The sequence below is a fragment of the Zootoca vivipara genome, chromosome 12 (assembly GCF_963506605.1).
Source record: "Zootoca vivipara chromosome 12, rZooViv1.1, whole genome shotgun sequence".
Classification (NCBI taxonomy): Eukaryota; Metazoa; Chordata; class Lepidosauria; order Squamata; family Lacertidae; genus Zootoca; species Zootoca vivipara.
Window position 1 is genome coordinate 22,437,828 of NC_083287.1, and position 144,179 is coordinate 22,582,006.

A 144,179-nucleotide genomic window follows, 5' to 3' on the forward strand; every position below is an offset into this window, starting at 1 on the left:
GGTGACTTAATTCCGAGCAGATATTATTAGGACAGCACTGCAAATTCCACACCAGGCGTTACTCCCAAGTTAGCAAGTCACCCGCACTTAACCTGGGAGAAAGGCCACCATCCTACACCCCCTAACTTGGGAGTAGGCGCTATTGAATTCAGTGAGACTCGGCGCCTAGTTTAGGCACACATAGAAATTGAACCTGCAAATAAACATGCATATGGGGTTGCACTGCAGAATAACACAAAACATGCAGCCCCATCTCGTGCACGTTCCGCCGATTTCCATCCCCCAAGTAAGTGTTCCTCGAATTGAAATTTGCAGCTGCGAGGGGGGGGGGACCTCCCCTTTTGACTGACAGCTCCTCCAGAGCAAAGCCTCATCTGAGAGTGAGGTGGGTGGTAGGGGGGAGATCTTGCATCAAAGCAAGGGATCGCTGCCTGCAAGGAGAAGGTCGTTCATCCGGCTAAGGGTGTAAGCCAGGCCAGATCCACCCATCAGGGCGATCCCTGCCTCTAAGGAAAAAAACTGCTCTGCAGCCTCTCCTTGGGTCTGGGAGGTAGGTGGGTGGGTGTAGTAGCCACGGCGGGTCACAGCCAGGCGCAGCTTCGCTCCGATTGGCGCTCGGCCTCCCGTGGGGCGCGGCGGTTGGCTGGCGAGGCCGCCACTCCCGCTACCCGCCTCCTCCCGTGCTCCGCGGCCGCGAGTGAGAGCGAAGGGGAGCGTCGGGCGGAGGTGGGCGGCGCCTGAGCTGGAGGTCGCGGCGGCGCGGAGGCGGGCAGGCAGCATGGCAGCGGCTCTGGTGCTGAGAGGCTCCGCCAGTTGGTTGCGCAGGCAGAGGAAGGTCTGTGTGGGCAGCGTGGCGATGGGTAAGGAGCGCCGGGCTGCGGGGAGAAGAAGCTCGGGCTATGCTGCTCGTGGATCCTTGCAAGAGGAGCAGGAGAAGAACGACCAGGCCTCCTGCTAAGGAAGCCCCGAGGGTAGATGGGGCTGCTCTTTCCCTCTCCACCCCACAGCCCCTCGCCTTGTCACCCAGTGCAGGGGCTGACAACCCTTTGCCCAAACTTATTGGCGCCCGCCTAGTGCGCCAGCTGCATAGGTAGTAAATCAGGTGCAAAGAAGCGGTGTGTTAGAAATGCAGTCTTCCTTAACGATGACATCTGCGTCTTGCTTCTCCAGAGCTAGCCTGCCTTTTTTCTTTTTTAACCTCCTGGTCTGAAATTTGCATAGGCTTGCAAGGTGCTGATCAGGGGCTTTCGCAGAAGGAAAGTTGCAAGGTTGTATGACTTGCATTTTGCGCCCTTTACAAGTATTGTGCCCGCGCTGTTAAAACCCACACAAGCTGTAAAATTATATTGGGCTAATATCAGAACGTACGGTCGGCTGAAGAGAAGGCCGGTGTAATAAATACTTTAACGTGTTTACTTAAAATAACGTGCGCCGTGTTTAAAACAGGCCACAAAAGTTTATGTGACGCTAGTGACCTAACATATTGAGTTAATGGTATTTATAATCTGTGCTCACATTTGCTTTTCACATAATACTGATTATTTTTCTCGCAGAGAACTCGGCATTTTATTAATTGCTGTGATCTTGGACCGTTTTATACATACATGTAAAACTTGGTACAGGTGTGGTTAGTGTTGTTGTACCATGTACATTATCCTTTTTGTAAAGTTAGCCATAGCCTTGTGGGTTTGCACAAGCGATATTCATGCTGAAGCACAAGCCAATGTCTGAATTCCATGGAGTTTGCTCTGAGATAAGTGTACAGTACAGTATCTAGGATTGCAGGGTAGTTTCTCATCTTTAAAGGAGCAAATTTAATTGAATGCTTTTACTTGTCTGCCCTAGTTAGGTTATTAGTAACGCCAAATAATATGAAAGAAAATGTTTTAAAGCCCTCTGGTTTGTCCTTAATCAGTGACCTCTGTGTGTATTTTTCCATTCTTTTTGATAAGGAGTTCTGTGCTGTCAAAAGGCTTGCATGCTGTCTTACTAGCAAAAGCCTGGCTTTGTATGAACCAGCTTGTTTTATTGGGTGAAACTATTGACATCCAATATTCAGTGGTGCTTGTTTAACTTCCCAAATGACTTAAATTCCTAGTGTCTTTAAATAGAACAACATGTGACCACATAACAGTGAATTTCAATAAATTAAATGGGTTCTCAATAGGACTTGTACAGAAGTTCTGTACCATTAAAATTGTGCCCTATGAGTACAAACGTCCTTAATTCAAAACGCCCCTCTGTCATGAACTCATGCACTGACTTTAGGGAAGACATTTCTCATCCCATTCCCAGATCTGTAATATGATAAAACTAAAGATGGCTTGCTTTACAGGGTGGTTTTACGGATTACCAGGAAAATATACACGGAGCGCTTTGAGCACTTCAAAATTACTATATAAGCAATGAGTTATATATGTACATATATATGTATGCTTGCATGTATATTATATACAGTATTGTTGCCATCATGTGTCAATAAGTCTTTGGTCATGTTAGAATCGTAGAGTTGGAAGGGACTCCGAGGGTAATCTAGTCCAACTCCCTCCTGCAGCGCAGGAATCTTTTGCCCAATGTGGGGCTCAAACCCATGACCCTGAGATTAAGAGTCCTATGCTCTACCAACTGAGCTATATACTGCATTTATGCGCACACCACATACTTTACACAGTTGTTGGATTGTTCAGCAGTGTGAAATTCCTTCGCTTGCTTATCATGCTTATGGCATTAAAGTTGAAGTCCTAAACATGAGCAAGCCCCAAAGAGCACAGTGGTGGTGTTTACTTTTAAGTAAACATGAATAGGATTGGTGCCGCACATCATTCATTTCCTAGTGGCTTTATGACATGAAGGTAATTAGACTTCTTGTCTGTGGAAATCAACTCGTTCCTTATGTTTACTGTCCTTTAGTGTTTGTAAGTCATCCTTGGCTGTTCTGTGACTAAGTCACATGATTACACAATACTACATTTTAAAAAAAATGTGGAGAGCCTTCAATTGCTGTAGCTCAGTGATAGACAGCTTGTAAGGGGTCTTAGGCTGAATCTATAGCACCCCTAGATAGTGCTAGGGAAGCTGTCTGAAATCCTGAAAACCTGCTGCCAGTCACTATAGACAGTGTAGGTTAATGAGACAGGATTTGCATCTGCAGAAGCCATAACAGCTGTTATTCAGCAGGGCTTGTTCTTCTCTTTCCCTCTGTAAGACCTTGATATCAACCTCTCCACAAATCACTCCATGTTTGGCACTACTTGAAATATTGCAGGGGTAGGGAATCCGTTGCCCTCTAGATGTTTGATTACAATTCTCTTTAGTTTTAGTTAGCAAGGGATGATGGAAGATGTAGTCCCTCAACATCTGGAACAGAGCCTGCATCTCTGTTGTGTATGCCCCTTTGTCTGTATGGCTACTGTGACATAGAAGATCATCGCAAACCCCCTATCGAGCAGGTACAGAGCCCGTGGTCCTCCTCCCGATATAGTTGGACCTCAGCTCCCATTAGCTCTTATCTATTGGCCATGCTAGCTGGGGCTGATGGGAGTTGGAGTCCAGTAACATCTGAACAGGTCCCCTATCTGTGTGATACGAGGTGTGAAATAGAAGCCTTGTGTCTTGTTGTTAAACTGTTGTACCCCTATTTATTAAAAATATTTTTAGTAATATTGCTCCTGGGTAACTTTCTACAGGTAGAGAACAAGTTTGTCTCAGCTTGCACATCTTCTGCTGGCTTGATAGTTGTCGGAGGTAACTGGTTAGGACTCTAATCAGGAAGTCTGATACAAGATGTTGGCGTATTAATCATGGCACCAACAATATCGTGTGGAGAGCAGCTACATCTGTCTTCTGTTGGGGCTAAGAAGGAGCTTAACATTCGAAGACTAATAACTCAGATGCTACTGATCTGAGAAGGAACGCTTCCAATGTACTCTTGTCACTTCCTGATTTTTCAATATGAATGCTATTTTTCTTTCCATAAGCTGTTGAGGTTGAGCAGTTTGGTAAATTCCATGTAAGCTTGATATTCATTCATAATGATGCCTGGTATGATTCTACTCCATTTTATTTTGCTTTAAGTCAACGTTTCTTACAATTGGCAGTCAAACTGAGAACAGATGGCATTCAAGCTCTAAGCTAGGATTGTATTCATTTAGAAAAGGAAATTATTGTTTATCCTGTTGCCTAACATTCCCTGTTCATGTATGCCTAGTAGCTAGTGCTTACGTTACGACTGAACGGTGCAATACTGAGAGTTGAGTGCCTCTTAGATTTTTTCCAGTGGGTCTTGAATACACTTTTTCTGAATTTCATCTATAGCCCATACCATACTGTAGTGTTACAGGTTCTAATTCTGTTGATGGCTACTCTTGGCATTCGAGTGTTTGTCATTTGCCTAATTTTCAAGAACGTTCTACTAACACCAGAGGATAGCTTTCAGACTGCTGGGGAAAGGCATTAAATAACTGTGGTGTGAAAGTTACCCATTATGCTTTTTTTAAAAATGCATCTTTAGTCCATGCAGACAAACTGCCATATGATAATAGTTTGCACATCTCAACATCTGGTGGACAGCTGTTTGTGTCTTGAATTACAGCTGATACTAACTGGCTGGATTGGCAGTCAGGAAAAGAAAAGGGATCAGCTATGCGTGGAATCTGTACAATCTTTCCTGCCAGTCCATATTAAGGTTGAACTCATTCTCCTTGCCCTGTAACCCAAGAACAATGGGTAATCAAGTGGAATTGTTTTAGAATTCACATGACAAAATTTAAGCAGAAATGCCCCTGCAACTGAAAGTTAAAGGCAACATACAAAGCACACCTTAAAATAATTTTGCATCGCTTTGTTGCATGAGATTACTCAAAATGGTAACTATTACAAATTAATATTATTTAATTTAAATATTATTATTTATTAAACTAGGGTAAACATTTGTTAAAGAATAAGAAAAAATACTGTGTTTATTAAAGTTTTCTTAAAGATGAAAAAAATGGCAAGAACAAGTTCAAGCAAGTTTAAATTCTAACTGAAATATAACATAAATAGATTTTATCTGTGCGTGGTACAGTGGCCATGATAAAACATAGGAATAGTACAGATGTCTTCAATCACATATCAGTAGCAGATAAAAACTCTTGCCAGGGCAGGCACCAGAGAAGCTGGGAAAAAAGACATAGCACTAATAATATATGACATAATAATTAACAATACAAACTCAGAGATGAACAACAGCATGAAGTTGCTACTGTAGATGGTCACAAATAACGGTAACCTAACTATGAATTTCTTAAATCTGAACCATATAATCTGTTTTTGTTATGGAAATGTATTTCAAGATCATTTACTAATGCTGAAACTCTTGGAACTGTCTTTAGTGTCTTCTAGGGCAATGGCTTCCAAAACTGCTGTTGGATTCGTTGGTTTGGGTAACATGGGAAATCCAATGGCGAAAAACCTTGTAAAACATGGGTACCCTGTTATAGCATATGATGTATTTCCAGAAGCGTGTAAAGAATTTCAAGACTTGGGCTCACAGGTATAGTAGTATCTTATTTTAAGAATCTTACCTCGTAAGTGGTTGGGGCGGGGGCTGTGAAATTCCGTTAATTCCATCTCAAGATAGGAATTGTTATTTTTTTAAAAAAAAATCCACTCTGGGCAGCGTCACAAGTTAAAACACAGCAAGACATCAAACATTAAAAACTTCCCTATACAGGGCTACCTTCAGATGTCTTCTAAAAACTGTATAGTTATTAATGTCCTTGACATCTGCTAGGAGGGCGTTCCACAGGGCAGGTGCCACTACCAAGAAGGCCCTCTACCCGGTTCCCTGTCACCTCACTTCTCATAGTGAGGGAACTGCCAGAAAACCCTCGGTGCTGGATCCCAGTGTCTGGGCTGAGTGATACGTGCTTCCTATGTGTTGGGTGTGATTGTGGCCTGGTTCAGACATCCTGGGCACCCATGGCTAGTTAAAACAAAAGAGACTCAAGCTGTGGTTTGTAAAGTTCAGGTATAATTTCTCAGTTCAATAGTTCACTCTCCTCCTGATGTGCACAAGCAAGAGAGGGATAAAGACTTGAGTAGGGTCAAATGGGCCCTGATCCTGACCGGCTCACCCTACGCCTTTCATTGTTGGACTACAGTTCCCATAACCTTTGCTCATTGAGGGTCACAAGCTCCCCACCTGGATACTGTACTTAAACCCATTCTTTTTCCTTTTTTGTAACTATATGGATAAGCTATAGTTGACCAGAATGTCTTAAGATGAAATGTATGTGCCTGTAGTAATGATGATTTGGTTAACAGTGAATTAATTAGCATCATGGAACAAATAAAGGGTTCTTACTGTCACTTGTACTCTGCCTGGACCCTTGATGCCCTCCGTCTAACCAATCAGCCTTTACATCTTTGTGCTGTCTCTTGTTAAAATTCATAGGAGCAGGAGGATACGGCAAGATTTCACCCTTCCATTGTCGCATCTGATTCTGTGGCTTAGCTACACGGCGCTGTTTCCGTTCTACTGAAGTACTTGTAGTACTTGCTTAAAAGGTTGAAACAATAAAACATGAAAGGATAACTTCTGTTTCAATAGGCAACAGAACACTGATCTTTTTCTTACGCCCTCTTTCTTGAAAGGTGACAGATTCCCCAGCAGATGTAGCAGACAAAGCTGACAGGATTATTACGATGCTTCCATCTAATGCTAATGCAATAGAAGTCTACGTAGGCTCCAATGGAATTCTGAAGTGAGAATTTCCTCTTATCTTCCCTCCTCTCCCCCATTTATAAGCCTAATAATAAAATAAAGCATTTATGCTACATTCTGCCTAGAGTGTTATTTGCATTCGTTTTCTACTTGCCTGCTGAATTAAAACGTTGCTAAGCACATAGTGTCTATCAGCTATCCGTGTGTGCAAACATTTCCCTGCTGCGCCTATGGCAACAAACTGCATTTGGCAATAGATTTTTTTCTCCTAGAGATGCATGTGTTTGTGTGATGGTCTGTCTCCAAACTTGAGCACTAATCCCTGTTAGTATATGAATGCAACATCTCGCTGCTCTTGCAGGACTCTGGAAAGAAATAATAGCTGGAAGTCCATTATCTTAATCCTTCATGTGTGTGTTTTTCCTTGCAAGGGGAGATTGTAAGGAATTTCTAATAACGCAAGTTGATATTTTGATGACTTGAATAAATTTTTTCAAAACCAGGGGTAGCCATCTTAGGCTACTGCAGCAAAAGCATAGAATTGTTGGGTTGGAAGGGACATCCAGTCCAACCGCCTGCAATGCAGGAATCACTGACAGATGGCCACCTGGCCTCTGTTTAAAAACCTCCGATGAAGGAGAGCCAACCATCTTCTGAGGTTGTCTATTCCATTGTCGAACAGCTCTTACCATCAGAAAGTTTTTCCTAATGGTTAGGCACAACCTCCTTTCATGGAATTTGAATCCATTGGTTTGGGTCCTGCCCTCCGGAGCAGCAAAAAAAACAAGCCTGCTCCATCTTCCATGTAATAGTATTTTAGATATTTTTATTTTGATTTTTATTCAATTTGTATATTGCCCTATTCCTGTAGATCTCAGGGCTGTTCACAAAATATTTTAAGATGTCTATCATATCACCTCTCGATTCAGGTAGGTAGCCGTGTTGGTTTGGCACAGTCGAAATAAATTAAAAAATTAAATTGAATTAATTGAATTAATTTTTTAAATTATTTCGAAATTAAGATTAATTGAATTTATGAATTTAGAGAGAATGACGACAGCAATTAGAAATACATCTAAACAGAAATCCAAATTGGAATGGGGGTTTGTGGAAGAATATTTTTTAAAAAAATGATATAAAAACTGAGTTGATGATTTGTTAAAATTAGACTGTCATGAGGAAAACAGAATTTGAAAACTAAGGAAGGTAAAGTAGAGCTACAAACAATAAATGAAAGCAACACAAATTAAAAATGAATTAGAAAAATAAGCGATGTGAAGTGACTGGGAAGTTAATTTTCCTTTTTAATAGAATTGTACATTGGAATCAGTTGTATACCAAGATCTACACAAATGTTGTAATTTTTATGGTGTTGTATTTTATTGAATTTAAATAAAGACTGTTTTTAAAATTTTAATTTTTTTTATAAAAAATGTCCAGTAGCACCTTAGAGACCAACTAAGTTTGTTCTGGGTATAAGGTTTCATGTGCATATCTACACACGAACTTCTTCAGATATCTGAAGACGTGTGCATGCACATGAAAGCTTATACCCAGAACAAACTTAGTTGGTCTCTAAGGTGCTACTGGACAATTTTTTAAATTTTTTTATTTATATCACCTCTCGGTACAAATGTTATCATGGCATAAGCTTTCATGTACAGTCGTACCTTGGATCCCGAACACCTTGGTACTCAGATGTTTTGGCTCCCGAATGCTGCAAACCCAGAAGTGAGTGTTCTGGTTTGCAAACGTTCTTTACAACCTGGACGTCTGGCGGGGCTTCCGCAGCTTCCAATTGACTGCAGCCAATCAGAAGCCATGCCGTGCTTTCGTTTCCAAACGTTTTGGAAGCCAAACGGACTTCCGGAATGGATTCCGTTCGACTTCCATGGTACCACTATACTAGAGTTCATTTCATCGGATGCATGAAACATAATCCTCAGTTGCGGGTGTATATATAAACACACATGGTTATAAAAAGGTTGTAAACCGTGGGCTCGGAAGAGAATGAAATGCAAAGGAAATTAAATGCAGGAAGTGCAGATGGTAACAATTCAGTTTACACTTAACTTTAAACCATAGTTAAAACTGCCTGATTTAACACGAATGAGCAGTGTGCTGTGCTCAACAGTCTGCTTCACTTCTACTGAATTTGCCATGTCAGGCAGGAAACAAACCATAGGCTGGCTTCCTGTTGTGTGTGAAGCAGCTCTGGTTCACATGCAGTGTGACGCCAGCTTCTGGTTTGTTTCGTGCTCGAGGGAGGGAGGGAGGAAGAGAAGTGGGGATGTTTGAGCAGCGTCAGTGTGCTGATCGTTCACATTAAACCATAGTTCATGATAAAGTAAAACTTTGTGTGTACCAGGCCAGAAGATAAGCAAGAGAAGCACATTGGCCCTTCACAACAGCAGTGATAACAGCATTGCCAAGCTTATTGTTTTGATTAACATCTCCAGTGGGAAAGAAAACCATTGTGTGTATTCAGATAGAGTTGACCATCTTGATAAATTGTAATTTAGAAGATTCACACAGGAGCATCTCTTAGAAATTCCTTTCTCCCAAGTATGTTCCAAGAGCAGTGGCAGAATGCCCTGGTAAATTGTGTTATAGTTTCCAATGTGAATTGAAGAAATGGCATGCCAGTATTGAAGATCTCATTGATACAACTTCCTTTTTTAAATCTGCGATGATCTTAATTTGATTGTGCCAGCTTCTGTACTCAAGCTGTGTTGCCTTTAGGCCAGATGGTATCAGTAAAAAAAAAAAAAGCTAATTGTCTTGATTATTTTACATATCTACAAAGTGTCTTATTCGTCTTTTACTTCTTTTTCTTCTTAGGAAAGTGAAGAAAGGTTCTTTGTTAATAGACTCCAGTACTATTGATCCTGCAGTTTCAAAAGATCTAGCTAAAGAAGCTGAAAAAATGGGAGCTGTTTTTATGGATGCCCCTGTTTCTGGTGGTAAGCTCCCCCCCCCCCAAACTTGTGTTTTCCCTGATGTTGGAGGTTAGGGAAGGCTGACCTATATACGTACTACTCATTAGGAAAAATAAAAAAGAACCCTGAGTTTTCATATCCAAGATTCATAAAGATATGTAGGTTCATGCAGAGGGGCTCATGCTAGCCGAGTGAAACGATTGCTGTCTCTGTTGACCCGCTCACTGCATTACAAACTACTTTTAATAGTCCCCTCTGTTTGGAAAGAAATTTGCCATGCGGCATGAGGAGCAGGAATTCACTGAAATTCCAAGTTCTGTGGATCCTCACACCACATATTTTGTGTTTTCTCCCTCTCCAAATTATTAAGCTGGTAATTTTCCACTTAGTATATTGGAAGCTTGTAAAGTAGACGGTCAGCAATATGAAACAAGGAATATCCAGCAAATTCAGCAAAAGATTGATGGATTCAACAACAACAAAAATGATATTTTGGGTATACAGTGGTGCCTCGCTAGACGAATTTAATTCGTTCCATGGGTCTTTTCTTATAACGAAAAATTCGTCTAGCGAATCCCATAGGAATGCATTGAATTTTTTTTGCCCATAGGAACGCATTAATTGAATTTCAATGCATTCCTATGGGAAACCGCGATTCGCTAGATGAATTTTTCATAAAACGAATTCGTCTAGCAAGGCAACCTCCGCTCGAAAAATCCTTTCGTTAAGCGGAAATTTCGTTAAGCAGGGCATTAGTTAAGCGAGGCACCACTGTACTGGATTCCTCAACCTCTTTACAAGACGACATTGTCTAATTCAGATAGAAGCTGGAGGTTTAACAATAGAAGTACATACCTCACTGAGGCTTGTCCAGTGATACCTCCTTTTGGGTTGAAAGTTGTTGTCTATTCATTTTGCCTTGGTGAAACCTTTGATATTTGCAGATGTCAATGTACTTTTGAAATACTACAGTAAACAAGGTACCACTTTAACTGCTGTCTTACACAGAAGTGCATAATAGGTAACGCCACTGACCAGGTTGGAAGTCAAACGGACCTATAAAAAGGATAGTACATGTTACTAAACAGTGCTTTTGAACAACTTACTGGCTTTATGGCTTCACTGTCCAGCCAGCTCTTCTCCTCCACACTTTTTCTTATCCTTAAACTTGAAGAAAAGTTTTGGAACTCTTCTGTTTGTGACATTTTGGTTAGTCCTAGGAATATAGGAAGCTTCTGTATACGTAGAGGCTCGGTATTGGTCCATATAGTATTGCCTACTCTGACTTACAGCAACTCTCCATTGTTTCAGACGGTAAATTCCCATCCTAGTACCAGGAATTGAACCAGGGACCCATAGCTCTACTGCTGCGCTACGGTCGCCCCCGAATAATTGTCTGACTAACTTTTTAATTTATTCTAATGGAGCAACACAACCTCCTCTGCTTTTTGTGTATCTTAGAGAATACCAAGTTTAGCCATAGATCAGGGGTCAGCAAACTTTTTCAGCAAGGGGCCAGTCCACTGTCCCTCAGACCTTGTGGGGGGGCGGACTATTTTTTGGGGGGAAATGAACGAATTCCTATGCCCCACAAATAACCCAGATGCATTTTAAATAAAAGCACACGTTCTACTCATGTAAAAACACCAGGCAGGCCCCACAAATATCCCAGAGGTGCATTTTAAATAAAAGGACACATTCCACTCATGTGAAAACACACTGATTCCCGGACCGTCCGCGGGCCGGATTGAGAAGGCGATTGGGTCCAGATATGGCCCCCGGGCCTTAGTTTGCCTACCCATGCCACAGATGATACCAAAGCCGGAATATTACTTTCGACCGCCTGAAAATTGGACTTTTATTTTGTGGCAGATGGGGTGGGGTTACATGACCTCCAGCTTTTAGATAAAGCTTTGCAAGCTGGAAAATTAAAAAGCTTGTTTATGGCTTGGTGACATTTTGGTTGGCTCTGACAAAGGTGGCACGGGTGGTGCTGTAGGTTAAACCACAGAGCCTAGGGCTTGCCAATCAGAAGGTTGGCGGTTCGAATCCCCGCGACGGGGTAAGCTCCTGTTGCTTGGTCCCTGCTCCTGCCCACCTAGCAGTTCAAAAGCACGTCAAAGTGCAAGTAGATAAATAGGTACCGCTCCAGCAGGAAGGTAAACGGCATTTCCGTGTGCTGCTCTGGTTCGCCAGAAGTGGCTTTCTCATGCTGGCCACATGACCTGGAAGCTGTACGCCGGCTCCCTTGGCCAGTAGAGCGAGATGAGCGGCGCAACCCCAGAGTCGGTCACGACTGGACCTAATGGTCAGGGGTCACTTTTTGTTGTTGTTTAGTCGTTTAGTCGTGTCCGACTCTTCGTGACCCCATGGACCATAGCACGCCAGGCACTCCTGTCTTGCACTGCCTCCCGCAGTTTGGTCAAACTCATGTTCATAGCTTCGAGAACACTGTCCAACCATCTTGTCCTCTGTCGTCCCCTTCTCCTAGTGCCCTCAATCTTTCCCAACATCAGGGTCTTTTCCAAGGATTCTTCTCTTCTCATGAGGTGGCCAAAGTATTGGAGCCTCAGCTTCACGATCTGTCCTTCCAGGGAGCACTCAGGGCTGATTTCCTTAAGGATGGATAGGTTTGATCTTCTTGCAGTCCATGGGACTCTCAAGAGTCTCCTCCAGCACCATAATTCAAAAGCATCAATTCTTCGGCGATCAGCCTTCTTTATGGTCCAGCTCTCACTTCCATACATCACTACTGGGAAAACCATAGCTTTAACTATACGGACCTTTGTCGGCAAGGTGATGTCTCTGCTTTTTAAGATGCTGTCTAGGTTTGTCATTGCTTTTCTCCCAAGAAGCAGGCGTCTTTTAATTTCGTGACTGCTGTCACCATCTGCAGTGATCAAGGAGCCCAAGAAAGTAAAATCTCTCACTGCCTCCATTTCTTCCCCTTCTATTTGCCAGGAGGTGATGGGACCAGTGGCCATGATCTTGGTTTTTTTGATGTTGAGCTTCAGACCATATTTTGCGCTCTCCTCTTTCACCCTCATTAAAAGGTTCTTTAATTCCTCCTCACTTTCTGCCATCAAGGTTGTGTCATCTGCATATCTGAGGTTGTTGATATTTCTTCCGGCAATCTTAATTCCGGCTTGGGATTCATCTAGTCCAGCCTTTCGCATGATGAATTCTGCATATAAGTTAAATAAGCAGGGAGACAATATACAACCTTGTCGTACTCCTTTCCCAATTTTGAACCAATCAGTTGTTCCATATCCAGTTCTAACTGTAGCTTCTTGTCCCACATAGAGATTTCTCAGGAGACAGATGAGGTGATCAGGCACTCCCATTTCTTTAAGAACTTGCCATAGTTTGCTGTGGTCGACACAGTCAAAGGCTTTTGCATAGTCAATGAAGCAGAAGTAGACGTTTTTCTGGAACTCTCTAGCTTTCTCCATAATCCAGCGCATGTTTGCTATTTGGTCGCTGGTTCCTCTGCCCTTTCGAAATCCAGCTTGCACTTCTGGGAGTTCTCGATCCACATACTGCCTAAGCCTGCCTTGTAGAATTTTAAGCATAACCTTGCTAGCGTGTGAAATGAGCGCAATTGTGCGGTAGTTGGAGCATTCTTTGGCACTGCCCTTCTTTGGAATTGGGATGTAGACTGATCTTCTCCAATCCTCTGGCCATTGCTGAGTTTTCCAAACTTGCTGGCATATTGGGTGTAGCACCTTAACAGCATCATCTTTTAAAATTTTAAATAGTTCAGCTGGAATATCATCACTTCCACTGGCCTTGTTATTAGCAGTGCTTTCTAAGGCCCATTTGACTTCACTCTCCAAGATGTCTGGCTCAAGGTCAGCAACCACACTACCTGGGGTGTACGAGACCTCCATATCTTTCTGGTATAATTCCTCTGTGTATTCTTGCCACCTCTTCTTGATGTCTTCTGCTTCTGTTAGGTCCTTACCACTTTTGTCCTTTATTATGGTAATCTTTGTAAGAAATGTTCCTTTCATATCTCCAATTTTCTTGAACAGATCTCTGGTTTTCCCCATTCTATTGTTTTCCTCTATTTCTTTGCATTGCTCATTTAAGAATACCCTCTTGTCTCTCCTTGCTGTTTTTTGGAAATCTGCATTCAGTTTCCTGTATCTTTCCCTATCTCCCTTGCATTTTGCTTGCCTCCTCTCCTCCGCTATTTGTAAGGCCTCATTGGATAGCCATTTTGCTTTCTTGCATTTCCTTTTCCTTGGGATGGTTTTCGTTGCTGCCTCCTGTATAATGTTACGAGCCTCCATCCATAGTTCTTCAGGCACTCTGTCCACCAAATCTAAATCCTTAAACCTGTTCCTCACTTCCACTGTGTATTCATAAGGGATTTGATTCAGATTGTATCTTACTGGCCCAGTGGTTTTTCCTACTTTCTTCAGTTTAAGCTGGAATTTTGCTATAAGAAGCTGATGATCTGAGTTACAGTCAGCTCCAGGTCTTGTTTTTGCTGACTGTATAGAGCTTCTCCATCTTTGGCTGCAGAGAATATAATCAATCTGATTTCGATGCTGCCCATTTGGTGATATCCATGTGTAGAGTCGTCTCTTGTGTTGTTGGAAGAGAGTGTTTGTGATGACCAGCTTGTTCTCTTGACAGAACTCTATTAGCCTTTGCCCTGCTTCATTTTGAACTCCAAGGCCAAACTTGCCAGTTGTTCCTTTTATCTCTTGATTCCCTACTTTAGCATTCCAATCCCCTGTAATGAGAAGAACATCCTTCTTTGGTGTCATTTCTAGAAGTTGTTGTAGGTCTTCATAGAATTGGTCAATTTCACTTTCTTCAGCACCGGTAGTTGGTGCATAAACTTGGATTACTGTGATGTTAAAAGGTCTGCCTTGGATTCGTATCGAGATCATTCTGTCATTTTTGAGATTGCATCCCATTACAGCTTTTGCCACTCTTTTGTTGACTATGAGGGCCACTCCATTTCTTCTACAGGATTCTTGCCCACAGTAGTAGATATGATAGTCACCCGAACTGAATTCGCCCATTCCCTTCCATTTTAGTTCACTGATGCCCAGGATGTCGATATTTATTCTTGTCATCTCATTTTTTACCACATCCAGCTTACCTCCACTCATGGTTCTTACATTCCAGGTTCCTATGCAATATTTTTCTTTGCAGCATCGGACTTTCCTTTCGCTTCCAGGCATATCCGCAACTGAGCGTCCTTTCGGCTTTGGCCCAGCCGCTTCATCAGCTCTGAATCTACTTGTACTTGTCCTCCGCTCTTCCTCAGTAGCATGTTGGACGCCTTCTGACCTGAGGGGCTCGTCTTCCAGCGTCATAACTTTTATATGCCTGTTGTCTTTGTCCATGGAGTTTTCTTGGCAGGGATACTGGAGTGGCTTGCCAGTTCCTTCTCCAGGTGGATCACGTTTAGTCAAAACTCTCCACTATGACCTGTCCATCTTGGGTGGCCCTGCATGGCATAGCTCATAGCTTCTCTGAGTTATTCAAGCCCCTTCGCCACGACAAGGCATTGATCCATGAAGGGGAGGGGTCCCTTTATCTTTACCTAATAAAGGTACAGTGGTACCTCGGGTTAATAACTTAATTCGTTCCGGAGGTCCGTTCTTAACCTGAAACTGTTCTTAACCTGAGACACCACTTTAGCTAATGGGGCCTCCTGCTGCTGCCGTGCCTCTGCAGCACAATTTCTGTTCTCACCCTGAAGCAAAGTACTTAACCCAAGGTACTATTCCTGGGTTAGTGGAGTCTGTAACCTGAAGCGTATGTAACCTGAAGCGTATGTAACCCGAGGTACCACTGTATTTAGCCTAACTGGATTTTTAAAGAATAGTGGAGAAGGTATGGGTATCTGGCTGAACCTGGATTAAGATCAGAGTATGAACAGGAGTAGAATCAATATAAGAAAATATAGGCTAGCAGCAGTGTGGCAAGCTGCCAACCCAAGTAGCTGATTATAGTAATGGTGAAGAGACAAGAAAGGTACAGGAAAAAGGCATTTATTCAGCACAAACCTAGAAAAAAGAGAGGGCAGATAGCCATGTTGTGGCTCAATCTGTAGGAGAAAATCCAGTTTCTTATATTTGCATTTCCCACAATGTAACACTATGCAAATACACATCATTGACTTGCCCTGTTCAAGAGAGATCTATGTTTATATGCTGGTCTCCATTTTTTTGTCTTTATTTTCCATTACCTTCTATCATCTTCCCTTGTACAAGCAGCTGACCTCTGTAGGTGAATGTAATTTGAAGTTCTCCATATTGCCTGGATAGGTTCCCCTCCAATTGCATCTCGGCTGCGTGAAGGGAAACTGGAATATGTTAAGTCATTTATTGACGCTGTAGTGACAAGTGTAAACTGAGAACGAAGAAAGTGACTCCTCTATGGCCTTGTATGCATAAGAGCTCCTTTGTACACATCATGTTACTAGTGTGGCATTTGCAGCAGTTGCTTGTGTCAAACGAATGTGTCCTTTAAGGAATCTTAAGAGTGTGTATGTATATATATATATGCATGCATGAGTGCATCTTTGTGGATTTTTTCTTATTGGAGAAAATAACATATGTTGAATAGAGTCGTTTTTACTAACTTATATAAATGCTTTCTAGAAGATTGAAACAGTAGGCGGCGGAGCTCGTTAAAGACTTCTTATTTTACAAGCTTTAAAGAATTCAGAATATGGCTTGGCTCCCTTTTTTTTTTTAAATCGAAACCCTCATATAGACTTCGTTTCAGAGCCAGCATCAAGTCTGTACAGTGCTTGTCTTTTTTTAAAATACAAACATACACTCTTGCTCTTTCTATTTACTGAATCAGAACCCTACTGTTTCCACTGGTGCTGTGTCTAATTTATGATGTGACCACAAAAACTAAAATTATTTATATGTTGGCACAAAACGGCACCACTGTAGTTAAGAGTCTGTTGGCATTTCCATTATAAATCCTCCCTAGGCCAAGTTTATAACTTGGCATTTTTACTTTGCTTCAGGCTCTAACCATGCTGTTTTCTGTCCAAGCACAATTGGGGTTGTTTTTTAGTATAAAAAAATCATTTAAATAAGCTTGGGCCACTTGTTTATATTTCACAACTAGTACTGCAAGCTAGAGTTTTGAGAATGGTATATGGCCCAAACTGTAGCGAAATAAAATAATAGTGGCTTTTAAAGGGACTTTACAAACTCTTTATTATTGTTTACTAAGTGGCACAAGTATACATGCAACAGTTTTAGGTGCATTTCTTTTTTTTTGGCATAGTGTTCTACATTCCAATCTTTTCATTGAGAGGTCTTAACAGTTAGCAGTGCACATTTAATAGGATAAATATTTTAAAAACCCACAGAAATAGTCTGTGGATGTATGAACCCATGTTTATCAGACTCATGATTCCTCCTTTTTTTAATCCCAAGTTCTTTCCCCCGCCCCCTGTTCGAAATCAGTTTGTATTTTTCCTCTTCTGTGTCTAAATGAAGGCCACTGGTAAACTGGTAGGAAAGGATAGCTCAAGAAAAGGGGACCAGTTAGTAGATTGTGTGAATTTTTCATTACAGTTACCACTTTGGACTGCATGTGAGAGTCCAGTTGGACGAGAAGCAGTTTTCTGGTCTTGTGCAGTTGCCATGTGAGTTGAATTTTTGGTACTCGCAAAGCTCTTTCACTAGAAGGGCTCCCACTGCTCACATTACCCCCCCCCCTTTAGTCTTGTTGCCTTTCATCTTCCCTTGTCCTTAGTTTACAAATCCTTGTTTCCATTGGTGTGCCTGAGAAAAGGATTCTGTATGTTTAAGACAAGGTCAGCTCCAGGTGTGAGGGGACCCTGCACAGAGGCCACCTCTCGACAGGCCACATCCTCCATCAGTGGGCCCTTGTAAGCTGGTGTAGGCGGCAGCAGTGCCAAGCAGTGCTTGTTGGTTGGGTCTAGCTGCCATTTTGGTTGTTTGTGGTGCCCCTGATATTGTGTCATACTGTACTGTGGAGGAAAATTAAGCTGTGACTTGACCCAGCTCCTTGATGCTGCTCAGCATGCCGGGCCAGAAAAATTCTAAAGGGCAGCAGTGGACAGAAAGGGGGCAGAAAATGGTCTTATACTATGTACTATACTATACTACCAGGCTTCTTGTTGTCAATACGATTGTCCTTAATTCTAAGTTTTCCCCCCTGCCAGATAAATTTTGATAACACCTTTTGCCACTCCTTGAAGCAGCTCAACTTATCAATAATAGGAAGAACTTGAAATAAAAACAACATTTTTGGCAATACATTCATCTTTACAACTGATATTCGGCCCATCAAAGATAACTTTAAATTCGTCCATATAGCCAAATCTCTCTTGACTTCATTCCATAATTTATCATAATTATCTTTAAACAAATTCAAAATTTTGGCAGTCATATTTACACCCAGGTACTTCACCTTTTTTTTTTTTTAACAAACATCAACCCAGTGGCTTCCTGTAACTTATTTATCTCTTCTGGTGTCAAATTTCCCCCTAAAACTTTGGTTTTCGCTTTGTTCAATTTGAATCCTGCAACCTGTCCGAACGCCAATGCTGATTGTCAATGACTCCTGGCAAGCCCTACCTGGAGAAACTAGACATGGAACCCACAACCTTTTCAATACAAAGCATGTGCTATGGCCAAGTTCTGAAGCCAGTCCTGACTTGTGATTGACAGGTGCCAGGAAATGATTCATAATCATTCATTGTGGCCTGGGGAAGCAGACATACTATGATGTTACTGGATGGATTTATTGAATTTTGAAAAAAGAAAATTGGCGTGATCTCTGTGTGCATTTGTTTTGAGGGTGGGGGGAACATAGTGATGCTGTTTAGGTAAAGGTAAAGGGACCCCTGACCATTAGGTCCAGTCGTGACCGACTCTGGGGTTGCGCGCTCATCTCGCATTATTGGCCAAGGGAGCCGGCGTATAGCTTCCTGGTCATGTGGCCAGCATGACAAAGCCGCTTCTGGCAAACCAGAGCAGCACATGGAAACGCCGTTTACCTTCCCGCTGTAGCGGTTCCTATTTATCTACTTGCATTTTGACGTGCTTTCAAACTGCTAGGTTGGCAGGAGCTGGGACCAAGCAACGGGAGCTCACCCCGTCCCTGGGATTTGAACCGCCGACCTTCTGATCAGCAAGCCCTAGGCTCAGTGGTTTACAGCTCCTCATATCAGGCAATTGCTCTTCAGCCATTGGCTCAATTGCAGTTGATTCCCTAGCTGCCCAGCTCACTGATAGATGCACATTCTTCTTTCCCCACTCTTCCACAGCTGTTTGGGCTGGAGTTGACAACTACCATTTCCAATGAAAACTCAGTTCTGGAAACAAATGGCATTCTTGACGTTTTATGGTGTTAACAACTTTAAATATCTTTCCCATCCGCTGATAGAAGAGGAAAGGAATATCTCTCCCCCCTCCCCAAATTCCATTCTCACGTTGAATATAATAAACAACCCCCTGAAAATATAAGCGTTGTTGTGAGGAGAGGAACATTCATCAGCTGCAAAATACTTTTCTTTTTTTTGGTAGAAACAGGCTAAAATATATCTCAAAATGAGAATGCAGCATGTTATTGCTTTATGGCTTTGGCCATGGAACAGAGCTAAAATTCCAGGCGAAAACCTACCAAGGTTAGTCAAAATATTGCATGTTTTGTTCTTAAACCTCATGCTACTGTTTACACAGCTGGCATTACGTTATGGTTATGGATTTTGCAGCTCGTCCCCAGCCTGTGGCACTCATGAGTCACCTGGAACCGTTGTCGAATATAACAGAGCCTTAAAGCCCTTGGCCCCCACTAAGGGTAGGTTCCAGCATTCAGCCTCCGATAAGGGCATTCCCTTGCTTCCAGTGAACAAAGTGGGGATCGGAACAGCATTTGCAAAAGAAAGAGAGGGAGGGTGGAAAGTAGGGTGGAAAGTTGCCATATTCTGAAGAGCAAAAAAGAGGATACATTTTCCGACTTTTACTTTTAACTACAGATCGCTATGATGATTCTCATTTTAAATACCCCTACTAGATATGGGATGCAAGCAGCACTGTGGGTTAAACCACAGAGCCTAGGGCTTGCTGATCAGAAGGTCGGCGGTTGAAATCCCTGCGACGGGGTGAGCTCCCGTTGCTTGGTCCCAGCTCCTGCCCACCTAGCAGTTCGAAAGCACGTCAAAGTGCAAGTAGATAAATAGGTACCGCTCTGGCAGGAAGGTAAACGGTGTTTCCGTGCACTGCTCTGGTTCGCCAGAAGCGGCTAAGTCATGCTGGCCACATGACCTGGAAGCTGTACGCCAGCTCCTACAGCCAATAATGCGAGATGAGCGCCGCAACCCCAGAGTCTGTCACGACTGGACCTAATGGTCAGGGGTCCCTTTACCATTACTAGATATGTAGTTGGACGTGGGTCGCACTGTGGTATAAACAACTGAACCTAGGGCTTGCCGATCGGAAGGTCGGCAGTTCAAATCCCCATGACAGGGTGAGCTCCCGTTGCTCGGTGTCTGCTCCCGCCAACTTAGCAGTTCGAAAGCAGGTGAAAGTGCAAGTAGATACATAGGTATCTCCAGCGGGAAGGTAAACGGCGTTTCCGTGCACTGCTCTGGTTCACCAGAAGCGGCTTTGTCATGCTGGCTACATGACCCAGAAAAACTGTCTGCGGACAAACCGGCTCCCTCAGTCATCTGCGACTGGACTTAACTGTCAGGGGTCCTTTACCTTTACCTTCTTACTAGATATGTAGGCTATAGAAGCTGTGATATATTGCTAGTAGCAATGTTATTAATATTTCAATAACAAAATAATAACACCCTTCCCTCCATTTTGTACATTACAGGCAACCTTCTCATTAGGAATTAACTCTTGCATAGCTAGCTGGAACGAGGAACGGTTGCAGGGTGTGTTTAAATACTATTTGGTCTGGAGTACTTATATCCCACAACTGATTTGATTCATTAATATGCCGCTTAACTACGATCATCCTTAAGTGGTGTACAATCAATATAATACAGAAAAGATTATTTTGATTGCTGAAATGCATGATTCATCTGAGAGTGCCATTACAAGATGGAATAGAGGTATCTACACTTTTAAAATCAAAGGTAGGTAACTTTTTGGTGTTGGGAAATAGCAGTCATTTAAACTGAAGCATCTCAGGAAAATAGTGGACAGAATGTAGAGAACGGTAGGCAGAGTTCCATCTGTACAATAGGACTTTCCCGCTGGAGCCTCTTGCATAAAAGCCACTGTGGAGAGTGATGTCATGTCAGGTGCTATCATCTGTGAATGGAGGGGAGGGAATTGGCAAAAACTGGAGACTCCCCCCCCCCCCCGTCCTCACTTCTGTGAGCAGAAGTGCCATTTGTTCACACAATTAGGCCCTTGGATCCTGGCCATTGTGTCACTAGGAACAACAACAACAACAACATGATTAAAAGGTTGTTCAAAGGTAGAATCCTCCCTGAGGATTGCGGCAAACTCAACAACAAACCTGTAGTGCTTTCAATCCATCATAAAGACTGGGAGGCACTTGTATCATTGGGAGTAAATGAATGACCTGAAACTATGCAATTAGCTCTTCAAATGTTTGCGACCTTGTCTCTTCTTGCAGTTACAACTGCGGTCCATAATATTCAACCATGCAGAGCCTTACCCCTAGATTTCACCAGATAGAATATCAACATTTGCTATAAAGAGCAATGTCAGAGGGCATTTTCAGAGAAGTAGTTTTTAAAACCTGGTTCAAACACAGCTTGCCCTAAGAGAATTCTGGGGATTTCAGCTGTGTGGTTGCTTATAGATTCCTATGAAGAGACTTGTGGCACCTTAAAGACTAACAATAATAATATTTTCTATTATTATTTCCCCAGCCACTCTGGGCAGCTCCCAACAGAATATTAAAAACACGATAAAACATCAAACATTAAAAACTTCCCTAGACAGGATTGCCTTCAGATGCCTTCTAAAAGTCAGATAGTTGTTTATTTCCTTGACATCTGATGGGGGGACAAATTTCTTACAGCATAAGCCTTTGTGGAGGACAGATCACTTTATCAGATGCAACAGGACCTAGAAATGATAGATTCTGGGGGCTCTTGCAGAATAAGTTTACATATACACTGTAAGATGACATGATTTCCTAGCATAATCCTGACTGGTGAGATCACATTCAACCCTTTGGACAGCCTAGTTCCCTACCAGTAATTCTTTTTAAAAGTAATAATTATGTAGTGGAATTTTTTTTTCTCTAAATCTACTCTAAGTCTGCAGTTTATTCCACCCACCTCTTACATTTGAGTGAACTCATTTCCACTATCTCATTTGGTATAATAATGCATGCATTATTACCATCCTAAGCTCTCAGCAGAGAACTTGAACTAATGTAGCTCTTTATAATAAAAAAAAAATGGGGGAAGGACTTGCTTCACATTAAGGTTAAGGTCATTTGATTGTCTGCCAAATAGCTGGTTTAGCAAATGGCAGGAAAATTGCAATTAAGTCAACATTCATATTTCCACAGGAAGACCTGCTATATAAATCAAAATTCTTTAAAAAGCAATAAAATCACACTATAAAACCTTACATCAGCTCTCATCTTGCAAGGTTTTCCAGATTATTAGAATAATTATTTTGCTTCACGTATTTTAAAAGGTGACAGTTGGCTAGCACTGTAAATTGCACCACAGATCAGAAGAAAAATGGCCAAAAAAAATCAGCATAAATTCATATTGCACTAACTGTTAACAAGCAACAATAGGGTTTTAAAGCATCAATATCTGAAGCAGAATTTATCCACACATATGGTAGGAACTTCCTGAATGCTGAGGGTTCCTAAGTACACCTGTGACCTCCTTTTTTGGGGGGGGGGGTTTAAAAGTCTATAGTGAGCCAGTCTCAGAAGGTGGCTGCCAAACAGCAGTGCCTATTGATCCTTTGTAATGGCGTGTGACTTCCATAATCCAGTATTCTACATTTCTGCTCAGAAGGAAGTCCCACTGAGTTTACTTGGAATTTGATGTAGGATTGCAGTGTTAGTAATGTTCAAACATGTGGAACTTGCGGCTTCTGTCACACACTGAAAAATGCTTTCTAACTTCTGACTCACTGCATAGTTATTTGCTCTGGAATCCACTGAAATATGTACTATACTTACCGGATGGGTGATGTTACGTGCTGCCTCTCCAAACTTGACCACAGCCTCGTCTGTTGCTGTAATGAGGCACTTGGGCCAATGCTTTGGGACTAGGTAATCTGAAGGACCTTGTCCTGCATGATCCTACTAAGGTCACTAGGAAAGGTTCTCTGAGTCCCACCCTCACCAGAATTTCAATTATTGGGTAAACAGCTGAGGGCTTTCTCTACTGCAATACCCAAATTTTGGAACTCTCTGCTCCAGGAGAGCCACCTGTCTCCTTTTCTGATGACATTTCATTTTCATTTCATTTCAACAATCATGTGAAGGAGCGTCTCCACCCACATCGTTCAGGTCCAGCTCCGAAGGCCTTCTGGCGGTTCCCTCACTGCGAGAAGTGAGGTTACAGGGAACCAGGCAGAGGGCCTTCTCGGTGGTGGCACCCACCCTGTGGAACGCCCTCGCATCAGGTGGCAAGGAGATAAACAACTATGTGACTTTTAGAAGACATCTGAAGGCAGCCCTGTTTAGGGAAGTTTTTAATGTTTGATGTTTTATCGTGTTTTTAACGTTCTGTTGGGAGCCTCCCAAAGTGGCTGGGGAAACCCAGCCAGATGGGTGGGGTATAAATAATAATATATGATGATGATGACCTCGTTTGAACATTTTGGACCATGATCTGTCAGTCCCCTCTGCCCATTCTTTTTTTTATCTGCCCGTTTTATCTGCCCGTTTTATCTTATTTTGCATTGTATTGCAATTTTAACTATGTTGATTGTAGGCTGCGTTGTTGGCCAGTGGAAAGGTAGGATACAAACATTTTAATAAATACTAAGGCAACTAAGAAGTGGTTGACTGATGGCGTCTCACCAGTATCAAAGGGTAGTATCCTGTTCTCTGCCAAGGAGCTCTGAGCATCATACTTGGGTTCCCATCTCTTTGTTTTATCCCTGTAACAACCCGGCGAGGTAGGCTGGTTTAAGAGAGAGGAGGAGAGAGACTCACCCATGGCCACCCAATGAGCTTTATGGCCAAGTGTCTCTTTGAACCCAGATCTCTCCAAAGTCCAATACTGTCTACTTCACTTCACCACATTGGTTGAGTGTTTTTATGGGCAAATGCTACTAGTACTTCAGACTGGAAATGGTAAAGCTATACTCTTCAGCATTGACACTGGCCCAAGAGAGATTATAAACCATTCTGAACAAAATTTATTTAACCTATTAAAAAGTCAACCTTAAACTGCAGTTAATTAGTTTACACTATTACCTCACTTCTGCTGAGGACTAAAATTCCCTCAGAGTAAAAGGAGCTATATCAGGTGAGTGGACTGCTGCCCATATGGAGCTTTAAGATAATGATGAGTTTAAATTTCCTCTTAGAGCTAAGTGAGAATAAAACTGAAGGCAATAAATACTGTTGGCCAAACCCATTAAACCAAAAAAGCTGGGAATTCTCCAGTTCTTGACTTAAATTGTTTGTTTATCAGCTGGCGCCTAGTCTGGAGTCAAGAGCTGGAGATTTCTATCTGTGACAGAACTTTGAAACTCTTGCAGGACACTTTCATTTTAACTTCAGGTAACTTGAGTTTATAGCTTTGGCTTTAAAGATTACTAATGATTTACTCATTTCCTTACCATTTAACCAGAGTGGACTTCTTTCCCAGGAAGGGATCTGTGTTTATTTAGGGTCTTTGTCTGCGGAGGGATTAAAAGGCAGGCCACCAGCATTGTGAACTTGATGGTAATAAAGGGTCACCAAAACACGCCATAAAAACATTCTTACTATGGAATTAATTATACAGTGTAATTTTACAAAGCAGTTCAGTAACCCTTCTTTTAAGGCTTCAACAACATTTTATTCTTCAGAAAGTTGGAACTTGGAGGGGGGGAGAGAGAAAACAGTTTTTATTTAATGTCAAGAAGCCTGATGTGTACATAAACTGATCCAGGCGTTCAACTTACAAAGACTTGAAACAACTGGGGAAATCCTAGTTTCAGTTTCTGCTATATGTGTAAATTTTAAACACTTTACTAGGTTGTGCACAATGAGGATAAAAGTCTTTTTGAAGCTCTGTTAACAGATGCAGCTATAGATACCTAGTGCAGGGGAAATTCTTAAGAACGCTGCATGTTTTCCCCCACCTCCCCCAAAACCTTTCAATCTCTTCAAAGGAATCCATTCATTTTCCGCACCACCAGGTGGCATTGCAACCAAGCATGATTTCAAAATAGTTGGCGGGTGCATTTGGAAGTATTTGGGCAGAAGTGTACCGTATCATACTTTGTTTTGTTTTTTTAAAGAAAACCTTCCATTTTCAAAACTTTGTTTTACAAAGAAAAGTAGTAGCTGCTTAGGATGACTTGGGAAGTCAGATTTTTGAGCTTCAAGAGAGGGTTGTACAATAGGAAGAGAATAGAAGTGAACGGTTGTTGGAGTGGAAAACTGAATGATCTGTCAAAGTGCTTTGCTATGAAATGATGATTCGTCCTTTGTTGATATGAATCAGCTGTGTACTGATTTATCTTTTAGTTCAGCTGTGCGAAAGGAATTCCGAAATTTGCTGGTTTATTTATTTGAAGCTTTTCCAAAAGGAAGTCTTCAAGGCAGCTTATTCACCCATCTTTTAAAAAACCTTTCACCTAATCTAGCAAGCATTTTAGGCATGGGTAGGCAAACTAGGGTAGGCACGGATAGGCCGGATCTGGCCCAATCGCCTTCTAAATCTGACCCAGGAATCAGCGTGTTTTTACAAGAGTAGAATGTGTGCTTTTATTTTAAATGCATCTCTGGGTTATTTGTGGGGGATAGGAATTTGTTTGTCCCCCCCCCCACAAGGTTGGCCCCCCACAAGGTCTGAGGGACAGTGGACCGGCCCCCTGCTGAAAAAGTTTGCTGACCCCTGATTTTAGGCATGCAGTGAGGGGGGGGGGGAGTCTGCAACCAGAGCAGTTGTTTCAGGTGCCCCTGGATCCTATTGCAAGGAATGAGGAAAAAGCAGATCCAGAGAGGAGTCTTCAACTCTGGATGTGGTTAAACTGATGTGTGCAGAAAGCGGTGCCAGTTGGATGGGACTGGATGTGGATTGTGTTGAAAACAGTGTGCATGCTAGACAGCCGCTTTGGTCCCCATTGAAATACACAGCACATGCTTGGAAATAATTTCAGCCTGATGCAGGTGTTCCACTGCCATGGTACCTCGACTTACGAAGGTTTCGACTTACGAAGTCCGCTAACCCGGAAGTATTTTCACCACGCCCGGAAGTATTTTCACTGTGTGTTCATTCTGCGCATGCACAGAAGCGTCGCGTGCGGTCTGCGCATGCGCAAAGCGCAAAATGGAAGCTTAGACTTCCAAAGCTTTAGACTTCCGAAGAGCGCCGTGGAACGGATCGGCATCGTAAGTCGAGGTACCACTGTACGTGATGAGGAGCCTTCATGAGTACTGGAGGCTCATTATTTCACATAGTTTCCCTTGAACCCGTAGCGAGCAATGAAAACAGCAATGAGGGGAGTAGAGCTTGTGCATTTATCACATATTTAGTGCACAAAGGTATCAAGACCTGGCTTTGCTGTGAATGATGGTTGTATGACTGTCACGCATTGTATGTCGCAAGTTGTTGCATGCAGCTATATTTGCATCATAGCTGGAATAGATGTTTTGAGCATTGGAAATCCATTACACCGACTGGTTCAGTTGAGAGGGAATCTTTACAGTCTCTGTAATGGGGTTTCCCCCACTCCAGCCCATCCCATAGAAACCTGGATAGCTGGATGCAGAGAAACGTCCTCTGAAGAAAGTGCCTTTCTCCCACAGAAGAATCCTTTTCCCCCGATAATCCAACTCAAATGTTTACTCTTCTTATATATTTTTTAAATTAAGACTATTACCCTTTCAAAGTATGGTTATTTCCACCACCACCACCCACATGCATTGGACAGAACATTAGTTCTTAGAAATTCTTGGGGAATTTTTATAGAAGAAATTTAAATTATTCCCCCCCCCTCCAAAAAAATCCCATCTTACTAAATCAAACTGGAAAATGGCAACTTAGAGAAAGAATTTGTTTCTCCTCGTAATAGTATTTTACCCTTTCCGTGGATTATCCCTGCCTAATTCATGGAGGTGATAATTTATCAACAGCTTTATGAAGTGCCATTCATCTTACGCCATTACTCTCTCTCTTCAAGTATTTAATGTGTATAATCTGTTGAGAAATGTATATGCTTTCAAAGTGAATGCCTGTGACCTCCCACCTTGTCCTCGGACCGAGTATATATCTTACGGCCTACTTGTTCAAAGAGCAGCTTGAATATTTTATATCTGAAATCCCCAAGTGTTGAGAAAAAGAGATGTCATGTTATAATTTACATATATGGGCTTTTGAACAGACACATTTATTGGTAAACAGCAGCAGTATACGGTAATTGTGACTTTTGACCCTCCGTGTTACACTTTTAAACTTGATACAACGGTCTGTTTTCTAAGCTTTGTTGTTGTGTGCGATGTTGCTACTTATTTAACATAAAAAAGCTGCGCCGGTTGGCCTTTATAGATGGTGCCTGTGCTCTGGAATTGCCTCCTGCTGTCCCTGAAATGTTGCTTGGTTTAATGTGTCAGATTTTCTCACCAGAGCCCTTAATAAGCAAGACTTTAGCTAACACACTAGTCTTTATCAAATCTGATGCAGCGGAGACTGTGCTTGAGTAACTGCCCAATTCATTAACACACATAACAGCTTGGGCCTTTTTTCTTGGAGCATTTAATGATGTTGTGTAGTAATGACATGCACATGCAGATTTTTACATTGCATGTAATCTTTGTGTTTCCCCACTTTTTTTTAAAACAGACATTGCTTTAGGTCTGGAGTAAATGAGTGTTTTTCTGCTAAAGATTCTCAAAGTAAACTGGTCTCATTAAAAATAATGGTCGCTGAGGGGGGGAGGGGAAATCCCACAAGTTACAACGAATAAAGCCACTGAAATCATAACTATACAGTAGTTTCTCCTCTAGTTCGGTTTGGAATGGCACCTATTACTAGTGCATGTTGCCATGGGAACCTCTGCATAGAGGTGAAAAATAAGTAGGCCTCGGTTAAAGGAAAAATTGAATAATAGCTGTCGGCTTAAATGATCTATTGGCATAATGTGTATGTGTTGCAATGGAAGTCTAATAATCTATGCCTTCCGATTTTTTCTGCTCCCTGAGTCTTCCAATATGTTTAAGAGTGCTTTTGTTTATATTTGGTAAATAAATTAAAATTGGGGGACCTTCTTAGAACAACAGTCAGGTTGTGTTTATTTGAAATTAGCAAGTAGCCTATTCTTCGTAGAGTGTGTGTGGAAATTACTTTTCAGGTTAACAGTTGTTGTGAGAGGGCTTTAGTAGTTAGATGGGTAGCTGGTGTTGGATAGCTGGTGGGATTTTTAATCTTGTCGCCCCATTTGTGGCATCTGTGGCTTTTTCCTTTTTCAGCACCAGGTGAAGATAATTTTATTTGTCTAGGCATTCATGCATGGAATGTGCATTAGTTACTAAAATAGGTTTTATCCCCACCATTGAATTTTTACACTGATTTTTTTTTAATGCTGCTGTTTTGCTTTGTGTCCATTTCACCCGTGAGTTTATATTGACATTCTTCCTGTTCTGTTGTATGCCACATTGAAAGGCGGTTCTCTGAAACTGCGGGATTTATATGGGATTGTGCAGGTAGGATTCTACCCTTGTTCTGGAAAGTGTCATTTCAAGATTAATGATTTGATGCTTTAAATACACTGTTGTATGGACATTATTTCCCCTTTTATCTTTAAACCTGTATCCGTGACAATGGGGAAACTTAAATACAGTGGTGCCTCGACTTACGAATTTAATCCGTTCCGAAGGCACCTTCGTAGGTCGAAAAATTCGTAAGTCGAAAAGCGCCATTGGAAACGCAATTTCCCATAGGAATGCATTGGAAAAGGGAAAATTCGTAAGTCGAAGCAACCCCATCTAAAAACTCGTAAGTCGAAAAAACCCTATCTAAAACCGCCATGGTTTCCGTTCAGATGTCGAGAAATTTGTAAGCGTGTGGCCATTTGCCCCATTCGTAAGTCGAAAAATTTGGTTGTTGAGTCGTTCATAAGTCGAGGTACCACTGTACAACTATTAATTGCCAGGATGCTGGCTGACTGGGCTTCCTAATGAGTTTAGCTCTAAAGGAGTTTTAAGTTGTATTTCATAGTATCATAGAATTGTAGAGTCGGAAAGGACCACGAGGGGCATCTAGTCTAATACTGGGAATATTTTCCCTCTTTTTAGTAACTGATGCAATGCGCCACCTATTGAAAGCATCCCTATAAATTGCAGCAGTTGGAGGGAAAGCAACAACATCTAGTATCTCTGGGCAGCTGCCAAACCATCAGCACCCTGGAAGTTCCTGCTGCTGCTGATTGTCCTGGGGACACCCCCCCCTTCTTTAAACAAATTTTCCTGGTCCAGCACTCTGAACAGCACTGTGTGCCTGGTGGCAGCTGCCAGTTTAATTTCTGTATCAGCTAAAATAGGCAGAATGAAAGGATGGCAGGTGGGTGAGAAAATTCCCCTTGCTGGACCAGAGAGAGAGGTGGGGAAAACCATTAGAACCAAGAAGCTCTCTCATGCAGGCTTCCAGCCTGCCTCATTCCATGCCTTGCCTGGGGTGCAAAAAGTGCAGCCACCTGAGAGCTTCATGTTATGCAAAGCAGGAAAAATACAAAAAAGAAAGGAAAAAGGAAACACCCTCCGCACCTTGTAAGTAAGCAGCAGGGCAAGGTAAACAGAAATGTCTTCCTACCCCCAAAGCAGAATAAAGTATAAAAAGCTCCCTGGCCAAGGTGGACACTTTGGTTCGGTGGTTATCAACCCCTGTTCTGGAGTATTGTTCTGGACTTTGAATCCACTCTTAATGAAAATACGAACAAATAGTGTGCTACATTAAAGAGTTGTCATGAAGTTAACAGCCTGTGAGTTATAAAGTAGCTGTTGATGGAGTTTATGGGAAAGGTTTGACTTTGCAAACCACGCATATGACTTCCTTTCTGAAACTGATTTTCTGGTTGGTACACATGTAAAGAGGAATGAAACGTAAGTTTAGGGGGAGGGGGAATAGTTAACAGAAATACTGCCTGAGGGAAATGAGTTTATCTCTTTTGAAAACACTGTTTTCCTTTTAACACTGCAGCTATGGCATGGGTCAAAGACAGAGGACTTAAATCAGAATTTCCCAATTTTGGGTCTCCAGCTGTTGTTGGACTACAACTCCCATCATCCCTAGCTAGCAGGACCAGTGGTCAGGGGTGATGGGAATTGTAATCCAAAAACAGCTGGAGACCCAAGTTTGGGAAACCCTGACTTAAATAGATGACCTTCAGTTATGTTCAGTTTGTGATTCTGCTGCTTCAAGAATGTTTTAATAAATCCATATTTGATTTCTTTCTTCACCTCCCTCATTTTATCAATTTACCAACAGAATCATATAACCAGACTTGCTCACTTCTGTTCGAAACAGCTTTGGGCCAAGTTTAAGAATTCTCGTCTTGAGTAATAAGCTTTTTACCATTCCCGCATCACACAAATTCTGAACTGGCATTTTTAAATTTCTTCCGTCAGACCCAAAATTTCATGGAGTCAGACAGTGATTGACTAATCTGATGATGTTCCTGGAAAACCTGCATTCAGGATCAGTGGATATCAGTAGGTGGTGAGCGTCTACCTATTGAGGCAGGCAAGTGCCACCTACTTCCCCCAGTCTATGCATGTCAAACGTCTGAACCCGATACAGTGGTACCTTGGTTCTCAAGCGCCTTGGTACTCAAACAACTTGGAACACAAGCACTGCAAACCCAGAATGCTTGCGAACATTTTTCAGAAGCCAAATGTGCTCCGTTTTGAGTGTTACACTTCCTATATGAGTGCCACACATCTGTTTTGAGTGTTACGCTGAGGTCTGTCTGTTTTGCTATTTATTTCACGTTTTTGTTTTTGTGGTTCTTTTTTGTGATTGTGTGGAACCCAGTTAAGCTAAAATAAAAAAAATAAAAAAATTCCTTCCAGTAGCACCTTAGAGACCAACTAAGTTTGTCATAGGTATGAGCTTTCGTGTGCATGCACACTTCTTCAGATACACTGAAACAGAAGTCACCAGACCCTTATGTATAGTCAGAGGGTGGGGAGGGGTATTACTCAGAAGGGTGCTGGGAATGGGTGATTGGCTGATAGGAGTGGTAAAGCTGCTGACGACTGTTGAGCTACTGATTGATTGATTATGTGACTGCAGTATGTTGTTTATTGCTTTCATTATCTTGTTAGATAGTAAAATTCATGTTAAATTGCTGTGTTAGGGGTTGGTTTTTTAAAAAAGTCTGGTGTGGATTAATCCATTTTGCATTACTTTCTATGGGAAAGCACGCTTTGGTTTTGGAACAGACTTCCGGAATGGATTAAGTTTGAGAACCAAGGTACCACTGTACTGATGTTCAAATGAATCTGTGTGAATCAGGGGATCAACTGAATAGAGCTAGAGAGAGCAGACAAACTAGTTTCACATTGTATAAGGACAATACGCCATTGACATTGAACAGAAGGCACCAGCATAAATATGCCACACAAGTAGAAAGGGATTCCAGTCTGAAATTATAGTAGACAAAGGGAGGCCTCAGCTTCAAAAACACATTATTGGGGTTTGTCATAGACTTCCTTCTCCCCTTTTATACTGGATCTTGAAATTCTGGCAACCCTGTCTAGGGCACAGCTCAGAGTTCTGTCAACTGTTACCAGTTTTCTGTGGACTGTTTGTGTTTTCCTCTTAAATGCACTAGGTGGCTGCATATCTTTGGCACTGCTTTTTATATTTCAAAACAAGTTATTAAGCTAAGAGGCACCTCCTTGAATCCATGGAGGTGCCTAGCCCCTTGAGTAGCATCCAGTTCGATCCCAGGAGGAATGGGATACTACTTTGAGATAATTTGATGTTAACAAGTCCTGGTGGTCAGTCGGATTGTGTAAATAATTTTATCACAAGATTAAATACACTTAATATGTAGGTGGGATAGAAATGGGCTTCATTTCTACTGGCTTCCAGGGCATTTCTGGGCTCAGTTCCAAGATGGTTGGCCTAAATGGTTCAGGACCGGGTGAGTTGAAGGACTGCCTCTCCCACACACATCTGCTTGCCTCCTGTTTTTAGCATTGGATTCCTTACTTGTCTCTTGTTGCCTTCAGAGGTACATTTGAATATTCCCCGTCTGATGTCGCAGCTAGTGGTGTACCCAGTTTGTGGGAACGCCATCCTCTTTTTTTTCTTTTTGGGTTACATACTCATTTAATAATTGCAGCTAAGGCCATGTCCACAGCAGGTTAATTTTGCATTAATTTACCCTCAATGCCACCCAGAAAATTATGGCCTACTTAAACACCAGTTGAGAAGGTAAACCTGTTTCTAGGGTATATCGCCTCAAACATGGGGACTCACATATCTGAATTTTCTTCCATACCAAAACGTCATAGAATCGTAGAATTGGAAGGGGACCACTAGGGTCATCTAGTCCAATCCCCTGCAATGCAGGAATATTTTGCCCAACGTGGGGCTCGAACCCACAACCTTGCGATTAAGTGTTTCATGCTCTACCAACTGAGCTACTCTCACTTTAGTGACTGAAATTTAGACATACTAGTTTCAATATGTTGTGTTCGCCAGTATATTTTCTTAATATTATTTCCTGGGTTTATCTTTAAAACTTTTAGAAACTCTTTCAGTAGGCAAAGGTAAAGGTTTACAAGACTAGTGGGAAGTAGTCACCTCAGATTTCCATGTTCACAAGTTACTAGTGTAGTAAATATTGCATGCTTTTATAAAGAGGTTGACTATTGCCTCATAGCTTTGGGTGGAACAGCTCATTTTGTTTTCTTAGATTAGGAATGGCGTTATGTTAATGTTTTATCCTTTATTGGGAACTTTTGTTCTGTGACTGATTTCCTTCTTTCTATGGAATGCTTAAAAAGCAAATGAACGAGTAGCTTTGTCTATATATTTTCAAACATAAAAGGGCTGCTGTCATTTCACAGGAGATGACTCGAGATTAGGTGAGCATTTGAAATATTCACATAACGTTTTGCTTCAGTCTTTTAAAAAAGAAAAAAGCTTGTCAGGCCGGTCGGTTGTGATTTCAAGTCCACATTTTTAACAATAGAATGATTTTGGAGATTGTGTTGATATAAAGTCTCTGTTAAGATAAGATGTGCTGGGTTTTTTGTTTTGTTTTTTTAAAGGTGCTGTTAATATCCCCCCCCCTCAACGCTCTTTCTCGTATGTGAACAATTGTCCGCTTGCAGATAGGTTACAGTGCGGTGGACTCTGTTCTGCATTAATGATACAAGTGAACAGTTGAGCAGGAATAAATGAGGTACTTTGGGTAAGTAAAAATGTGAGCCGACTGTCAGTGTGAGATTGGTTCAAGGAGCAGTTAGCCAGCAGTAATGGGGTACACTTGAGTAATTGAATTTGCATAACAAGGCTTGCTGAAAAGATCTGACAGGCGTAGAGATTTGTCTGGCTGGAGATCTCCAGATGGATGTGACCACGCAGCAGCTGGGTGGCACGTTGCTCAGCATGGTCAGCAATGCCCAGGCTGTCAGCTGCCCCGTGCAATTGCAAAGCCCTGGCAGGCCAGCTGGTGGCTTCCAACAGACTAGGTCCCTGTTAGCTGAGTTTTCACGTTGCTTGTCAGCCCACTGGACCTGCAGGGACTGCTGGCAGCAAACATAACAAGTCGCCTCTGAGAATTGTTAAAAGGCTTTAGAAATCTGCTTTGGCTTCTATGTGGATGCTGCTCTGCTTTGGAGGCACTCGGCATCCCAGAAATGCTTGCAACTCTAGAACAAAGGTGATGAAAACCTTTCTGTCTTTGTGTGCTAAGTGTGGGTCATGGTTTATCGCGGACCCTATGTTACGAAATCTGTTTTCCCCACACGCACATCTGAACCAAGGGAATTAAATTTGTTTTTCATTCCAAACACTGCATCCTTTCGTCTTTCTCCTTTTGATGATGATAGTAAAGATTGCAGGCTGACTGGATAGGTATGAAATCAGAGCCTTAAAAAAAAAGGAACACTACACTTATTATGTTTGCCAAGTTGATCTATATATTTATACAGAATGAACTGGTAGAATTCTGGGCTGTACCACTTCAGACTGTGGGCTAAGGGTCAAGCTTTTCTTAAAATGGAAGCCCTTACTTATACAGTGAATATTTATATGGGTCTTCTCTTCCCACTGAGTTGAAGCTTATTCTATCTTATATAAGACTTCAGCATAGTTAAAGAGCAGGGCTCCCCCCCCCAGCCAGAATTCAGCTGAACCTGTCAGAAGTATATAGCCATCTTACCTAGGAGAACACTTTTGTAGAATCTTTTATCTCTCTTATTTCAAGGAAGATTGATAGACCAACTAGTTCATAAAGAAATCACCAACAGAATGCAACTGGTTTTATAACCTGTGTTTGCAATTTGTGCAATAAAAAAAACAAATAATTTTTGTGCACCCTTCCAGTTGCAAGAAAAGGACATCCAAAATGATCAAGCGGTTGAAACAATTCCCTAATGTGGAAAGGCTACAAGACTTGAGGCTTTTTACATTAGAAAAAAGGTGTGTGGGTAGGAGGATACATGATAGAAATGTATGGAATGAAGCATGGTTTGGAGAATGTGGGCAGACACAGGCTCCCCCCCCACCCTTCCTGTCATGAAGCTGAATGTTGGAAAAACAGGCAAAAGAAACAACTCCACACACCACCGAGCTATACTATGGAATTTGCCCCCCACAAAGTAGCAGTGGCCACACATTTGGATGACCGTAAAAGAGGATTAGACAGATTCATGGAGGAGAAGGCTATCAGCTGCTACTAGCCACGATGACTATGTGCTAGCTGTCTCGACTGTTAGAGACAGCATGCCTCTGAATACCTGTTGCTGAGAATCTTAGGTGGGGAGGGTACCGTTGTGCCCAGGTCCTCCTTTGGGGCTTCCTGGTTGACTACTGGAAGAACAGGAGGCCAGACTAGATGAGTTTTTGGTCTGATCCAGGAGGGCTTTTCTTATATTCTTGGTTTGCACATAAATGATATGAATTAGAGAGCATAGTGGGGAGCCTTTTCCCCCCTATTGGGGGCCACATGTTGACAGTGGATGAGCCTTAAGCCCTTTCCCCCTGCCACCTCATTCCCTCCCCCTCCATTTTTTTCTTTCCTTGTCATCCACATAAATTTAAGTCAGTGGCCCTATGTGGGTAGCCTGTGACCAATCCCTGTATTTGATTATCTAACAGCATATTGATAAAATAAATAAAGAACAAACATGTTTATTAGGACCATGTAGCACTTTGGAGATTAGTTAGCACTTTGGAGATTAGTTACATCCAGTGCCGCCCCCCCCCCCACAATGAATGCTATGGGGTACTCTCATTTTCCTACTCATATTGAAATACTGCTCCTCAATGAGGCCAAACTGCGATTCACAAAATATTTAGGGGTCTGCGTACCCCCAGGAAAAAAGCACTGGTTACAGTATTTTGGTGTGTTTATGGAGAGAGTTAGCAACTGGATAAGAAACATTTTCAAAATGTATACTTTTAAAAAACTGTTTACAAAACTGATTACATCTTACTTCATGAGAATTTAATATTTAAAACACTTTAAGGCACGAAATATGCCCTTTGATGTCACTCATTTGCCCATTTTGAAATGAGTCAGTTCAATCTGCTTAACTTGTTTTGACAAGCAGCAGTCCTAACAAATCTCTACCGGTTTTTATACCTTTCTTGTGGCAGTATGTATTCCTAGGAGGAACAATGTATTGCAGTCTTGTGTGTTAGCATTTGAAATATTTACATTAGCTAGTCCTAAAACCTGTTCCCAGAAGGAGTGTTCAATATTCTTGATACACATAATGTTTTCACTTTTAGTTAATACTCTGGCAGTGTATTTATATTGTGAGACAAGCTAAATTATATCATCTCGGTTTTCTCATGCATTGCATTTTTCTCCAAAACTGCTTATTAGATGGTAATGTGGAAGTAGTATAATAGCTTCCATCAAAGCAAAAATTTATACCACTTTCTATAAAATTACAGGTAATAGGACTGCTGCTTGCATAAATTATTATCCCATTCCATTCATCAACTTCCAAATGGAAGTTAAGCACTTTCAACCCATTTATCTTTATGATTAACTTTTAAAATGTTTCCCAAACTACATAAACTTCCATAAATTTTACCTGTAATCCTCTTCCTCTTGGAATTATATATGCACCAGTAGTTTTTAGTTTCTTTTCTATTGCAAAATTGCTTTTAAAAATCCTTAAGATATACTGCATAAGAAAGACAAGGAGATTCCTTCTGTTTTTATTACAACCTTGTGATACCAATGCGCTTTTGGAATATATTATATAGTTTAAGATTCACAACTTGAATAAAATGTTAATATATGTGCTTTCTCTTTCTCTCTCTCTCCCCCCCCCCCAACACACTTTAAAACCATTTCTATTAATTCTCCAGTAACTAGTTTTGGTTTACAGTTCCGGATTATGAAAATCCAAAATTTAGTGTAGCCTTGTTGAAGACCATAGTTTCACAATTCTCAGACCACCAGAATATGTACATAGGTCAGGCTCTGTTACTTTTAATCTTCATTCCAGCCTACATCTTTGTTTTAAGTCTGCTCTTCAATAATATCATTTTAAATATTTGATTGAACTTTTTTTTTCTAAAGGCAACTGTAAACCTTTTTTTTTCTTTTGACTCAGGTTTTTAAAGGCCCATAAAAATTGAAATTGGTGTTCTTTTCTAGCTTTCTGAAAAGATCTTAAGAATTTTTATAGGCAGCATATAAAACAATTAGAGAACTCTCAAAGTAAGTTCATGCCTATGGCATATGGTCTCCCTAACCTAAGCAGATTTTTCAAAATGGTTCTCCAGTTTCTGTGATGACTTTTGGAAACTGTTGTACGTAGGAAAGAAAACTTTGTATGTTATTCATCTACAGTGGCATAATGGAAGTAGTATTATTATTATTTCATTTGATAGTACAACTCAAGGGATTTCTGCCATGCCAGACGTAGGTATGAGTGTGCTCAGGCAATTGCGCTATTTCTTGCAAAGTTGACACAGACCAAAACCGTATCCATATTCAGATCCATTGCAATCTGGGATCAGGCCTCACAATAGGACAGAGTTGGTGTCAGTCACCATGACTTCTGATTCTTCCCAAAAGACTAAGCAGAGAGTAGCATTGGGAGAGTGCTTTTTGGCCCTCTGGTGGTTACATTATGATGCTATTTAATATAAGTGGTACCTCTCTAGACGAATGCCCTGCTAGACGAATTTTTCGCTAGACGAATGGGTTTTGCGATCGGAGGTTGCCTCACAAGACGAATTCGTTTTGTGAAAAATTCGTCTAACGAATCGCAGTTTCCCATAGGAATGCATTGAAATTCAATTAATGCGTTCCTATGGGAAAAAATAAAAATAAAATTCAATGCATTCCTATGGGATTCGCAAGATGAATTTTTCACAAAACGAATTGACTCGCACAACGAATTAAATTCGTCTTGCGAGGCAACACTGTATATGAAGCTACCAGGAGTGGTCATTAGGAGTTTGGGGGCAAGAGCTCTATTTCTCTGTAACATCCAAATCAGGAGAGGCCACGTGGGCCCTCGACCAATGCCTAGACTCAATGGTGTGAAGGACGAGGAGAAATAAGTTGAGCCTGAAACTGGTCAGATGGAGATATTGTGGGTTAGTGGTTCCCATTTCTAAGAAAATGGTCAATTCCCTGTCTTAGGTGGCATTACATTTCCTTCTAAGGAGCAGGTACATAGTCTGGGACCGCTTCTGGATTCAGCTTCGTCGCTGGAAACCTGGGTAACGTCAGTGGCTAGAAGCTTATTTTCCCCGCTGTGCTTGGTATGGCAGCTTTGATGGCTCCTGGACTGGGAGACATTGACCGTAGTAATTCAGGGATTGGTGTCTTTGAGATTTGATTACTGCAATGTTAACCTTCCCTTGTACTTGACCCAGAATTTGTAGTTATGGCAGAAGATCCCAGGGTGGTCAAAATGTACATTGCCTCCCTTACATAACAAAACGCTGCATTTTGTGCCATTCGGGTTGGGGTGTGTGGAAACCAATTTCTGTATGGTTTCCATTTGCTGCCAAATGTTTAATTCACTTATTTATGTACAGCCATCTGGCTCTAAACCACTTTGTGGCATTTAAATGGCTTGGAGGCAGCCAGTCAGATGTTCTCTAAAGCATTTAGCATCTGTTTTTATACGTTTTGTATACTACGATTATACTAAGCTAACCAGTGCTAGCTTACTCTGTGTCTCAGTTATATATATATAAAAGGCCAAGTCACCTCAGCCTCTCTCTCATAAAAGCCTGTGCATGTGAACCAGTGTGTGGTCAGCTCCTTCCCTTCCCTGTTTCCATGCTCCAGTTAGCCCCCACTCCTCCCTGCATTGAAAGCCAAGCTAGAAGTACTGGTATGTACAAGAGATGCTTCCTTGTAGAGCAGTGCCATTGCATAGAGTGGAAGCAAATTTTGGACCTTATTTATTCAAAACCTGTTCCTAAATTATACCTGCAAGAGGTAAGGTATTTCTCCCACCTCCTTTTGCTTCAAAGGTTGTGTGATGGAAGAACATATTTTTGCCCTATAAATTCTGTATATATGACTTGAGAATACATACCTTAATATCGTATTGGACATAGCGTTCCTAGCACTGGTAAAAGGTACTGTCCATGATTCCTAACAAGTTTTCCTTTGGGCTATCAATGCCTGAATCCATGTTCTTACATAACAAGGGGAGTATTTTGGTCTTGTCATATACAGTGGGACCTCGACTTACGAGCTCCTCGACATCCGACGTTTTCGACTTACAAGCGGAAAAAGTGGCCACGTGCTTATGATTTTTTCGACATCCGAACGGAAAACCCGTTCGCGGCTAGATGCAGTTTCCTCGACTTACAAGTTTTTAGATGCGGTTTCCTCAACTTACGAATTTTTCCGTTTCCAATGCATTCCTATGGGAAACTCGACTTACGAAGTTTTCGACCTACGAGTGTGCATTCGGAACGGATTAAATTCATAAGTAAAGGTCCACTGTATTTGCAGCTGTATTACAGTAGTTATTCAGTGAAACCACTCTTGTGTTTGTGGCAAGTCCATATGAATATGAATTGCCAATATTTTATTAGTTGGTTGTGTTAATAAAAGAAATCTAGGAAATACCTGTCCTGCTGCAGCTAATTGAGTATTGCGATTAAAATCTTACAATGATATTAAAGTAAAGGGAAGACTATTTCGTTCTCCATCTTGCCCCATCCTGGTTTTATTGTACCACTTTGTATTCTGTACCCAAATGAGCTATATAGCCTGGAATGTCTTTCTTTTAGGAGTCATAGAGAATAATTTTCATAGCTCTCCTTAAATATCATCTTGGTTCTTATATCCTATGAGGGAATAATTACACTTTGCTGAACAGAAGGTCTGAATTTTAGGATAGACCATAAATTTATGCTGTGTCGGCGGACTGAAGTGTATATCAACGCAACTTCATTTACCTGACATCTAAATATATTTCTAGTTATCATCTACATCCACAGGCTTGTTTGTTTTAAAATTTAATTCTTAGTGTTCCAATTCCTGAACTCGTTAATGATGCAATACCCTGTTTGTCCCCTAGTAAGAATAGAAATGCTTATTGCCCAAGAGACATGCAACTCTGTTTTTTTTTGTTTTTTACTTTAACTTTTGATAGCGATGCAGCACTGCAGAGAAGTACGCACAGACGCCAAGGAAACGCACTTTGTGTTTAACATGTGCTTGAATGAGCCACAGTAGCAGTGCATTTATTCTATGATGACATCTTCCGGAACACCTCAAATGGAAAGGAGCTTTTGAGATCTTTGCTGAGACATTAATGTACCACCACACGTTTGATTCACTCAACTGTGGGTAAAACCAAAATCTTAATATTTACCACATACAGTGGTACCTCTGGTTATGGACACTTCTGGTTATGAATGCTTCAGATTACGAGCTCCGCTAACCCGGAAGTAGCTGCTCCTGGCTGCGAACTTTGCCCCAGGATGCGAACGGAAATTGCGCGCCGCAGTGGAAGGCCGCATTAGCAAAAGCGTGCCTCAGGATAAGAACAGTTTCAGCTTAAGAACGGCCCTCCGGAACGAATTAAGTTCGTAACCAGAGGTACCACAAAAATGATGTATACGTTTTTCTCCTTTCTGAGATCTCTTTCTCCTTTTTAAAAATGAACAACAATTCTAAAACGACTGTTTGATCAGATACTATATATTACACCCAACATACACCTAGCATATGCTATCAGATGGCTTTGCAGGTTTTTAAGAAAACCCTGAAACTAAAGCAATAGATTTCCAAAAATTCCCTTTTGCATGTTTTGGTTTGTTTTTGGAGAGCTACTTCGTTGATTTTTAGATGCGTAAGAGACGCAGGCAAAAATTAAAGCCCAGCAACCATTAGCAGCAATATTCGGACAGGCGGGTAGCTTTCCTTGTCTGAGGTCAGCTGCATTGAGATGAGATTAATCAGCTTGACATTTCGTGCTGGTGGGTCATGAACTGATGATAATAGCATTAAATGGTGATTCACTTGCTGTGGAAAGCACAGCTCATTATTCAGTCGGCATATTAAATCATCACCACAAACAACTGGAACTTTTACATGTCGCTTTGCTCACATGCAAAGTGGATAAGTCTCTTTTCACATCCTATATTTAGCTCTACCCTTAAATGTTCCCTGGTTCTAGTAGAATATAAATATATTTGCTGATAAAGGAATGGCAGGAATGCCCTTAGTTCAAGAACCTGCTTTTATCTCTGTTTTTATGATAACGTTTTACTTTTTTATTTGGATTTGGATTTTCTACATATCACTTAGATTTTTTTCTGTAAAGAAAAATGAAGTGCAAACTTCTCATTTGGCTTGATGCTTGTGTTGAAAACAATGGGGGAATATAATCTGAAAATGCAAAGTGGGGTCGTGATGTTTTTATAAGCTAGATTTTGAAATGTAGCTTGCTGTTTTAAAATATACACAGGAATCTCTTGGCCCTTTAAAAATGCAATCTCATATATGTATGTTATGCAGAAGTGAATCAGTAAGGCCATTGAATTCGATGGGGCTTGCAGGGAAGTGGATACTGGGTTGCAGTTTAAATTCTGCAAGTAAAAGAAGCTTTGTGGCTAAACTACCAAAGTAGCTTAAACCACAAATCAGATACAGAACTTTTTGTGTAAAACACTGCAGTGTCTTTTTAGTCTCGGGTGGAATCTTGCAATTCTAACTTAGTCAATGTGCTATTTTATGTTCACTTGTATTTCTGAGTTCCACTTGACACTTTGTGATGTAGAAATCGGGAACTGACCTCAGTGGCTGGCAGAAAAATACAAATTTAACTCTTCATGTTGACTGAGGTTAAAACCTAGGCAGCTCCATGCTGTCTGTCTGCAAAGAAAAGCAGGCTAGTAGGAGAGACTCCTATGCCACTAGAGGTCAGTCTTTGGTAATCAACCTTTAATGAACCAGAACTGTCAGGAAAGCTAATAAATTACACTGTGGACTTTTCTAATTATGAATTCCTATTTAATCATTCACTGACAAGTTAACTGAGGCAGTAGTTCTATGTACTTTGCATACACAGTTATGCTCATGTATTATTATATTTCTTGAGATGCAGGTCTTCCATCATAAGAACAGGTCATTACCAAAGACACTCTTATCTAATCATAATTACTTATTATGGGAAATAATTAACTTTGTTACCCTCTTGATGCTACTCACAGCAAAAGAAAATTCATACTACCACCAAACGGCATTTTACATAAAAGGCACATTCTGATTTCTGTGTAATGGAGAATGTTCAAATAAAAAAAATAAAGAGGATCGGATGTGTTTGATTTCAAATACTGAGTTATACTATGCATTAATACTATGACCACAATAGTAGAGAGACTATGACCAAAGTAACTAGACAAAAGATGCTGCATGAGAAAAGGTGTTCAAGGAGTATGTATAAGTAATTTTTAAGCTATTTAAATAAATGTTAAGGGTGAAATCCAACAGACCTTTGCCTTTGCAAATGGGATTTGCCATTTCTTCCCTCCAACCTACATACAGCCTTCACTCACCCTAAAAAATTGCTGTGGAGGATTGAAGGAGTGTGGGGGCAGGACAGAAATGGGAATCTGATTGTGCCTGCTGTTGCAATTTTGGATCTTGCTGTAAGTAAATATTTCAGTAATGTGCAACTACGTGAATTAATTGTTTCACTTCGGATTTCTTTGCAATTAGCCTTTTCAGGCAAAACCTCACAAGGCATTCTCACATGTCGGAGAACATTTTTAAAATACGTGCAGAGTAAGGTAACTGTGTCCTGCTTTACAGAAGATAATTCTCAATTTGAAGGAGATGTCTGTTTGAAGGGCTGTGTGGTTTCAGTGTGGTTTAAACATAGCACCATATAACACCGGTCCTGAAAGACCTACATTGCCCCCCAATACATTTCCAAGCACAATTCAAAGTGTTGGTGCTGACCTTTAAAGCTCTAAATGGTCCAGTATACCTGAAGGAGCATCTCCACTTCCATTGTTCAGTCCGGACATTGAGGTCCAGCTCCAAGGGCCTTCTGGCAGTTCCCTCACTGTGATAAGTGAAGTTATAGGGAACCAGGCAGTGGACCTTCTTGGTAGTGGCACCCTTCCTGTGTAGGGATGCCATATTTCAAAAAGTAAAATTCCAGACACCCGCAGAGTTATTGAGTTTTTTTCAGGAAGACCCCATAATTGTTGAGCTTTTTTGGGTAAACCTTCCCCCAAAGAAGAAGAAGAGTTTGGATTTGATATCCCGCTTTATCACTACCCGAAGGAGTCTCAAAGCGGCTAACATAATCCTTTCCCTTCCTCCCCCACAACAAACACTCTGTGGGTGAGTAGGGCTGAGAGACTTCAAAGAAGTGTGACTAGCCCAAGGTCACCCAGCCATAGCTGCCAAGTCTCCCGTATTCCACGGGAAACCCCCGTTTTTCTAGCCGTTCCCAGCTGGAAAAACGGATTTTTTTGTTTCCCCCCAGTTTACTTACCGGCCGGGGGAGGCTCCTTCTGCGCATGTCTGGGGTCTCTGGACATGCGCAGAAGCGATTTCTGGCACAGCGGCCATTTTGGAACTGGGCGGAGCATGCTCAGAAGCGACTTTCGATGCTACTCTGCCCAGTTCCAAAATGGCCATGGCGTGACTTCCGGCAGCATCGAAAGTCGCTTCTGAGCATGCTCCGCCCAGTTCCAAAATGGCGGCAGCGCTACTTCCGGTAGGCCGATCCCTTATTTTTCCGGCAGGAACTTGTCAGGTATGCACCCAGCAGCTGCATATGGAGGAGCAGAGACACGAACCCGGTTCCCCAGATTACGAGTCTACCGCTCTTAACCACTACCCCACACTGGCTCTGTATGTATCACGTTGCCATACATCCAAGTTTTCTCTGATATTTTGCCAATTCGGCGCCATTTTCCTCCTGACATGTGGCAAGCCAATTCCTGTGGAACGCCCTCCCATCAGATGTCAGGGAGATGAGTAACTTTATAACCTTTAAAAGACATCTGAAAGCAGCCCTGTATTGGGAAGTTTTAATGTTTAATGTTTTATTATGTTTTTGTATATACTGGTAGCTGCCCAGAGTGGTATGGGCAACCCAGGCAGATGGCAGTCAGATGGGCAGGGTGTAAATAATAAAATTATTATTATTATTATTTTATTTATTACCAAGAGCCATAAGATGTGAATGTTGGGGCCTTGAAGTTGCCTGTCAACAGCTAGTACCTGGACAGCAGACTGAGCAGGTACACAGGTCACCTTGTCAAACCTTCCTACTGTGGCATTTCATCTTAAATTATAATAATTGTTTCTAAGTGTACATCTATACCATATATATTAGCATATAAGTGTGTGTCCTCTTTTGACCTCTTCTTTGGTGAAGCATGACCTCCTTTTGTCAATGCAACTGCATTAATTTCTTAAGCATATTCTGAGTTATATTATGACCAGGCGTTCTGTTCCGCATGTTAAAATGTAGGAATTAAGCATTGCATTGAAATGGTTATCATGATGGTAACTGGTCAGTTTATGTGCAATCAAAGGAAAGGAACTGTTCACTGTCATTAAATGGACATCACTTGAGATGATAGCCTAGTTTAATTTTTAAAATCTAATATTCCTCATGGATAATATTTCAGGGCTGAAAAGCAATATATATATATATATATATATATATATATATATATATATATATATATATATATATATATATATGAAAAACACATGAGGTTTTAAAAATCTGCTTGCAGATTTTATTGACTGCCCTTCAGTTTGGGATTGGATGCTGTTTGACTAAACAGAGAGGAACCTTCCATAATTATACTGATAGTAAAAGTTGCACAGTTTAGACAAAAGTCTCTTACCCCATTTACCTAAACATGGGGCCGTTCTGGCCAGTTTAGGTTTTGTGAGATCTCTTAAGTAGCTGGAGTGTTAGGCTCAGAGTAGAAGATTCTGGGGTTTTGCCACAGACCCTTGCAAAGGACCGGTTCTCACAACTTTGTTCACCCTGTGATGGCTTGGTTGAGTGAAACAGGTATACCAGATCAATTGTTATGGATACAACATTGTATCTGTCAATAAACCTATCAAGTTAATGACATTGATTCATAACTGCCAGGTTACCCGGCCAACTGTGAATTGATCGTTCTGCAAATTGAAGGATGCCATTTTGCTCTTTTCCCAAATGTGATTTGTAAAAGTACCCAAATAATAACTAAAAAGCAAAACTGTGTTCGTGTACACAAGCTCCCTTTGCTCTGAAATTCACACCTTTTTTATTATTTTACAACCTCACACACATTTTAAAAATACTGCATGGGTGGAAAACTGCCAAGTGACCAACAATCTAGAGTATATGTGTACAAGTCATCATATTAAGAGTCTTGATTTAGTAGCCAGCCATCATTTCTTCTTGTCCTCCCAATCTTTCTCTCAAGCCCTCTGATATTACACATAGAGAGTATTGGGGTAGGAACCGAAGCAATTTTCTCATTTTGTGACAAGCCTTGGAGATGCTTAGAATGGTGCAAGCTGAGACTGATTGCTCCCATAAGATCCTTGTGTTTATATGTTTTAACTTGCTCTTGGATTGTCTTTTGCATTTACGTGATTTATATTGTGGTGTGTGTTGGCTACAAACAACAACAACAACAACTTGACTGACTGCTTGAGATCTCTGTATATGCCAGAGGAATCGCAGGGTACAAATGAGTGTTATCTTCCCTACCTGACATGTTTAGAGTCCATGCTCCCTTCTGAGTTTACTGCGCTGTGTAGAGAATTTACAGGTCAATTGCATATCTCCCTTTCTGGTAGCAGAAGGGTTACCAAAAAGAAAGCTTATTGTTCCCAGTGCCATTGACCACCTAGCAGCCACATTTCTGATCCTCTGTCCTGTGGCCTGAGATTGCAACTGAACAAATGTGACATGTGTGCACCATTCTGGAACTTGTTGAAGGGCAGGATGTATAATAAACACTTGCTTCCTAAAGTTTTCCTAGGTAGCTGTTAAAAAGCAGTCAATTTCCCTTAAAAAGCAGTTGGGGAGATGTGTTCAGTTTTCCATGTGCCTCTGGAATCATGCCCCAATCCCAATTTTGGTGTATATTTTAAGAGGGACTTTTGACATTGGGGAGTGGACATGATCTAAACACCAAGAGAGGCATCGCATGCTAGGCAGGCAGATTTTTCATTTGCTATGCCATTGTAATTTACACACTTGCCTGCCACTGTAAGACTGGCCTTTCTCGCCCTACCCAGTAACTTTTCAAGTGCTGTAATATTTCTTTGCTATTAAGTGACCACCATAGAGCACCATGCTTTATAAATTGCACCATGCTATCCTTAATCTTGCTGGATTGCTTTTCCCTGGCGCCATAATACCTTGTCGCTTTATGTTCTTTTTTCGTAATCCTTTGGCGCCTACAGACATACATGGTGTGTATTAATGACTTTTAAACATCTTCGTCCCTATTGGCCAAACTTTTTTTTATTACATTTACTAGACTTGTTTTCTGTCTTCAGGATATATCTTAACTTCCTCTGCAGTTTTACTGTTTGTTTTCTCCCACTCATGTCCATGGTCAAGTTCAAGCACTTTAATCCTTATAGCCACTCAGCACCTTCTTTTGAAGCATAAATCCTTTCATTATTGTGCTGTTCGGGTCAGGCAGTTTCCTTGAGTATCCTGTATGAGCTGCCTTGAATGGCAAGTTTTACTTGCTTGCTGTTTTTCTGGGCACACTGAAACAATGTAAGATGACTGCAAGGCAAATCCCCTGATTCTTTGAAGTGTGTCATAATTATCCTGTATTTTTTCCATAGAGTGAAAAAAGTAAATGAAACCTATGCTGAGTCACATCACTATAAAAAATAATAATAATTAGTAGGCTTCTAACTGCAGCAGTAATGTTCCTCAACCCTAAGCAATATACTTCGTGGTTTCTGAAGCCTGCATGTGGAATGTGTACAGCTTTGGAATATTCTAGAACTCTCTTTCTCTGATTCTTAATCCTCATCCCTCTGAACAAGGCATGGCAGAGCATCTTGTAGCTACTACAAAAGCAACAGCTTGGGAAACTTTTTCTTTTCCACACAGCCTTGTCAAAAGTCTGTTGTTTGTGTCCCAGAGTACTTGGAATTGGTAATTGGATTTAGAGCAGTGGACATCCAAATTTCTACTTCAAAGACCCAGCAATGAAACATTGACCTGTGGGCCATATGCAACATACGTTTACATCTGCTCCCAACAACTTGGTGTCTACAAAACTTGGTGTCTTAACACTGAGAAATGGACGGTTCACAGCACACAGTTTGGCCCCTAACAGGCTACAGAGTAGCTGACAACAAAAATGTTCCGCTTCTATAGTAAATGTTTTAGTACAACTTATTTGTAATAGAGATGTATACTGCCTCTATAATGGTCAAGCTCTGAAAGGAAATATTTGTAAGGTGAGCTAATTTCCTGAAAGCATATGTGTGCACAAACTCTACCGTACAATTATTCTTCTGCTTATGTAATAATATTATGCAAATATTAGTTTTTTGTTTTTTGTAGGTCCCTCTGGTGACACACACTCAGTTTGATTTGTGTCCCCACTGGGTAGGGAGATCATTATTCTAGTGACATGAGCACAAAGAGAGGGATCTGATAATGCAATGGAAGATTATGATCTTTGAGATTAAACAAATTAAAGGAGATAAATACGATGAGAGGCTGATCTGTTTTAATTCTGGATTGATCTTTAAAATACGCCTTTTTCAAAGAAAATAAAATATGAATGAAAACAATAAAAGTGTCAGTAAGTTGTACTTTAAAATATATCCAAAGTAAAAAGAAGGCTGATGCAAAAATCTTTTCAGAAATAGAGCCTTTGTTGTGATGGGAAGCCTGATGTTCACAAATCCTTATTAATATACAAGTATATTTTTAAATATGCTTGCAAAGCATAGTTCTTTCTACTTCCTCTCCGTATGGGTAGTTCTAAAGTCAGATCAGCTCATCTTTTACGGTATTCTGTTGCTCTTTCAGCAAAAGTTGGGCCATTGTGATATTTATCTGAATTCAAACAAGGCTAATTAAAAGAGCTGCTGACAGTTGTTGTGATCCGACTTTGACTGCAGCTTGATGGTCATTAAGGGTAAATAATGAACCAGGTCTGCAAATGTAGCAGCTGCCAGCTTGGGATAGAAGAACAGCTATTGCTACCAATTTAAAGATCTATCGACCGCTTTCTTTTCTCCCTACAGATCTTCTGCAGAAATCTAGTGTTTTCTGCTGCTGTGTTTTTGTCAGCTTAGCTATTGTAAAACTACCCTATAATTTCCTCCTTAATATTTAACGTAGTCCATTATTAGCTTTCAGAGTTAACTTTTCCAGTTAAAAGCTTACTTTGTTTCTTTTTAGGAATCAGATTCAGTTGTAATTCCTTGCTATTTGACTGTTTTGAATATTTCAGTGCCATCTTTTAATTTGTGTGTTCAGCTAGCTCTCCTTTTCTTTGCTTATACAGTCAGTAACAAAGTAATTATTTTCTAAATGTTTCCCAATGATTGTCATACACTGAGTTGCAGTAATGAGCGGGTGTTCTTTATGATACATTCCCACAGCATTGAGACAAACCTGCTTTTTGTTTATGTTTTGTTTTGATTGCATCGCTAAGGTAAGAAATAATCTGGAGCCCTGCTTGTCGGTACTGACTGAGAAACACAGACTTGTTCATTAAGACGCACTTCTGAATACATTGTCACTTCATCATGTTTTGCCTTGTCCCATTAGCAGGCAGAAAACCTGCTCTAAAGGAAATAAAAGATAGATCGTAATTGTAGATGAATCTAACTTTCTTACAGAACCCCCCGTTATAAATGTATCTCGGAAATGTGTAAAAGTCCCATTGTAGTTTCAGATATGTGCCTGTACTCAGAACAGCTCCACAACATTTATTTCAGCTGCCATTATTAAAGGCAATACACACTAGGTGAAATGTAGGAGTTTGCTTGTGCATAAGCAGAATCAGAAATCTTGCTGTGAGGAAATGATCCTAACGTGCCCCTAAAAGGAAAGACTTTCCTCGAGAAATAATGATGAAAAATTGTTCATTTCAGTGTCTCTGTGTTTCAGAAGAAGATTAAACTTTATTTTGTTGTCTGCAGAGCCCTCTTGCTTGTTTGTGGAAATACTTCTGTGTGTGTGTGTGCGCGCACGCGCATATGCTGCTATTTTCCCTTCTAGGTGAAACCAGCAATATGTTAACAAGAGGTTATGTTATGCTACTTTATGTTAAACCAGATCACCCCTGAAACATGTGTAGAGCCATTCATCTGTGTCACCAAAACCCAAGAGAACAGCTGACATCGACTCTAAAACCGAAACAGTGATCACTTACAAATCAAACATGGCACGCTCTAAACCGATTGTGCACGGCAATCTTTTCTCTAGAAAGGGCAACTAATTGAACATGATAAAGTGTAAAGTTAATTAACGCTCTTAAATTTGTTGATTACTTTTCACGGGATTATATTGTTCTGTTGAGTAGCAGCTTTCTGTCCCAGCTGTCGCCTTTTTAGCACGAATGTCTCTGGTAAACAATAGAGACACCATGACAAGTCGTAAATGGTCCCTGTGACAGCAGACCCTTGTGAGGCTACATCTGTAGAAAATGATTAAAACAATTGTGTTTTAAAGACAGTTCACATAGCAGCCTGGTCCCCTCGGTCCTCTTCTTTATCTCATTTGATGGTAGACTGGTTAAAACATTTAAGTGCATTTTAGTAAATTAAGTGATTTACTGGTTTCAGTGGAATTAACCGTAAATGCTGTTTTAAGGTGCTGTTCTGCTGAAATGTATGCCTGTGCTAAATTCAAGAAGATTTGTATCTCTTCACACACATTTGGTTCAGTTGTAAATGGAATAAACTTAATGTTTGCATATCATAGTTTGCAAATGGAAATAATTCAGTCTCTAACTTTGGACTTTAGCAGCTAGCATGTTATATCTGAATGTTTATTTGCTTTTAATATTCGTGGTACAATTTGGTTTCCTTAAGCAAATGGTGAAAATATTTCTTGTGTTGCAGCAGGAATTTCAAGGGGGGAAATGTTCCAGGCTTTAAAGTCACATAAGAACAATTGTCGAAAACAACGAGGTGATAGTAGCAAACTACAATGGGTGCTAATTCCTTAAAATGCCTATTTGCAAAAAAAACGTTGGCATAAGAACCCTCCATTTTCATGCACTTCCAGAGGCACTTCAGGAAGAGCTTTAATTTCCTTAATAAAAGTCAAGGATGTAAAATTGGAGAGGGTTAAAACGTTGACCTCCTTTTCCTTGGTGTTCTTGTTCAAATGACAAATTATGTTCAAAACTGTAGTGATTGGTGCAATGTGTTTGTAATGAGATATTTGCAAAGCAAGATTGTAACTATTCTCTAAGAATCTGAGATATAAAGTAGAGCTTTATGCATTAATAATCTCTTCCCAAGGTAGATTCAAGATAAACATAATCAGAGACATCTGCAAATTTCTCCCAAGCCAGATTCAAAGGAAAACTTTGGGGGCTCACCAAGCTTGCTAATAAAAGAGGCGAGATTTCAAACTCTGGAATCCTTTTCTGGGTTGCAATGGAAGGATGGAGGTTGGAGGAGTGGAGGGGGAAAACCTCACTCCTTCCTTCTTTCCCAGCACTGTACTTGCTGCCGCCGCAGCCAGCACCATGTTCTTTGAGTTAAAAGGAAGATGGCAGAGTATTAGGGGGTGCAGAATTCTTCCGAACCTTCAGAATAGCTTTGGAAATCTTTCTAAGCTTTTCCAGATTTTATTATTCTTTATTCCCTTATCATTAGGTTGGATCCAGACAAACTGTGCTGAACTTAAGTCCCACTCATTTCAACAGAAACTAAGTCATAACTAACTTGGCTCCCTGAGTCCCCAGAGGACACAACGTCAATGAACTTAGTCTGGATCCAATTCATACCCCACCCCCAGCCCGGAACTGAGAAAAGGCCAAGCTGAAAATTATTGTTGGTATTCCTTTTACACTTATCAATGATTTTCTGGAGCTATTTAGCAGTCTGTTAACCTGATAGAAAGCTTGACCTGTGATGGATAGTGCTGTATTTTTGTTGGCAAATCTAGGCTTGAATTTGCTGGAGATCAGGCCAGGGGATTAGCAGCATGGACAAATAAAAAAGAGGTGTGTGATGAAACTCATCCAAATTGTGATTTGGAAAGGCTGCCATTGGCTGTGTGGCTATATCAATATGCCAAGGTGTGGCTGTAGAAGCTGGAGCAGCTGCTGGTGGATGGGCTGTGGTGCAGCGAGAGGCCCCCGAATGTGGAGGCAATGCTGGACCTCCTAGTTGGCCTCAAGGCTTGTCTCAGACTTCCTCGAGTGGAAAGTAACCTCCTGTTTATTGAGAATAGCATGGACAAGTTCCTCATCAGTGGTGTCATTGGTGGTAGGCCCAAGAGCCAACTACCTGAGGACTACCTGAGGACCCCGGTGGCGCTGTGGTCTAAACCACTGAGCCTCTTGGGCTCGTTGATCGGAAGGTCGGTGGTTTGAATCCCTGTAACGGTCAAGTGAGCCCCTGTTGCTCTGTCCCAGCTCCTGCCAACCTAGCAGTTCGAAAGCATGCCAGTGCAAGTAGATAAATAGGTACTGCTGTGGTGGGAAAGGCAAACGGCGTTTCCGTGTGCTCTAGGTTCCGTCACGGTGTTTTGTTGCGCCAGGAGCAGTTTAGTCCTGCTGGCCCTATGACCTGGAAAGCTGCCTGTGGACCAATGCCAGCTCCCTCAGCCTGAAAGCGAGGTGAGCCCCATAGTCGCCTTTGACTGGACGTAGCCATCCAGGGGTCCTTTACCTTCACCTGAGGACCCCAGTCAATGCAACATCTGGCCAAGCTGGCTTAACAATGGGCGTTATGTGTATGTGTATTTTAATGAACTGAATAGAGGCATGGAGCCTTGGAGAGTGTGTGTATGAACTTAACAGTGCTTAGCTTACTTTTTGTTGCCATTTTGTTAATGTTGTTAATACTGCTTTATAGATTATAGATGCCATATGGATTTGTTAATCCTACAATATGACTTTTTGCTGCAATTGTGATGTTTAGCTTTTTTTTCAACTGCTGTTTTAATAAATTGTAATTATTTTATTGATGGTTTGTTAATTATTTCATACGATTTATGCTGCATTTGTGGTATTCTTTTTTTTAATGGTTTGTAAGCCACTTTGAGGTTCATTTGAATGAAAAGCGGCATAGCATTACTTCTGTGTCTTCACGTTCTTGCATCCTTAAGTAGCTGCGAATGGAGTGACCTGAAAAGAAGCTGAACTCCATTATGTGTTGCTGTTTTGAACTTTAGGTGTTGGAGCTGCCCGAGCAGGAAACCTTACGTTCATGGTTGGAGGAGTGGAGCAAGAGTTTGATGCTGCAAAGGAGCTGCTTACATGTATGGGTTCAAATGTGGTCTACTGTGGAGAAGTTGGAACTGGACAGGTACAGACTGAATAAAAAACCTAGACATTTCTTGCCATCTTTCCACAGGCAGGCTTAGACTATCTTTTTCCTTGTTTAGGGAAGGTTTAAATGTTTGGTGTTTAATTCTGTTTAATATTCTGTTGGGAGCTGCCCAGGGTGGCTGGGGAAACTCAGCCAGATGGGCAGGCTATAAATAAATATTGGTATTTGTTTGTTTGTTTGTTTGTTTGTTTCAATGTGTCCTTGGTTACTAAGTTGTCATATTGACTTTTGATCCTGTCATGTTTGTGATTATTTTTTTGGGGTGGTGGTGGCGGTGGTAGGGTTTTATGGTTTATTTGACCTCATTCTCTATATCAGGCTTCCTCAACCTCGGCCCTCCAGATGTTTTTGGCCTCCAACTCCCATGATCCCTAGCTAGAAGGACCAGTGGTCAGGGATGATAGGAATTGTAGACTCAAAACATCTGGAGAGCCGAGGTTGAGAAAGCCTGCTCTATATCTTAAAAAAAAATTAAATCAAATTTTATTTATTGTCTCACACAGAAATGATCACATATATACAAGGAAACACAAATACATCCCTACCCATTCACAAATCTTTCCAGCATCAAAAATTACAAGCAATCAACTAAGGAAAGAAAACAAAAATTTTACAAAAAAAAGAGAGAGAAGAAAAAGGAAAAACAGTTTAAAAAATCAAACTTCTAATCGTTTTTATATCGTTTTCCTTAACTAAAACATCCAACTTACTATACCTCTTCAGCAAAAATTAAATTTAAACCAACACCATTTTTATATATGTATATAAATTTTACTATCTTCTTGTGTATCTTAATCCAAGCATATCATCAGCTCTGTTTTTATACCTTCTTTAAACAGATAATTTTCTACATATCTCCACTCCTCTTTGGGTTTTTGTTTTGGATGTACCACCGTCATCCTTGCTAAGTTCATGAATTCTACTAGCTTGATCTGCCACTCCTGGGTTGTTGGTATTTTATCCCCTTTCCAATTTTGGGCTATTAACATTCTCGCAGCTGCACTGGCATACAGGAAAATATTTTTCCTATCATCCGGAATACATTCCAGGATCATGCTTAATAAAAAAAGCCTCTGGCTTTTTCTCAAAAGTTACCTTCAATATATTTTTCATTTTTCGTAAATTTCCGACCAGAACTTAGAAATTTTTACGCAACTCCACCAACAGTGGAAGTAGCTACCTATTTTTTCATTACACTTCCAGCATTTATCCAAATTATTTTTATAGATTTTTGTTACTTTTTCTGGCGTCAGGTGCCATCTGTATACCAATTTCATCATGTTCTCCCTGATTCCCATACACGCTGTGAATTTCATATTTACCCTCCATAATTCATCCCACTGATTTCTATAAATTGGTCTACCACAATCTTGTGCCCATTTTATCATTACATTTTTCACTTCCTCATCTTTCACATCCCATTCTAATAAGAATTTATATATCTTCGCTCTATATCAACATTGAACTGGGAAATGGTATAGAAGACTTTAAGATAACCAGTTAAGGATGAGGATGCCTGGAATGCCTCTTAGATCAATTTGTATATCACAGAATAAGCAAATGTCTATGTTCTGGGATGCATGCATTGGTTTACAGTGGAAGATAAACCAAGACAAATAACTATACAACCTTTAGAAGTCGCCTGGAGGCAACCCCTGTATAGGGGTTTAATGTTTTATTACGTTTTTGTAATTGCTGGAAGCCGCCCAGAGTGGCTGGGGCAACCCAGTCAGATGGATGGGGTACAAATATTCTTATTCTTATTTATTATTCAGTTAACGAAGTGAGAAGTAAACATAAGAAGCCTACAAAGAACATATCGTGATAGGTGGCGCGTAAAACAGAATATGTACCTACCATCTTTTCAGTCCATTCTATGGCGGATTTCTGCTCACACATCCAAACCTATAAGCACTTATTTGTTGCAGTTTGCTAAGACTACTTTTCTGGTTGGTTATTAGACAGTGGCATCAACAAATTGTCGATAAGAACAAATATTTATACAGTTCTTTTAAAAGTGCAAATGCAGGTGTCTGCTAATATCTGAGGCATACCAAATCAAATTACTGTGCATGTGTGCCAAAAATGGTTTTGCAGCTTTTGATATCAGTGCCCTGAAAACGTGTTGCTGTCTGTTCTAGGGACTGGCTATGGATCAAATGCATTCATAATAGAATTTGAGTTCCTGTTGGATAGTTATCTAGATAACAGAAATTCATGGGGTGTTGAATTTCTTTTCAGGCTGCAAAAATCTGCAACAACATGCTATTAGCCATTAGTATGATTGGAACTGCTGAGGCCATGAATCTTGGAATCAGGTATGTTTGAATTTTATGATATCCTTTTATTATCGGTTTGTGTTTATGTGTTTTTCTTACTGACTCTTCTATGGGGGAAGAATGATGTTTCAGAAATGTAGATTAACAGCTGTTTGCAGCATAAGTGTAGTATTTCATTATTGCAATGCTTCCCCCCCTCTCCCCAAAAACCCAACACCAACAACCTAGGTTAGGATTTCAGGAAGAAGGAACATTATTTATAAAGACAATAACATGAAATTATATTTTGATACTATTATATACAGTATAGGAGCTCTTTTTCTTATTTTCAGACGATATATGAAACAGATAAATAATACTGTAATATGTGCAACTACTTGCAAAAGACAAAGCGTTTTTAAATTATTATTCATGAAATTATGTAATCTAGAAGTTTGCAGTTGTGTGAACTCCCCCGTATGCAGCTTTGACATTTAGCTGCCACATTTTGAAACATGCCTTTGTGGTATCATGTCTTGTATCTACTAACTGCTGAGCATGCACTTACTAAGCTGGCAAGGTTTCTGGGAAGCCCCAGGCATGGGAATTCCTGTCTTACTTTCTTTCTACTTGATCCTTGGCTCTGAAAACCACAATAGATATTAAATAATAGCTGCATCCCTGTGATTGTAAACAGCAGCAAACCCAGGTTCGTTCCAAACATAGCATTACTGTTGCTTTTGATTACAGTGGTACCTTGGTTCTCGTTTTTGTTGCTTTTGATTACAGTGGTACCTCGGTTCTCCATTGACGGACATTTCAGAACTCGAACGCTGCAAACCCGGAAGTAAAGGTTTCCGTTTTCTCACTTTTCTCAATTGAATTTGCAGGCTGCCCTTTGCGCCTTGGTTTTCAAACGTTTCGGAACTCAAACAGTTTTACCTTCGAAAAACGAGGTACCACTGTATTTATAAAACTGCCTACGGTACACTGGCTGCTGTACATTAGTCAGAGGACTAATGGTCACTGAGAAGTTGCATCCTCATGACAAGAGCAAAACGAACCTGGACCCATCCTGAGAAGGAGAAACTGTAGGGAAGTTGGTCTAAAGGCTGCTGAGTTGGGAGAGGGAGGGTTGCTTTATGTTACTACAGTCTGTCACAAGCCATTTTGAGGATTGACAGGTGGGTTATAAATTTTCTAAATATTCTTCCGTATTCCAACACAGTAGCAAATAGCCACAATGTTTCCCTGTCTCAAATCTGCACCCGCTTCTCTTTGATGTGAAAAATGGGAAAATTGGTGCTGCTGCTGTTGATTCCTTGACAAGTGTAGATCACAGTCCATTCTGCTAGCTCCTATCTATAGAGAAGTACGGATAAGAATCTCAGTCAGTAAGAATCTTGCCTTGAGATATAGGAGTGTGTTTCTCCTTGCAGAAAATCTATCTCACCACAGCATGATTGATCATGTAAAAAGTCCAGAGACAGAGGTTGTTTACATTCTAGCCATTTTCTCTAGAATTAATGTCATTCATTCACTAGTTGGAGAGTCTGGATGAAGTCATTGCCATACCATTGCAATGTAGTCTTTCCCCCTGCTGTCTTCCCCTATTTTTTAAAACCTGCTTTGACTGGACGGACTGTCCAGTATGGACTGGTTAAGTACCATTGAAGCATTTCTCTGATACTGGGCCTTTAATAATGTCCTGATAGTTGCTGGTCACAGTAATCTTTCCCATAATTAATTGTTTTTTACCTATAACCTGAACAATACCATTGTTTGGGATAGTAAAAAACAAAATTAAGAAAATTATCACAAAGGTCATGCTACAAATAAGAAATGTAACATTTCTAAATAACTAAATAACGTGACATTTGTGGCCTCAGCTATCTGGAAATAACATATATTAAGATACTGGCCATGGGCAAAAAGCATTAAGGGATTGTTATGGAGATTATAGTTTCATCTTAAGTCTCATGTGGAAACAATGCATTTTGTTTTCCTTTAAAAAAAACCTGCATCTAATGGATTGCAGAAGTGCCTCGGTTTTGTTAAAGGGCTGTACTGTGGCAGAAGATCAGTGTGTTGGTAGATCAGTGTGGAAGTTTTAGAAAAGTAGGGACATCACTGGCACCATGAACTATGAGATGTACAGACCTACAGCAACATGCATGGACATTAACGTAAACTGTGAGATGACAAAAGGCTTTTAGAACAAATAACTGACCCTCCATATTCCTATGCCTTAATGCAAAGGTAGGTGCGACGTGTCCCGTCGCTGCTACCAAATATGCGACGGTCACACAACGCTATCACTAAACTTGCGACGATCCCACCGAAAATGTGCGGATCCCACCAAATTAGCAATGTACCTCCCTTTCTATCACTAGCAGTGTGTCGAAGGAATTCAGTTATTTTACAAACAACCCACTATTCCTTCTTCCGCCCAAATAAACTCCCTGTTAATATATGGGGTTTGCTAGTAAATGAAGTGCAGTTCCAGCTCTCAAAATAACGTGGCGCAGTATCTTTAATAACTCTAGGCAAGTGTTACAGGAATGAACTTGTGTCCACAGTAAGGATTCCCTTTCACCCCAGGTTCACCTCCGCAGCTGTTTGCCCTAGCAACCCTTGCTACTTTGTGGCACCCTTTCCCTGGCACTTGCCTCCCTTGTGCGTGACCTTGAGGTAAAAACTATTCTCCTGCTCCTCAGGTTTAGTTTTGCCTCCTCTCTTCAGTCACCACCCTTTTGAGTTCAGATACGTTGCTGGAATAAGGAGGAACATCCGTTTTTAACCCAACATTTAAGAAAGCTTTATTTAACTGGAGGACATGTAAAGTTCTTTATGGTTTCATTTGTATAAACTCTTAGTTCATTATCTTAGTTCCATATAACTCAAACTAGTTTATTCAGTTCCAGTAAACCTCTCAAACGCTCTACTCTCCACTACCACCCACCCACTCCCGCTCCCAAAACCCTCTCAACTCTATCAACTGAATTAACTGCTCCCCATCCCCTTTAAACTTGTGGCAGTCCCACCCCTCAGGAATGGAATGCGTCAATCAACTAGGAGGCTGGGTTTAACACTTAACACCCTGGAGTTCTATTGCAAGCCATCCCCATCCGTCACAGTAGGCAACTGGATGTCATTCTTGACTCCTATCATCCTTGGACACCATGCTGGCAAGGGTTGGTGGGAGATGTAGTCCGACAACATCTGGAGAACACTAAGTTAGCTATTCCTGCATCAGTGTATGGAATGCCCTGTCGGTTGAATCCCCACTCCAAGAATGAGCTTCCTCCCTCTTCTGTGAAGCATATTCTAAGTGGCTAGGCTAGAAACCGACCGATGGGACATTCTGTTGACTTTTCTCATTGTCTTGGTTTATCTTGGCTCATTTAAAATGTGACGTCCTGAAATATATGCTACAAAACACTTTAATAAAAAACCCTCACACACCATGAAATGGAGGCTAGCAATTAGGCTACACGTAAGGTATTGCTAATTCGGCACTCAGGGAATATAATTGCTCGGTTCGCTTACTTTAGCTGAATCCAAAGTGTGGAGAACACGCTGCCACTGAAACCATGTCCAAGCTCTGCTGTTACATAGTCTTCAGCCTGAGCCCTGCAGGGAGCTGTCCAGGGTGCCACTGAAGCCTCACCTGGAACATGCTGGGTCCATTGCTGAAAACAGAACAATGGTTTTCCATCCTCCACCACCGCACAATTTTGTCAGTCGGCATTCGGTGTGTACTGAGCATGCTCAGTTTTCATTGGACTTATTTGGTGTGGGAGATAGGTTTCCAAGGGGAGAGTTGGGAGATGTTGGGTAAGTACAGTGGGTGCCCAGTTCAAGCTACACCAAGATGTTTCATTTATCCCTTGATTTCTATAGAAAGCTCTCACTTGCATTACTTCTCAATGTGGACCAGGAAAAGGCCTATACAGACAGTGGGATGGTTCTCTCCTTTTATTTCCCCCCTCCATCCTCTGTTCCCAAGTTACTCCATTTCATTCCTCCTCTTTCTCCTTTCTTTTGTTTTTGTTTTCTCTTGCTAACCATTCAACTTTCCATGGGCATGGTGTGTGTGTGTGGAGGGCACTGTGCTCTAAACCACTGATCCTCTTGGGTTTGCCAATCAGAAGGTTGGCAGTTCTAATCCCCGTGACAGGGTGAGCTCCCGTTGCTCTGTTCCAGTTCCTGCCAACATAGCAGCTCAAAAGCACACCAGTGCAAGTAGATAAATAGGTACCGCTGCAGTGGGAAGGTAAACAGTATTCCATGCACTCTGGTTTCTGTCACAGTGTTCCGTTGTGGCAGAAGCGGTTTATTCATGCTGGCCACACGACCCGGAAAGCTGTTTGTGGACAAACGCCAGCTCCCTCAGCCTGAAAGCGAGGTGAGCACCACACCCCATAGTCGCCTTTGACTGGAATTAACCACCCAGGGGTCCTTTACCTTTTACCTTTTCCATGGGCACTAAGCATGTTAAGCACACCTTGGCCCGTTTGAAGTGGAGAGTTCTCTCACCTTTCCCCTAGGTTTTCCCCTTAGGATTTGCAAACTCTGAACTGTATAGCTGTTGCTATTTGGGATACAAAAACAAGAACACTCAAAAAATTGAATTGGAACAGGGATAAGGGATGGTTTAAAGCAATTTACAGTCATACCTCGGTTTAAGTACGCTTTGGTTTGAGTACTTTCAGTTTAAGTACTCTGCAGACCTGTCTGGAATGGATTAATCCACTTTCCATTATTTTCAGTGGGAAAGTTCGCTTCAGGTTAAGTACGCTTCAGGTTAAGTACAGACTTCCAGAACCAATTACACTCATACTTCGGGTTAAGTACGCTTCAGGTTGAGTACTCCGCAGACCCTCTGGAACGGATTAATCCACTTTCCATTACTTTCAATGGGAAAGTTCACTTCAGGTTAAGTATGCTTCAGTTTAAGTATAGACTTCCGGAACCAATTGTGTACTTAAACTGAGGTACCACTATATATTTATGTTCAATGTCTATCCTGCAGTTTTGTTTTGTTCTTTTAAAAATTATTTTTATTGTTTTGAACGCTTTTTCTAGCCATGTATTCCAGAGCTTATAGTTTGCATACCGGTAAACACAACTCCCTCCTGTAGTGAGCCATTAGCTACTCCTTGGACCATCTAGCAAATCCTCTTATACTCGATTTTGCCAGCCAATTCAGTTCTCAGTTCTCATACCTTCATTGGCATATATACAAGATTCCAGTAAGGTTCAGTACAATCAAATCACTCGGCAAAATCTGCATCTAACACTTAAGTAAATGTTGTATAGCATTCACGAATCCTCAACGCGTGTTGCATAAACCTGGCTACTACAGTCAAACCTTGGTTGACGAACGCCTTAGCAGTCAAATGTTTTGGCTCCCAAACACCACACACCCGGAAGTGAGTGTTCCAGTTTGCAAACGTTCTTTTGGAAGCCGAACGTCCTCCATGGCTTCCGATTCAGAAGCCACGTCTTAGTTTTCGAACCCTTTCGGGAGTCAAATGGACTTCCAGAACAGATTAAATCCGAGAACCAAGGTACGACTGTATCTCCATTTTATCCCTGTCCTGAGTAAGGGTAGATCTCAGCAAGATCTCTGTTCTGCCTCTGCCACCCATCACTTAAGTACAAACCCTCGCATCCAGCTCCCACATGGAATGACATTTATTAATTAAACTGAGAGAGATTATTGTTGTTAAGAGATTGATTCCCTGTCAACATATTTATGATTTTCTGCTCTAACATGTTGTATGTAGCGATGTGCTTCCTTATGAACAGTATACATTTAATTTAACTTGGCAGTCTTTGACCATTTTGTTCCTATATATTGCAAGGGTTTCAGTAATTTTCACCACATCGTAGTTTCAGTTGTTCTCTAGGAGTTATGTACCCTGTAAATATTTGTGGGTCCCGATCCTACCCTGTTTCTCATATTTTAAGACATACCCATAAAATAAGCCATAGCAGGATTTTTAAGCATTCAAGGAATATAAGCCACACCCCAAAAATAAGACATAGTGATAGGCGCAGCAGCAATGCCGGCCGCGGCAGGAGGAGGAGGAAAAAAATAAGACATCCCTTGAAAATAAGCCATAGTGTGTTTTTTTGAGGAAAAAAATAAATATAAGATGTGTCTTATAATATGAGAAACACGGTAAATAATAAATTTCTGTTTTGATATTGGCAAAGATAATAAGAAACACATGAGTGTGTGCAAAGCTGTATGTGTGTGTGTGTAATGTATATTAACACATGCACACACATGTACCCAAAAGGCAGGATAATGGATTCACATTTCCTCTTAATTACCATATCAAGATGCAGTTGTTTTATTGAATTGCCCTTGTCTCAGATGTTAGACTATCTTGACCTATTAAGTTGTCATGTTGTAATTGAGATAAAAGAGGAATTTGCTTTGCATCAGTGCTAATTGGTTTATCAATATCCTCTACCATTTACATTTTAAAATTGAGCATCTGTAAGATAGGGAAGCGTATCTTTAACAAGCCATAATAAAACCCATAAGGTGGTATAGTGCTGTTGTAATTGAGGATTGTAAAGCTGTATCATAGTCAGTTTTAAGTCATGGTTTGCTTAATGAAAAATCAATCACCTATGACTTCATTGTATTTAGTTCAAGTAGAAACTCACATTTTCTGTTATAAAAAAATATTCAGTAGCCTGCAGTATCTGGCACCATAATGCTATGCAACCCTAATTGGTTTTTGCAGCCACTGTAGCATGCAGGTATCTCTGGGTTTTCATATTCCAGGTTAAGGTTTCTGGTGCAAATTTGGATTCTGTTTAGGTTCTGACTGCTTTGATTGATGCCAGGTTTAAGGGATTCTATGAGTCTTAGCCCACATCATTAGCAATGCAGCATTGTCTGCAGTCTAAATGATGTGCCTCTCCTGAGCATATGTCTGCCCCTATTGCCGGATTGAATAAAGGGAAAGCATTTCTATCTTAAAGAGAATGAAATGGTGGAAAGAGACTTCTCAAGGCAACAACATACCCAGTCATGGGTGAGTGTGACACTCTCGCCTATGTGTCTTTCTATGCTTCCAAGTCTATAACACAGAATAAATGGCCAGGCTGCTTCTTACCTTTCCCTGCTATCTCCCCCGCCCTACCTACTATGTGTATGCAAATCTGAGAGGATCTGAGCAGAGAAATATTGCTGGTATTTGTTGCTTCCTATGTGTAGAGAAAGGGACCCAGGTGGCGCTGTGGTTAAACCACTGAGCCTAGGGCTTGCTGATCAGAAGGTCGGCGGTTCGAATCCCTGCGACGGGGTGAGCTCCCGTTGCTTGGTCCCAGCTCCTGCCAACCTAGCAGTTTGAAAGCACGTCAAAGTGCAAGTAGATAAATAGGAACTGCTACAGCGGGAAGGTAAACGGCGTTTCCATGTGCTGCTCTGGTTTGCCAGAAGCGGCTTTGTCATGCTGGCCACATGACCTGGAAGCTATACGCCGGCTCCCTCGGCCAATAATGCGAGATGAGCGCGCAACCCCAGAGTCGGTCACGACTGGACCTAATGGTCAGGGGTCCCTTTACCTTTACCTTTATGTGTAGAGAAAGAGGTCATGCATATAATCAGTATGGTGTGTGTGTGTGTGTGTGTGTGTGTGTAGTTGTTGTTTAGTCATCTTAGTCGTGTTCGACTCTCTTTGACCCCATGCCTTGGAACCAGAGCATGCCTTGGAAATTCTCACTTTCTTCTCAAAGCTTCTGATTTTTAAAGTCCATGGAGTTTTCTTGGCAAAATACTGGAGTGGGTTGCCAGTTCCTTCTCCAGGTGGATCACATTTAGTCTATTCTAAAACATTTTACAAATGTGGGTGCAGCTGGATCTCGCAGTTGGCCGATTCGCATGTGAAAACCATTTCCTAGCCAACAGTGGTCAAGTTATTCTAATCATAAATACTCACTGGATTTTGAGCATTGTCCTTTGGAACTATTAGCGGGTCTGATTAATAACTAGTCCAAGATGGTACGTGTTTCCTTCAAAACCTTGGCTGCTAAACCATGGAGTCATTTCATCATCTACTGTGCCCATTTGCATGTATGTTCAGAAACAGTGGTCCACTCTCTTGTAGCAAAGCTACACAAGGAATTGTAACAGTTGGTTGGGAACACTTGGCAATCCATCTTGTTCTTTAGAAGTTCTCATGCCTGTTAATGAAAGTTGATATTGCTGGGTTTTTTTTTTATTTTAAAAAACCCTGTAAAGTGTTATGAACTTTGAATGCTGGTTTCTTGCCTAAGGAACAATAAATGTAAAAATTAGGCTAGTGGCAAAGGATACTGGAATACAGCTCTGCACACCCATTGAAGGATCACTAATGTGAGCATGAGATCAGAAAATGCACAGAACTTTGAACAACACAGTCTTTAGGAAAACATGTCTGCAAAAGAATTAACATATATTGTGTGAAGTGACGCTAGCTTGTGAAGGATTGGCTTCCACCCACAGTATCAGGTATTAGCACATCCATTCTCCCATTACAAAATGCATGAGTGTGCGCCTGTGTATATGAAACAGCGACTTGGGCCGGAGAACTTAAGCATCTGTCCTGCATTAATTTTCCTTCTCCTTTTACGATTCCATTACACTCTTCGCCGTTTCTACTACTGATGGGTCAGGATAGTATTATACTGAAACATTATTTTCTCATTTACTATAAACCTGGCTGTACTTTGAAAGTGTTTTCAGATTTTCAGTTGTTTTTTTAAAAAAGGAAACTGTACTGGATGACAGGGAACTCGGCCATCCTCAAAAGAGCACGGGAAAAATATGCACACTGAATCTTCAGCTCTGATTGAATTTTCTTCTAACTTTTGGAAATTGCCATAGTCTTAAATTTGCAGCAGTATCCCCCTACTAGCAAAATCAGAGCAGCATAGTTCTGTGCACGTGAATAGCTGCGAGTAAGCACTTACCAACATTCTTCAAGTAGCTTAGAACCACTAAAATGAATGTTGTCTGCTATCAATTTCTTTTGGGCTGACAAGTGTGTTTTTCGAAGTGACAGAATTGTTCTCTAATAAAATACACACCGTGTTTACAATTTATAGAGCTTTTGCTAGGTTGGAAAAGAAAATTGTTTCAGCAAGTAGAAATCCCCCTGTAGTAAATTCTCCTCTGAAGAATACATTATCATGATGAGACTGCATTGTTATTCTGCTTATGTCACTAGAACGCTTAATTAAAGCACAAGGCTAGTTTTGTAGGATTCTTCATCCCGAACACCAGAGAAGCAGATTATTCAAGCCAAAGACGGACTTGTGAACTGTTTTCACATGTATGTGTGCAGATCGTGAATTCCTTAGCTTACAAACTTACTTTCCGTGGCTTCTGCTTTTTTAAGAGCAAAGAAGAGAGGATGAAAAGGGATATGCACTTTGAAGTGCCTCCATGTGCCCATAAGGGCAGGGTGTGTGGAGTGAAGCTGCTGCTTCCCATCAGACGAGGGGAGGTTATTCAGGAGAGGGAAGGCATTGCTGGGGCTGGAAGCAGGTGTGGGAATGTCTCCAGCATAAAATGGTGGCACTGCTTATGTGCTTTGAATCTCAGCATTTACCTGGGAGTTATCCACATTGAATTCAGTTGGAATGACTGAGTTCCATTTTGCAGAATGATGTGTAAAACCTGTCTTAATACCTCTGTGCAATGCAACATTTTAAATATTTCTGTCTACTTAGGTAGTAATGTCATTTTTTTTCTTTATATAGCACATCCAAGTATAAAGGAAACTTGGCATTAGTGGTTACGACTCAGCCAAAATTAATCAATTTGGGTTTCTCAAATCGGTTGCATATAGTCTGAAGAGAATGTTAAAAGTTTGGGTTTAGATCTTTATCATCCCACTGAAAGATTGGCAGCAAATTAAACTATGCTAGTAATGTTGGTCTGGTTTAGATGATTGCCTCATTATTTGTGCAACTATTTATTCCTGACAGCACCCCTAAATCTGAGAGAGCTCCACACTATCTTTCAATATTTCAGCTACTTCGGTCCCAGTTAAGTACCTTGAAGTAGAATATATCGTTTCTTTTTATTCCAGCCCAAAATGTTTTAACTATGGTAATGAGCTGTGTAACGCCTAGTTTTATCTTGGGTGTGGGATTGCAGGGGAAATGAAACTTCAAATTATAAGGTAGGATAAACTGAAAGAGAATGAATGGGCCAAAGTTACCCTGCAGGGTTCATGGCTGAGCAGGGATTCAAACCTGAGTATCCCCTGTCCTAGTCCCAAACTCCAACCCCAGGGTGGCCAATGTGGAGTCCAAATGTGATTGGACTCCCAGCTCTCATCAGTCCCAACCCGCATGGCTCTATGATCCTGAATGGTTGGAGTTGTAGTCCAACATCATCTAGAGAGCATCACATTGGCTACCCCTACTCCAACCCCTGACCCACATTGGCTGTAGAGTTTCAGTTAAATCCTTCAGAAGTTATGATGTAGTGGTTAGAGTGCCTGAGCTGGGTTCAAATCCCTATTCATCCATGAAGTTCACTGGATGACCTTGGGCCGGTGATCATTTCTTAGCCTGACATACCCTTCATAGGGTTGTTGTGAGGATGAAACTAGGAGGAGGGAAACCTATGCCATGTTGAGCTCTGCAGGAAAGGTAGAATAGAAAAGTAACCCTGCAATTGTTTGCAATTTTTTGAAATGTTGAAAGTTCTTGTCCAGCAACCTCCATCTTCTTTGTTCCTTTTGATGTGCCTCAAGAGGAGGTGAGATGAAGCGGTGAGAGAAGCTAGGAAAGGGTTCTCAAATTAAAGGTCTCTTCCAACCATAAAACCTTTCTTTTCACTCCACCTCTATTCTACTAAGAAATCCATGCCTTGTAAGTTACAAGGCAGTTCTCCATAGTCTCTATACATTGTTGGATCAAGTAGTCCTTTAAAACGCACAGGAAGAAATTGCCACTCTCACTGCTCTTGGGCTGGAACGAGATAACAAAACCTAACCTAGGAATGTGGCTGCTATGTAAACTTGCTTCTGAGTAGAGACCCAGTGGCATAGTGGCAGTTGCCGGTGTCCAGGGTACATGTGTGTGCCACCCCACCCCCTCCAGAGCAAAACTGGGCTGTGCTGAGCTTCCTGCCCATCCATGCAGAGAGGAGCCTGGCCGGCCGACAAGGCCCTTGGCGGTGGTGAGGAGCACTGGGCTGGCTGCGGTTGCCTGGGTGGAGTGCCTGGTTCGTGCCCCCTCAAAAATTGTGCGCCCAGCCACATCACGCCCCCAGCACCTCCCATGCTATCGTTAGTATTTCATGCCTCCGAAGCTGCAGATGAGATTGTTGTAAATGCCTGTCTCAGAAGAGTGTGAGAAACGGAAGACAGTCTTATTTCTTCTGCTGTGATGTACTTTCACTTTCACTTATCCTGTTTGTTCTCTCGGAGCTGGAGAGAACAGATGCCATTATGCTTTTGTCTGTACATAAAAGGTAAAGGGACCCCTGACCATTAGGTCCAGTCGTGACCGACCCTGGGGTTGCGGCGCTCACCTCGCATTATTGGCCGAGGGAGCCGGCGTACAGCTTCCCGGTCATGTGGTTTAACCCACAGCGCCACCCGCGTCCCTGTCTGTACATAGTGTGTATATAAATAGTAGATTGTATATAAATAGTATATAATAGTGTATATAAATAGTGTATATAAATAGTAGCTCTACAATGTCTCAAGCTTCTTGCTGTGTTAAGATAGAAGATTAGTGTGCATAATAGCAGCTGGTTTATGTCGCTGAGTGCACTGGAGAGGAGGGGAGAATGCCTTCTCCAGAGCTGTGCATACTGGAGGACACTTGGAGTTCCAGGGGCTTGCAGGCTCACCCCCAGGGCGTTTTCCAACAGCTGTGCCCCTGAATAGACCAAGCATAAACCAGAAGTCGGTTACCATTGAGGTTGCTATTGCATAATAAAACCTACAAGATTTAGTTAGTCAGATAACTGAAGTTTCAAACTTAACTTTAACAAACAAAACTAGACGTGTTATGCACTTCAGTAGACCTGAACTCCCTGCTAGCTTTTGAAGACTTTTAAGTATTTGCGTGTGGATTATCTGCTGCAATTATTGATGGGATGCTGCACAAACAATGTGGTGCCTTTTTTCTCTCTCTCTCCTCACCCCCTGCCCAAAATGTGGAACACCTTTGCAATTGTAAATGCATGTGTGCGTGCACATCCTCTTGCCATGTCCGGTGGCAAGTTATTATGGGGACTGACAGACTGTCATCGTTTTGATAGCTTGAGCAGTATATCTCTTGAACAGCAATAGAGCTCTTATGCAGAAAGTATCATATGTTCCAAGCCAATTTACAGGGAAACAGCAATAACATTTTATCATGGTTGAGAGCCCAGTAGCTGCTTCCTATTAAAGTTGCCCTTTCAGATACCTGTCTTGGATTAATTTGTTGATTTCAAATGGAAACTCAGTCTTCTCCACTGAAGCATGACTTTCTAGGATAGACTCTTACTGAATGACAATTACTGTATATTCTACCCGCTTTCAGACCATTACAAGCTTTGGGCGCAGTGGAAGACAGAGGACTTCTTCAGTAACTGATTTTAATACGTGTCTAATTTTAGCTGTCAGTTATCTACGCACCAGTAGACGAATCCTCTGAAAGATGAAATGCAAAGCACCTCTAACTTGCTCCTTTTAATGATATACTTGCTGCAAGGGATAAAAAGGGAAGGATCAGGGAAAGGAGTCGCTTGAAAAGCACCACATGGTGTGTGAGAACACATCATTTTGAACATTGGGCTTTCTGGTTTTTTGTTTTTTTAAAATTCAGTGGTGTGAATGCATTGGAGTTTTTTTTTAGAACAGGAGTAGCAAATGTGGTGCCTCCATATGTTGTGGACTAGAACTTCCAGTTGTTGAGGCCACCAGGACTTGTCCAGGATTGCCTTCCTCCGAATGATGCCGAAGGATCCATTCCATCAGTGGATGTCATGGACTGGCTGGATACAGAGGAGTGGTGGGAGGCACCAGCTGGGGAACCCCCAAGAGGAAAAGGCTCAGAGCCAGGGGATTGGTGGTGGGATGACGACGAGCGGTCGGAGGTATGAAGAGGGTGGAGCAAAGACAGACAAGGCAGAGAAGTCTGGTTGCTTGGGACAGACCTGGGAAAGGAAGAGACTTAGAGAATGGTGGGAAGGCAGAGACCCTCAGTCTTCACAACTGCGTCATTGGGGCAAAAACTACTGGGAAGACTTGCTCTGCTCACTAGGACTGAGCTGTTTTGTTTCTTTGAATAAGGAGTTAACTTCACTGAAGCCGTGTGAGTTATTGATGACCTACTCCTGCCTTGACTGTGGAGCTGCACCAGTTTGATTCCACATGGAAAACTACTTTTCTCTTTCCCCATTCCCACCCCCACCCCAGGTTTGCTCTACAGAATACACCTCCTTGGGTGGTTGGTAAATTTCAATTATGCAATATGCCCATTTTTTACATAACAGAAGGAAGTTCTGTTCTGGAAGTGGTATAATGTCAAAGTATCCAAATCCTGAATTTGGTAACAAGAGTTTTGAGTGAATTAAACCCTCATGGTACTTAATATTTTTCAGGGCAGCCTTATCTAACATTCCAGTACATGGTCTACTGACTTGTCTACAACCATGGCAGTATTGGTTACCTTAGTACAGGCATCCCCAAACTTCGGCCCTCCAGATGTTTTGGACTACAATTCCCATCATCCCTGACTACTGGTCTTCTTAGCTAGGGATCATGGGAGTTGTAGGCCAAAATATCTGGAGGGCCACAGTTTGGGGATGCCTGCCTTAGTAAGTGGTTGGGAGTGTACCTATGTGTGTTGTGCTCTGATTATTTCTGTAAGGAAGAGTGATGTAAAAGCCTAATGGAGTCAAACCTTGGTTGTCGAACGTAATCTGTTCTGGAAGACCGTTCAACTTCTGAAACGTTCGACAACCGAGGCGTGACTTCCCATTGGGTGCAAGAACTTCTTGCACTCAAGCGGAAGCAACGTCAGATGTTCCGAAAAACTTTCGAAAACCGGACCATTTACTTCCGGGTTTTAGGCGTTTGGGAGCTGAAACGTTCGAGAACCAAGGTTTGACTGTAATTTGAGGATGGCTGTTAATCAGGAGCATGGTGATAAATTATTTAAAATATATAAATACTGAATTTCTAGAAGGAATTTGGAAAATTGCACCAGAGCCTGTAGATTTATAATGCAAAGAAATACATTATGTGTTGTGTGGATGAATGGGGATTGAATTGCTTTAGTACTTGAGCTTTAGTGTTTCTTAAATGGCATACTACAGACAAGAATAGCTGATTGCTTTCACTGTTGTACCACGGAAAACAATTCTGATTTTTTTTGCCTAGTATGGTTTTCAAACAAGAGTCCTTGATAAATGCTGATAACAAAAGCAGAAATTCCCGAGGGGTTTTAACCTTCAGGGGGTTCATGTTATAAAAAGTTCTGTTCCTCTTATTAACTTAACTTCTAGTTCTAAAACTACAAAGTGTGGGCGTTTTGCTTTCCTAGAACCATTACTTTTCTTTCTCTTGTTAACCAAATCTCTGCAAGTCTCTCCTTTTTACATACCTAGCATTGATGTGAAACTAACTTTTAACAGCTTTTGTTTCTGATTATACCTGCTAGTATAACTGCTATAAAATCACACTTTGCAGCTCGATGGCAACAACCACAGGAACATACCAGATGCTTTGTTTAAAAAAACAACAAACCAAACAGCATGCAGTATTAAAATATTTTTCACTATGTTTTAAAGACTACCCTCCACTGCATAGTGGTTTGTTCTTTCAGCTCAGTGATGACAATAGAACAAATGATGTTTCTGCTTGGACAAGCTTTGTTTTATCAGGATCAGTAACCTTCCCAGCAATTGAACCAGAACTATAATGCATGTCTCTGAATAGATAGAGAGCATATGTCACAGTGTTGTGTAGACTTGCCTCTTGAGCAAGAGAGTGTAATAAAGATTTAATAAAAAGAAAGATAATATAATATCCTTTAAGGAGAAGATCTTAGTCTTTTTACTGATACTAGTGCAGTAGTCTTTTTACTGATACTAGTGCAGTGTGTATAGCAGCTATGCTTCTAACTTGGCAGTTGATGGTTCTGCTTTGGGTAGTTCACCTCATTTCCAAGAACATCACTTGAATTTTAAGGATATAATATTATCTTTTTATATAGAAGAGCTGTAGGGAGCCTCTGGCTCTGAAGGGCTTTGGGTGTTTTATTTATTTCTACTTTCACCTCATAATTTGCATGCAAAAAGTGTATGGGCGATTGATGACCTTTAATTTAAGGAAGGGTCTCCCCTCTCTTCATATCGGTGCTCCAGATCATTTTTCAAGTCTTCGAATAAAGGTAGAGAAATGACAACACGGGCCTCGCATATAAAAATAAGTCACCCATAACATGTGCATTTTGACACGAACACTTCTCTTCTTTTGACCTTTGACAGGTTAGGGCTTGACCCAAAGCTGCTGGCCAAAATCCTAAATATGAGCTCAGGCCGTTGTTGGTCAAGCGATACTTACAACCCAGTACCAGGAGTAATGGATGGCGTCCCTTCTGCTAACAATTATCAAGGTGGCTTTGGAACAACCCTCATGGCCAAGGTACGTATATGCATATATAGAGGAAAAAAACACATAAATGTGCTCATATAGAAAAGTTAGTTGTCTTTCTTTCAATACCTTCTCCTGATCATGACTTTTAGTATTATTGTGCACAGATTTTCCTGCATTTCACAGAAAAATACAAAATCAGTTCAAAGCAGTGTCCATCTAAATTATGGTTAGGCAAACGAAGGCCCAGGGGCCGGATCCGGCCCAATCACCTTCTAAATCCAGCCCACGGACAGTCCAGGAATCAGCGTGTTTTTACATGAGTAGAACGTGCGCTTTTATTTTAAATGCATCTCTGGGTTATTTGTGGGGAATTCGCTCATATATATTTTTCTTCAAAATACATCCAGCCCCCCACAAGGTCTGAGGGACAGTGGACCAGCCCCCTGCTGAAAAGGTTTGCCGAGCCCTGATCTCAATCCTAAGGGCTTGGGAAAGCTAACGTCACACGAAAAAAGCACATTAAACCAACCAATTAAGACGTAATGCATAAAAATGTGAGTTATAAAACATAGGCTGGTTCTTGGATGGATGAGGGGAAATAAGCTGAGCTGGACTCCTGGAGGCACTGTGGGTGAGTGGTTCCCATGTCCAAGAAACGGATCCATCGCCCACCTTGCATGGGGTTACAGTCTACCCAAAGAGATGCAGTCTCAGGGAGCTTCTGGATCCAGCTTTGTCACCAGATTTTCCATGATTTTTCACAAGTTATCACCAGTACAAATTAATACAGATTTAAAAGCTGGCTCCTCCCCCCCCCAGTTGTTTGTTCTTTTCTCCTCCCTCTGTTACTATTCCAAGTCCAATAGCTTTTCCAACTTTCATTTGGGGTCTGCGTGCAAAATTTCAACACCCGACGTTGCCTCAGTACGGTTGCATGCTTCTGTCAATGGGCTCCATCGTAAACGGCTTCTCCATGCAAACCAGGAAGTGACCTCTCCAGACAACAGATCTGCTCTTCCTTCTCTTATATCTGTGGTTGCGATCACCTGGGTGACATGGATGCCACTAGGCAGTTGAATGTGAATGCGTATTCTGTCTGTTTCTCTCCCACCCACCCACGCCTCCGTGCTGGCAACCCATGCTATGCCACTGGCTCCAGGTGTGCAAGAGAGCTTCCTGCAGGGAGTTTTCATGTGCACCCAAACCCAGCGCTAAGCAGGATTCCCCCCTACCACACTCCTTCCCGGAAGAATGTTTTGTTTCTGAACACAGCTGATGGTTCTGACAAGCCAGATTCTGTGTATAAGCTGTATAATAAAAGCAACAATCGATTTTAATTCTTGTTTTACTTTCTTTCTTTCTTTGCTCCGCTTCCCCCAATTCTGTTTTGTTTTTCAGGATCTTGGTTTGGCTCAGGTTTCCGCTACCAACACCAAGACACCAGTCCTTCTGGGCTCTCTAGCCCATCAGATCTACAGGGTCATGTGTGCCAAGGGCTACTCCCAGAAAGACTTCTCGTCTGTGTTCCAGTTCCTACGTGAAGAGGAGACTTTGTGAAATCTCTTTTGACAACGGACACTGTTAACAACCAAACTGTCTTTGGAGCCTTCTTGCCGATTACCCATCAAATACATGGGTTTAATCGAAGGTCATGAATCATGATCTCGCCCACCTCTAATCTGCTGGGCTGCAGCAGATCCCAGGATTTATTTTGAAATATTATAAAGTGAAAGGGTTTTGGTGCGTGTTTTAGCTTTACGGTACATAACTGACTTAATTAAAGACCTGTAATCAGGTTTAAATAAAATTCAGTATACTTATATACAAAATGACTTTAGCATGGTTCTAAACTGTGCAAATATAACTGTGATTTAAGGGACTGATTCTGAGCTTCCTATCTAAGTAACAAACCATTTCACCTTAAAAAAAAAATATTCCCATGAAGAATTTTCCTGATATTTTTTACATCTCGCTTTGGCCTAATTATAAATGCTGGTGGAAAGTTATATTAGAAGAGGTTTGCGAGTTTATTGAAAGGCTGCTGCTTACACAGTTTTAAATGGTAGACATAGTTAAAATAACACTGTGTGTGATTAATATTTGCTAATCTGATTTTATATACAGTGGTACCTCATGTTACGTCCGCTGTGGGTTACGTCTTTTCAGGTTATGGACGCGCCGAACCCAGAAGTCCCGGAACAGGTTACTTCCGGGTTCAGCATACATGCATGCGCAGAAGCGCCGAATTGCGTCATGCACATGCGCAGGCGCAGCGCTTCAGGATGCGGCCTTTTCATATTGCAAACGGGCCTCCGGAACAGATCCCGTTGGCAACCAGAGGTACCACTGTATATATTTTTTTACCCCTTTCACCTATTTTTGAAAGGTTCATGTCTACTAACCTCACTGTTACACATTTGCTTTAGGTATATTCTGCATTATTATAAATCTAAATAAATAAACCCCATGCCTTCGAAGGCAAATAAAAACCAAGATAGTGAATGACCACTAAATCTGGTTTTTTGTGTGTGTGCGATTACATTTATTTTCCTGCCATAATTATTGGACTCTTGGTGTGCACATATATGTATTTGTATAAAATCTGTGTAAAGTTCTGTAGACGAGTATATTCTTTAAAGTTACAGGTAGGTAGCCGTGTTGGTCTGAGTCGAAGCAAAATAAAAAAATTCCTTCAGTAGCACCTTAAAGACCAACTAAGTTTTTATTTTGGTATGAGCTTTCGTGTGCATGCACACTTCTTCAGATACACTTGAAACAGAAGAGTCAGGCCCTTATGTATATACAGAGGGTGGTGGGAAGAGAAGTTGCTGAATTGGAACTCATTACCAAGCTTAAAACCATGGAGCCACCTGGGATGAACAAAGACATAGGATTCTTATCTCATTATGCATGATCAGCTTTCTTTAGTGCCTCAGCCCTTGCCTTTTCCCCGCAGGACCAATTGCAGTCATCAGCAGTCGTTAACAGCCATCTACAGGTTTACCACTCCCATCAGCCCATCATCCATTCCCACCCACCCCCACCACCCTCTGTATCTACAAAAGGGTCTGACTCTTCTGTTTCAAGTGTATCTGAAGAAGTGTGCATGCACACGAAAGCTCATACCAAAATAAAAACTTAGTTGGTCTTTAAGGTGCTACTGAAGGATTTTTTTTTATTTATATTCTTTAAAGTTTTCCTCGTTTTTCACTGCAGTCCATCTGTATTAACATTGAGGACTACAGTCCAGAGCAATAAGACCTCTTAGTCTTTCTACATAATAAACATAGCACATGAGAATACTTTTTATTTTGCACACGAAGGAAGCCTCTGAGCCTATTCATGAGGAGAAGTAAAATGTTAATCAGAGCTGGCAATTACCACAGCTTTTGGCCAGGGGTGGGTAGGGAAAAAATTATTCATGCATAAGACCTAACAATCATTGTGTGATTTTGCTGTGCTCTTTAAGTACGGTACACACATCTCTGCTTAATGGTGGGGACCAAGTAGAGATTTACCATTGGTTTCAGTAAGCTATGGGCCACTGTCTGTGTAGGAATCCCTAATACAGTACATGTTTATCCTGGATGATGCAGCACCATTAAATAGGACAGTTGTATGGAAGTATAAGTATAGTGCAAGTATATTCCCATTCGTTGTTTTGAATAAGGTCAATATTTGCTTGTTTCCATCAACGCATTCACAGTGCAGCCCAATGCATGTCTACTCAGAAAGAGGTTTTATTGAGTTCATCGGGGCTTTCTCCCAGTCTTTACATCTCAAGCCCCAAGATGTAATGTGGAGGAAAGTCCCACAGAAAGGAAATTTTGGATAAAAAGGTAAAGGGACCCCTGGCCATTAGGTCCAGTCGCGGACGACTCTGGGGTTGTGGCGCTCATCTCACTTTACTGGCCGAGGGAGCCAGCGTACAGCTTCCGGGTCATGTGGCCAGCATGACTAATCCGCTTCTGGTGAACCAGAGCAGCACATGGAAACGCCGTTTACCTTCCCACCGGAGTGGTACCTATTTATCTACTTGCACTTTGACGTGCTTTCGAACTGCTAGGTTGGCAGGAGCAGGGACCGAGCAACGGGAGCTCACCCCATCGCGGGGATTCAAACCGCCGACCTTCTGATCGGCAAGCCCTAGTATCTCTGGTTTAATCCACAGCGCCACGGGTGTTGAACTTTTGCTGTTTAAACAAACTGCTTGGGGAGGTGGCCTTCACCTAGCAGGACATCACAGAACACATTTCCTGGGTCTATATTAATGGCAGGAGAGATTTTATAACTATAGCACAAACATTTGCTATTACGCAGTACTCATTCACACTTTTTTTCTTCTGCTGCTTTTCTTTTCCAGCAGCTCCAACTGCTGAACTCTCCTAATTTTTTATAAAAGCAGATTGTGGATATATGGCATGGGAGCAGCTTAAAAAGAAACACAGTGGGGAAATGAAGTCAGGTTGGAAAACAGGTTAAGAAACCGACATGTTCAAATCACGAGTCCTGCATAAAATAGACTGTTGATTTTTTTTTAACCTACCTACTGGCTTTTGTGCTTTTAGAGAGTGTTTATTCTTTTAAGATTCTCTCCACCTTTTAAATAAAACTTGAACTGTGATGTTGGCACTTAAATAGCCATCACTCAGTAAAATCTGGGTATTTCTCTCGCAGGGTTGACCAATCCTAATGAAGGCACACTTTCCTTTTTGAAGAAAAGATTAACACAGATTCAAATATTACTGTGTGCTTTATGTAATGATTTGTGAAAATAGTTTGTTAAAAGATATGAGTCATTGATTATTTTTTGGGGGGGAGATTTGCCTCTACAATTTATTGAGCCAATGGTATTTAATTTAATACCACATGCTAAAATCTGCATATTTTTGCAAACAAATTTTGAATGGAACCCCTTTGTAGATAGAGATAAAGAGAAGACTGGGGCTGCTGTTCCTTATTCTCCTTAACCGTGACCTAGAGTCTTCCTTCTCCTTAGGGGTCAGAGGTAATTAGTTATGTCTGCTTGTTAAATGCTGGGGTTTTCTGAGCCAAGTTCCCAGGAAGACAAGACTGTTAGTGTGGTAACTATATAGTCTATTAGTCACCAGGCTTTACCCTTGAGTTGGAAATAAATGAGTATACATGATCTTTCATTTTATGTGGCAGATCCCATAGCATTTGCAAAATTTATCTGATCACACAACAGATAAAGGTCAGTTCACCAACTGCTGAATCACAGCAGCTTGTTTAGCAGCAAAGAGAAATGGTTATACAGCACTTTTTGAGGGTAAACCAGCCCTCTCCAGATACCATTTTCCACTCCCCTCTGCATATGTATGTGTGGAGGGTGGGTCACAATGGCAGCAATGTGTTCTCCTCCCTCTGTGCACCCAATTGGATATTACCTCTGCATGTAGGTGCAAATTGTCTGATTGATACGCCATATTTAAACATTTTTTTAGCAACACAAAGATCTTGTAAATTTCTGTGTACACAAACATGTCCATAAGGACTTGAGCATGCTCAGCGGACACATAAAACCATAGCTGTCAAGTTCTCCCCTTTTTTAAAGGCAATTCCCTTATGCTGAATAGGCTTCCTCGCGAGAAAAGGGAAAACTTGACAGCTATGTAAAACTGACATGGTTGTTAGGGAGGGGAACTGAATGTGGTTGCTGGAACGCTAAACCGAAACACCAGTTTGTTCCACTACAGTAATATTGTGAATTTTCATTCTTAAAGGTTGGATCAACTGGAGAACTGTTTGGGTATGATAGATTGTGTCTGTGTTCGAGGCTAAACGAGCTTGAATCGAAAGACACTTCTACATACAATAGGTCCCCCCCTTTTCTCAAAATGATGGTGTCCTGAATCTAATACAGTGGCACCTCTACTTGTGGACACAATCCGTTCCCACAAGTAGAGCAACTAGAGCAGCGCTTCTGCGCAAGCACGGAGTGTGATAGAGCGCTTCTGCACACGTGCAAAGCGCGCAGAACGCTTCTCCGCGTACACACACGATGAAATCCAGAAGTATACACTTGCATTTACGTTAGCTGGAGTAGAGCCAACACACAGAAGATACCAGAACTTGTTGGGGGTCTTCTATGCCTTTATCACATCCTTTAGCATTGCCTGTTCTTTTTCTACCAATGTATTCCATGCCATTTACCATGGAAAGTGGAATGTCTGCATCAGCTATCTCAGGGGTGGCCAACTCCCAAGAGACTGCGATCTACTCACAGAGTTAAAAACTGGCAGTGATCTACCCCCTTTTGGGGGGTGGTTCGGGTCAAAGTTGTTGAGCTTTTTTTTTTTAGGAAGGAGGAAGGCCCATGGGGGGGGGTCAGGTTAAAGTTGTTGAGTTTTTTTCAGGGAGGAGGTAAAATGTTGAGCTTTTTTTAGGGGAGCCACAGTTGTTCAGCTTCTTTGGAGGGAGCCAATGATCTACCAGTGATCTACTGCAGACATCCAGTGATCTACCAGTAGATCACGATCTACCTGTTGGACATGCCTGAGCTATCTGATTGTGGTGGTGGTGGTGGTGGTGGTGGTGATAAATTTTATTATTTTTACCCCGCACATCTGATTGGGTTGCTCCAGCCATTCTGGGAGGCTTCCAGAGTTATTAAAATTTATTAAACCTTTATTTACCGCTTGGTTGTAATAAAACCTCAAAGCTGTTTAATAAATTTATGTCCTGCTTTCAGCATAGGTCCAAAAGTCACAAGGTAGCTTATCTGCAGCATGCTATAGTTACGAATATAGATCACACACATACACCCCATAAAACCCCCTTTTTTTGGCCTTGCCCACAATTCAGTGGCCATTGTTGGGAGAAGAGTAATATTTTCGTTTATTGCAAGTGCAATGTATGGTAACGGACGTCACTTTTACCTTGCTTTTTGTACACTCAACCAATAGAAGTGCTAGCAACCCAAACTTGAAGAATGAGAAACTTCACAGCTCTGCAAAGAGCTCTGGCTATTGACAGAGCTTGTTTAGGTGTCGGCAAGACAGAAGCTACCTCCTACTAAAGCAGAAGCCTGTGCTATAAAGGCCATGCCAAAATGTCTTGCCTCTCCAGAGGCCCCTGGAGGCTATTGCGTTGGCAGCAGTGTCTGATTCTTTCGCTCTGGTTGCCAGGAGCCTGGTGCCTTGCTAACATCCCGCTTTTGTTTATGACCTGATGTAGCGCTAGGTTTCCAGCTTGGATTGAATTAAGCTTTTTAGATCTTACTGTTTTGCATATGTACACAACCGAGCTGACAAGTGTATATTTAATATGTTGCCCTGACTCTAAGAGTAATGGTGGATATTCAATCTGCTGTAAGCCAAAGCGATGGGAGGGGGGCAGTGGTGTGTCTGCCAAGGCTTGTAAGAGAGACTCCAGCAAGAGAAGGGGGGGGGTAGGAAGCATGGGAACGCTTTATGAATTGCTGCAAACTCGGGATTTAATTTCTCCTTTTTATAAAGTAATTTACAAATAGATTAGGATATCATCAAGCAAAATAAATTCCACATAATTAATGTGTATCATGCGCACATATATTTACAATCTGCTTTTAACTAACATCGTGAATTGGCAATTTTCATAACATCTTTTCAAGCTTATTAAAAACGTGCTCCACGTGCACCGCAATAGTGGGGAAACAAACCACAATATTTTCATAACTTGCTCTCTCTTTCCTTTGTTCTTTAATGATTCCTGTAAAGCCTAGATATTTAAATGCTTCAGTGTACAAATGTACTTGGTGTGTGTTATGCGAGCCACAAGCCAAGGCAATGAGTAACTGTACAACCATTTAGAAGACATCTGAAGGCAGCCCGGTAGAGGGAAGGTTTTTATGTTTTTTTAAATGTTTTTATATAGGTTGGAACCTGCCCAGAGTGGCTGAGACCACCCAGTCCGATGGGTGGGGAACAAATAAAAAAATTATTATTATTATTAATTATTATCATCATCATTATTATTATTATTAAATAAAAAGGTAAAGGACCCCTGACATTAAGTCCAGTCCCAGACGACTCTCCGGTTGCAGTGCTCATCTCGCTTTACAGGCTGAGAGAGCCGACGTTTGTCCACAGACAGTTTTTTTCGGGTCATGTGGCCAGCATGACTAAGCTGCTTCTGGCGCAACGGAACACCGAAACCAGAGCAGCACACAGAAACGCTGTTTACCTTCTTGCCGCAGCAGTACCTATTTATCTAGTTGTACTTTTGGCGTGCTTTCGAACTGCTAGGTTGACAGGAGCTGGGACCCAGCAACGGGAGCTCACCTTGTCGCAGCGGCGGAGCTTCATGCTCCGCCACCGGGGGGAGAGCAGGCGCGCTGCCCCCAGTGACGTGGTGCATGTTCTGGGGGTGGAGCGCACTGTGCACAATGACGTGGCGCGCGTTTTGGGGTGGGGGCGCTGTGCGCAGTGGCGGTGCACCGCGTTTTGGGGGCGGGGCGGGCAGCGGCGATGACGCCCCTGGGATCGTGTCGCTCGGGGCGATCCGCCCCCAACGCCCCTATCTTCCTACGCCCCTGCCCTGTCACGGGGATTCAAACCACCGACCTTCTGATTGGCAAGCCCAAGAGGCTCAGTGGTTTAGACCACAGCGCCACCCGCATCCCTATTTTCTTTGGAGGTATGTGTGCCTCTTACATGCATTGAAAGATAGAGAATGTGCCTTATTATGTGTAAGTTTAATTTTAAGACATTACGGGACACCAGCAGGTGTTGTTTCCAGAAGCATTTTTAAAAACTCCATACTCACAGAGGCAGGGACGCTGGTGGCGCTGTGGGTTAAACCACAGAGCTTAGGGCTTGCCGATCAGGTCAGCAGTTCAAATCCCTGCGACAGGGTGAGCTCCCGTTGCTCGGTCCCTGCTCCTGCCAACCTAGCAGTTCGAAAGCACATCAAAGTACAAGTAGATAAATAGAGACCGCTACAGCGGGAAGGTAAACGGCGTTTCCGTGCGCTGTTCTGGTTCGCCAGAAGCGGCTTAGTCATGCTGGCCACATGACCCGGAAGCTGTACTCCGGGTCCCTTGGCCACTAAAGCGAGATGAGTCCGCGACTGGACCTAATGGTCAGGGGTCCCTTTACCCTTTACCTTTACCCACAGAGGCAGTTTTAGGGTTCAGCCGCACTGGGCGCCACACTGCAGAATGATGTAGATTGGAGCACAAGAGACGAGGTGGCGCCAGATTTTAGTTTCACACTGGGGGCTGCTGAAATTTCATAGAATGGTAAAATTGGAAGGGACCCTGAGGAGCATCTGGTCCACACACCACCACCCCCCCCCCTGCAATGCAGGAATAATATGCATTTGTCCCATACGGGGATTGAACCAGCATCCTTGGCATCATTAACACCACGCTATAACCAGCTGAGCTATCCAAAGTCTGCCACTGATACCCACATAGTATTCTCATATATAATATCTAAAGCAAAACTACCTCTGATAACAGGCACATCTCTCCCTTACATAACATAAAGCATGCACTGTCTTTACTTTATTCAAATGCTCGTGTTCATTCCCATTTGAAGCTGATCTTGTGTGGTCCAGTAAGGAAGAGTGGCATATGAAATACCATACCAGTTGTTAAGAGTGTTAGTTATGCTACTCTAAGCTGAAGGGTTGGGTTTCATACTCATACTGTACATAGATTTAGGCTAGCCATCCATTTAGGCTAGCCATCCATCCTTGCCTACAAGATTCTCCTTTTTGTATCTTGCATTCTTCTCTACTAATATGGAGTGCATGTTGTTTAACCAGGCTAGTACCGTAGCTGAAATGCTATGCTATGATTCAAGTGACTTTTGAGTTCTGCTGACTTCAGAAAGAGTTAATCTCCTTAATTGAGTCATAGAACAGGCTGTATTGTTTTATAAAATGTATTCAGATTCTATCAAAGAACCTCTTCGTTCCAGAAGCAAGCCAACCTAGAAGCAAATTGGCACCTGTGCTATTAATAATGCAAATTTGCAAACAAGAAAGTACCAAGTAGAAATAATGCACTCTTTGAGAAGTAATAAACTCTTTGATCTTTCTTTGAAGACGGGAGTATAGGTTTAAACTACCTATTCAGGAACAACCAGATGCCCATAAAGGCCGGTACTTTGCTTTGATAGAAAATCGCTGAGACCTGCCCAGCTGTGCTCGTTTGTAAACAGATTAGTTAAGTGCTCATCAGCCCCAATTTGCATAGTAAATCTCTGTATAGCTCACCATGGTCAGCATCAACAAACATTTGTTTGTTGGAAGTTTAAGAAAACCTTTACCGGTAGTTTCTATGAGCCTGAAATTACAACAAGATAATTACGTGCACAGTAAAGCAGTCATTTTAAGAGTAGAGTTGTTTGCCATCCATTTAGTTGAATGGGAAAATACAGTAGATGCCTGCTTCATAAAAATACAGGATAGTGATATAGCTATGATTTTGGCTTTCTGGTGGTCAGCCATTATGTGCCACAAACATGTTTGTTCATTTTATATATTGATTAAATGAACTTATAGCCCACTGTTACTCCCAAAGGAGCCCAGGGTGGCAAAAAAGAAGCGACAAAACAATAAAAACATTAAAAACAACTCCAATACAGATGCAGACTGGTAAAGATCTCAGCTTTAAAGGCTTATTGGAAGAGAAAAGTCTTCCAAAAAACAAACAGACAGACCGGTCTAGGGTTATACATTAGCACTGTTGGGAAGATCTCTCCTCTTTGCGAGAGGAGAGACTTTGCGCACGGGATCCGCTTCCTGCGCTAAGCGGTGTGTGTGTGTGTGTGTGTGTGTGTTTCGGCCCCCTGCTACAACCTATCCCTGTTGCTGCGCCCAGCCTCTTGCTGGCCAATAGGGCCGGCTGGGGGCGGGGCTTACCTGCATTTAAGGTGGCCCGGCAGCATTCAAATCCTCTTTCTGCTGCTGCATCCCGTCGGATCTCCCGTACACCCTCCCTTTAGGTCTTCCCTTTGTGTGTTTGCTTTGACCTTGCTATGGACTTTGGTTGGCTGTCTTGGTTGCCCAAGGGGCCTAGTATGAGTTTTTTAATCCATTTGGCTAATTGGCACTGGCCTCTTGGTTTTTTCGCCTACCTTGTAGCAATTCGTCACAACTTTGTTTGGTATTGGCGGTTAGGCATTGGAATATGTATTTGTCTGGTGTGTTTGAGGACTGGTTGTGGCCATCATCCAACCTTTCTCTTTTAGGGGTATCCCGTTAAAGGGATCTGGCAGTCGTGGATCCCATCCGATGCCCTGCTGGTGGCTAGGGCCATGGCACAACCCCCAGTGACATCAGGGGAAGCTTTCAGTTGTATTTGCATCAACAGGCTCCTCCCACTGGTTGTTAACCTTATATGACTCCCCGCTGAGCGGGGTGGAGTCATGCTTGCTATGTGTCCAATGCCTAAGCCAATACTTCTCACTTGCTCTAACCAATAAAGTTGTGGCCTTATTTTACCCATTAACTTAAATTCATGTGTCACTGTGTCTTTTTTCCCCGCGGGGGGGGGGGGGGTCCTCGAACATAATCCTAAACCAAGCCATAATTTAGCAAGCAAACTTAGCTTGCTACACTGTTGTTAGGCAAACTATAGTTTCACTTATGTCACAATCAGGGTGTGTGGTTTATCTTTCTCCAGGCTGAGCTGTAGCCAAGGAGGCTTACAGCTTGTGGTTTCTCTGAGGGAGATAAACTACGAGCTCAGGTTCAGATGTAATGCTACGTAAACACCATGGGAACTAAGGCTGCCCAAACTCCTTTCAACTTTCCTTAAAAAGAAAGGGGTGGCGTTTCATACGGTGTTGAGCTTCAGCTCCCATCAGCACCAGGCAGCATGGAGAGTGGTCAGGGATTATGGGAGTTGTCATCCAACATCATTCCTCATCCGCGCATCCCGGATTTTTCAATCTGGAAGTTGGCACCTATGCTCAGGAGGAAACAGGAAGTTTTCTCCTGAGTGGTACAAAACATCCCCTAACATGTCCACTGTAGGAATGTTGTGCTTGACTGCTATAAGCTTCATGTCTCCACAGTCTGGAAGGGTCACGCCCACCTACCTGGTCACATGCAAAGGAAAGATGCTCCAGACCAGGTGTAACAGGAAGTTCAACTGGCTGGACCAACATTCCCCTGCATGTTCACCCTAGGCAAAGAGGAAATGTTGTATTTGACTGCTTATGATACATCCCACAGCAGGGAGTCCAATAGGTTACTGTGCAATGGGGTCTGCAGGCACCACTGAACAGTGATGCCTGCAAATCCCTTCCCTTTTCAACCATATCCTGACTTCCATACCTTAAAGGCATATGTGGCTTGGTCTGAGTGGCATCATGGCCAAAGCAAGGCCTGCACTTGGAATTTAGACCCTCTCTCTAGATGGAGATTGCAGACTGAATTAATTTATGCAAGATGCTTGCAGAGAGACCTCGGCTTCCCATGGGCATGTTTCATTTTCTGTTTAAGCCTCCCCTGTGAAAATGCCCTGAGCTAAGGTGAGAGGGAAACAGAAACCAGCAATCTGTGGCTGAGGTCACTGCATCTACTATGCAGTTGTCATGGCTAATTTAAAGGTGAACAAGTTGCTAAAGGAGCGCTGTGGTCCTCCCCTGGGGTAATAAAATCTAGTTTGGTGTAAGACTGGCCCTACAATTAGGAGGAGATCAAGATGTCAATTTAGGTTATTATTTCACCACCTGGAACCGGGTTGGGGCATTATTTGGATTTTCTGCCTTGGGGTGGCAGAAAATCTTGCAAGCTGCTTTAAAGTGGGGAAATGTCTGGAGTGGAAATGGCAGGTTTGTTTATTCGTTTGTTTAGAGCAGTTCACAACACAAAGCATTACAATTTAATTTAACAATGCACAGCAGTTGCAAGGAAGAACCAGGCATTTAAAAATAAAAATAAAAATTGCCTCATAAAATAAAGGCCTGGTGGAATAAAAACACATTTAGTTACCAGAGAAGGAGGAGGAGGAGGAACCTACCCTCTATGGCAGTTGTGTCCAAACTTTTTTCAAAGAGGGCCAGATTTGATGAAGTGTAGGGCTGTGGGGGCTGACCAAAGGGCCGGCCAAAGTTTTGTTGAGCTTTTCTTAGGGTTGGAGTTTAGGATTTTACCCCAGGAAATAAAGAGGGGCCAGATTAAACTGACCAGCGGGCCAGATTAGGCCCCCGAAATGGACTTTGGACATGCCTGCTCAATGGCTAAGTAACATTCTGGGGGTAGCCACAGAATAGGCCCCTTTCTCCCCAAAATGAACCATATTTCCACTTAGACCGGATGGTATGGGATAGCCTACTACTGCATATATGGATGGTCCATTGATTTCAACTGAAGTTATACGGCAGAAGGAAAGTTCGCCACCTTTTTGGTACTCCTGTGTTTTTACTTTAAAACAGATGACTTTTCAGCTGCTTCTGGCAGCATTTACAATTGTCTTTGTGACCTGGCGTGGCAAATTGAAAGTTAGGCCATTATTCCAGGAACTTTTGTGTTCTGAAAGTTGCAGTTAAATTTTAATTTTGCTTCCTGGTAGCAAAACTTTGATCCTACACAGGCCTACTTGGGAGCAAGCCCCATTGATTTCAGTGGTACTTACTCCCAGGAAATGGTTGCAGCTTGGGTTACATTTTACTTTCAAAGCATATAATTTTTGCAAATAACAAATTATTTTAAAGGACCCAGACTCAGCTCTAGTTAGTAGTCTATGACTTTACAATAGCTTTCTTTCTTCATTCATTTACATTTCACAGCAGTTGACTCTCCCTAGTAGTCCTATGTTTTAGATACCAGGCTAGCAAGCTTCAAAGTGGAATTCTCAGCCTTTTGCTGTGCTGATTGACATTGCTCTCATCCTTCACCTCTAATCCAGATCAGAAAGGCTGACCATAGAAATTAAGGTCTATTTAAAGTAGGCTTCTAGCTAAATCAGTTGCTGTTTGATGAAGTGTGAAGCTTAAAAATAGGGAGGCAGAAGAAAATTCTTAAGAAGGAGGAAAAAACAAAACCCAAGTTCCTCCTCCTCTGACCCCAACTGTGTTTGTCTAGTAATCATAGGTCAGCATTTCTGTAATATTGCTGTAAAATCAGAACAGATTGCTGGTGTGCAAACAAAGCCCAAACAATTTTCTTCCTCCCAGCATTTTTGAACTCTTCTATCCAATAAAACTTTCTATAAAAAATAATAAACACCCTGAGTAGCTGTATGTATGTAAGGCCTAACTCCATATTTGCTTTCTTATATAAAGGTAAAAGGTAAAGTTAAAGGACCCCTGGATGGTTAAGTCCAATCAAAGGTGACTATGGAGTTGCGGCGCTCATCTCGCTTTCAGGCCGAGGGAGCCGGCATTGGTCCACAGACAGCTTTCTGAGTCACGTGGCCAGCATGACTAAACCACTTCTGGCGCAACGGGACACCGTGATGGAAGCTAGAGTGCACAGAAACGCCATTTACCTTCCCGCCGCAGCAATACCTATTTATCTACTTGCACTGGCATGCTTTTGAACTGCTAGGTTGGCAGGAGCTGGGACAGAGCAACAGGAGCTCACCCCGTCGTGCAGATTTGAACTGCTGACCTTCCGATCAACAAGCCCAAGAGGCTCAGTGGTTTAGAGCAGTGTTTCCCAACCTTGCGCCTCCAGATGTTTTGGGACTACAACTCCCATCATCCCTAGCTAGCAAGACCAGTGGTCAGGAATGATGGGACTTGTAGTCCGAAAACAGCTGGAGGCACAAGGTTGGGAAACACTGGTTTAGAGCACAGCGACACCCACATCCAGCTACTGACCATTATTCCAACTTACAAGGCTTCAAGGCCCTGGTTGTCTATGAACCACCACCCCCAGATTCTCATTGGGGTGAGATGCGCTGTTTTTCTATTTATTTCTAAATGTGCATCTAGCATGTAAATCATCATATGCAAATTTTATGCAAATCAGCACCCGAAATTTATTTATTATTGGCTATATATATCCTTTTTTTCTGAGGTGAGGCATAAGTGGTCACCCTCCCCAATTCTGTTTCAGGATATCCTTGACCAGAAAGCCTATATTCCAGGAGCAGGCCTTTGCATTTGCATCTATGCAGTGCATTTGAAAAATCAGACCTTTTAATTCATGGCTGTGTATTAGGTGAAAAGCACAAAATGATTGAATTTTGGTCTTTGCTTTCATCACCTTTATAGCACAGCCTGTCAAGCCCCAGTAGGCACTATTGTTATGTGGAGAATATATCATAGAGATCTTGGCAGGAGGTTATGTCTTGTGCAATACCCAAGACAAGTACTTAATGATACCTAAAACTTTGGCTGGGAGTTAAGGGCACATTTTACCTCACAGGAGATTTTTTCGCCATGCACAGCGGCAGACATCTGAGTGACTTTAAGGAAATCCAAGTTAACTTGTTTCATTCACCTGAGCTGGATAAACTGCTGGAAGCCATATGCTGCGAGTGAGCTAGGCTCTCCTGGGGAAATAAATTACAAGCAAGGTCATTGTTTGATGTAGTTTAGAAGTGACTTAATATAAATATTGGTGTTGTTTCAAATACAGCCAGCCAAGAGTTTGTCATTATGTTTCCTATTACCAGGTAATTATCTTTTCCAACTTCCATTTAAAAGAATACCTTCGGGAGAAAATGTTCCTGTGGAATGAGTTCTCACCTGTGTATCCTCTCTCGTAGTTAGATCACTACTCCAGCTTTAAACCAGATGTCAACCTTTGGTGTCAGCTCATCTTTTTATCTGCCAGCAACGTATGACCATATTCCAATGGAGGATAGAGGGGATATGTACGATTTCTTTTAGTCTTCCTTAGAGGCCTACATCGGAAATCTGTGGTAAATGGTTCAGCATGAGATTGGACAACCAATTATCCACGTTATGTTTCATCCCATCCAAGCCAGGCTTGAAACATATGTGTCAGGTTTCACTGGAGCTGAAGCTGGACTTCGTGTGAAAGTCAACATGTAAATTTATGGTACACAAAACTGTTCCTTTTCCTTTGAATCCAAGGAAAGGGGACCAGTGTGGTATAGTGATTAAGAGCGGTAGACTCATAATCTGGGGAACTGGGGTCGCGTCTCCGCTCCTCCACCTGCAGCTGCTGGGTGACTTTGGACTAGTCACACTTCTCTGAAGTCTCTCAGCCTCACTCACCTCACAGAGTGTTTGTTGTGGGGGAGGAAGGGAAAGGAGATTGTTAGCCGCTTTGATACTCCTTAGGGTTGTGATAAAGCGGGATATCAAATCCAAACTCCTCCTCCTCTTCACTCCAAGGAAAGGGGACCAGGGTCAGACAGTCTCAATGCCCTTCAGCCCCAACCAACATGGCCAATGGTGAAGGGTGATAGGAGGAAGTCCTACAAAACCTAGAGAGCCACAGGTTCCCCAGACTTGCTTTACTCTAAGCTGGGGGTCCCGGTCTGGAATAAAAGGAGGAGGCTGAAACAAAAGGGGAAATTGTGGTTACAATCGGTGCCGGATTAAAATCGTGAGGCAGTCAAAACCTTGCCCTCCTCTGACTCTAGTGGAATAACATTGAACTAAAAAAGCTTGATTGTCATTTTCTTTCAAGATTAAATCAGTATGTCAGGGACCAGGCAGAGGAGGAATAGTGGATACTGCCTCCCCAACCTGACCCTTCCAGAGAAGAAGACAGTTCAGAATTACAACAGAGGTTTGGGGGAGATCGCAGCTTAGAGGAAGATGGGGTGAAAAGTTGGGAAATAATGGGAGAGGAGGAGGAGGCAGAGCTGGAGCAGCTGGTTGACACGTTATCACTAGAAAGCATTCCAGACTCACCATCTCTCAGAACCCAGCGAGCCTTAAAAACAGGAGAGCAAAGGGCTCAGAAGCAAAAGGCTCTCAGCGCCAGCCGTAGAAGGGATGACGAATGAGGAAGTGGGAGAGGAGGGGACAGGGGAATTACTCGGAGCAACGCCATTATTCCAACAAGCTGCATTTCTGAATGTCTCCACCCCCATCGTTCTGCCCAGACACTGAGGTCCAGTACCGAGGGCCTTCTGGCGGTTCCCTCGTTGCGAGAAGCCAAGTTGCAGGGAACCAGGCAGAGGGCCTTCTCGGTAGTGGCGCCCACCCTGTGGAACGCCCTCCCATCAGATGTCAAAGAGAAAAACAGCTACCATATTTTTAGAAGACATCTGAAGGCAGCCCTGTTTAGGGAGGCTTTTGATGTTTAATAGATTATTTTATTTCATTTTTCTGTTGGAAGCCGCCCAGAGTGGCTGGGGAAACCCAGCCAGATGGGCGGGGTATAAATATATTATTATTATTATTATTATTATTATTATTATTATTATTATTATTATTATTTTAGCCTCTCTCTGTGAATATTGAATAAAAGCAGATGGTAAGGACTTTCTCCTTGTCTTGTCCATTCTTGGCAACCATGCTATGGGGGTTGGTTCCTGACACAATATTATTTGGATCCGTTGTCTCAGGGCCCCTAAAAGGCATTGGGCCCATAGGCCAGTGCCTGTTCTGCCTATTTTGGTAATCTGGCACTGGTTGCAATCAGTTCCTGCTGTGAGAAATGAATGCTGGACTAGATGGGCCCTTGGCCTGATGCTGCAGGGGTCTTCTTCAGGTCTTAGGTGAGCAATCCAAACCTACTGATCAAGCTGGTGAGGTAGCCACTCCATTACCTGCTGTGTAGAGAAAGCTGAGGTAATCCAGTGGCTTTATTTTTTATAAAATGACCCAAAACAATTAAAAACCATCTAAAGTCTAAAGATAGTTAAAGTAAACAGTACAAAAGATTAAAACATGTCAGAATATATGTGTCTGGATACACTTGCCCAAGCAAAATGTTTCCAGCAGGCGCCAAAAGAGAGCCCAGGGAAGGTGTCAGCCTGTTGTCAATAGCATTAGTAGTAATTTATAGGCAGGGAATAGGCAGGGAATTCCAAAGTGTTGGCGCTGCCACACCGAAAGATTGATTTATTACAACTGTGGAATGAACATTATGTGGCACCTGTAGCAATGGCGGTTCTCCAGATTGAAGTGGCCAAATTGACACATATGGAATAAGGTGATCCTGCAAGTAAACTGTTCCCAAGCTGTTAAGGCTGTTATATACCAATAGTTAACACCTTTAACTTGGCCAGCATCAAACAGGCAACCAGTGCAGATCTCTGAGCAGAGGTGTAATGAGACGATAGTTAACTCCTGTTAGCAACCGTGTTGCAACATCCTGCCCAAATGACAGTTTTCAGTTCACGTGTAACGGAAGCCCAACTCAGAACGCAATTGCAGCAGACCAGTCACCAATCCCTGAATCAACTATGGTCAAGCTCTCCCAGTCCAGGTGCATTCGTAACTGTCATACCAATCACAGAAGAAGAAGAAGAGTTTGGATTTGGTATCCCGCTTTATCACTACCTGAAGGAGTCTTAAAATTAGCTAACATTCTCCTTTCCCTTCCTCTCCCACAACAAACACTCTTTGAGGTGAGTGGGGCTGAGAGACTTCAAAGAAGTATGACTAGCCTAAAGTCACCCAGCAGCTGCATGTGGAGGAGTGGGGAAGAGAACCCGGTTCCCCAGATTATGAGTCTACCGCTCTTAACCACTACACCACACTGGCTCTCTTTGACAGCTGGTCAAAGGTGCTTCTAGACATGGAGACCACCTACATTTCTAGTGACAAAGCTGGATCCAGAAGCAGTCTCAGGCAATTATTTTTCCCCAACCCTCCCCGCCCCCAATATCAATCTCAGCAGCCACAACATGCCTCACCACCCCCACCTTAATAGTCGCGACGTCACACACACACACACACACGCCACCCCTTTTCCCGCCTCAGTTTCCCCTCAATATCTCCCCACACACAAACCCACTACCCTCCTTCCCCGACCTGCTTCAGTTTCCCCTCCCCTCGAGTCCTTTCCCCTCCCCACGAAGGGTCGTGGGATGATACCTCATATCTATTTCTTCCCCTCCCTCCCTCCCTCCCTCTCTCTCACCTGCTACAAAGTTTTTCCTCAGGATGAGGCGCTGAGGGAAGAGGAGGGAAAGGCCTCTCTCTCTCACGCAGAAGAGGCCGAGCCAGGTTCCGCTGGCAAAAAGAGAACCGGGGAAGGGGGAGAACGTGCGCGTCCCCGAGGCACGCTCCTGCGCCTGCCCCCTCACAGAAAAACTACACAAAGCTGTGTGTTACCCGCGACGGCGGCTTTCTGTCCCCTCTCGCAGCCCGTCCGGCTCCCGGTGTCCTCGTGCCCGCTCGTATTTGCTGGTCAGCAGCACGCCAACCGCTCAAGACCTGAGCCGGGTGGCAATGCGAGAGGGGAGTGCGAGGGCGAGCGGCAGTTGGCTGATGGGTGGGGGGTGGGGAGAGTGTGAGTGTGTGTGTTTGTGTGCGTGCAGTCTCTGCCTCCAATCCCTGTGTCCCTGGGGCACATGCGCAGTAACCCAGGGACACACGGAATCTGGACGCAGAGACACTTGCACTTTATTATATAGGATAGAACAGAGAGTCATCAACATAGTGATGGTAACTTGCCCCAAACTCTTAATGACCGCTTCTTCCAGTAATTTGAGAGAGATACTGAATAGCATTGGGGATAAAATATTGCCCTGCAGCACCCCATAGCATAATGACCAGGGGTCAAAAAATGCTCTTCCAATGCTACTTTCTGGACTTGGTCCTGTAGGTAGGACCAGATCTACTATAGTACAGTGCCCCCAATTCCCTTTTCTACAGAGCCAGTCCAGGAGGATACCAGGGTCAAAGGTATTGAGAGCTACCACAGGCACCAAGTTGTGCCTGACATTGGGGAGCAGTAAGGGACAATCCTAACATTGTGTGTGCGCGTGATGTCACACATGACATGCATTACATGTGTGACGGTTGCATGAAGAAGAAGAAGAAGAAGAAGAAGAAGAAGAAGAAGAAGAAGAAGAAGAAGAAGAAGAGAGTTTGGATTTGATATCCCGTTTTATCACAACTCTAAGGAGTATCAAAGCGGCTAACATTCTCCTTTCCCTTCCTCCCCCACAACAAACACTCTGTGAGGTGAGGCTGAGAAACTTCAAAGAAGTGTGACTAGCCCAAGGTCACCCAGCAGCTGCATGTGGAAGAGCGGAGATGCGAACCCGGTTCCCCAGATTACGAGTCTACCGCTCTTAATCACTACACCACACTGGCTCTCAAGCAGGACTCCTCCCAAGGAGACATTCACCCACCAGGTTGTGCTGGTCCTCATGGTGTCTCCCAACACAGTGTAGCCCATGGCAACATCCCACCCAGCCTTCTCTGCCCCCTCAAGATTGGGGGGCTGAGCCGCATCCCAGCAGACATTGGGGGCCTCAGCCCCAGGGAGTTAGCACACCTGAGAGCCATAGAAAAATATAGAAGCAAGAGCAAGGTCCCTTCTCTCTGTAAAGGGCGATTACAGCAGACTCAGTCCTGTGGCTAGGTCTGAACCCAGATTTGAACGGATCTAAATACAGTAATGATGAAGTGGCATTACACTTACCAGCAAGACGGCTAATTAGGCATATAGACACAGCAACAAACCAGCCCAAAGACTGGCTTCCTTGTTTTGGGAACTCACATTTGAATGCATATCCAGAGCAAAGGAGAGAGGTGGTCTGAGATAATGCAGGAAACAGAATGGCCATAAATCAGAAGGCAGAAACACATTCTTGGAAAGCAGCCACCTTTTACTGTAATTGGCTGCAAGGTGCTGTAATATACAAGGTATGCTGCTGTTTAAGAGCTTCTTTCAGGGCAATACTTTTGTTGTTGTTGTTTAATCATAGCTGCCAAGTTATCCCTTATTTTAAGGGATTTTCCCTTATGCTGAATAGGCTTCCTCGCAAGAAAAGGGAAAACTTGGCAGCTATGGTTTAATGCAAAAAGAAGAAGAAAGAACTAACTCCAAGGAAAATTGATATTAGGGAAAGCTCTCCATTTTTTTCTTGAATATATCTCTCAAAGACAAGCAATCTCCTTCTATGTGCTCAACTAATGTTCTGATTAATGTTGCTCTGTAACATTAACTGGGGTGAAGGGACCCAGGTGGCGCTGTGGGTTAAACCACAGAGTCTAGGGCTTGCTGATCAGAAGGTCGGCGGTTCGAATCCCTGCAATGGGGTGAGCTCCCGTTGCTCGGTCCCAGCTCCTGCCCACCTAGCAGTTCGAAAGCACATCAAAGTGCAAGTAGATAAATAGGGACCGCTCTGGCGGGAAGGTAAACGGTGTTTCTGTGCGCTGCTTTGGTTCGCCAGAAGCAGCTTTGTCATGCTGGCCACATGACCCGGAAGCTGTCTGCGGACAAACGCTGGCTCCCTTGGCCTATAGAGCGAGATGAGCGCCGCAACCCCAGAGTCGGACACGACTGGACCTGATGGTCAGGGGCCCCTTTACCCTTTACCTTATGGGGTGTTAGGGGAGGGGTAGTACCTCTGGTGGGGGGCACGTCATGCACCTTTTGGGATAGTTTGTCTACCTTTGGTCTCCACCCTGCACTCAACTCTCATCTGTGGCTCCTAGAAGCTGTCAGCATGTGACAGTGGCCACACCATGGGAATGGTTTCAAGTGGCTGGCTAGACCAGGTGAGGGTAGCCAATGGGTCTCACGCCCCCTGTGAGTTAGGGACTTCCCTACATGCAAAGGCAGACTCTGGCAGATTGAGTGGATGAGACCAATAGTGGGTCTAACAGTCAGGAAGGCAGTTTCTGCATATAACATAGAGGGAAGTGAAGGGCAGATGGGGCTTGTCAACCTGGGAAGGCAGGAGAAGGAAAACTCTGATACAAAACTTCCGCTGCCTTATGAGATATCTTTGGGAGTAAACCCTACAAATCCAGAACGCAGTCCCTAAGGCAGTTAGGTGGCACCTTGTACACCTCCTTCCAGCAATTCCTGCAGCCAAGCTAGTGCCAAACGTATTGCTCAGCTTTCCTTTGGACCACATTAATGAGGCTGAGAGGAAGGTCTTTGCATCTGGCTAGCCCAGGACCCCCGTACACACTGCCCAAGCTTTTGTACTACTGTATGTATGGTCACTTTGGTGCTGCTAACACAGCAGTTTGACTTCACCCCTGCAGGCATACTTCATTGTCTCTTGAGACAGACGGCTGTCAACAACAATGACTCACCAGTGATGCTAGACCATGGGGTATGCCTTTATATCAGGCATGGTGGGTAACAGACCCAGAACAACTCAGGATCATCACACTAGAACATGGGTCCCCAAACTAAGGCCCGGGGGCCAGATGCGGCCCAATCACCTTCTAAATCCAGCCCGCGGACGGTCCGGGAATCAGCATGTTTTTACATGAGTAGAATGTGTCCTTTTATTTAAAACTAGCTGGCCAGGCCACGCGTTGCTGTGGCTCGTCCCTGTGATTCCCCCCACCCTATCCCGATCCATGACCTATCCCATCCCCTCCTGCCCCCAATCCTCACCCAGGCGAATCCCCAACTCCATTCGGCCTGGTCTGTAAAGGCGAGCCTCCATTTGGCCTAGTAGCTACAATACCAGTGTAGCCTCCGATAGAGGGCCAAGGTTTTCTAGTTGTAGTACCAGTGTATCCGCCGCTAGAGGGCGCTGTGTTGCAACCTCTTCTGCCTTCTATTTCCCAGGTTCCCCGGCTCTCTAAAGTTCAGGGTTCCAAACCAGTGGGTTTTACCTGGTTTTCGTGGCACATGTGTGATATGTGGCCAATCTATGTGCATGGAAACACTCGGATATCCCCATGTGACGCTGTAGCCAAATTTGAACACGATCGGGCAAGCTGTTTCGGAGAACGTCACGGCCTAACAAACATGGACCTTCTACATTTTTATATATATATAGATGCATCTCTGGGTTATTTGTGCGGCCTGCCTGGTGTTTTTACATGAGTAGAATATGTGCTTTTATTTAAAATGCATCTCTGGGTTATTTGTGGGGCATAGGAATTCATTCATTATTATTTTTTTCAAAATATAGTCCGGCCCCCCACAAGGTCTGAGGGACAGTGGACCGGCCCCCTGCTGAAAAAGTTTGCTGACCCCTGCACTAGAACAATCAGTAGTGGCTACATATACATGTTAATCCTAAAGACTATTGATTCTTTTGTTTTAATCAGTCACTTTATTTTCCTGCCCCTCCCCTTTGTGAATAGCCAAATGGTCTGCTAAGCTAAGTATAATGTGTTAACCAGAAACTGACAGACTATTATGAAGCAGCTTCCATGATCAGAGGAGCAGAAGATATTTCCAATTGCCACACCACTCTGTCACTTTACACGTCGCACTGCTCACATGGCTAGGACACTTGATTAATTGGGAGAAGGAAACAAATTGTAATTGTAATGTATGGATCATCCCTCAAATTTTGAACAATTGGATGGGAGGAATGCATTTACGATAAACACAACACAACCCATTGAAAGTCCCATGCATGAAGCATCTTAACAGCCCAATGACTTTATGGTTATCAATATGCATAGCAATTAAGATAACCGATTTAGGTGGCATCAGAAAACATTTGCAGCATTAAAAAAGCCAATTTTGGATATAACCAGTAGATCCTTGAGTGTTAAATATGCATGCTTTCTAACTCAATTTCCATAAACTTTATTGAGTTGATTGTAGCTTTTACTACTAGATTTTATGTTGACCAAACAATATGTTTATCATTCCATGCTAAAATATATTTTAGTTGTTGAGTAGAATACCTTGGTGATATAGTGTTGTACTTGTCAGCCTGCTGATTTGGCAAACATAGACAATATGCATGTTTATTTAGATGACTCTCTGAGTTCGGAGAAGAGCTATACCTGAGTGGTGGGGAAGGGCTGCAACTGTTTTTCATGCAGAAGGTCCCAGGTTCAATTTCTGGCATCTCCAGGTAAGGCATGGAGAGACCCCTGCCTGAAACCCTAGAGAACAGCTGCCAGTCAGTCTAGACCAGTGTTTTCCAAACTTGGGTCTCCAGTTGTTTTTTTGGGCTACAATTCCCATCATCCCTAACCACTGGTCTTGCTAGCTAGGGATGATGGGAGTTGCAGTCCAACAACAACTGGAGACTCAAGTTTGGGAAACACTGGTCTAGACAATACTGAACAAGGAGGAGCAATGCTTTGACTCAATAGAAGACGGCTTCTTGTTTTCGGTGACACTTGTGCACAGGGTTGCAGCTGCGGTCCACGTTGTTTTCTTTCCTAAGATCATGGCAATATATATATTATTGGCGTCATTGTTCCTTTCCACCAGCTGCCCTCTGTGCAACCGAAAATCAGGTTTGCACTGAACAGAGTCTAACCTAATTACCAGGGCAATCCAATATATCTCTACTCAGAAGTTATCCCATTGAGATCAGTAGGACTTACTTTCAGCTAGCTGCAAATAGGCTTGCAGCCTAATGCTCCCCATTGAGTGACTCCTGAGTGGAAATATGCAGCAATGGAGGCTGGTTTATTAAGGCAAAAGGGACACTGTCCTACCAACCTCAGTCTGCCCTCAGCAAGCTCTCACCTGCCCTACCATCTTACAACTAGTCTAGAGGGGTACCCTGTCTGTCAACTTCCTCCCGCTCAGTTTCAGTGTTGCTCTGCTGTAGAATGCAGCAGAGGGGTGGTTAAGGACTAGAATTAGGATGAGTAACTAGAATTAGTTGGCTCTGCCTATGATTGGCCCTGGCTCCACCTATCCTTGGCCTCTCTGCTTTCTGCACCACCAATCAGGGGGTTCTCTCTTTCACCCCAGTGTCTTTTTGCTGGATATCCATCCTGGAGCTACTTTGTGACATTTCAGCCAGCCCTAATAAATATTTTCCCCGCCTCCACAGTGCCTCTTGGATTTTTACCAGTTACCTAAGTTTCTTCTGCATTCAGCTGTAATTCAGTTATCATCTGAAATCTATAGTTCACTTCACATTTTATGTTACTGATGCAACTTGAGAAATTAAGCAGGGGATAGGAACAATAAATTTGTTAATGTAATGTATCGATCCAGGTTTATATGTTAGTCATTTGGACTTGATGCTGCAGCAACGCCTCTTATGTTTATGTCTCAGCAAGAGAAATGAAAAGAAACTCGACTGTCGGTCAATGGGCTTTAGGATAAGCAACTAGTATCCTGTGTCAAATAAAAGTGGGAATGGAAACACATAACAAATAATGCTGAAACACTTCCAGCTGAAGCCATGCGATGAATGAGGGGTGCATACCAAAGGTTCAGTGCCTGCCATCTCTATGGTCACACTGACACTAAACATTGATATGCCTCAGAGCTACAATTGCCAGAGTTACCTCTGAAGTGGGATTGATTGTGAGAGCACTCTGGAAATCTTAGCTGCCAAGTATCCCGTTTTTCGCGGGAAACCCCCGGATTTTAATCCGTTTCCCGCTGTTCTCCTGAATGGAGAAAAATCCCGGAAATGCCCCGGTTTTCCTACCTGCCAGGGAGCCTCCATTTTGGGTGCTGCTCTGCCCATGTGTGGGCACCGGAAATAGGGCAGAGCAGCACCGGAAGTCACTTCTACGCATGCCCGGCGGCCATCTTGGTGGCTGCTGCTGGGCATGCGTAGAAGCGACTTCCGGTGCCACCCTGCCCTATTTCCGGTGCCCACACATGGTCAGAGCGGCCCTGGAAGTTGCTTCTATGCAACTTCCGGTGCCGCGCCACTGCTGATTCCCCTTTTTTCAGTGGGAGACTTGGCAGGTATGCTGGAAATGATAGCTCTGGGAGGGGATGTTGAATTGTCTTTTATGACCGCTGGATGGTAACCCCACTGGGCGCAGTAATCCAGTCAGGGAAAAAGGGAGGCAGATTATGTTTAGGGCACCTTTTCTAGCCCCTCCCCCTTTTCAAGGTTGAGCAGAGTGGATCCTGAATAGGACTGCTCAGTCATGGATACAGCTGCCAAGCTACTCAACTGCCTCATTCCTTAAGTCAAAATGACTGAATCTGTATCCACCGCCCATGTACCAGTTCATGACTAAGGGCTTCCAGATTTCATGGTCCTGCTCCTATTACCATTTGTCGATTGCCCTGGGACATTCTTGGGTTTGGGTTTGGGATGGGTTTTGGGAAGACGCCTGTGCATGAATTTGTTTTATGTGTGCACGCTGACCAACGCACGGTCTTCACAGTAAGGCTCTATTCCGATGGCATGAGTATCACGACGAGCAATACCGGTAGATTCTTATCTGCTGCAGCCTTCATCCGCCTTCACAGCTGTTGAAACATACATCTTGTTATCTTCCACATGTTCTGCCATTGAGGACTTCTTGGATCATTCTTTGTCAAGCTCCTCCCCCTTGACCTAACTACCTTGGGTGGCCCTACTGGGAGTACGATACTCCCGACGGCTTCGCTCACAAGGATCAGAGGAACATGCAAGACCACTCACCACGACAAGATGATGAAATGATATGATAGCCATGTTCAAATATATGAAAGGATGTCATATAGAGGGGGGAGAAAGATTGTTTTCTGCTGCTCCAGAGAAGCGGACACGGAGCAATGGATTCAAACTACAAGAAATAAGATTCCACCTAAACATTAGGAAGAACTTCCTGACAGTAAGAGCTGTTCGGCAGTGGAATTTGCTACCAAGGAGTGTGGTGGAGTCTCCTTCTTTGGAGGTCTTTAAGCAGAGGCTTGACAGGCATATGTCAAGAATGCTTTGATGGTGTTTCCTGCTTGGCAGGGGGTTGGACTGGATGGCCCTCGTGGTCTCTTCCAACTCTATGATTCTATGATTCTATGATCTAGTGAGTAATTCTGGGAGGGGATTAGGAGTCTCCTAACAATTCTCAGCACTCTTCTCAAACTACGATTCCCAGGATTCTATGAGAGAGGCCATGACAGTTTAAAGTGGTACAAGAACATCCACACCATACATTTAAAGCATAAATCTCCGTATTCATTTTCTTCACCCTGTGCATAATTTTATACACTTCTATCGCATACCCCCTTACTCACTGCTTTTCTAAACTAAAATGCCCCAAATGTATAACCTTTCCTCACAGGGATGTTGCTCAAGCTCCTTGAAGATGTTGGTTGCGCTTTTCTGTACTTTTTCCAGCTCTCAGGGAAAAACAAAACATGGAGGTGCAGTGACAAGAACTGTACACAGTATTTCAAGTGTGGTCGCACCATAGATTTGTATAATGGCATTATTGGCAGTTTTATTTTAAATCCCTTTCCTAATGATCCCTAGCATGCAATTTGCCATGTGATGGGTCAACATCTCCATTGAACTATCCACCACAAATCAAGATCATTTTCCTGATCAGTCAATGCAGACGCCATTAACATATATGTGGTTACGATTGTTTGCCCCAGTGAGCGCCACTTTGCACTTGCTTGCATTGAACTGCATTTTCAATTGTCATGCTTACTCTCCCAGTTTGGAGAAATCCTCTTGGAGGTCCCTTTGTATTCGAAGGAAACTCCCTTTGTTTTAGTATCTTTCTGTTATCACATTGTTATCATGAAAGGATTAACTGCAACTGCATTGCTCCAAAGGGGTAACAGGGAACACAAGGCTTCAAGCTGTGCTAGATTTGATATAGATCAGGGCACAGTTGGAAGCCATAGTGGCTGGTGCTCAAGACACTGCTTACCTGACTTCCCAATATTAGGGTGCCTGCCTTTTTCTGAGAGGGGCAAGGCAGCAAGGAGGCTGGTGTGGTGCGGGTGCAGCAGCAGGAATATTGGATTGGTTGCACCATAATGCTCTCACCACACTGACCTCTGCCTCTCCCTCTTGGTAACAGGCAGTGACCCCACAATGTTGGGAAGCTGGGTAAGCTGTGCATCCCCCACCCCACCCTAACATGCCGAGTATAAGCCCCCACCCCAGATTATATGGACCCTTCACTATGAATATAATTATATAGAAAGTTAATGAGAAAAACCCAGGAAGCAGTGGTAGCTCAACGATGGAGTACCTGTTTTGTGTACATAAGGTCCCAGGTTCAATCCCTGGCATCTCCAGATAAGAGATGGGAATGTCTGCTCTGGTCAGACCTCACCTGGAGTACTGTGTCCAGTTCTGGGCACCACAGTTCAAGAAGGATACTGACAAGCTGGAATGTGTCCAGAAGAGGGCAACCAAAATGGTCAAAGGCTTGGAAACAATGCCTTATGAGGAACGGCTTAGGGAGCTGGGTATGTTTAGCCTGGAGAAGAGAAGGTTAAGGGGTGATATGATAGCCATGTTCAAATATATTTAAAGGATGTCATATAGAGGAGGGTGAAAGGTTGTTTTCTGCTGCTCCAGAGAAGCGGACACAGAGCAATGGATTTAAACTACAAGAAAGAAGCTTCCACCTAAACATTAGGAAGAACTTCCTGACAGTAAGAGCTGTTCGACAGTGGAATTTGCTGCCAAGAAGTGTGGTGGAGTCTCCTTCTTTGGAGGTCTTTAAGCGGAGGCTTGACAGCCATATGTCAAGAATGCTTTGATAGTGTTTCCTGCTTGGCAGGGGGTTGGACTGGATGGCCCTTGTGGTCTCTTCCAACTCTATGATTCTATGATTCTGTGTCCCCTGTCTGAAACTCTAGCCTGGAGAGCTGCAGCCAGTTAGTACTAGCAACGCCAAGATAGATGGACTACTGGTCTGACTTGGCCTAAGGTAGCTTGCTATGTTCCTATTCTCCCCCTGTAAGCCCTGTTGAAATCAGTGGGAGTTGCACAGATCAGATGGCCTCCATAGCAAGGCTTTGTAGCTTGACGAACTTGGTATCTTCTGACTGATTTAAAACTCAAACTGTCTCTTGAAAATCTTTGGCACATTCCTTAATTGCTGTTTATTGCCGTTCACTTCATAAAGGCATGCCTTTGGTGATTTGATAGATAAGGGATGGGGAACCAGAAGGGCCCCCCAGAAAGTTGTAGGACACTAACTCCTATTAGCCCTTCCTGGTCAGAGATCATGAGAGTTGGACTTCAATTACATCTGGAGGGCCACAGGTTCCCTTCTCCTGTGAGAGATGGTGCTGATAATGTGTAGTGACTTCAGAAGGAAAGAAGCCAAGTTCTGCAAAGAGGAAGAGGTCTAACTATGTGTTTTCTCAATGCACAAAAGCTGGAGCAAAGTGGAGGCACGTTTTATTTACAAACTGTGCCTCGGGGCAGCTTATAACAAAATACACAGCAGGTTTTTTTAATCTATATTTTCTATAAAATTGTGAACAGACAACTTTAGAATTCAAGCTCAGTCTTGTAGATTGCTAGCAATGGAGACAGTTTGGGGAATCTTCATTTTGCAATACAGAACCACACTTCCGCTCACTTTTTAAATTCCTTACTCCATCCACCAAAAACAGTTGTCTCACCATTTTCCCATAGTCAGTAGGGAAGCCTGCCAGCCAAAATGGCTTTCCCATTGTTATCTAATAATTATCAATTACACAACAGCACTACAAATCACATTTCGCTGCACATTTTACCCTGTAGACAACTGAATCCAGTGTTTTCAGACTCTCCGGCACTCAGATATCATGGTGAAGTGCCATGTAAATACTTCACTAGATAAGCAAATTCATTCCACATGGCAAATCCTCTCTAGTAAGATAGTTGAATTTGGAGGAGCATCAGTGCATCAGCTCTATCTCTTAATCTCTATTTCTAAAGCCATTATTTAATCTTTCCATGCAGCAAGCAAGCAAATGATACCGTTGCGCTCATGGGAATCTTCACACAAATTGAAACTGAAGGCAAAATGTATAGACTATTTAGAAACAAACAGCTTAAGCGTCAAGTATTTGCTTCTACTTTATTCTTTCAAGGAAAGTTGATAGATCCATGGCCACAAACCAGACTTTTTTTTACTTTTTTTCTTTGCAGGGTGAACAATGCTACATGTGATATTGTTCTAACAATGCCCCAGTAAAAATGGGGAAAGAATGCTGTACACTTCATAGGACACTTTGTGCAAGCAGTGGGCAGTTCCTTTAGATTTTTTTTTTAATCTAAAGGATTAATCTAAAAAACCCATCACCCTCACACACCCCTTGTCAGGTGGGCTACACTGAGAAATGGTGATTTGTCAGTTTCATAACTGAGCAGCGTTCTGAAGGCTTTTCTTCCTCCTTCAACCCTCTGGCAACTAATCACACTAGCTCTCAGGGACGGATGCCATCATGATGTGCATCTGCACCAAGGGCATACGAACAATCCTATTGCCTTGTCCACAAGGTGACAAGAAGCATGGATGGACCAGCTTGAGATAGCTAGTCTGAACTGTGATGGTCCAGGTGCAAAGGCTCCTTCATCAGGGGTATCACCTGCCAGTTGTGTGCTGTGGCACACCAACCAGGTGCATGAGATGCTTCCCTATGGACGATCCTTAAAGTTGAGGGCTGATTAAGATAAGATGCCTTCACCCACTCTGCCTGAATGGATTGCTTCAAAAAGGCCTGTATAAAGCAGGAGTTTGGGGCTGGCTTTTGAGATAAATGGTGAGCAACAACTGCAACGAAGGTTGAATGGTGAATTCTCTTTCTGATGAGACAGAAAAGTGATGCATCATGTAAATAAAGAGCTCCCCATACACAATAGCTTCCCCATCAGTTTGAATGGAGGCAGCATGTGTGTTCATCCATTGAGAATGGATTTCCTAGACTGCCAAACTGTTGTCTGGTTGATTGTTTTTGTTTGCTACCTTTGAAGGTGACCCAAAAACTACAATTAATCCAGAATGCGGCAGCTAGACTGGTGACTGGGAGTGGCCGCCAAGACCATATAACACTGGTCCTGAAAGACCTACATTGGCTCCCAGTATGTTTCCGATCACAATTCAAAGTGCTGACTTTTAAAGCCCTAAACAGCCTTGGCCCAGTATACCCCATCGTTCATCCCGGACACTGAGGTCCAGCTCCGAGGGCCTTCTGCCAGTTCCCTCACTGTGAGAAGTGAGGTTACAGAAAACCAGGCAAAGGGCCTTCTCGGTAGTGGTGCCCACCCTGTGGAATGCCCTCCCATCAGATGTCAAGAACATAAACAACTGACTTTTAGAAAACATCTGAAGGCAGCTCTCTTTAAGGAAGTTTTTAATGTTTGATGTTTTATTGTGTTTTTAATATTCTGTTGGGAGCCGTCCAAAGTGGCTGAGGAGGCCCGGCCAGATGGGTGGGGTATAATAAATTGTTGTGTTGTTGTTGTTGTTTGTTGCCTTTAACCTGGGAAAGATGAATGAATAATGAGAGGAGAACTGACCATTGAGTGATGGCATAGGATATTGTAGCATGGGCAGTTGGCTTGAGATCTGTCGTTACCACTGGATCCAAATTGTTCCAGGTTATGGTTTGTCGCTCAAGCTGAGCCAATGTAAAAAAAGCTGGCATTTCCAAACCAGGCACTCATTTGCAGAGGTGGGGTTTTGGGGGCTGGTGACCAATAATGGAAAATTAGCCAAGAGTGCAAACCTGAGCTTGCTTTGAGTCCAGGCTACTTGCCTTACTTATCAGTGTGTGTGAGGAGACAGAGAGAGAGAGAGAGAGAGAGAGAGAGAGAGAGAGAGAGAGAGAGAGAGAGAGAGAGAGAGAGAGGTTAGCGTGATATACTCTCTTTCATCAATCAAGTCAGCAAAGCTAGGCAGTGCACTTCCGTTGACATCAAGGTGGCAGTGACAGTTGCAGAGTTTAATGCATTCCTCCGTAATGGAATACCATAAATCTGGATTCACTGCTGCCAAAGTGAAAGCAGCAATTCTTGTTGGAAGAAACGGCAGCTTTCCCTGAATCCCCAGAGGCCAGCCTGGTGGGTAACAAATCCAATCATTTGCATTAATCCAAAAATGGCCTAATGAAATTTGCAAGAGAGACCAGACAATTACTTAACTCACCTGAAAAGGCAGCTATCTGTGGGAACTGCCTTTGGCACTGCTACTCAGCCATTTTGCAAGGTTAGCATCCCCACTCATTTCCACAGCTCCTATAGCTTACACACACACACACACACACACACACACACACACACACACACACACACAGAGCCTTATGGTCTTTCATCTTTCTTGCTAAATATGCAATCCTAGTTTGCTACATCAGAGAAGCATATCAGGTATATAAGCTTAAATGTCTGATAACATTGGAATGTCTTATGATCTAGAACAGGAGTGGCTAACCTGTATTCAGTTATGTCCAACCCTCTGGGAATGCATGCCAGCCGTGGGTGTGGCTATCACACACTCTTGCCTGTACACAGCCCCACCCCCTCCAGCTGGTCCATGCAGGTCAACTGAGCAGCGGAGTTATTGCCACCTCTCTGCTCATCCAAGGATCAATCTGATGACTAGGGAGGCCGCGATTTTCATCCTGGTCATACTGTTGGGCTCCATCCACTGTGTCTGCTTTGATTTCCCTCCCTTTTGCCACCTCCAAAATTGGCAGGGTCTTGGGACAGTCACGAAAACTGCTTAGGGGTACATTAATCTCCTGAACTGAGTACTAGCCACCTCAGATCTACAGTTGATCTTTTAATAATAGTAATAATAACCGATGGATAGAAGACTGGGAAATAGATGCTTTGGTTTGCTTTCCCCCATCAGATCAGACTTGTTGGGTGATAATGCCTCCCCCCAACGCAGCATTCCCCGGGATTCTTCACTCCGGTCTCCTGTCACACTGATGTGGCCCATATGCAGGGACAGGAGCACATGATGAGCAGAGTTCAAAACAGAAGCTCTGCCTTGAGGAGTAACATCTAAGCCTAATTTATTGCAAATTAAATCAAACGTAACAGAACAAAGAAAACATGGCCTCTCTCTGTGTGTGTGTCTTTCTTCCTCAGAGAGAGAGTGCAAAAGCAAAAGCTATACAAAACGGAACAGCGTATCTCAATTTCTGCTCACAAGACTCCAGCAATCAGTGGTGGAATGTAAACAGACACGTGACATGTAACAATCCCACACATCTCTGCAGCTCGGGAGGAGTGGAATTCTCAACATGACTTTGGACTTTCAAATTCCAGCGGTGCCCTGTGCGAGGCCAAAATTTGGCACCCCTGCCCCCACCTCTCGCCTTCCATTCTGCTAAGTTCACTACTTCATAGTTTAAACGCCCTGCAGCACCCTTAGGCTCAGCACCCAGTGTGGCAGAACCAGTTGCATTGCCCGAAATCCACCTCTGCCCCTGCCATCTTTTATTTGTGGAAATCCTAGGTTTTCCCAGAACCAAAGCTGCCAATACAGTGCTTATCTAATACCTCTTGTTTGGTCCCATTTCATTTAAAAGAAAATTCAGAATGTGTGCAGCATTTGCGACTGCATCAGGACCCTATCACATGAGCGGTGTTCTTTTCCCTTTGAGTTCTGTAAGTAATATCAGCAGCAAATAGTTTCTCGAGAACCAATGGTGCAAATTGTGCTAATTCGGAATGCATGTGTGCTCATCTGCACATCAGGAGGGTTACATGTGTGAATGCTCTCCGCATCAAAATCCCCTTTGTTGTGAGAAAGCTAGGATGCTAGTGTGTTAGCTTGAATGGAGCTCTGGCTCCTAGGCTCCTAGTTGTAAGAAGAATGTTCATTGCTTTCCTTTCATTGCAAACAGTAATAAGTCAAACTCAACATATGCGGAAAAATCACACCTGCTTGTTCCAGGTTTGGTTCTTGTCTCACCTCTGCTCCCTCATTCACACTAGGCCCCCTGTGCTAACACAGGCCCTACTTTCATGTGTTCCCTGCTGAAGGCAATGACAACTTTCACGTTTTAGTAAGAAAACCAAATTAGAAGTTTTATAATGGTCCTTTCATACTTTAACGTTACCCATTTATTGCAGCATTTAACGTTCATTGCCCAGACCGGTCTTGTATTCCTTTTTTTGCCAGGTCTTAACAGCAAAACACCCCTGTTAATTGAACTGTATCACTCCTCTTTCTAATTTTCTTCTGCAACACAAGTGTGATTTTTGTCTTTATTTACCCACCAATTAAACAGCACTTGACTCTGAAGAAGAAGTGTGCATGCACACGAAAGCTCATACCAATGACAAACTTAGTTGGTCTCTAAGGTGCTACTGGAAGGGATTTTTTTATTTTGTTTCGACTACGGCAGACCAACACGGCTACCTACCTGTAACTAGCACTTGACTCTGTAAGCACTGTTACTGGGAGGCGAACTATCAAAAATGGTAACTCACTGTTCCCTGCCTTTCCACATGATGTACAATTCCATTTATGCCCTTCGTAGTAAAAGTATATTTCTAGCATATGTATGGCTATTCTACAGGGAAGCACCAGGTATTAAATGATCTTAGGTTTGGTGGGCTGATGCAACACAAAGAGTTGCAGTCAGGAAAACAGGTACCTTGTTCACTGTTTTCAAACTAGTCTGAATGGAGTGTTGGGCTGAGATTTTGGGGAAACCTGGATTCAAGACTCAACATAAAACTTTGGGTGCATCATCTCAGAGGCAGATTTAAGGGAGCACAACTGGTTTGCCCACACAATCTTGCATTTCCTTTCTCCCCTTTAGCAAAGGGATGGAAGATGTAATATTTGACCTTAAAATTGTGTGCTGAACATGTTTACTAAATTTCACATCCATTTTTATCAAAGTTCAGAATACAGAATACTACATGGGCTTATTAAACCAAAAGTCCTGGCCGACAAATGATTGCTTTCCTTTGCGTTCCTCTTAAAATCAGTCACTGTCAAGTTGATTCCCCCCCCCCAGCTCTTAGTAGCTTGTGTTGGAGCAAACATTTGCATAAGTGTTATCTCAGTGCACATAACTTTGCGATAATTGGTTGCCGGTGATTAAAATGATTAAGTGAATGTAATTTATATGATTAACCAATTAAACCATTCTTCAGTGACATTGGCCTAGATCAGCTCTGGGAAAGGAAGCCAGTTTCCCATCGTGCACAGCAACAATATCATTTTAAGAAGAATATCTCTTTAAAATTTAAACACTTTCAGGAGATCTTGCCAACAAGATCTTGAAAGGTACTTTAATCACCCTGTACCACTTGCAAAGCGCAGTCTCTCTTGTAAGGCGAACAAGGCACATGAATTATTAAAGCCACAACGTGAGAGAGAGAGAGAGAGAGAGAGAGAGAGAGAGAGAGAGAGAGAGAGAACACAAAAGAGCTTTGGAAGGAGGAAATCCACCTGACTTCATCAAAGCAATGCCATTTTGCACCATTTGTGAATCTGGCCCTTGCTCCTCCACAAAGAGCAGCATTTATGGTCACCATCAGTGTGGCTTAGATGTAGAAGAATGTGATGGTTCGCTCCTTTATTGGGTTTGGGGGGTGGGGGATAGGGAGAAATCTGGATGGCTTTGTAATGGCTTACATTAGGGCTAAATTTTCCGAGTGGGAATACCTCCTGGTTTAATGGAGTTCTGGCTTCTGAAATAACTAGGCAGGTGGGCAGGAAGTGGCAATGAAGCATCTTTTGTCAGCCTCCTGCAAGGGGCAATTGGCTGTGTTAGAACTCCCCACCCCACCCCCTGCTCTCTCTATGTGTGACTCACTATTGTGAAAGTAAGGAACTGCTATGGCTTCCAGCACCCCCTCCCATCCCAGTGCAGCCAGGCAAACAATTTAATTCCTGCATCCCTGAGGCTAAACCCATCACCATCCACATTTATTTTAGATTCAGCTGCCTGTGACCTGCAGTTTTTATTCAATCAGGCTGTGCTGTATCATGTCTGGTGGCACAAACATATTGATCTTTTAAGAGACAGACACACTTTGGATTCACTCTGCCCTTCACTCCACCATAAGCTGTACGTTGCTTTCTAAGCTGCACATCTTTCTCAGCTGGTTATTCAATGTCACCTTGATGAAGATCTTTTGGATGCAACCCAGATGCACATTTTCCTGGGATTAGAATGGCACTTACTTTTGAGTAAGCATGCATAAGGTTGCAGTGCTTAACTCTCATTCGAGATTTTTTTTTTTAATGGATTGTTACATTATTATTCTCCTGCCAACCTAGCAGTTCGAAAGCACGTCAAAGTGCAAGTAGATAAATAGGAACCGCTACAGCGGGAAGGTAAACGGCGTTTCAGTGCACTGCTCTGGTTCGCCAGAAGTGGCTTTGTCATGCTGGCCACATGACCTGGAAGCTGCACGCCGGGTCCCTCGACCAGTAAAGCGAGATGAGCGCTGCAACCCCAGAGTCGTCCGCGACTGGACCTAATGGTCAGGGGTCCCTTTACCTTTACCTTTACCTTTTACATTATTATTATTATTATTTATTATTATTATTTATACCCCGCCCATCTTGCTGGGTTTCCCCCACCACTCTGGGCGGCTTCCAACAAATAGCAAAATACATTGAAATATCACAGATTAAAAACTTCCCTAAACAGGGCTGCCTTTACATATTACATTACATATGATCCAGTGTTTTATATACCATCTTTTCTCCTAGGAGTTCAAGGTGGTATACAGTTGTACCGTGGTTCTCGAATGTAATCCATTCCGGAAGTATGTTCGGCTTCCGATATGTTCTAAAACCAAGGCACGGCTTCTGATTGGCTGCAGGAGCTTCCTGCACTCAAGCAGAAACTGCGTTGGACGTTTGGCTTCCGAAAAACGTTCAAAAACCAGAACACTTACTTCTGGATTTTCGGCATTCGGGACCCGATTTGTTTATCAACTAAGCCGTTCGAGAACCAAGGTTCCAGGGTACATGGTTTTCTCCTTTCATAGTTTACCCTCACAAAAACCTGTGAGGTGGAGCATAAGACTATAAGAAGACCAGGTCAATGGCCCATCTTGGCCAGCATCTTGTTATCACAGTGGCCAATTAGATCGCCATGGGAGGCCCACAAGCAGAACCTGATCTCCCCACTTGTGATTTCCAGCATCTGGTATTCAGACGCTTATTGTCTCCAACAGTGGAAGAAGAACATAGCTATCATGTCTATGTCCTGTACCCCCAGCCTACCCAGCAGCAAGTCCCATTGACATATACAGTATGTCAATTCCAAAGTTCAACAGTCCAGGGGTCAATCCACAGAAACCAAAGTCCAGCAGTCAGGAAACACAGTAAGTTAGCCAAAATGTATAGAACAAGAACAAATACGTGCTGACAATGTAAAGAAAAAGAAGGTACCTTTTCTCATATGTGGTAGTTGTGTAAGGTAATAAAAGCTTTCTGGGAGATGATATATAATGAAATAAAAAAATGTTTTAAATAACCATTGTTAAAAAACGAAACAAAACCAGAAGCTTTTTAAAATTAGGAATCATAGGTACTGACATTCCAAAAGACCAGAGAAGACTTTTTAAGTATGGGACAACAGCCGCTCAGATGCTCCTAGCCCAGAGATGGAAAGAAGAAAAAGTTCCTGCCAGAGAGGAATGGCAAGTCATGCTGAAATGGCAAAACTGACTGGGAAACTCAAGAAGCTAGAAGACAATTTTTTTAAAAAAGAATGGGGAAAAATTTAATAAGTTATTTAGGAGACCACTGCAAGCAGGTGGAAACATTAGCAGGATTTTAATCTCGCTTGTAATGTAACAAGTACTATGGATAATATGGATTGATATGAAATATAGATTATGGAATAATATGCAGTTATAAAAATTAGGAATAAGACCCACGGAGGGGGTGGGGTGAAGTCATGAGATTCAGAGTAAATCTCGCTATATGGAGATGCATTTGGTTTGTTATAATTTTGTATCTGTAAAATAAATAAATAAATAAATAAATAAATAAATAAATAAATAAATAAATAAATACCCCCCCCCAAAGGAAACAAAATCCAGAGTCAAACTCAAAGCTGTCCTGGACCCTTAACATGGGCAGTTAGCAGACACAGCACCTCAGCTTTTATACCTTGCATGTTGACTGCAGCATCTGGGCTTGACAGGGCGTGTGACCCCCACCTGTTCTGATCATAGTCCAGCTGAGGAATCAAACATCTCCTCCCCGAGTTAACAAGCCCCACTTCTGTTCGGGTCCTTGCCTGCTTCAGCCTCCCAGAGCGTACTCCCGCTCGCTGCTCCCTATGCCTCAGAACCTGCCTTGTTTGTGGAGAAAGGGGCCTCTCTGACTCTGATGAGGGGTCCTGCTCTTCTGGTCCCTGCGCACTGCCTGCACACTGATCCAGGGCCGGCCCTACGGCCAGGCTGGGTGGCGCAGGGCGCCAGGGGGCGGGCCGCCAGGGGGGCACCACGCTGGGAAACAGGGCGGGGAGGCGCCAGAGGGATCCGTCGCACCACGCGCCAGGGCACCAGATATACTTAAGACGGCCCTGCACTGACCCCCACCCTGTGTGCCCTTCCACAACCCCAGCCTCTCCTTTCCCATCCCCGGCTTGCCCCAGTGGGTCGCAGTCACAGCTGAATCCTCTTTCTCAGGCATGCCCAAACTGTGGCCCTCCAGATGTTTTGGCCTACAACTCCCATGAACCCTAACTAACAGGACCAGTGGTCAGGGATGATGGGAACTGTAGTCCAAAACATCTGGAGGGCCGAAGTTTGGGGATGCCTGCTCTTTCTCCTCCCTGTTGTCCTACCAGTTCATGTCAGGCTAGAATTCACTCTCTTATACCTTTCTAAAGCCATCCAAGATGACGGCCATATCTTGGGCCTTTGTGATTTTTAAAATTTGTTTGTTTAAAATGGACTCGGGGATTGACCAAATGCTGAAATCTGTGCTCAGTACCAAAATCTGGTTTTGTTGTGCTTCTCCATAACAGTGGACCACACACACTACTGCATATTGTATTGCTCCACTTAATATTTGATGCAATGTTTATCTGAACATTCTCCAGAATTGGATTACATGTAGTAGCACAGGTGGCCAGCCTCTGGCCTTCCAGATGTTGCTGTACTACAACTCCTATCACCCCTGAGCATTGGCCCTGCTGGCTGTGGCTGATGAGAGTTGGAGTCCTACAATATCTGGAGGGCCACAGGTTGCATAGCTAGTTTATTTTGTGCATTTTTATTCCTTTAAAGCATTCCTTCAGTGTCCTTCATAATAATAATAATGTAATACTAATAATTTTATTATTTACACGCCATCCATCTGGCTGGGTTGCCCCAGCCACTCAGGGCTGCTTCCGGCACATATAAAAGCATAATAAAACATTAAACATTAAAAATAATTTTCCAGGGTGGTGTAAAAAAAAGTTCGTTCTTTAGCAAAAACATCCCCCCTCCCTCATTGAAACCTGTTCCTTAATACCAAGGGAGGGGAAAACTTTCCTACCTAATTTTCTGACAGGTTTTTAAAAGGGTTGTTAAAATAAAAAAACCAACAGTAAAGTTTTAAAACTTGTTTTTTAAGTATCTGTCTAAAATGAAGTCCATCTGGCCTAAAGAATCAATGAAACAGCATTACTTAGAAGTGCTGAATTCAGGCTATCCTCCTGACTAATCTATATTTCAAAAATGAGATTGAACTCTTCAATGATCTTTCCATAGATTTGATCTGATCCCGGCAGTTTTAAGGATACAACAACAACAAAAAACCTCACAGGGAGGAGGGAATCCTGCTGCAGTAATGTAGGCGCTGTCTTCTTTCTTTGGGCCTTCTGATTAGTCCAATAAAAGTGGACAGGAATGCTCTTAAAACCCGTTACTGTATTGGTTACAAGTCATGAGATGGAACTTCTAGCCCTGATTTGACATTGTATGTATTATCTCTATTGAGAGGCAGCTACATGCTCATCAATCTCTCTCTGAATTTATTTGTTCCTAATTTACCACAAGGCAAGTACAGTGGTACCTCAGTTTATGAACACAATTGGTTCCGGAAGTCTGTTCATAAACTGAAGCGAACTTTCCCATTGAAAGTAACGGAAAGTGGATTAATCTGTTCCAGACTATCCGCGGAGTACTTAAACTGAAGCGTTCATAAACTGAAGCGAACTTTCCCATTGAAAGTAATGGAAAGTGGATTAATCCGTTCCAGACGGGTCCGCGGAGTACTCAACCTGAAGCGTACTTAACCCGAAGCATGGGTGTAATTGGTTCTGGAAGTCTGTTCATAAACTGAAGCGTTCATAAACTGAAGCGAACTTTCCCATTGAAAGTAATGGAAAGTGAATTAATCCGTTCCAGATGGGTCTGTGGCATTCATAAACCAAAAATTCGTAAACTGAGGTGTTCATAAACCAAGGTTCCACTGTACAAGAATTAAGAAATCCACAAAGTGTTTGTGCTCCCTCCTTCCCTAGTATGATTTAAATATTAGGAACTATGGGAAAGGATCTTTTGCATCAGAAGATTCCCTGACCATCAGACTTCTGTGAGTTCTGATCCTCTCCCCTCTCACGGCAGACAGTCAAGGAAGTAGACAAGGAAGCTCTTACTGAGTATTCGGTAATTCACAGCGAGAGGCTCATATATGCTGCCTCTTAGATAAATTGTGTTGCTCCACCTGAGCTCCCCCCACTCCCATCCTAGCAATAGCACTTCCCCTTACAGTGGCTGCCAGGGGCTAATTGTCCTTTGCTCTCCCACTTTCAATGCACACCGTGTTCTGGGAGAAGGGGGGGGTCAGAAATGCTCTCCAGTGATAACGTGTCAGCTGACTGCTCTGTCTCTGTCTCCCTCTTCTCTTCTCCCAACACCTCCCAACTCTTCTCTTCACCTTTCTCTGAGCTGTGACCTTCTTCAAACCCCTGCTGTAATTCAGTACTGCCTTCCTCTTCTCTGGAAGGTTCAAGAAGGGGGGGGGGAACGGTCCTCATCATTCCTCCTCAGTCTCGTCTCCCTCAGTCCAGTCCCTGACACTGCATCTCCAGGTAGAGCTGCTAAAGACTCCTATCTGGAAACCTGTAGAATCACTGCCAGGCAGGTGGTAGGATAGATGATGCCATGAATTTTGTATATGTAAACTTTGTACGTTCATATTATCTATTTGCCTTAAGCTATCAAATAAGATGTTATTTTCTGATATTATAAATCTGTCTGATTCCTATTCAGCTGTGTTGCCATGCTGATTGCCATTAATTGCATTTCAATCCCTTAATTATATGTGTCAATTCTCATATCGACTATTCTGTTATTTAGTCTAACAGAAATATCAGGCTAAGTAGTCTACAGTTTTCTACATTAGTTGTATTTTTTCTGTTTAAATATTGCTATTACATCAGTTCTTTTACCAGATTTCCTACGGCTATTAAAATCCTACACATCTTGTTAATTAAAACATGCATGTCTTGGATTCATAGCCCCTCATATGATGCTCCAATGTGAATAATTTCGAAGTGTAGCATATGGATTTTTGTAACCAGATGCTGTTTAGGCTGATGGCTTGCTATACGTAAATATACATATTGGCCACAAATCCTTTTTGCAGCATATGTCTTGGCTCTGATTCTCTAAATTATGTAAGCACAGAAGTGATTTAAGACACATGCTTAAATCATGAAGTATATAGATACAGAATGAAATATCGCTCAGCTACTCTTGTTTAATTTATTTTTCAGCAGACTCATTTCTATAAGCTATTGTCCTGCCTGTGAAGCTATGGTCTAAAAATATAATAAATAATAAAATTGTTGTTGTTGTTGTTGCATGATACATGTAGCCAGGCTGTGAGTGTGAACCGCCTGGACTATGCATCTGCAACCAAAGATTCAGGAGCCATCACCACTGCATGGCAGATATAGCGACAAAGCACAGTCTCTCCCAGTGTGGCTAAGCACTTTCCGCATGATCATCATGTATACAGCAAACATGTCTGGGGGTGTGCGGATGGGAGAGTGGGAGAGTGGGTCGCAAGCCTTGCCCCTGTTTTACACAGGCTCAGTAGACTGCATCATGTTATCTCTCGCTTGGACTACTGCAATGCAGTCTATGTGGGGCTACCTTTGAAGGTGACCCGGAAACTACAATTAATCCAGAATGCGGCAGCTAGACTGGTGACTGGGAGCAGCCGCCGAGACCGCATAACACCGGTCTTGAAAGACCTGCATTGGCTCCCAGTACGTTTCCGAGCACAATTCAAAGTGTTGGTGCTGACCTTTAAAGCCCTAAACGGCCTCGGTCCAGTATACCTGAAGGAGCATCTCCACCTCCATCGCTCTGCCCGGACACTGAGGTCCAGCTCCGAGGGCCTTCTGGCGGTTCCCTCGCTGCGAGAAGCCAAGTTTCAGGGAACCAGGCAGAGGGCCTTCTCGGTAGTAGCACCCACCCTGTGGAACGCCCTCCCACCAGATGTCAAAAAGAAAAAATAACTACCAGACTTTTAGAGGACATCTGAAGGCAGCCCTGTTTAGGGAAGCTTTAAGAAATTAGTGTTTTCTAATATTTCTGTTGGAAGCCGCCCAGAGTGGCTGGGGAAACCCAGCCAGATGGGCGGGGTATAAATAATAAATTATCATCATCATCATCATCATCATCATCATCATCATCAGTATTATCATGTGCAAAGTGCATGCATCTAGGTGTGGTATGTACCATCAATAGCTACACATACGGTTTGTATGCCTGTAGGACTCATGCAGTCTACTGAGCATGTATGTGTTAGGGAAGCAGGGCTTGCCATTCTATTTCCACTCCCTCTGCCATATACAGTAATTTTGTAAGAAGTGTTTCAGACCTCTTTGGATATGAGAGCATTGACCACCCCTCTTTTTGCATGAGAAGGAAAACAGAGAAGAGGGGAAGCAAACTATCTGCAACATCTGACCCTTTTCTTTGAACTGGATATTAAATCAAACCACTGACTTGGAGTGTGGCTTGCTTGGATGTGCTTGGCACTGTTACTAGAACAATTGTAGAAGATTCAGGAGTCCATATTAGCAAACAATGATATTACCTATCTTTGCTCAGTTCAGCCTCAGAGTTCACATTTCAGTTACAGAGCTTAAGATGCACTTAACAAACTTTCTGCCGCAACACACCCTCCGCACACCCACTTCTTGAGTGGATTGGAAGCATGTTTTCTCTAATAAGGTGCTTTAAGTGTGTTTATAGCTAGCTTGCTACTTATTCATAATGTTTGAAGCATTCCAGGGAGTCCAGGCAGGCTCCTCTCTATTGCCATCACGCATTTTGGGAATCCTTCATCTAATCCTTAACTGCTCAGTCTCCATCACTAAACTTTTTATTATTGTAATTTTTTATTAGTTTTCATTTATAACAATCCAATAAAAGCCACATTAATACAATCCCAAATTATAATTCAATTTTAAAAGCCAATTATCCAATTCCAAATTAAACAATTTTAGATGTCTTCCCATGTTCAGAATTTCTCCATCCCTAAACTTGCCTGCCTTCTGAAAATTCCTGAGAAATACCTTAGGGGCTTGTTGTTTAAAGCGATATGATGTTATATATTTGGATGCCATTTGTGACCTTTGCAAAACAGAAGTCAAACCAAGGTTCATGATTCAGAGAAGTTCAGGTAATGTGACTCAATAGGGCGACATGGTAACTTAAGTTTGCTGAAGGTGGGTGGGGAGATGACATCATACCTACTGCTTGGTGGCTTCCCTCCAAGGACTAACAAGAGCTTTGTGAGCAAGAAAATCAGGAAACATTAGCGCTCATCCTCACTTGCTATCACCCCCAGAGCTGTCCTTCCTACTGGGCTGACTGACGCGTTGCGCCAGGGCACCGGCCTCTCAGGGGCGCCCCAGCGAGTGGGGGAGCTGCACGGCCCACGTGGAGGTGAGGCTGGAGCACGCTGCAGAAAGAGCTCCGGCTGCTCCTGAGCCCAGGCAGGGGGCGGCGGGAGCAGCGCCCGAAAGGGCTCCTTTCGGTGCGCTGTTCCTGCCACGCCCCCTCGCAACAGTAGGCTTGCTAGCCGCCGTTCCAACAGCGCCGAGCAAGCCCGTGGGGGGCGGGCGCTGGAGGGATTTTTGCACCACGGTGGTGGATACCCTTAAGACGGCCCTGATCACCCCCATTCTGCTTGGAGGACACTGTTTACACTGGGGGAAAACATGTCATGCTAATTGCTTTCACACAATTAGCATTGCATCCAGTTCGAAAGCACGCCAGTGCAAATAGATAAACAGGTACTGCTGTGGCGGGAAGGTAAACGGCGTTTCTGTGCACTCTGGTTTCTGTCATGGTGTTCCGTTATGCCAGAAGCAGTTTAGTCATGCTGGCCACATGACCTGGAAAAGCTGTCTGTGAACAAAAGCTTGGCCTGAAAGTGAGATGAGCGCCTCAACCCCATAGTCGTCTTTGACTGGACTTAACCGTCCAGGGGTCCTTTACCTTTTCTTTTCTTTTTTATCCTCTTAAACAAGCCCCCAGCAACTGTTGCAAGTTGGTTTCCAACAGCAAGAAATAAAGCTACCTTTAAACTGCCACAAATATGACACCTACTTAGGAACTCTCCAGAGAACCTGCAGACTGTCGCTAGGTCCACAGCAATATAGACTTCGTTGCCATAAGATTAATATCCAAGCAATTCCTGCTGCTGTGCCTTTCTCTGCAATTATGTTTACATGTATGCATATGGGGGAATAGATGGAAATAATATGTGGCGTCTTATTGGCTCCTCAGCCGTGTCAGTTTTAAAAGATGAGCGCTCTATGAGCTTGTGACTTCCTTGTGCTGTTTATACATTATCCTGACTGTGCACCAACCAACTTATGTGCAACAGTACTTCATTATTTTAATTAAGCTTATTGCAAGAGTAATCATCATTGCCATCAGTATCAATCATCAGCAATATTTCCGATGATGGCTGTAAATGATGAAGGTCCTAGCTGACAATAAATGATAACACTGCCGTCTTAAGCTGACACTTCATTGGACTTTGCAGCGATGCTCTAAATACTCCTGGGCTTGCTACATAAAGAACTATTTATCTATGACAAAAGCTGGGTCTACAGCATATTTGTTTTTTAGGGGTTTTTTTGCTTCCCAAATGGATACATCCGTAACGCTTGCAAAATTTATTCTTTTGCTGATGGCAGTCACTGGGTCTGAAGCACCACTGAAAGCAAATGAGAGTGCTGTAAGCCTTGGGCTGCAAAAAATAATAATAACAACAAAACTCATTGCCTAAATATATATTAATTGAGTTGCAGTCTGCTCTTCTGAAAGGACGAGGGAATGAAGCTCTGTGGATTGCAAAGCTGCAATTTTCCAATCACCAATTAAAAAAGGAGAAGGGGAAAACAGCCAAAGGGAAGATAATGATGTTACACGTTTTAAATGAACAGGTCTTCCTTTGAAAATGTAAATAAGCTCTTTTGAATTTAAAGCTTGTGGCTGTTTATTTCGTTGTTGTTACATTTCAATGGTTGAAGTGATTCCTAATTCAACCGCATTTGTTCTACAGATATTCTTAATTGGGAAAGTGAGCCCCTGGCACTTCACAAATCACATTTCATTTATGAGATGGTTGGAAGGAGAATTCTTATCCGTGCACCCTTAACGGTCTATAGACTGCACACTTTTATTACTGCTTACTAGTTATCTATCCCCAAACCAAACCTCATTTACTTGAAGGATTGTCTTGCCTCCTATATGCTCATTCAACCACTTCAATCTGCAGAACTCACAAATGCCAATTAATATAAGTTCAGCTGTAAATAATCAGTCTAGTAGCACAGTAGCATATACACACTGGAACTCCCTGCCTATTGACATTAGGTAGGTGCTTTTGCTGTACTGGTTTTGGCACCTGCTAACAATGTCTTTTTTGTTTTGGCATGTGGGTTAAACCACAGAGCCTAGCGCTTGCCAATCAGAAGGTCGGCGGTTCGAATCCCCGCGACGAGGTGAGCTCCTGTTGCTTGGTCCCAGCTCCTGCCAACCTAGCAGTTCGAAAGCACATCAAAGTGCAAGTAGATAAATAGGTACTGCTACAGCGGGAAGGTAAACGGCGTTTCCGTGTGCTGCTCTGGTTCGCCAGAAGCGGCTTTGTCATGCTGACCACAAGACCTGGAAGCTGTACACCGGCTCCCTCGGCCAATAACGCGAGATGAACGCTGCAATCCCAGAGTCGGTCACGACTGGACCTAATGGTCAGGGGTCCCTTTACCTTTACCTTTTACCCAGATATGCAAAGCTGATACGTATTTTAATGTGTAATTTTATTTTACAATGCACATTTTTTAAAAAGCTGTTGGTTTATTTACACATTTTGAGGGTAAATAGGCAACCTTCGGGCCTTTATCCATAATTGTAGTGTACATTTTATATTTTATGTAAGCATCTTAGAGATTTTTTGCAATTAAGTGGTGTACAAATAATAAGAAAATGGATTTTTAACTGAGTGGAAAGATCAAGGGTGTGACTCCACTGGCGGAGGAAGAGGAGTGCGGGGGGAGCGCTCTGCCCCAGCAGTGTGATTCTGGTGGGGTGCCCACGCGGCTGCCCCCCACCTGCGCTGGGCACTATGCCCTTGCAGGTGGTGTGTCACGCCCCCCAGGACGCACGCCACGCCCCTGCAGGCAGAGTGCCCCTCCCCCCAGGACACACACGCCACCCCTGCGGGTGGCACGCCCTGCTCCGGATGCCCGTCAGCCCCACCCTCGTCTGCTCTCCACCCCCCACCGGTGCCAGAGTGTGACAGTTCTTGTTTCAGAGAACTTGATCCTTGTCCATGTCTTCAATCAAGTGTGGGGAACATTTGGCTCTTCAGATGTCGGTGAACTACAACTCCCATCATCCCTGGCCCCTGGCCATGCTTGCTGGGTCTGGTGGGAGTTGTAGTTCAGCAATATCTAGTGTGCTAAAGCTTCCCTACACCTACCATAGCTGCCAAGTTTTCCCTTTTCTCGCGAGGAAGCCTATTCAGCATAAGGGAAAATCCCTTAAAAAAAGGGATAGCTTGGCAGCTATGACACCTACCTTAAACCTTGGGCAAGAAAATGAGCAAATGCAAAGAACCATTTTATGAAGAAGGAAGATGCTAGGATGTTCATATAACTACTGGAAAGCTGACCAAGAGGTGAACTCATCCCCACCACATCCTTAGATTTGGACAGTTGCAGAAAAGTGGTAAAATACTTCTCAGCATTTGGAAGGATAATATGGACAAGACAACTGATTTATCAAGAAATGATTACAAGTCGTTGCAATTCAGGGAAAGGTTGCCTGTATTCATCAGCATGCAAGAAATGAAATGTGATTTCTAAAACTATATGTCAAAGAGTTTCCTTTCTTAAGGTTGGGGTGAAAGTGAGCGTGAATAAAACAGGTACAGAGCAGAAATGTTATGGTGTGAGGGTGTCCTCCTCTGCAGAGGCCAGTGGCCTGTTTGAAGGAATCCACTGTTCAAAGCATTCTAGTCCAAATTCAGTCTAACAATAGATAATAGGAAATAACTATAAGAAAGGGGGGCTGGGATTTTGAAGCTGCCTGTTAGTGAGCACTTGGGTAGCAGACTGAGCAGGCACTCAGGTCTCCAGGTCACAGTCTTCCCCAGTACATTGAAATGCATTGCATTCTACTTAAATTATAACCATTATTTTTAAATTTGCATCCCTAATTGCCACCCCCCCTCTCTCAATACAGAATTGCACTACTTGGCCTTGCATCTAAAATGGCAACTAATTTTCTCTTGGACAAAGAATCTATAGATTATTGATTGACATTATTAATATACTTTACAGAGCAGCTGAAAAGACATTAAGAGCAATTGTATGGACCTGTCAAGCTGGCAGCCAGATCTATCTATCTATCTATCATCTATCTATCTATCTATCTATCTATCTATCTATCTATCTATCTATCTATCTATCTATCTATCATCTATCTATCATCTATCATCTATCTATCTATCTATCTATCTATCTATCTATCTATCTATCTATCTATCATCTATCTATCTATCTATCATCTATCATCTGTCTATATCCTGCCCTTCATCACACAAGCTACAGAAATTTAAAGCACAATAAAAAATAAAAGCATCCATCATATATATATATATATATATATATATATATATATATATATATATATATATATATATATAAAATCTCCACCTTTTAACACAGCAGCCAAGTATCTCTTGGGTACATAGGAGCCCGCCCAGAAGCCCTGGCAAAAGGGGAGAGTCTTCAGCTGTTGCCATAAAAGTACCAAAGTTGGTGCCAGCCAAAGTTCAAAGTGATGGATATTTGATAAACAGATTGGTACAGTATTACTGAGAAGACCTTCTTATCTTCAGCAACAATGGCACTGCCAGAGTGGCCTCCCCTGCTGACCTCAAACCTTGGGCAAAATTATATGGAGCAGGGGTTCCCAACAAAATTTTCTCGAGGACCCCTTATCGAGCCGCTATTGTGACAAGGACCCCCATTAATTCCTAATCCTAAAATTAAAAAGTGAGGGCCAAATTAAGAGTCTTTTTATATTTTATATTTATACGTTTTTTACAGTTACAACAGAGTACTCCATCAGTATACAGTTAATTTTAATTTTCAGTTCTTAATGAGATGAGTTAAATCTGTCCTTTGAGTCCATTATTTCTGAAATATTAGGTTCCAAACTTGAAACTTTCACTCTGAAATCCGACCCCATGTCGAGCCGATTCCTATATTTGTTTTTCATGAAACACATGGAAGAAAATGCTTGCTCACACCGATATGTGGTTGCAAATGGAAGGATCTTTTTCATTGCCTTATCTCCAAGTTTCTTGTAGTCCTTGCGGCATACAGCAGAACTACTGCCTCTATCTAATTCTAGTTTTGCGCTAGACTCTGCTCATGCAGGAAGCGGCCAAAACAAAAAATCTGTTATCATACGAAATATATTTAATATATTTTTTATTCTAATAGCATCTTGCGGACCCCTCTGTCATAGCTCGCGGACCCCTAGGGGTCCCCGGACCACCTGTTGGGAACCACTGATATGGAGAGAGATGCTGTTCCTAAAGAAAGCCCACTCTGAGATCCTCGGCACCCACCCTGTCCTTGACCGGCTTTGTCTGTTCACTCAAACCTCCTGCTTCTATCACCTCGCAGCTTGTCCCTTCCACAGCGCCCCACCACCACTGTCCTGGGTCTAAATCTTCTTCCTCTGTGTCATCCCTGGAGGGGTTCGTGGACTGGCATCTCCCACCACTCTTCGTCATCCAGCCAGTCCCTGACAAGGAGTCACTGTGCTCTGGCAGGGTCCTAGAGCCCTGCCACCTCCTTGCCAAAGCCCAGTAAGCACTCACCTGGTTTGGGGAAAGAGTAAGGAGAACTTATGGTGAATTATGGTGCTCTTGAGAGTCCCATGGACTGCTAGAAGATCAAACCTATCCATTCTGAAGGAAATCAGCCCTGAGTGCTCACTGGAAGGGCAGATCCTGAAGCTGAGGCTCCAATACTTTGGCCACCTCATGAGAAGAGAAGACTCCCTGGAAAAGACCCTGATGCTGGGAAAGATTGAGGGCACAAGGAGAAGGGGACGACAGAGGACGAGATGGTTGGACAGTGTTCTCGAAGCCACCAATATGTGTATGACCAAACTGCGGGAGGCAGTGGAAGACAGGAGTGCCTGGCGTGCTCTGGTCCATGGGGTCACAAAGAGTAGGACACGACTAAATGACTAAACAACAACAAGGAGAACTCTTGGACCCTGTTAGAGCCCTTCATGCCTCCTTCCCGAAGCTGGGCGAGTGCTTACCAGGGTTTGAGAAGGCGCCCTCCTCAGCTGCATGCTCATGCTGCCCTAAATCTGCCTCTGACTTCAACTCCCATCAGCCCTAAGCAGCATGGCCAGTGTTCAAGGATGCTGGGAGTTGGAGTCCAGCAGCTTCTGAAGGACCTCAGGTTTCCTGTCTCGGTCCTATATGAACATGTGGCAGTGTTTGGGAATCATAGGAAATTTTGTACTTGTGGCTCTGGATGTCCTGAGTAAGGACACCTGGAAACTCAGGTGTTTCAGAACTAAGTACAATGTGTTTGTGGAATCGTCTGAAAAATTTCCAAGCAAACACAGCAACAAGATACTGTATTTTCCATGTATAAGATGCCCCCTATTTTTGGGGACTCCAGATTAAGAAAACACCCCTCAGCACTACCCGTGTATAAGACGAGCCCCAATTCTAAACCTCATTTTTTGGTTAAAAAACCCCTAGTCTTATACACGGAAAAATATGGTAACGCTTTTTGAAGGACAGCTTAAGGAATTTTAGAGCAAGAAAATGTAGCTTTCTTGGAGTCTGTGTTTTATGGGTTTAAAATGCCGCAAGATCGCTTTGAGATGACACTGGGCTCTTCTTTGGACTTATCACTGACATGATTTATTTTAAATGGAAAAGCAGACCAACATTGCATTGTTACACGTTTTTGCCTAATCACGCCTGCCAGTATTCAGAACAAAGAAGCAGAAAATTACTTCATGTTAATTAATTAGATTAGTCAGGAAATTAGTTAAAGCTACTGTTAATTAGATTATAAATATGTCTTGAAGGTGAAATTACAAAACCACCTCCAGAGACAAAGCAATGAATAAGAAATATAGTTTCTCCTCGGAATTACAACATCAGGACTAAGGCAAGGCCATTATCTATCGTATCATTTGAGCTTCACAATCCTCTTGGCGAATGTAAACCATAGTTCAACACACACACACACACAACGAGTTAACTTCATTGCTGGGAATTTAACTTTTGCGTAAGCTATTTTATCTTCTCATTAAGCTATTTGAACTCACTATTGTAATCCATCCTAATTTGTCCTGTATGCTTACGCTGAGGAAAAAACTGCTCTCGGAAGCTCACATTTTCACCCGCACAGTTTTTGAAGCAATAAAACCAGTTCTCTGTTCAATTGTTTGGTTTTTTTATTCATTTGTCTGCCCACAATCATATTTAGGTCACATATCATATAACGTAGGATAGGGCGTCAGACTGAGGAAAACCATAGACCTATCTTCTCCAGCCTCCTGTGGCAAATGAATGGAAGGCTGACATGCTCAAGAAGAGCCTTCACCTGTTGTTGTTCCACAACAATGGTATTCAGAAACATGGTACTTCTGAACCTGTCAGAAGTATACAGGTGAAACTCGGAAAATTAGAATATCGTCGAAAAGTGCATTTATTTCAGTAACGCAACGTAAAAGGTGAAACCAATATATGAGATAGATGCATGACATGCAAATCAAGATATGTCAAGCCTTTATTTGTTGTAATTGTAATTATTTGTCGTTGGGGGGGTCAATTATAAATAGAATTTAATTAATGAAATGTAATAGCAATGGTTATTTTTGTATTATTGTAACTATTTGTTTTATTACTGTGGAATTCCCAAAAGAAAGCATTTGTAAAAATTAAAAGAAAAATAAAAAATAATAAGTTGCATTACTGAAATATATGCACTTTTTGACGATATTCTAATTTTCACGAGTTTCATCATACTAGGCATAGGCAAACTCGTCTCTTCAGATGTTTTGGGACTACAACTCCCATCATCCCTGACCACTGGTCCTGTTAGCTAGGGATGATGGGGGTTGTAGTCCCAAAACATCTGGAGGGCCGAGTTTGCCTATGCCTGCATCATACCTTGTACCAGGGCTATTTTTCAGCTGGAACTCACTGGAACTCAGTTCCACTCAGGTAGGCGCCATTGTCATTATAAGAGAACAAGGGAAGCATAGGAGCCAACTCCTAGGAGCTGAGGGGTCTTCTCCCCCCCCCCCACAATAAAATATTTGAGGGGGCCAGCCTCCTTCCCAAGTTGATGGGCATTGCCATTCAAATGGCTTCTCTTGCCCCCCATATTTTATTCAAGTTGGCACCCCTGAAGTGAGACATTTGTGGTAAGTTCTGGCACCTCTTTTTCTAGGAAAAAAATGCTCTTCCTGGTGCTCAATAATAGCCTTACTCTCCATACTTGTAGAAGCTAGTTTAAGGAACCAGTTAGTTTTGAAGCTCACATAAAACCTGTTGGTTTTTTAATTCTTCTAAATATTTAGGACAGGGGTAGCTAACTTGTAGCCCTCTAGATCAGGCATCCCCAAACTCGGCCCTCCAGATGTTTCGGGACTACAACTCTCATTATCCCTAGCTAACAGGACCAGTGGTCAGGGATGATGGGAATTGTAGTCCCCAAACATCTGGAGGGCCGAGTTTGGGGGCGCCTGCTCTAGATGTTCCAGGAGAACAGCTCCCATCATCCTTAATCATCGACCATGATGTCTGGGCTATTGGGAGTTGCAGTCCAATGTAATCTGGTGGACCACAGGTTGCCCATCTCTGCGTGAGGGTAATGGCTTTCCCAACATTATGGAAAAGCCTGATGCTATTGACTAAAGTAGTGTTAGGGTTTCACTACCAAAGAGTGTCCATCCTTATGAGTCGTGAGACACACTCCATGCCTGTTATGTATTGGGTTTTAACACAGTTTATGTTGCCAGGCGAGTTCTAACCAATCCCCCCTCTAAAATATCTTTACAGAGATGTCTCACTTTCCAGGTCCTTCTCCTCACAGGTGGTGAATTTCCCATACATCTCCTCCTATATATCATGTTGCGATGCCTCCTGCTCCCAGGGCTTGGGGCTCTTTTTAAAATTACATTTTACACATCAGTAAACTTGTAATGCAGAAACTGCTTTCTTAGTGTTATTTATACCCTTGTGTTGCAAAAGGATTTGTCAGGGAATAATATGAATGTTATTTATCTGACGGCTCTGCTTTATTGACTGCTACATTTCACATCCCTCAGTTCTTTTTGGCAGAGGAGTAAATAACAGTGCTATTAACCTCTAACACCAGTATAAAAATAGACAGTTATTAAGGGGTAAATATTACTTTGATGATTATTGCCCCGGTCTGCTTTCACTGTAATAAATAAGATTTCTTTGTGGGTCTGTAAAGAGCCCCACTTTAAAAAAAAAAGTTAGACACAGCAATCTTGGATATCTACTTCAAACACTTTTTTTTGTGGGGGGGACCTGCCATGTGAGACAATGGTTTGCTTGATTAAAACAAAGATGGTGGAAAAGAATAACAGGGAACCCTCAGAATTATTAATGAATCTTATACATATAAGTAAAATGACGTTTTCTTACTCAGTGAGATTTGCTAGGCTGATTCATGTGGGGCTGGCATAGATGGTCCTGCCTTGTTCCTGAGTAGGGCTAGAGAACTCCTTCCAGGGAAGATAGGACTGCTAATGGCTACATGCCAGGATGGCTATGGTCCACCTCCACTCCCAGAGGCAGTATTCCTCTTTATACCAGCTTCTGGGTATCATAAGTGGGAGACTGCTGCAGCACTCAGCCTCTGCTTGTGGGTTTTCCATAGACAACTGGTTGGCCGCTGTGAGAACAGAATGCTGGACTAGATAAGTCTTTGATCTGATTCGTAGGGAGCTGCCTCATATCGAGTCACAGTACATTTGGCTCCCAGTATGTTTCCGAGCACAGTGTTGGTGCTGACCTTTAAAGCCCTAAACAGCCTCAGCCCAGTATATCTGAAGGAGCGTCTCCACCTCCATCGTTCAACCCGGACACTAAGGTCCAGTGCCGAGGGCCTTCTGGCGGTTCCCTCACTGCGTGAAGTGAGGTTACAGGGAACCAGGCAGAGGGCCTTCTCGGTTGTGGGGCCCGCCCTGTGGAACGCCCTCCCATCAGATGCCAAGGAAATAAACAACTATCTGACTTTTAGAAGACATCTGAAGGCAGTCCTATTTAGGGAAGTTTTTAATGTTTGATGATTTATCGTGTTTTTAATATTCTGTTGGGAGCCGTCCAAAGTGGCTGAGGAGGCTTGGCTAGATGGGTAGGGTTTAATAAGTTGTTGTTTGTTTGTTTGTTGCCTTTAACCTGGGAAACCCAGCCAGATGGGTGGGGTATCACCATCACCACCACCACCACCACCACCACCACATCATTGGTCCATCTATCTCAGTATTGGATACGCTGATTGCTAGCAGCTCTCCAGGCTTTCTGCCCTGTAACAGTAGCATTCAGCATCCTTGGATAGCTGCACTCGTCAGGAGAGGTCATCCTTCAGTTACTATGTTATCAGATGGTCCACTCTGCAAGATGATGGATTCGAGCCTCTGATGTGGCAGCACTTATTCTTTGGAACTCCTCCCCATTTTAGATCAGACAAGCACCATCTCTATTGCCTTTTGAGCATCTGTTGCAGACTTTCCACTTTCAACGAGCCTCCTAAGTGGGGTGTTTTTTTATCTCATTTGGTATCAAGGCAGAGTAACTGTGCATCAAAAGAGCAGTGGATCTCCTTCTCATTAATAATGTGTGTTAAGGATATATGCAGAATGTGCAGCCAATTAAATACATTTGGGAGCCAGAAGACTGACTTTTATATGAGATAGTATGGCCCGTAAAGGTAAAGGATCTCTGACAGTAACCCCAATTTTAGCATATAATGGATTTCATTTCAGCATATAAGAGAGGTTCATGGGAAGTCAGTCCAAGAAACATGCAGGTGAATCTATATCTATATTTATCTATTAGTCTATCTAGTCATATTCATATCCTGTACAGGCATCCCGCCTCCACTTACATACCGTAATATCAACTTGCATGTGACCATGTACACATGCCGGGCTGGAGAATAATTAAATAATTCAATTCAAACCTGGAAATGGTGGGAGGGAGCTGGAGAGTCCTTGTGGCTCATGAGGAGACCCTCACCAGAGCCCGAAGAGGACATCAGCAAGGGCAGAGGAAGCCCCCAAGAGACCAGATGTCTGTCAACAGCTCCCGGCTGGCTGCCTAGGAAAATATAAAGACAATGAAAAGTTTAGAGTGCCTTTATATTTCAATCTTTACAGAGAGAGGCTATAGAGCCCAGCCATATGGGCGGGGTATTAATAATAATAATAATAATAATAATAATAATAATAATAATAATATTAGATAATGGCGTTGTCCCGAGTGTATCTCCACCATCCCCCATCTCTCCCACTTCCTCATTCGTCATCCTCATCACTTCCTCTACCAGTGCTGCTAAGTCCCCTCTGCCTTTGAGCTCTTTTCTCTCCTTCTTTTAAGGCTCGCCGGGTTCTGGGAGATGGAGGGTCTGGAATGCTTTCTAATGACAACGTGTCAGCCAGGCATTTCTCTGGCTCTCCCATGATTTCCCAACTTTTCCCCTCATCTGCCTCTGAGCTGTGACCTCCCTCAACCCCCTGTTGTAAATCTATACTGTCTTCCTCTTCCTCCTCCCTGGAAGGGTCAGGATGGGGAGGCGGTCTCCACCACTCCTCCTCTGCCCAGGTCCTGACACCAGAGGTGCAGCAGGGCTTAGTTTGCACTGCTCAGCTTCCCTGCCTAACAGCTGAAGTGCAGGGTAGCGCAGCCGCTGCCGCTGCTTCAATTCTAGTTGTGGATATTTTTGGATACCATAGAGAGAGCAGCAGAAAGGGTGTTTAAAGGGTGTTTAGAGGGGGCTCCCCACTTTGCACCATTTCACTTATGTGCCCGGGGTCCTGGAACATAACCCCAGCATAAGTGGAGAGTTGCCTGTATATGTATGTGATATACTATATACATATATATACATATAGTCACAATTACAGGTATTTTAATAAATTGTGCCTTGGTTTTGGGACATTTGCCCTTGGCTTATGCCATTCCCTTAAATGGGAACTATATCATATGCAAGCAGGTAGATAAAAAAAAATGTAAACGTCAGCTACAGTTTCTTATTCTTTGTGTGCCACCCTGTGTAATAAGGTTAGCCCTATTATGGTCTAAATTGCTATAAATCTGACCGTCTGTCTTATTAGTCATGGCTAATAAGAACATATGCACTTCATATTCTTGTTAAGCCAGCTCGTCCCTCGAGAGGTTATTTTGAAGATTCATTGTCTTAACTGATTAATTATAAGTTTGCGAAACCTATTCAGTATTTGAATCCACTTAGCAAGTCAAAGATTAATATATGTGCAATTTTATAACTATTAAAGCAGATCTGCTTGGTGTGTGTTTGTGTGTGCATGCATGTGATTATTGAACTATTCAACTCAATAGAATAGCGGCTATCCTTCCAAATGCTGTTTTTATATGCAAAGAAAAAGAATGAGATTGTGTAGATATGCTCTTCTCTGGAAGCAATCAATACATGTACACACACACACACACACACACACACACACACACACACACACACACAAAGATGTGTAGGAAAATGAGACATTGCAATGACCCAGAACGTTGTTTGGGATATCAGGATCTGCCCAGGACAGAGAAAGAGGTTAGAGATTCAGAGGTTTAGGAAATCAATTTCAGTGGAAGATAAGGAGAACCTTGCTGAATCAGGTCAAAGGCAAATCTAGTTCAGCATTCAGGACTGTACCAACATTAGGGTGTTAAAGAGTAAGTGGGCAGTGGCGGAATAATAATAATAATAATAATAATAATAATAATAATTATTATTATAATAATGCCCTTCTGGCTGGGTTGCCCCAGCCACTCTGGGCAGCTTCCAACAAATTAATAAACATATTAATTAAAAATAATATATATATATATTTTAAAATTCAGGGAGGGGCACAGAAGGGCAGAGGCAGATTCAGGGGAGCCCGACTGGTTTGGTTGCATTGGGCGCCAAGTCTTAGGGGCTTTGCAACTATAATGTAGAATGGAAGGTGAGAGACAGGGGGCACCGAATTTTAGCATCCCACAGGGCACTGCTGAAATTTGAGACCCAAGGTCTGACACTGAAAAGGGACAAAGTATCTTTCTAGGTGGACAATAAAGAAAAATAACAGCATATATTACGGACTGGAGTCCAGAAATGGGGGCAAGTGGGATGGACTTCTTGTTTGGGGGACACTGCCTATGTATGTGAGATTTTGTTATTCTTTTTGTTGTTGTTGTTGTTGTTACTGCAATTGTACACCTTCATCCACACTAGAGCAGTTTCAGTTCTATGTCTCTCAAATATATCTTGGTGTTTCCCATCCGCACTAGTAGGGAGTGGTTGATGGCATGCATTTGCATTGTGTGTTATTCCCCCCCCCTTTAGTACTTGCCCACCCACCGGAAGTTTCAAAAACCTGAGGTGCATTTTGGACAGGCAACTGAGCATTGTTTACCTCTGTTCGCAGCTTTCTTTTTATATTTTTACATATATAAATGGCCTCGGTCCAGTATACCTGAAGGAGCGTCTTCACCTCCATTGCTCTGCCCAGACACTGAGGTCCAGCGCCTAGTGCCTTCTGGCGGTTCCCTCGCTGTGAGAAGCCAAGTTACAGGGAACCAGGCAGAGGGCCTTCTCAGTAGTGGCACCCGCCCTGTGGAACGCCCTCCCACCAGATGCCAAAAAGAAAAACAACTACCAGACTTTTAGAGGACATCTGAAGGCAGCCCTGTTTAGGGAAGCTTTTCATGTTTAAGAAAATAGTGTATTCTAATATTTCTGTTGGAAGCCACCCAGAGTGGCTGGGGAATTATTATTATTATTATTATTATTATTATTATTATTGGATGGATATACCAGATTTGCACAAAGAGCATTCAAAAATAAATTTAAAAATGTGTGTCACTCCAATCCAGACAAGGATTGGAGTCGCTCACCTGAAAGGCTGCAGCTGTTTTGTGCAAGAGCAGTTCTGTGCAAACGAACTGTTTTCAAAATAAAAATTCAACAACCAGTGGAAATGGGCAGGCTGCATTCATGGGCATAGCCAGAGGGGTTCAGGGGCTGCAGCTACTCCTCCCCAAATCAAGTAAACAAATAAAAATACATAACTAACAGACCAATCACATCACAGATCTCGGTTCCCCCCCCCTGCAACATAAAGCCTGCCCCCTAACGTAAATCCTGGGTACTCCCATGGCTACGTTCTTTGCTTTGCACTGATGGAAACAAAATGGTAGTATGGGGTGTGGCAATAAACCTCACCCAATAAAATGAAACCAAGCATGTAAAAAAAACACAACCATCCACACAATGTGCTTCAATATGTACTCAGCTGAGTAATGTGCAATTTTATACAGTGGTACCTTGGCTTAGTTGACGAACAAATCGGCTCCTGAACGTAAGTGTTCCAATTTGCAAACATTTTTCGGAAGCCGAACATTCGTTTCGGCTGTTGGCATTGTTTCCTGAGCCAATCAGCCAATCAGAAGCCACGCCTTGGTTTGTGAACTTTTTGGAAGTCAAACGGACTTCCAGAACGGATTGAGTTCGAGAACCAAGGTTACCACTGTCTTGGATTTTCTTCCCTTATCAGATGATCTGCGGGTCGGGAGGAAATGAATTTGGCAAGTGTAAAGTGCAGGCTGCCTCTTCAATGTGGAGGACATCACAAACACAAAAAAAGGACACAAGCAGCTTCAAACCCTCACTGAACTAGGCTGTGGACAAGCTCCTGTCTTCACCCAGCAAAATGCCTATGGGAAACAAGATCCAAGTGCAACAGGGCCAGTGTGGTGTAGTGGTTAAGAGTGGTAGACTCGTATGAGGCTTCCGGTTGACCGCGCCATCTTGCTCAGACGGGGGTCCGCTCAGCGGAGCGGACCTCGGCGCTTCAGAGGTGGAGGGAATCGCTCCAGCGAAGCGAAACCTCCTTAAAAGCCCCAAATCGAGCTTTTTGGTGACGGATTTTGCCTGGCGGCGCCAAAAGCGGGCTCTCTCCTCCCCGGATCGGCTTTGTTTAAGCCCCCGAGAGCGAGGAGGTGAACCGCGGCGGACAGGCTGACACTGCTGCTCTGAGAGCGCGAAGCTGCGTGTCTGGGAAGTGGAGGCGGCCAATTCTTCCAAGAATATTCAGCAAATGAATAGACTGTGAGTAATTTGGATTGTTTGGAATTTAAATTAAGGCAATAATTTGGACCTGGGAGAGAGGGGGAAAAGAGGAAGCCACCCCCCCCCACGGTAACATAAGAGACAGTAAACAGAAACCCGAAGCCGTAAACAGAAGATCTTAACTTAAAAGGACCCCTCAAAGGCATCAAAGAGAATCTCCCCTAAATGCAGGGTAAAAGGGGAGAGAGACTGTGGTTGTGAATGCCCTGCAGAAAGAGGTTAAGACTAAGAAAGACCTTTCTTTTCCTCGGGAGCCGGCAGCCCAGACAACCCAGTGAGCTGATCAGGATTTATAGTCAAATTTTATTTCTATCTTTATTTCTGGACTTTTTGGAAACTCCTTTTTGGTCTATATGCTTTTGAAATGTGAGTTCGAACTTTATTTTTAAAAAAAGACTTGAAGAATGCAGCCAGCTTGTTAAAATGGAGTCGAGAGGATAAACTGCGATCATATTCCACCCCATGTGATAAGTTTTGACCTTGACAGGATTGAACTATGTCAACAAAAAGGTACTCGCCTGAGTTTCAGCGGACTGTTTTGACCTTAATGTGGGAAGTAAGAATAGAACTATGTCAAGAGGAGACACAACAGCGAGAGTTACAGCAACAATTCCGGATGGTGATGGCAGAATATGATTTCATAGAGGATGAAGCTATTGAAACTGAAGAAGATGAGAGAGAGAATGACAATGATGGAGACTGTGACTTGGAAGGAAAAGAGGAGGATGAGGACTGTGATAATATATCACAAAATGAAGCCCACCAGGAAAAAAATGATGTTTTTATTCTACAAAAAGTCGGATGGAGTGCCTCCCCTTCGAGGGGGGCACGATTGGATTTACTGGAACTCCAGAAGGACCACAGGGAAGAAGGAAAAATTAAGCAGAGAAGAGAAGAAGCTCAGGGGTCTGATATGGAGGCCTGGATGGCAAAAGACTGTAAACAGGGGGTGGGGTGAAGGGAAAGTGAAGTTGTGATTGTAAGGATGGGTTAATAGGATTATAACTGGACTGCTGACTATGGAACTTGCGGGATTGGTGGGGTGGAGCCGGTACTCGGGGGTGTAAGGTTAGATTGGGAATAGTTAGAGGTTTAAAAAGTGAATTGATTTTGGAAAAAGGTGAAAATATGGAGGCCTATAGAGGGGATAAAAATTAGGCACGGGAAGAAAAAATGGGAGTTTGATTTTTCAGTGATTGGACATTAGGTGAAAATGATAATAGTTAGTTTAAAAGTGGTATAAGCTATAAAGGTGTATGTTATAAAATATGAAACTATGAAACTGTTGAAGATGATAAATAAGGGAGGAAAACCGGGGAAGGGGGGAGGGTGGGGAAGCCCACAAAATATGGTTTAACAATTATGAATTTAACAATTATGATGAATTTTTTTTATCTTTTTTCTTTTTTGTCTTTTTTCTTCTTCTCTTTTTTCTCTTTTTCTCTTTTTGTATTTTTTTTTGTATGACAATAGATGGTTGGATGGATGACCTCCTGCGTACTGCCCTGGTTCGCTGGAGCTTCCTGGTGGCAGGGGGGGGCTTCGGGGGCAGGGGAGGGGGAGGAGGACAGAAATCCAATCATAAAATGGACCACTTCTGACTGTTCACCTGCGTGGGATACTTCTGTGGCAGGGGAGGACCCATGGGGGGTGGGTGGGAAGAAGGTGGAAAAGGTGTTCATGTATGTACCATTCTTTGTAATTTGTAAAAACAATAAAAATTATGTTTAAAAAAAAAAAAAGAGTGGTAGACTCGTAATCTGGGGAACCGGGTTTGCGTCTCTGCTCCTCCTCGTGCAGCTGCTGGGTGACCTTGGGCTAGTCACACTTCTTTGAAGTCTCTCTGCCCCACTCACCTCACAGAGTGTTTGTCATGGGGGAGGAAGGGAAAGGAGAATGTTAGCTGCTTTGAGACTCCTTCAGATAGTGATAAAGCAAGATATCAAATCCAAACTTCTCCCCAGTTGCGATCTCCAGCAACTGATGTTCTGGGGCATGCTGCCTTTCGCAGTGGGGATACAATCCTACCTACTGAGACTATTAGCAGAATTGTTGCAGCTCATATCCCCTCTGCTTTCTATTCTTCCTCCCTTCACCTGACACCCCAGAGGTTCCTGCTCTTCCTTGATGCTGACACTACGTTTCCTTAACTGCCACTAGACTTTCCCGCCAGCACTTCAGCTATCACTGCCCATCATCCCTGACACTGTTTCATTGAAAATGCTGCTGCTGGAGTGATTTCAAAGGAAAGATGTTGTTTCTTTTCTTCTTTAGGTAACAGCTCTTGGTAAAGGATTTATTTCAGCACTGGGCTGCATAGCAAGATAAACTGGCTCTGAGCGGTTTTGATCTGCGCCATTCACAAGGTGGTGCTTGCTCTTTTCCGTGGTCTTGTATCTAATGAGCATTTTCTTTTCTCATTGAATATACATGTTGGGTTATGCCAGTCTCTAAGTGAGCTGTGTCTTACAGGTAATTTGCTTGTCCATCACCTGTCTCAGCCACTATTGCTTCTTTTTTAAATTATTTGCGATCACTGTTCTCCTATGCCCTTCCACAATCCTGGACTATCACAATTCCACAGGGGAGAGGGGGGAAATTCACTAAAGGTACAAACTGAAGCAAACAAGAAAGTGAAGATTGGAAAATGTTTACTGAATATATTGGGGGGGGGACTGTGTACATTTGAAAATGTTGGCAGCATTAAGTTAAATTCAACAGGGTAACTAAGTTTTGATGAATGTAATAATGGAATACTGAATGGTTTAGTTTATGATATGCAGGGATGATATGCAAAATGAACCATGGAAAGAGAAGAAGGGAAGTCATTGATATTTTAAAGATGTTTAAATGAATATTCTGAATTGTAAAACGGAAAAAAATTAATTGTATTTTCTGTTTTACAATTCAGAATATTCATGGAAACATCTTTAAAATATCAGTGTACATATATATACACACTGAAGCAAAAAAGAGAGCATCATTGCAAGCAGCAACTGTGGAGTCCAATTCTGGGAATTCCTCCTTCAAGCAGGTGTAATTCACACTGAAGTGAAGGATGCTTGACATGAGCATGATCCAGAAGAGTCGTTCTGTTGTCTGGAAATGTCACTTCCTGGTTTGCATGGAGAAGCCATTTTCAATGGAGCCCAGCAAGAGAAGCACCCCGCTGTATTGAGGCAGCACTGGGTGTTGAAATTTCATGCCCCCTAACAAATTTGTGCCTGGGGCAACCACCCCTGTGGCACCCAACCCCATACTATGCCACTGGCATGATCTACTTCTCCTTGAGAACTACATTAATGTGCTTTGGGGTGACATGCAGTACAGTGGTACCTTGGTTCTCAAACACCTTGGTACTTGAACATTTTGGCTCCCAAATGCAGAAAACCTGGAAGTAAGTGTTCCAGTTTTTGAACGTTTTTTGGAAGTGAACATCCAATGCGGCCATTGGCTATTGTTTCTGGGGCACCTGCGCCTATTGGAAGCCGCGCCTTTGTTTTTGAATTTTTCAGAAGTCGAACAGATTTCCAGAATGGATTAAGTTCGAGAACCAAGGTACCACTGTATTCTATGTTGTCCTTGTATCAGACTAATTAGATGATCCAATGATTGTTAGCAAGGAGCCACAGGCAGCTACCATAGGTCGGGGGGGGGGGAACCATCACAATCTAGGCAGCTGTATGTGTGGCACATGAGCATTTCACCGCCTTCGATGCCGTGCACCGATGCACAATCAATAATTGCTGCAGACAAGGCACTGTTATCTTATGTTAGGATACAGCTCACAGTTATGCATACATCCCACTGAAAATCCCACAGTGATCAGTGAAACAAAAGCCCATTGAACGCAGCGCTGGCTCTCTGCCTTTAGGATTTCTGTTTAGTTGGTGTTTAAGATATGCTGATCTATCTTGGTTCTTTGAGCAAGTCAATGTTTCTATTAAGGTAAAAGAAAAATGAAAAGGTGATGCTTAGAGCTGGAACTAGAAAAGGTTTGGTGCTTCATAGCGAAGTTAAGTCAAATTCTAAGGGTTGTCTTAAAAATATGGCATAGATCAACTCCAGCAGAGGCAAGGGAGTCAAATTATTTTGAAAAACGGCCTATAGAATAAGTGAGCCACAGATTTATCTGACAAATGTAGTGATTGGTTGATGGGAATGACAGTCTGTCATCCATTGGTCCACCCAATTAAAAGGATGCATAACTGTTCCTGTTGGCTTCACCAGTTCCTTTCAACGTTAAGATATATTTCACTAATACATTTTTGTTAGTCATTTTTATTGCCCTATGAATATTTTCCCAACATGGGTCTAAAGTATGTAGAATATGTTATAATTATTGCATCTTTTCTGACTGTATCTCAGCTCTGAGGATTGTGATATGTTGACAAAGCCAATTCATCTAATGAAGAGTAATTGTGAGGAATGCTAAAGAAATGCTACTTGGATTTCTCTGTTGTAAAATTCCAATCTCATTCTCGGTGCCATTTTTATCACTACATTTACATGATATAGTCACTGCTTTACTCTTGAGATATGATGTTAATTGCACTGATACAGTCTACTTAATCTTCAGAACTTTGCATAATAACATTTTGTTCCAATAGATAACATTATGCTAAGAGAACCAAATTTTTAGACAGCCCCTTGCAGTTTTTAAAGTTTGCATTTATCTGAATCAATACGAAAAGGTAGCAAGACAGGCAATAAAAATATATCATTTATATCATCTTGCATTTAAATATATTAACCATATCTAAATGAGACATTTATTAAGATCCAGATATTTATTTCATGCTCAGGATTTTAAAAGGCTGCAAAATCAGCACTCTGGAAGTCAGCAATTTTTGCTAGTTAAACTGAGCAGAAACTCAAAAGACTTTGTGGTTCTGAATTTTGGGTTCTTTTCCTTCCAGAGTCATACTTGCAGAAGAAGCCCTGTTAAGGTTAGGATATGAAGGCAATGCACTTCAAACGCAATCTTCCCTCTGCCTTTCTCCTACCATGTTGCTGCTTCATAAGAGACAAGCCCTAATCTCACTGTAGAAATCCATTCATTCATCCCAATCCCATTATAATTCTGCTCTTTCAGGCTCCATCATAAATTTGTTTTTTGTTTTCTTTTGGGAATATAATGGAAAGGTAGTATAAAACTATAATACATAAATAAATCTACCCTGAAACCTAAGGCTGTGACCCTCCAGATGCTTCTGTACTCCTTCTCCCATCCTTCCTGACAGAAGGGCTGTAGCTCACTGATAGAACATCTGCTCTGCATGCAGAAGGCACCTGGTTCAATCTCTGGCATCTCCAGGTAAGGCTGGGAAAGACCCCAGTCTGAAACCCTGGCGAGCCAATCACTGTAGACATTACTGAGCGAGATGGACCAATGGTGTGACGCCGTATAAGGCAGCTTTCTGTGTTCTGTGTTTCTAATACTTAAAAATGATTCACCGTGACTTAAAGTTCTGAAAGTGGCAGCAGTAGCAAACTTTGGGATCTCATATTTCAGTGGATCCCTGTGTCAGAGACTGGGCAGAAGAGGAATGGTGGAGACCACCTCCCCAGCCTGACCCTTCCAGAAAAGTTCAGAATCACAGTTCAGAATTACAACAGGGGTTTGAGGGAGGCCACAGCTCAGAGTAAGATGAGGAGGGAAGCTGGGAAATAATGGGAGAGGAGGAGAAGGAAGAAGCAACACTGGGGGGGGGGGCGATGACAGCTGATGGACACAGTGTCTTTAGAAAGCATTCCAGACCCACCCCCTCCCAGAACCTGGCAGGCACTGAAAGTAGGAGAGCAAAGAGCTCAGAGGCAGAAGCCACAGCTCAGTCACCGTAGTGATGACACATAATGTGAGAGACAGAGTGGGTGGGGTTTCATTCGGAGCAACACCATTACTCCATTTCTAAGCCTCTCTCTGTGAATCCTATATAATAAAGTCCCTGTGTCTCTGCGTCCAGTCCCTGTGTCCGCACTAATGCGCATGTGCCCCACAGACACAGGGACTGGACGAAGAGGCGGGATGTGCACACACACACGTTCTCTCCCCCCCTCAACCCTCTGCCTCCCGTTCCCCTGCAGCGGCGGACCAAGATGGCGGCATCGGGCTCCAGGGCCGCGGCGGCCCCGGAGCCCGATGCCGCCATCTTGGTTCGCCGCCTCCGCTACCTGGCTTGTGGGAGGAGCGGCGGGGCCGCGGCCTTCCCTCCCTCTCTACGCTCGGCCATGGGACATGATAGGAGAGCGCTTTGTTTAATTGAGTTCCTGGCGCGCCCCACGGCCAGCGCAGAAAGGGAGGGAAGGCCGCGGCCCTGTCGCACCTTTAGTGCCCGTTTTCTTAACGGGCTGAATGAGACTAGTATTCAATAAAAAGCATTGGTAAGGACTTGCTTGTCTTCTCCATTCCTGGCAACCTACGGTCGGGGGGTTGGATCCTCGGAAGTCTGACACCCTGTGAGACACTAAAATTTGGTGCTCTCCCAGCCCCTTCAGCTCTGTTCTACAGCATTGGGGCGCCCAGTGCAGTTGAACCAGTCGCGCTACTTGAAAAGCACCTCTGTTGGTACAGTTGCCTCCTCTTGGGGTTAGGGAAAGAGGAGGGGGCCGTCATAACTACCTTTCTGTTTAACTACATTTCTATCCATAGCTGCCAAGTTATCCCTTTTTTACAGGGATTTTCCCTTATGCTGAATAGGCTTCCTCGCGAGAAAAGCGAAAACTTGGCAGCTATGTTTCTATCTGTGCTGGACTCTTATTTTTCCCTTGAAAAATAAATCTCTCCCATTTTGTTTAACAAAACATCAAAACGATGTTCAAGGAAGAGGATAATCCCTATTCCCAGAAGCACGGCTATACATATTTCTACTTAATAAGAGATGTACTCTCCTGTCTTTTGTCTTGGCCCAAGAAAATATTCTACATGGTCTTTTAACTCCCTCAACACATTTTTTTAATTGCAGCGTGAAAAGCACTATTCAGGCCATTGCTGTGAAAGGCAGTCAGTTCTGTGGTAGTTTTCTCCATACTGCTAATGGTGATGGCAATTCTTATCCTATTTAGCTGATATGCAGGCTAAATGAGATCTTTCCCTAACAATGCACTTAAGCTGTTGAAAAAAAGGTTAATAGGAAAAGGGAGCATAAGTTGCAGGTGAGCATGTTTTCGCAAACCTGCATGCAGCAGCGGTTGCCTTTTTCCTTCTCTATAATCAACTCTGTTCTCTTCTGCCTTGTACTGAGTCAGACCATTGACCCATCTAGCTCTGCCTTATCTACAATCCTGGTATAACCGTATTTTACACCCTAGCCAAACTCTTGAGTCTCCATCCCTCTCCTCACTCCGCACATGGTCAGAGAAGGCATGCGTTCTGCTTGCCTAAAATCCCCTGAGGGAACTGAGGCCCACCTCATATTAAGCTGAGGTAACGGGGAGGTCAGGAATGCCAACTTGAATAAAATATGGGGGCAGGTAAGCCCCACCCCACATAATTGATTACAGGACGTGGTGCACACACACCATTTGAATGGCAATGCTCATTAACTTTTTGGGGGCAGCCCCCCAAAATATTTTATTGGGGGTGGGGTGAAGCATCTATGGCCCCTAGAAGTTGGCTCCTATTGGGGAGGTCCAGGCAGGACACAACAACATCTGGTGAGCCAGAGGTTCCCTGCTCCGGGGCTCTGCTTATTAAATTTCTTACATTTTTATTCCATTTTTTATCAAAGTACCTCAAGATGACACAAATGGTTCTGCTTCATTGCAACAATTCTAGGAGCAGGGATGCAAGAAGGCAACGTTTTCTGTTTCACCCTGTATTTGTCAAATGCAGTATTGTTTCCATTCCACTGCAGTTTGCCTTCTACCAAAAACTCAGAGCTGGAAAAGGTACAGCAAGTGGCAGCTACAATGATCAAGAGACTAGAAAACCTGCCCCACGAGGAAACAATAAAGCATTTGGAGCTTTTTGATTTAGAAAAACCGCTGCAGGATATAAGGCACTTATCTACCAGCATATACACAATGCAGTGAAAATCGATAAGAGGGAATTACAGTATACCTCCGAACTTTCTAGAACTCTTCATACATTTAACGAAGTGAACAGTAGACCGTAAAAATCCATGCCACAAGGAAATGTGTTAATCTTTAACATATTAAAGGCTCTTCATTATTCCCCCCCCCCAACTGACTAATATGCCTGCCCTTCTGGTTTGCTCTCAATGAAGGAATGTTGTGTTAAACAATAAGCTAGGAAAACATCATTTGCAATAACAGATCGTGTTTTGTCTCCATAGCAGCATGCCATTGTTCTGGGCGACTATTCTTTCCATATCTTAATTGTAGCTGTAGCAAAGGAAGCAATCTGACTAGTAGCAAATAAAACAATTTCTACTGAACTGGCCAGCAGTGAAAGCCCATCAACAAAAGTTGCAGCAGCCCTTTCCTGACACTTTTCAGTGGAGAAACAGACAAGTACACTCACCATCTCATGACCAAGTGGGCGCTAAGGGTGGGGTGGGGGCAAAGGTTTCATGGGCACAAAGGGGGGTCTCAAGGGCACCATGGTGCCTACAGGTGCCGGGTTGCTGACCTCTGAAAAAACAAATGATCTCAATCAGCCTTGGTAAGTCTGTATTGTACAAGGATGCAATACAGAGAAGCACAAAGGCTCCTAAATCTATACAGTGTTTGGGATTTTGCCGTCCCTCACAATCTGAGTGAGCTAGACCAAAGCATTCAACATGAGTGGCACATGAATTTCAAAAAAGGGGGCTCGATCTGGATGTAGACATGAATTTTGCAAGTCAAACCCATCCCTAATGTATGGATATATGTATGTACATTGCAGATGTGTAACTGGCATGGTCCACATGAGCAGCATCACATATCTGGCTGACAGTTTAATTAGACATTCTGAATTTTACCTAAGGCATCCTCACCGGTAGGAATCCTGTTAGATTTACAAGTGTCCATCTGTTAAAATTATCTAGGGTCATTATGAATGCTGCACTGTTTGTTGGGCTTTGACCTCCTTTGCTGTGATTGTTCAATTAGTTCTGTTATTTTTTGTGTGCACTTAGAAAACATGGTATGTACATGTGAACAAAACAGCACATCAAATTTGAAGGCTCAGCTATTAAAATGCGAGCTGGTGTCTAGGGAGAAAAACCTCTTGTCTTCATGAAAACACCAAGTGAAAATTTAATCATACCAGTCAGTCCCTTCTGATTATCTTTCTGAGGTTGCTCATTCAGGGCTTGTGCTCAGTTCAGACTGAGCGGTATTCTTCTGCATTTCATGTACAGGTGGCGATCATTTTGCATGCATCCAATTGACACATGACCACCGACACGTGTGCCACGTTCGGCCCTGGAACAGGGGCAGAACGGGGCAGGGCAGGGTGGGGTGGGGTCTCATAGCTGTCAACCCTCCCTTTTTTGTGGGAAACTCCCTTATTCCAAGCCACAGCTGTCAACTTTCCCTTTTTTTGCTGGAAATTCCCTTATTCCAGCGCCGTTTCCCACTGCTATCTGGATTGTTAGATACACCGTAGACTGTCCCCGGGACAGGTGAGGCTGCTGATCCCTTATTTTCAAATCCGAAAGCTGACAGCTATGTGGGGTGTCAATGAACTACAACTCTGATGGGAAATGATGGGTGGGGCTGATAATAATTGGTGTCCAAAACACCTAGAGGGCATGTCAGGCTTCGGGGAATCGGCTTCCTCCCCCATGTCAGTAATTAAGCAGATCAAATGAAAGGAAAGTCTTACCAGTTAGTTTATTTAATAAACACAGTGAGAGGCAAAAGAAAGTGTCTCCCTAGAATGGCGGTGCTCCCAATTAAGGGACACTCCCCCTTCCATCCCTATTAATCTACGTCACTCCTACCTCTTGTAATCTGAGCTTGTAGCCTCTGTGCTTTCTGTTCTAACATTTTCTGAGTTCTCTGTGTCTTTGGAGAAGGGGGGTGAATGCTGTCCAGAGACTGTGAATCTGTTAACTCTCTCTCTCTCCTAGTGTTTCTTCTGCTAGCTGTCCCCCATCCAGTATTTCCCAGCTTCTGCCCCTCTGCATACCACTGTTCCAAATCTATGCTGTCCTCCTGCTCCTGGGAAGATTCAGGGTCAGGGTCAGGGGGAGGGAGTGGCTCCCACCATTCTTCCTCAGTGCAGCCCTCCTTAGCACGGTCCCTGACAACAGGGCTGCCTTCAGATGTCTTCTAAAGGTTGTATAGATACTTATCTCCTTGGCTCAGGGGTCACATAGCTCTATACCTTCCAACATTTCTCTGATGAAAATAGGGGTGTCCTAATGAAAAGCAGGACATTCCAAGATCAAATCAGAAACTGGGACAGCTTCTGTAAGTCCGGGACTGTTCCTAGAAAATAGGGACACTTGGAGGGTCAGCAAATGGAGTGCTGTGCCACCAACTTCCTCCCTCAGCCAGCCCCCACCCACCAACCTATCTTCTTACTTACAACCAACTGAGGGGGAAGCTCTGCCTGTCTTTCGCTCAGGCTCCACCTGCTACCGGTCTCTCTACCTTCTGCCCTACCAGTTTCAATGGGCACCAGCCACTGCTGCCTACCCAAACACCCCCCAGTTGTCCTAACATGCTGCATATCTGCATTCTGTCTTCTTGCATAAACCATGGTGTTTAGAATCATAGAATCATAGAGTTGGAAGAGACCACAAGGGCCATCCAGTCCAACCCCCTGCCAAGCAGGAAACACCATCAAAGCATTCTTGACATATGCCTGTCAAGCCTCTGCTTAAAGACCTCCAAAGAAGGGGACTCCACCACACTCCTTGGTAGCAAATTCCACTGCCGAACAGCTCTTACTGTCAGGAAGTTCTTCCTAATGTTTAGGGGGAATCTTCTTTCTTGAAGTTTGAATCCATTGCTCCGTGTCCACTTCTCTGGAGCAGCAGAAAACAATCTTTCTCCCTCCTCCATATGACATCCTTTCATATATTTGAATATGGCTATCATTTCACCCCTTAACCTTCTTTTCTCCAGGCTAAACATACCCAGCTCCCTAAGCCGTTCCTCATAAGGCATTGTTTAAATCTGAAAATTACTTTTAGTATCGCAAGAATTGCAAGCAATGCATTAAAGATTTTATTTTCTATCCTGGTTTACAGAAAGTCAGGAAGGAAACCACAAAGCTTGGCTGCTCATAAGGCCCAGTGTCCTAAGGAACTGGCTGCAAGCACTACAAGCCGTCACCAATAACATTCTGGTCAGGTCTAATCATCGTTCTGTGTCTCCTCACAGAGCAGAGATGTCTTTCATCAGATTCTGGTACCTATAAGAGACTAGATGACCAGACTCTGCACTAGTAGAAATGATCATCCTCTGTCAGATTTAGACTGCAATCCTAAACACACTGGACAGGAGGTTCCATTAAAAATAGTGGGTCTTACTTCTGTGTAAGCATGCACAGGATTGTGCAATTCAGTGAACTTTAACTGTGATACATCAGATAAACTGTGTATTTAAGGTCACCCCTTCCACTGCTGCTACACAACAGACTCAGTGTTCGACTCCAGTTCTCAGTTAATCTCTCTAAGCAGAAAGTAGCTTCCTTTCCCAATCAAGTATTAGAGCAATTTCATTTTGCTTCCAACCAAGAACACAAAGCAGCCAGTTTCTATGCAGGAAATGCAGCTGATTTTTTGCTAATTCCTCTAAAGCTTTCAAACACTTTCAAGGGAATGTAATAGACCGACAGACAAAACAAAGATGGAAACCAGTCCAGGTTTCTGAGATGTGCTAACTGGTTGGAAATAAAATACACACAGGAGAAATTTGAGCATCTGAAAATAAATAAATAAATAAATAAATAAATAAGAAAGAAAATGCAAAGCAGAAAGCCATCAAGAACGTGGGAGCATGAATGGTCAATTAAGAACCACGTAAAGATTTCCAATCTTCTCACAGTAAATTATTTATTTAGCCCTTGCTTGCTATCAATATATTTTACAAGTTTAATACCCATATTATAGCTACCCACCCATTTATTGCCCTGTAAACGAGCCCTGACTTATCAATGTGAATTCTTGTTCTAGGCAATGTCAAATTTAGATTGGATTTGGATGTATTGCTTTTAGCCTTATCAAGGAGGTTGGCGCGCCTGGTATTTTATTGCTATATTTAAAATGGAAAGTGCTTTTAAATAGACTTGCCTGGAGAGCGCAACTGATCACTGCTCAGATATGTCATTTCCTAGCTTGAAACCCACCTTCATCTTGGCTGCAGGCTTTGAAGTTCAGCAGGACCCATTTATACTGAATTTGCTTTTCCAGTTGGATCTGAGCATTAGAAGGCAGAGCAATTGTAGCAGGGATGAATGAAGTCTTGGGTAAATATGCCTGGCTTCTCGTTAATAAAGCTGAGCATCATTTACTTGCTCTTTGGGATTTCATCAGGAAAAGCTTTAAGGAAGATATAGGTGAGTTTATGTAAGGGTTTCTTAAAGCATGAGCGATGTGTCACACCCCTGGCAACAGAGCCTCAAAGACAAAGGCATAGAACCGAGTGAGTTAGGCACCTCTGCAATTTCACCAACAGGAAAAGGAGGCCAGGACACAAAAGTTCCTCCCCACCACAAACTTCATCTTACCTGATTCCTAATGTAAACATAAGAGCCTAGCACTTTCAAAGTGTTGGTGTTGGCCCAGTGGTGTAGCGTGCGGGGGGAGCCACAGGGGTGGTTGCCCTGGGTCCAGAATTGTTAGAGGTGCAGAATTTCAACACCAAATGCTGCTTCCATAGCTGGGCTCCATTGAAAATGGCTTCTCCATGCAAACCAGGAAGTGACCTCTCCAGACAATGGAACGACTCTTATTTTCTTATCTATGTGGCTGTGATCTCCTGGATGACATGTTCGCCATTAGGCAGTTGAATGTGCATGCGTACTCCATCAGTTTCCCTCCCACCCCAACCCCAATGTGACCCCAGGCGTTGGCAACCCATGCTATGCCACTGTGTTGACCTTTAAATCTCTTAACGGTCTCAGTCCTGTGTAGCTAAAGGAGTATCTCCACTCACATTGTTCTGCCCGGACACTGAGGTCTAGCTCCAAGGGCCTTTATGGAGATTCCCTCACTGCGAGAAGTGGAGTTACAGGGAACCAGGCAGAGGGCCTTCTCAGTGGTGGCGCCCACCCTGTGGAATGCCCCACCCCCATCACCCTGTGGAATGCCCCACCCCCATCAGATGTCAAAGAGATAACCAATTACATGGCTTTCTGAAGACATCTGAAGGTAGCCCTGTGTCCAGAAGCCTTTTATGCTTGATGTTGAGTTGTGTTTTTATATTACCGTATGTTGGAAACTGCCCAGAGTGGCTGAGGCAATGCAGTCAGATAGGTGGGGTATTATATTATTGTCTTCTCCAGGATGTTAAAATACAATGACACTGATTACTTGTTGGGATAGCTATTTTCTGTCTCCAGAATCTGGTTGACCATTGTGGGGAACAAGACGCTGGACGAGCCAGTTTTTTATCTTCTTGGGCTATGTCCAATTGATGCCCTTGTGTAAGAGCTGTTGATCCATCAAGAGGTGATCACTAATATAGGGAAGTGGGGAATTTTTTGCCAATTCCCCCTTGCCCTTGCAGCTCCAAACACACAATTAAAATCTGTTCTGCAGAGTCCCCCATCCTTCCAGTATAGATTGGGGAATGGAAAGGGCTACCAGAAGGAGGTGAAATTTGCAAAAATTGTCTCTCTTCCTTCTCCATTAATAGCTGCCTATGCTGGAGCTATACTACTAGGAACAAAAATTGTATTCTGCTCTGTGTTCTTATGGCAGACTGTCCATTGCATGATGCCTTAATGTTCATGCACATAATTTTGCATGTGCATTAGATGAGAGCTGCATCCACTATCCCTCCTACAATTCAGAAATATAACTTGCCTAGGAAGAGGGCTGAATCCTGAATGATGACAACTTCAGCTATCTGAGCGGGCGCGCACACTATAGCTACGGTAGATGCATGTATACCTGGGCAAAACAACAGATTGCCAGGGCCTATTAACAACAGCAAAAAAGAACTGTCCCTGGTTATAAATTGAAACAGTTGGGGCATGTGTGACCACCGTGTTCTGATAACAAGTTGGTTACTGCATATTCTATAAAGACATGGTCTGCCTACTCAGACATATAATTTAGTTATCTAAAGATGTTTATAAAGGTTTTACTTTCCACCCCCTGTATTATATTGATAATTACAGTATTTATACATTTTTAAAAAAGAATCCCAGCTGGGGAGTAGTTAGTTTTTATTGATTATTTTATCCTGTATACAGCTTAGAGTTTTGTGATTAAGCAATGTATATACCGTACTTTTTCCCCTAAATGAATAATAAATACACAATAAGGGGTGCTTTTTAAAATTCACCCTTGAATCTCTGGACTCAGTGAATTCTAGTTTTTTGTGAATGCCCTCCCACCAGAGGTCAAAGAGAACAACAATTACCAGACCTTTAGAAGGCATCTCAAGGCAGCCCTGTTTAGGGAAGCTTTTAATGTATGATGGATTTCTGTATTTTAATATTTTGTTGGAAGCCGCCCAGAGTGGCTGAGGGAACCCAGCCAGATGGGCAGGGTATAAATAAATAAATAAATAAATAAATAAATAAATAAATAAATATTCTAGGTTTTAACTGCAGCTAGTTAACTTACCTCTTTGTATTTTGTAATGCAGTGAACAGGGGGCTGCCATCTCCAGCTGAACCATGTGGAGCTTATACAAAGTGGAAACAACGTTGTCCTTGTTAAATCAAAGTCAAGAGAGGAGCATGCCAAAAGTAGCACCTTTGTCGTGTGTGTGTGTGTGTGTGTGTGTGTGTGTGTGTGTGTGTGTAATCAAAAGGCTTCCTGCAGGTCACTTGTGCAGTACTAGATGATTTTTAAGCTGTTACAAGAATATTGCTCTTAGGAAAACAGCTCAATGAAGTGTCAACTAGCCATCAGTGACTGGCTTTTTCCATTAGGGAGACATGTAGGCAAGAGAAAGAAAGTGATGTTTTCCATTTGTTTAGAATTACTCCCTTCTCCCTTGCAGCAGAGGGTAGGAGGTGTAAAATGAAACCAAACAGTTGTTAATACACAGTTAGTGTAATGTGAATCAGGGAATGGGAATGCCAGATAACGAAAATCTTAATTTGACTGCATTCTCAGCACAGGTCTCACTTAATACTCCCACATGCAGAACCTGCTGAAATGTACACTTTGGATGCATTATAAATTTGCTGAGCTATCAAATTAACTGGTTTGCTAGTGCCATCTGACACATTTAAATGGATTCATTCATTTTCCTCCATTATAACAAGTAATGCACTCTCTCACCACTTTCTGGAACCCTAAATAAATATTTGCATAGGTGACCACCTTCCTGCAGAGTTGTCACAACATTCCTGCAGTGAAGCATTGCTATAGGAATTGGTATGGCCCATGCAAATATTTGATTTACTACACAAGTGTGTATTAGGTCTGCTTTGTTAACCTGGACCGTGAGATCCAGCTCTGAGGGCCTTCTGACTATTCCCTCACTGTGAGACGTGAAGCTACAGGGAACCAGGTAGAAGGTCTTCTCAGTAGTGGCACCCACCCTGTGGAATGCCCTCCCATCAGGTGTCAAGGAGATAAATAGCTGTACAACCTATAAAAGAAATCTGAAGGCAG

General features: G+C 42.8%; 1 protein-coding gene across 3 annotated transcripts; it reads left to right on the forward strand.

Moving 5' to 3' along the window:
* Positions 1 to 732: 732 nt before the first annotated feature.
* Positions 733 to 72,933, forward strand: HIBADH (3-hydroxyisobutyrate dehydrogenase). 3 transcript variants are annotated; one of them, XM_035128967.2, is made up of 8 exons: positions 733 to 860; positions 5,373 to 5,533; positions 6,637 to 6,746; positions 9,548 to 9,669; positions 51,859 to 51,992; positions 54,258 to 54,334; positions 69,789 to 69,945; positions 71,296 to 72,932. In XM_035128967.2, exons 1-8 carry the CDS (start codon positions 779 to 781, stop codon positions 71,452 to 71,454), a joined length of 1,002 nt encoding a protein of 333 aa, XP_034984858.1. In that variant the 5' UTR covers positions 733 to 778; the 3' UTR covers positions 71,455 to 72,932. The 3 variants fall into 3 exon arrangements, with proteins under 3 accessions (XP_034984858.1, XP_034984860.1, XP_034984859.1); XM_035128969.2 differs by having other exon boundaries at positions 839 to 971; positions 71,296 to 72,933; XM_035128968.2 differs by lacking the exon at positions 733 to 860 and adding an exon at positions 990 to 3,449 and having other exon boundaries at positions 71,296 to 72,933.
* The last annotated feature ends 71,246 nt before the right edge of the window (positions 72,934 to 144,179 follow it).

What these genes read in the sequence shown, in the direction of transcription:
- HIBADH (XM_035128967.2), top strand. Translation starts at nt 779, where the DNA reads ATGGCAGCGGCTCTGGTGCTGAGAGGCTCCGCCAGTTGGTTGCGCAGG. An exon ending in GGATGCCCCTGTTTCTGGTG is followed by an intron (nt 9,670 to 51,858) that starts GTAAGCTCCCCC and finishes TTTGAACTTTAG; the next exon opens with GTGTTGGAGCTGCCCGAGCA. An exon ending in GAGAAGTTGGAACTGGACAG is followed by an intron (nt 51,993 to 54,257) that starts GTACAGACTGAA and finishes ATTTCTTTTCAG; the next exon opens with GCTGCAAAAATCTGCAACAA.